This window comes from Nelumbo lutea, chromosome 1 (assembly GCF_056320005.1).
Source record: "Nelumbo lutea isolate HS-2025 chromosome 1, American lotus-T2T, whole genome shotgun sequence".
Taxonomy (NCBI): Eukaryota; Viridiplantae; Streptophyta; class Magnoliopsida; order Proteales; family Nelumbonaceae; genus Nelumbo; species Nelumbo lutea.
The window spans coordinates 11458627-11602805 of NC_142684.1; the positions used below are offsets into that span (position 1 = coordinate 11458627).

Consider the following 144179-nt stretch of genomic DNA (forward strand, 5'->3'; position numbering starts at 1 on the left):
GAGTTTAATTTTGTTTTTTTTTTCTTTGAAAGGAGTAAGTTAAAAAAAAAATTTAACACATTGTTTCATTCATTTCCATCACACTTGCATATTCCGTAGTCTTAGGGTGATGCATTATAACATTTTTACTTATATGGTATACGTAGTGAAATCATCTTTTTAGTAAATTTGAATGTGACCAATGAAATAGGAATTCTAGTTTTAGATCCAACATTCTCGATTAACATTTATTGTACCAACTCTATTTACATTGCATTAACACCAACAAAATAGTTCCTTATTTGGCTTTGCTTTCTCATTCATAATTAAAGACATCTCATAAAGGTGATGTTGTTTTAACATCTATGTGGAGGTATTTTTTTTAGTTTCTTTTTGCTAATCTAATTCGATTAAAGGTGTTTATTAATTGAAATGTTCTATTATAATTACAGTTTCTTTTTTGCTTCTGTGTTTTTTATTTCATAATTAAAGACATCTCAAAAAGGTGATATTGTTTTCACATATTTGTGGATGTATTGTTTTTTTATTTTTTCAGTTCCTTTTTTTTCTGATCTAATTCGATTAAAGGTATTTATTCATTGAAATGTTTTATTGTCATTACAGTTTTTTTTTTTTTGCTTCTGTGTTTTCTTCAATAATTAAAGACGTCGCAAGAAAGTGATATTGCTTTCACGTCTTCGTGGAGGTATTTCTCGATTGTCTTTTTCAGTTTTTTGTTAATGTCATTCGATTTAAGGTAATTATTAATTGGGATGTTTTATAGTCATTTGATTCATTGTTGCCCTATATAGAGGTAGAGTAAAAGTTTTTTTCTTGATTTTCTTTTTGTTTAGATAATTAGGATGAAAATATAATTTCATAGTTCAAGTTGCACTTTTAAATGCATTACAATCAATTGTATGGACCCTTAGTTTTGAAGAAATAATCATTTTCATTTTTATGATTATTTGTTAGAATTCTCCTTTGAAGAAACTCTTTTTTCTTACTTTTACTTTAAATTTGTAATATAAATTGCCGAGGGTCAGATTTCTTAGCCCTAAAGTACAATTGGGGTAGGAGCTAACTCAGAATTAATGCCAATTGATGTATATAGTGGAGGTATTTGACATTTTGAATGTTTGTAACCCTGTAATGGAATTCAGAAATCTGCAATGAACCTGTCCATACTTTACCGTTTAAATTATTCTGCCTTATTTGAAGAAACTTTGAACAAATTCTATGGCATGTTCTATTATTTATTGAGTGATGTTATTTGAGTTATATACTTCCATTATCTTTTTTAATAAAGTAGATTACACGCATTTTTTACTTCACGTATATATAATTTTTTTTAATTTTTACACTAATATCTTTAATATAAATTTAACTATTGATTTGTTGCATTTTCAATACATTTTATAGGATATAAATAAGTAATATCTGTTTGATTGTAAAACCAAAATTTGGAATAGCAACAGAATGTAATGGTACATTTTGATAATCGTCCACTATTTTCTTTAATTTTGTTGTAAATTTAAAAAATTATTTTCTCTTTAATTCGATTTCATGATGATTTTTGTCAGTATTGTTTTTTAATCGAGTAATACTATCTTTAATTTTGTTAATTTTACTATTAATTATTTTGTATCCTTTTTTAAACCTTTGAAATTTTATGTTATACGTATTTTTAAGGTTTATAAATCTAAAATATTCTCTTTTACTTTCTTCATAGTTTTAAGTTTATTTTTCAAAATTTCACAATTTTACATTTTTTTGGAATATTTTGATTTTGTTGTGTTGCATTAAAATGTTTAATTGAATATAAATATTTCAATTAAAATTTTAGGATATATTGAAATAATGTATGTTTTATCTAATACATTTTGATTATTAGTGTATTTTTGAATTATTGAACTGAAAGAATCGTGCTTTCTTGCATTGAATGAATGAAGCTTTTAAATTTATTTTTGTTTTATGTTTATTTTAAATGAGCAAATGAAAAAAATAGTTAATTTAATTTCATCAATTTCTATCAAATTTATACACTCTATATATAATCTTAAGGTGACATGTTACAATATGATTGTTTATATAGCCCTTGGTGACATCATTTTTATAATTAATTATAATGTGACTAATGGAACATCAATTCTACTTTTAGGTCAAACATCATTAATTTAAACTCTTATTGTATTGACTCTACTTACAGTATCTCAATACTAATAAATTGTTGCATTTTCTTATTTCCATTTGCTTTTTTTATTATAATCAAAGACGTTTCGAGAAGGTTCTATCGTCTACACGTCTTCTAGGAGGTATATTTCAATTATTTTCTTCAATTTCTATTCTCTTGACTTTTTTTTATTAAAATTAATTATTAAATGATTTATTTTATAATCATTTGTTAATTATTTCCTTGGAGGCAGATTAGTAATCTATTTGTTTTTTTTTTTCTACTTTAATTATGATGAAAACTAGAATTTCATAGTTTAAGTCACGGTTCGTTCAAGTGTAATGCAATTATTGTTATATGGATCCATTGTTTTTGAAGGAATACTCATTTTTATTTTGATTGTATTTGGCATGGTTTCCTTTGAATGAATTCCTTTTTGTAGTTTGCATTTTAAATGTGTTATGTAAATTAGGAACCAAATTATTTAGCCTAATTTTAGGAACTTTTAAAATAATTATATGACATCTTTGATTATATTTTGCGTAGTCATTTAGAGTATGAGTTTCCATTAATTTTGTAATTAGAGCATCTTCTATGATTTTTTTTTTTAATTTTCTGTTTATGCATTTTTTTATATTTATACATTATTATTTTTAGTGTAAATTAAACTGTGTTTGATGTTTTTTCTTATCTTTTATAGTATAGATTAAGATATACATGTTTATTTGTGACTCCAAAATCTTGAGTAGCTAAAGAATGTAATACTACTCAATTATATATATGCTCTATTTCCATATGTTTTATTACAAGTTTAGAAAGTAATTTTTTATTTAATTTAATTCTATGGTTTTTATTAGTATTGCATATTTAGTAGGAAAGTACTATATTTAATTTAGTTAAATTTACTATTAATGATTTTGTTTCTTTTAACAAACTTTTAACATTTAAGTTATACATGTCATTAAGGTTTTAGAATCCACTAATTTATTTCTCTCTCTATTATTTTAAGCTTTTCTATGTTTTCATAATTTTGTAAAATTTTAAAATATTTTGGTTTCTGTAAGCTATATTGAAAATTTTAATTTTATATATTACCTAAATTTATTTGGTTAAAATTTTGAGATAATTTTAAGTAAATTTTATTAGGATAAATGTTTTTTCTAGATGTTAAAGTATTTCAATGATTTCAATTTTTAAAACCTTGTACCTACTAGTTTTTATGAGGCATTCACTTTTTAACATATTAAAACAACTTTTATGGTGTATGTTTATTTTCTCTCCTAAATTAAGTTTCTTTGAATGACTAGTCTTTTTTTCTCTATTTTTCCTGCTTAAGGTCTAGTGGTATTTAATTTTATTTCTTCTATGAAGGAATATTATTTCTTTTCTAATTCCTATTATTTTCATTCATGTCTTATGCATATTATGCCTTCTCATGCTTTGATAGTTTTCTCATTTATAAATTTGGTTTCATTATTTAGAAATAAGGCATTTCAATATTATTGTTTATATTTTTTATTAGTGGTTGTTTAATTAAATCTATTGTTGTTCTTAGTGGATAAGATTCCTACTACAATGGAGAAAACAGATTCATCACAAAAGCTTTATACACAAATGCGACTATGGGAGTTTCCAGATCAATATGTTGTTGAGCCAATCGATAGGCCTACTGGTTCTATTTTGACAATAACCCGTGCGAATGGATCATTAAATCTGACTGGTTGGCTACTTTTTCTTGTTCATTATTGTTATTATTATTATATAATTTTTATAACTATTGTCTACTTTACAATTTATTTGGTTAAATGTAAAATGATTTACTATTATACTTTATATCTTGTACGTAGATGAGTTTCCACATTGCAAACCTGTTCGTTCTCCAAAAATTCGAACAATTTTTGGAGTAGTAGGGACATTGAAGCTCTTGACAAGTAAGCTTTCTTTTGATGAATCCATAAGTCTTATATACCTATGATATGAGATCATAAACTTTACTATATAATGTTGAAGTTTATTGATGCCTACTTGTTTAGTCTTATGCATACTGATGCACACATTAAAGATGCACCCATAGAAACTTTTTATCTACTAAATGCATATATACTTGCATTAATATGATGTTTTAAGCTTCTCTTATTAAAATGCAAATGGTCAGATTTACATAAAATAAGCATAGGCGTTTTGAGAATATAGGAAAAGAGAGAGAAGAGAAGGATATAAAATGGTTCCTTTTTGTATAATTACTTTTACACGTTAAATAGTAGGGGTTGCATTATTTCTTCCTTTTTCTTTTTGTTACTCTTTCTTTGGAATATTTTATTAGTATAAATTATACCATTCTTTAGTTGTTAATAATATTTTGACATGAAACTCTTCTATTAAATTATATTATAATATTGTATTTGGAATATTTAAAGTAAAAAATTTAAAATGTTATTTTCTTTTAGATATAATGAATTTTCATGTATTGGAATGAAAATCGGTGTCATATAGTATAGATACTACTATTTTAAGCTATATGCATGCTGTTTGGTATAGAAAACAAGGGATATTAACATAGAATTTAATTTTCTCATAGACAAATTCTACTGCCTAGGCTACGATGAGAAAAAAAAAACATACAAGCCAATAAATGGGATCTTTCTTATAAGATGAGCCCCTAAGGTTAGCATGGGTTTTCATGTGTTTGGGGGTTAAATCTAAGTGGATCTAACACATTGTCCAAAAATCAAACCACCTTGAGTCTTATGCCTTACCTCTTCAAGATCTAATTGCTTATTTGATATTCTAATGGTCTATCAATCAATATTCCCGTTTAAATTCCACCATGATTGCTTTACCAAACATGTAAAAACAACACTGTAATCAAAATATTTGATATAAAGAACATTAATTAAATTCTCAATTTTGTTATCTAATAAAAGTTAAGAAGAGTGATCTAAAAAATAAATGCACCTTACTAAGTACCCAACTAAAAATTCAAATTGTAAAATATAGACCCTTAATGTAGTCCTATAAAATACTAAATTGAGACTAAAAAAAAGTAGTCCTTAATTTTCTATTCACCCTAGAATATGAAAAAATAACAAAAAGGAAAATAAATAATGAAAAAAAACTTGATGATCTCCCAATCACTATTGTAAAACTCCAGATTAAAACCATCATATCTATGAGTCATTGAAAATGCAGACCATTGGGATATTACTCTCTTCTTCTTGAGCTTGTTGCCCCCACTTTATCTCTTCTTTGTATGCTAAACTATCAAAAAGCTTTTTGGATTTGACCCCTCTTTTGCATCTCCTCCAAAGTGATATTACTCTCTTCTTCTTTTTCATCAATATTTTGAATGGCTCTTAAATAATCCTCTTTTTGTTCAGTAAGAGGAGAGAGAGAGAGAGAGTGGAGGATTTCTGGGCCTTAATTTTCTTTTTTAGGAGTTATAGTTTTTTTTTTGCAAAGATACGGAAGCTGCTCTCTTGCACTATATAGCTGAGCCACTAGTTTTTAATATTGTCCATCTTCTTCCAGCCAAATATTTTTCAAATCGAAAAGGTCCTAGGGCTTTGAGAAACCAACCTCTTGACAATAGAATTGGAGAGTGATCTGATAGAGGTCTAGGAAGGGCCTCTTGATGAGAATCAAGAAAGTGGTCTTTTGGTGACTCTACAAAAATAAGAAACCGATCAAGTTGAACAAGGATCGGATTTTCATGGTTACTTGACTAAGTATACTATGCAAATTTCATAGGATGGTTAAGCAAGTCATGCCTATTGATGAAAGAGGCCAAAGGCATGCATACCTGAAATCAACTTTGTTCCTCCTATTTTATTGGAAGCAAATCTAATCATATTGAAGCCTCCCATCATAGCTAGGATAAAATCCATCATAGTCTAACTCAATCTAGAATATTTTCAAGTCTGTGATTAGGGGGTTCTACATCATAGGCCAAATCGTAAAAGGGTTCTATGTTGAATTTTGGTTCTTTTGAAGCAAGGAACTCTACAAATTAGTCATAACAATAGCATTGCACAAAATGCATTTTTTTTTAAAGAAGAATTTATTAATAATTAAAAGGAGGGGGACATGAAACCTAATCATCAAAACAAAACTATGTGTCGAAGCTCAATAGAAAAGAAAACAAACTAAGAAACAAAAGAACAAGAGTAATTTAAGAATAACAAGGGTCATAGCCTTTGTTTGGTACAGAGGTTCTACAGACATTTTGTGAATGAGACATCTCCTAGATCTTCTTAGATTTAAAATTCTTTTTCTTCCTCTTTCTTTCCACTATCACCAAATCTTGATTTGAGTCATGTGTCTCCTTAGGTATGGTGGTTTCAATTGTGTTTCACCCATAGGATCAACTTTAATCGCAGGAGTAGCCATATGAACAAAGGTCATTATGCATATATCATTAGGAACATCCTTGTCTCTATAATGACAAGATCTATGAAAAAGGAAGTTCACATTGTCATGGATTCCAATCTCTTGATCGCCATGACTCCATTGGTTTACCCTTCGCCAAGGAAAATATGACCTACCATCATTCTTCATTGTTTGCTTGTTCCATTCTCATCGTTTTAATTATCTTCTTCCACCAAACCTTCCTATTCCTTTCTTGTGATCTAATCCGCATTTTGTTGAGCACATTTTATTGATTCCATTTTACACTGTTTCAGGACTTGTGTAGGAGCACCATGATTTGCACCATTGGTCATAGGGTCATTTTCCTAAACACCTAACATGTCCCCAAGAGTAGTAGGCTGTTCATTAGGAATAGGATCCTAATTAGGACCGTAGGCTGCTCCACACTCAATGCACCTTGAGAAAAATCCGAGTTACCATCAGCACTTAGCAAATTACACAACTCTAGAGACAAGTTAACAACTAGAGGGATTTCCTTCCCTGTTCTTTGATACATATATTTCATCTTAGGGTTTAGTTTGCCTGTAGTATTCTTAATCACATGAGCAAGTATAGCGGGGTTTTGTTGTTGTGCATTCACCTGTTCAGCCACAACCCTAGTTTCTTTGATGGTCTCCTTCCCCTTATTCTCCTTCTTTGCCTTAACTTGACAATCAGCCTCCTCGTGCCCATGCTTGAAATAGCAAGAGCAATGTTGTAGAAGATTTTCATAGGTAATCTTATGCCAAAAACCATCTCTTCCCATTCCAATCCACACCCCGAAAGGTTTATTTTTCATCAAATAAGCCTTTTCGTTCACATAAGCCCCTTGGTCATAATATCAACCTTTAGCACCCTACACATCACTTGCGCAATTAACATGTCATTGTAAAGGTTAAGGAGCTCGGATTCATCCTTAAAATGTAAAAGAACATGAAATTGATTCAAGGTAGTCACCACTATACCTTTCTTTATGGTAAAAGTATTGACCAAAAACTCTCTAACATTAGCAAATGGCAATCGTCCAAAAGAACACTTACCAACAAGTGCAAAATAGAATGGAACAGTAGAAAGATTGATTTTGGCCTTTGAAAAGAAAACTCCTCCCTTCATTGACAGCAGTGTTGTCTCACTCATTAAGGCATTGTATTTTCCATAGTTTTCCATTCATCAACAAGATTTTCTGTAGTAAAGACCTTTACTAAACATTGAATGCCTAATTATAGAGACCTAGAAGTGGAAGGTTACCCTAAAGTGGTGATCAGATGGCTCTAAAATATGGAAATGATGCCTTGACATTATATATATAAACATCATGAGAGAGATTATTCTATTATGTAGTAGGAACATAACTATATATTAGAATCGAGAGTTTTTTTTTTTTTTTTTAAATCTATATGTAAAAGGTAAGGTGACTGCTATCCAACCCTTAGGGTTTGGCAAAATTTTTCAACAATTTTATTAAATAGGAGATTTATGAAGTATACAATATCCTCATAGAGATGCAGAGTCTCATCTCAATTCTTTGATTTTCGTTGTCTTACGACTACGGCCAGAATTTTTGACGTCTCCCCACCCTTTGATTTGCTAATGCGTTATCTATGCTATTAGCTCTCCATATTCATCTCTTTTTCTCCTTCACTACTTATATTAATGCTATAATTTCATCTATGGACGATACTTGGCAAAATATCCCCATTTGTTAGGTGGCGATGTGAAACCTTTGGAAATCCTTTTTATATAAATATCTTCGATCTTTTTCTGATATGTTAGTGATATTTCAGATTTAATTGGTAGATTAGATATTTTTGAAGTTTAAAATTTTAGAATATTATTGAAAATTTTTCAATATTTCATTAAAATCATCATAGTTTTATAAAAATATTTTCCTAATTAAGAGAACTAATAGAGAATTGGTAATTGGATAATTGTCGTACTACTTTGATATGATTCACTTACGAAGTCATTGTTTTTTAAAACAAAAAGAAAATTGCATACAATTATATAAAAGAGCATTCTCAATCTGATCAGAACATATAGTAACAATAAAGCCAAAAGTTAAAATGGCAAGTAATTGACATATATAAAGAAGAGAAGATGACTAAATACCAAAATGGAGTTAAAGAGAGGGACCGGATCCAATAGGCACAACATAAGAAGCACACTCAATGAGCATTTTGTAAATATTCTGACAACTGTTAAAAGTTGCCTTTAATCTTTCTCAAGGGTAGGTTGGGGGTATTTCAAGGGACAATGTCAAAAAATTTTGAAAGTGCTCATTTAATGTGCTTACAATGATGTGAGTATTTGATCTGGACTCTTAGGGAGAAACACATTAGTTATAGTTTCTTAAATTTTTATTTGATTTATACTATTATTTGCTATAGTTTTTTGAGCCTAAATTTGCAATTATATTTATTCTAATGATCTTTTGAAGGTGTATTAACTAATTCCATGTTTATAGAAAATTTTCCTAATTGTTTTAATTCTCCAACTTTATGGCAAAATATTTATTGATATTGAGATTAATAAACCGTGGTTTTAATTAAATAATCCACTTTAGCAATAGTGCATTCAATTAATGCCTGTTGGCTCCATTCCTTTTCCTTGAAAATTCTGGCATTCTCCACATAATTCCAGCATTCTTTTCTTCCCATATTATCCAAATAATTGCTGCTAGGTATTTTCTCCACATAATCCTTCCTCTCTTATTTGGTTATTACACTTGTTCATAGGCTAAGTAGCCTAATGGGTTGGCTTGGCTGATCCTCTATTTCTCAGGCTTGGACATGATTTTAGGCCAGTGGATTCAGGTATGGGGTACTCTAAGGTCTGAAGTTGGCTGGTTCATTGAATGCAAGAAATGCGGTAATAGAAGGGTTAATTCATAGGTTGTACCGTTGTAGTGGGGTGGATACAAAGTAGAAGTCAAGGGTCGTGATACCATTGGCACACCATAAGAGAACCAATCGTATGATTTTGGACTGGGAGCTGTTTGTAGTTGGGTTCCAATTAGGGGTGTCAATTGGACTGGATTTGGTCCAAACCAATCCAGTCCAATGTGAGTCCATTACAAATGGACCAGGTCCAATTCAATCTAATGAATCTTTTGGACCATTTTGGACCGATCCAATTTAATGTATAGATCCTCTAGTCTGTTCAAATTCATTTTAGTATATATTGGTTTTAATCCAAATCTGGTCCATTAACACATATATTCTTATCTTATATTAATGGACCAGATATTACTTAATCCAACTCAGGCCAATCTAATATAAATTTATTACAAACTGATCAGGTTCAATCCAATCTAATAAGTAATTTGAAATGGATTGATTCAATCCAATATGTCTTATTGATCCGTCCAATTAATCCAAATTGATTTTGACTGAACGGGGTCAATAAAAAACCAGTCCATTAAAAAATAGTTTGGGAGACAAATTGGCCAAACAAGCGGACGCGGTGTAATTAGAGGGAACAATTATCTGCGGGGTAATAGCATTTTGATAGCACAACTAGCTTGTAGTTGGGTTAAGCACATAGTGGTTATCCATGAAGTAACATAGATGCAGAAATCAATATAATGAATTTCATATCATCAGTTTATTTGGTGGAATTGATCATCCTGCTCATTTACAATGTTCACATTCTACAAAAACATGTATGAGTACAAATTTCTGAGCTTTCATTAAAGTGCAATTTTTACGTGTCTTCTATTCTGGAATGGCATTCGTCATGTTCTTTTTTGAAACCAAGAATGGCATTTCTCATGTTACTTTGACCTTATTCCGTTTTTTTTGATGTATTTTGTAGGGTCATATATCTTAGTGATAACGGAGCGTGAATGTGTTGGCTCTTACTTAGGGCACCCAATCTTTAAAGTTAAATCCTTGAAGATTTTACCATGTGATGGTTCTCTACATAGTTCCCCTACGGAACAGGTGCCAAATTTGTATTTTGTCTTTCTTGGTCGATTTTATGATAGGTTGGTCATGTTTAAACTGTCATTTGCACCACCTTTGACAGAAAAAGATGGAAACCGAATTTTCTGTGCTCCTAAATGCTGCAGAGAGGATGCATGGTCTGTACTTCTCCTATGACATCAATTTAACACTAAGGTGCATGATTAAACCCAGATCTATTTGATGTACTGTATTCTGTAGTCTGTGCTGATAGATGACATGGGGATGAGTATTCAAAACACAAAAGAAAAGAGCTTCTACCATCTCCTATCTTCTTTGTGCTTGTTGATTATCAGTTTGATTATTTGGTTATATTATGCTTGTAATGCTCAAGCAATTGAAACTATTAACCCTTTGATTACTTTTGAACTGCCCCCCATTGCTATTTTTTGATAAGTAATGGTTAATTGTATTGAAACATGAAAGATGAAAACAGAAGGAAAATACAAGAAATTCACATCTCCTTTGGATCTTCTGCTGCATCTTGGTGTTTTTTATCAATAAGATAAACTAGAAGTTAGAAGTAGCACTTATTTATCTCAAAACCTAGGTGCCAAATCAAGGATGAAAGCCTGAGAACAGCCCCCCACTTCAAGCTTGGTTTTCAGCCATTCCTGATTAGATTATTCATTGCATAGGTCCCGCCTGTGGTATGAAACAGAGATGGCTGACTCCCTGTTTGTGCATTTCCCTTTTTAAGTCAACAAATATGGGTTCATTCCCATTTCTGCTTTGATTTGAGTAGGGTTTTCCCAAAAATAACTTTGGAGTAGCTGGCACATAGGTGGGTAAAACAAGAAAGGTAAACTGATGGTACTGTGGTACATGATTCTGGCTGTTATTTTTTTTGGACAGTTTGGATGGAAACAAACAAATGATTTTTTTTTAATGCTCTCAGATGAAATCCGAAGTAACACGGTTGCTAAGATCTTTTCTTGGGCTTTAGTTAGCAAAGAATATTATAACGTTCCCAGCCTTGCTTCTATAGCCTCCAATCTCTTATTCCACTATAACTAGCATACTATTTGTTAGATTTTTTTAGTTTTACAGCATTTCAATTGAAAGTGGTTTTTCCCTATACCTTATGTTAGGAAAAAAAGGATCAGCCTGGGGTTTCTTGCAATACCCATTTGAGACCTTCTGATATTATTGTTCTCTTTCCTTTTATCTCATAAATCTCTTTGATCTTGTTTCCAATTGTAAGTTCTCTTTCTCAGTTTTCCAATAGGTCATGTTGATCTTGTTATTGTTATTAATTCTTGTCAGGGTAGCTAGTTGTTGATGTATATGGGCTGCAAATACTTACTCGGGGGCTTCTCCTTATTTCTTTTGTTTTTGATCATAGTAAATACTTATGCACCTTACCTATAAAGATATGAAGATTAAAAAAACTAATAAAGGAAGATGTAAAAAAAAAGACTAATATTTTAAAATGTAAGAACACAACAATTGAGAGAAAAAGCAAGTTGCACTACACAGTGATGAACAATTGCATATGAAACTTAAACCCACTAGCAGAGAGAAAGCCTACTATAGAAACTTCTCCCTTGGAATGGGAGTTGTCCAAATTGTTATTCCTATTTTTGCTGCTTATGGTTGCAAGTGTCAAGTGCCCCATGCCATATTTAGAAATTCCAAGGTTTTCGTTATGTTCTGCTTTCATGAGAATCATTTCTAGAAACTTCATTAGATATCATTAACAGACAGGTCACAACTAATGGTCTAGAAAAGGCTTATGACAACGAGGATTGGAGGTGTCTTTGGATAATTTTGGAGTTAAACGGTTTTGGTGAAAGGTGGATTATGTGAATGAAGGGATGTTTGCAAATGACTTGGTTCTTTGTCTTATAAATGGTCTAGAAAAGGTTTCTAGAAACCTCATTAGATAATATTAATAGTCAGGTCACAACTAATGGTCTAGGAAAGGCTTTAGGACAGAGTGGATTGGATGTATCTTTGGATAATTTTGAAGTTAAAAGGTTTTGGTGAAAGGTGTATTATGTGAGTGAAGGGATGTGTGCAAATGGCTTGGTTCTTTGTTTGGCAGGGATGCCCCCTATCCCCTCTTCTTCACTTTGATGACAAATATTCTTGATTTTTCCTCAATAAAGCAATCTCTTTGCACCTCATCAAAGGTTTTTTAGTGGGTAGGGAATAAAATATCCTTGTATATGCAGATGACACTATCTTCTTTCTTGAAGATGGAGTGGATTACCTTCTTAACTTGAAAAAGATGATGAAATGCTTTGAGGTAGTGACGGTGCTGAGAACCAACCTAGGGAAAAGTAGTATAATTGGGATTAACATCTCCCATCAGCAATTAAATACCTTCATGGATGCCTTGGATTGCAGAATTAAGAGTTGTCCGATCAAATACCTTGGGCTTCCATTGGGTGAAAATCCAAATTCTATAGGCTTTTGGGATCTAGTGTTGGAAAAGTGCAAAAGAAGGTTGGAAACTTGGAAAAAAAAATTATATCTCCTAAGGCGGTAGGCTTACTTTAATTAAGGTGACTCTTTCCAGTCTTCCCACCTTTTTTCTCTCCTTATTTAAAGTGCTTGCGAAGGTGAGGAATCAGATTGAGAATCTTCAATGAGACTTTCTTTGGGACGGGGGAGGTGAGAAAAGAGATTATGTAGTAAGGTAGAATGCGGTTTGCAAGCCTAAGGCAGAAGGAGGTCTAGGTTTGGGGCATATATCAAAGAAGAATGTTTCTCTTCTTGGTAAACGGCTCTGGAGGTTTCAGAGGAACCTAAATCTCTTTGGGACTTAGTCATCTGTAGAAAGTATGGAAGGAGTGACTTTGGTAGGAGCAGCACCCAATCCGCTAGTAGATTCTCTGCTGCCAACCTTTGGAAAGATATTGTCCAAATCTCCTCTTCTTTCCTTCCTTTCATTAGGTTCTGTTTAGGGTATGGTCTCCATATTAGATTCTGGACTGATTTGTGGTTGGGATCACTGCCATTTTGTCAGTCCTTTCCTAACTTGTTTTAGTTAGTCCATGATAAATATGCCCTTGTTGCCTCTACCCTTGTTTTTGATAATCCTGGCTTATCCTTTAATTTCAATTTCTGAAGAGGGCTCAACGATCAGGAATTATCCCAGGTTTCCTTGCTTCTCCTGCTCCTCTTTGATTTCTATCTTTCTCCTTCCAAACCTGACCAGTTAGTTTGGTCCCTTAGCCCAATGGAAGTTTTGCTTCCAAGTCTTTCTTCCATAGGCTGGTTGCTGGATTCTCGTCTTCCTCCTTAGACAGGAAGATATGGCTTACTTCAATTCCCCCAAGTATCTGATTTTTCATTTGGGAGGCTGCTTATGGATGAATAAATACTGATGACAACTTGCAAAAGAAGAGGACAAGGCAGGTTTACTTTTCCCCACATATTTGTTTCCTGTATTTTCAAGATAGGGAATACATTGGACATTTACTTATTAGCTTCATGGTGGCCCGTATTATATGGCAATTATTTCTCAACCTGATCTATGAAGGCAGTTTCCAGTGGGTTCCTCCCAATTTTTTTTTTTTTTTTTTTTTTTTTTTTTTTGTGATTTCATTGCTTAGTGGAAAGGAAGTAAGCTAGGGAAGAGAGGTAAGAGCTACTAGAGAGCCTTAATTCATGTATCTTGTGGAGTATCTGGGAAGAATGAAACAAAAGACTTTTTAGAACAGGTTTAGCTCCTTGCAAGGTTTGAAGAGGCATATCTTGTCACAAGTCAATTCTTGGATGATGATTAATAAGTATTTCTTGGGAATTAACTATGGTGATGTTGATAAGGATCTCCTAGAGATTTTTCAGTCCTCCCGTTTTGGTCTTCATGTTAATATTTCCCTTCTTCCAAGGCCTCGATTTGCTATCATCCTTTGTTTTGATGGTAGTTTCAGGGGGTTTCTGGAGAGTCACATGGTTTCTGGGATTGGTGGAGTCATTCTAATGGAGAAGGGAAATATTATATGGGCTTTTTGTGGCCCTTGTTCCACTAAGGATGCATCTGAAGCTAAAGTCCAGGGCCTGTTGGACAGGCTTAATCTCTTCAGCTTGAATCTGTCCTTATTGAAGGTGAATCTAGTATTTAATGGCTGGGCTAAGAAGTCGAACTCTGGACCTTGGAGATTTGCACACCTTCTGCCTGAAATCTTCAATATTTCTTCCTCTCTCAATTGCAGCTATAGATGGATTCCAAGATATCTTAATCATATTGTTGATTTCTTAGCTAGGTCTGGTATGGGAAGGGATATTTTATACAGTACTAATTCTTTACTTGTTTCTTCGGTGGGCTTTTGATAATTTTGTTTAAGCCCTTGTTTGTACATCCTTCCCTTTTTTCTGAAGTGATGAAGTAATACTTTCTCAAAAAATAATATAACCTTGAATTATTCAGGGGTGCAACTTAGTTACCTGATTAAATTCTTTTCACTCCGGACCCAAGATTTTGGGTTGGGATTGATCAAATTTAACAAACCTAAGCCTGCCCAAGTTGTACCCTAGAACCACATTTACACAACTCATGTTGTTAATCTGCATACATTTTTACCATATGAAATAGTTTTATGCTTATGGAAGCACTTAGAAAACTGCAGGAAGGTTGGGCGAAATTTAAAAAATTTCTATCTCTCCCATCTGGGAATTGCATTCCCTATTTTAGAAAATTGCATTTTCAAGGATCAATCTTGAACCAAACCGGACCAGATCTGAAACCAAAAGGGAGGAGAGGGATATACCTGATACGGAGTAACAGTAACTCCCAATGAAGGTGTTCACACCCAAGGAGAAATCCAGAAACGGCTTCCACTGAAGATGACACAATGTGAGGTGAAGCAGGTTCAACAGGATGGCTCTTCAGCAAGAACTGAATTCTTCAGCAAGAATGGGGTAGAGGGCTGGTGAGCATGACTTCAAATTGCCTCTTCTTCCAAAAAGCAATATCAAGAACAATTCTTGATCACTCCCACAAGTGGAGATCGAACTGGGTAGGGGCGGCAAGAATAGGGGAGAACTCTATAGACTGCTGTAATGTCTGTTGTGTGTTTTGCATGTCTACCATGCTCTCTTATTTATAGCCTTAAAGAGGCAACATCCTAATCTGATTAGGAGTTTCCTGATCCAAATCTTTATTTGGATATGGACTCTTTAAGTGATAAGGATAATCCCTATCTTATCTGCAGTTTAAGATCAGCTTGATCCTAATCAAATTAGGAGTTTCTTGATCCAAATCTTTATTTGGATATGGACTCTTTAAGTCGATAGAACTTATCCTCTTATCCTTATCTGTTGATCCAAACCCAGATTTCCCCCTATTTAATTAATCTAATTAACCTAGTTCGAATTGGGCTTTAGGCCCATTAAGTTTATGTGCTCACTTAACCTCCTAACCTACTGCCCAGTTGGCTCTCTTTGTGTGGCGTGGGACCCAAACATTGATCTACACATCAGTCACATGGGTTCAGCCCAGCCTTTGTTACAAGGCCTGGCCGAATTTACTGTAGGAGACAGTGAAGCCCTGAGTCCATTACCATGGGCTCTTAATGGGCCCAACATTTACACTAAATGGTCATTGTTTCCAGCCACCTTATGAAAACCCAAGGATTGTGGGCAGATGCAAGATTAGCCCATCAGGTATTACCCTCAATGGTCTTACACTTAACCTCTCAGCCCATAATGATCAAACACTGCCCGACAAGAGAGGACCTCTCTCTCGGCTGTAAGGAACAATGCTGCACCCTCTACTCACATGGATCCCGGGAATTAAAACCATTTGCAAACATTTTGAAACCATAATATATATATGTATATCTTTATATAAATATATTTTGCAAAACAAATTTCAACGGTTGAAATCAACTGCCGGAAGTGTAGGTTTCAATCAAGAGAGTGCATTCCCCGATCATTCACTTTGTTTGACAAAGGGACTGATCCTGTCACTATGATCACCCGCTCAAGTGAATTCTTAGACTGTCCCAACATACCCAGGTTTTGACCCCCTCTAAGGATCTCATTGATTGGCATATCAAGGATAGCCCAATCCGACACGTAGTGCAGTACCATAATCGAGTCTAGGGGTCAGGTGTAACATTCCAGTTTTGCCCATCTATCTCCAAGGTCCAGGGCAATACTGGAAATTTGATCCGGTTTAGGGTTTCAAGAAACCCACACTGCATGTACCTCAGGTCTCACCCTAGCAGCTGAGACAAGCCACCCCAACCAACTTGGTGGTACATCAGTGTTAGCCTTGGCAGGATAAATCTCCCCAGATCTATCCAACGGTTGTGAAGATTCTAAACTAACACGAGTCTCATAAGTGTCTAGTTTAAGGGTATTACACAAAAACACACCACAATGACATGAATCAATTATGTACTTTATTCATTTACAATAAATGTCGAAAGGTATATCAATCTGATTGGAGCTAAGGGCATAACTGTCTAATATTCAAAGATATCTTAATCATATTGTTGATTTCTTAGCTAGGTCTGGTATGGGAAGGGATATTTTATACAGTACTAATTCTTTACTTGTTTCTTTGGTGGGCTTTTGATAATTTTGTTTAAGCCCTTGTTTGTACATCCTTCCCTTTTTCTGAAGTAATGAAGTAATACTTTCTCAAAAAATAATATAGCCTTGAATTATTCAGGGGTGTAACTTAGTTACCTGATTAAATACTTTTCACTCTGGACCCAGGATTTTGGGTTGGGATTGTTCAAATTTAACAAACCTAAGCCTGCCCAAGTTGCACCCTAGAACCACATTTACACAACTCATGCTGTTAATCTGCATACATTTTTACCATCTGAAATAGTTTTATGCTTATGGAAGCACTTAAATCCCTTTGACTTAACATTATATGAACTCAACTTTTCCTACAATGATTAGTTTTTTTTTATTCAAAAAATATCATTGCTTTTTTTTTTTTAATCTAAAAGAGTTCTATTCATATACTTTCATTTCTTTTATATTCTTTGTTCCTATTTGGTGTTTCAGTGTTAGATCTTTCTCCTGTATGCTTATTTTCTTCTGGTAGGCTTTTATTTGTTAATATTTGGCTTTTGTTGCTTTTGTATTGCAGTGCTCAGCGGTTGTATAATTTGGGTGATGAATCAAATGCGCTTCCTCTTTGGAGACAGGTGAATTTCTGCTTAAAAATTGACTTGATTTAGTGCTTATTGAATTGTCTAACAGTGATGAAAGAAGTTTTTGGCTTTCCAAATAAAGGTGCCTTTGTTGTTGTTGCTTGCACCTGCATTGGTGTGGGTGATGAATCAAATAATCTTCTTTGGAGATAGATGATTTTCTACTTAAAATTTGACTTAATTTCTAACTGAATTGTCTAACATGATAAGAGAATTTTCTGGCTTTCCAGATAAAGGTGGCTTTTTTGTTTCTTGCACCTGCATTATGATACAATAAATGGCCTTTCTATCTTTATATCTGAGAAATTGACCATTTGTAAATGTCATATATGTTTCACCAATTAAAAAACGTTATATCTGATTCACCCTTTGCAGATGTTATGTATAGAATTTTTCTTTCTTATTTTACCGAATAAATGACTAATTTGGTTTATCTCATCACTACTTTGAGTTGTTGTTTTGTTTCAGGTAGACCCTAGGTTTGTATGGAATAATTATATGCTGGAAGTGCTCATAGATAACCAGGTAAGATGTGTTCATAAAGATGTTAATATATTGCATGACTCATTTCCTCCAATATTTTGCAATTGTAAACAAGTGGCTTCTGACACCTCTTGATTGTAATGTCTACAGCTTGACCCATACTTGCTTCCTGTTGTCCAAGGGAGTATCCTTACATTTGATGAGCTCTAGCTTTTATTCGATTTATAAAGAGCCAACTATTGTCTTGATTTATTCCATTGCATTATTTGACTAAATATAGGGATTTTATCTATCTTCCAAATTGGAGTTACATCTTAACAGCCCATTAGGCTTTCAGAACTTTCAGGCAGCAATTGGGAGAGACATAATTGATGTTACTCTTATTGCACGGCGATGCACAAGGAGAAATGGTGTGTATGCTCTCAGAATCTGAATTTGGACTTAAGTTGTTTGATTTGCTAAAATTTGCCACTTGTGGATACAGTGGTTTTAGTGGGAGGAGCCCATTTTGTTCTGGTTTAATTGAGTTGAGCTTATCTTATTTCATCGGGATAGGACTTGGAAGGAAATAATTAAGAACCAAGATGATTTAAAAGGTTCCGATGTAGGACAGATTTGGGATAATGTATCTCTTACTAATATTAGAAAAAATAGAATCATAGAAAATTGAAGTTAAAATAAGTCAGAATCAAACCTTTTTTTTTTTTCTCAAATCAAGTTGAATTAAAGTACTCTTAGTACACATTTGTCAATAGCCTAAAACTAGTGAACTCATCACAACCAAACAAAACAAAGGAAAGAACCATTTTTTTGAACGGTCAAATGTGCCAATTAAAAGGAGTTTTCTCATATATGTATATCATGTTGACACATACTTTCCTTAAGCACCGAGAAATCAAAATTGGACACTAACTGTAACATCTAATATGCAAACATGAATTTGTAAAAAGAGAACAACATCTAAGCCTAATACCTAGCAAAATGTACTTTAAAATAGACAACTTTATCTTCATAAATTAAAGAAAAACTTGATGATAAAAAAATTAAAGAAATTCATAACCCTTCATGTATTTGTTGGCAAAATACCATATCTTGCTTAATTTGTGTCTAAATCACATAATTTTGGGCTTGTTAGATAAGTGATCAAATACCCTATGGTAACACTGGAATAAGGCCACTGGAACAAGTTTTAACCCTTTAGTTTTAGGATGCAACTAGCATAATGGCCTTTAGACAAAATTATCTCCTTACTTTAGGTGAAGACTAAGTAGTACAAAACAACTTTGGAATTTAGCTCCATTATGTCCCACATTAGAGAAATTGGCCATAGTCAGATTAGTAAACTTTGGCAAAATGGGTGGTGGTTGTGGGTAAACTGCATGATACTTGACCCTAGAAAAATAATTCCAGTCCAAGTCATTCGGTTATTGAGAAATCATTCTTTTGTATATCAGAACACCATCATCAATTGAAGTAAAATTTTGATGTTCTAATTAAATATCATCAGTTGAGAATAGACAGCCCTTAATGTTAATATGTTATAGTGGTTTGAACATATTGTTCATCCTAATGTAATTATTACTTATAAGGTACACGAATGTGGAGAAGAGGGGCTGATTCAGATGGTTATGTTGCAAATTTTGTGGAAAGTGAGCAGATTGTTAATATGAACGGGTTTACAGCATCATTTGTTCAGGTAACTTAGACAAGTATACTTGAGGTTTTATTTTTGTGAATATCTACATTGTGTTAAATTGATTTCTGCTTTCAAATTGCAGGTTCGAGGGTCTATTCCATTGCTATGGGAGCAGATTGTTGATTTGACATATAAGCCTAAATATCAGATTGTGAAACCTGAGGAGGCAGTGAGTATTTTAATATCCATATACCATCAATCAGTTCTTTATTTTCCTTTTTTCTTTTGTATTGAAATTATTTGTTGTACAATCTTTTCAGTTTATATTTGTATTTGGCAATGCTGCATTACCAAATTTCCAAATGCTGATTCTTGTCGATTTATATTCATTTCAGCCTCGAGTTGTTGAGCGACACTTTTTGGACCTAAGAAAAAGTTATGGGTCTGTCATATCTGTTGACCTTGTCAATGAGGTAAATCTAAAAAGTTGTGTTTCTTGTTTTCATGGCTGCTATAAGTATTCTAGCATTTCATTATTTAGTTATTTGCACATGACCATACTAATTTATTTAAACACATAGATTTGCATGTACTGAATTCTTTACTATATATGCATACCCCTGAGTGTCCAATGGGGACAAAACCTCCTTTCAACTAGATCTTCGGTGGTTCCAAGTGGTTGTGTAGTGTAATCTAATCACCCGACATGTGTTTCTTCATATTTATATGAGAAGCATGATACTATCTTCATATTAATTCTCTAGTGGTTGATTCAACTTAGTACCCTAATCATGACTAGAGTGTGGGATTTTATGGGGCCATTTTCCAATGGTTTCCCTGGCTATCTGGCGCAGTTTGGAAACAAATTGCGTTAAGAGAAGCTTCGAAGAAAAGAACAAAAGCCAAAAATAACAAAAAGAACAATCCTTCACTAAATAATTAAGAGAAAATCAACAAAAACCCTCTAGCTTTTTCCTAGTTACTCTTTATATAGACTTATTTACACCCTTATGCCTCCTACAAGGAAGTTTTCTAATATAATAAAACACTCATTATTATAATCCTATTAAATCTCTTCAAAAAAGAAAGTCTTAATTGAATATAAATTCAGAAATCCCACTGTAATGCTAACTTAGTAAATGCAAACCAAGATAGGTAGATACAAAAATCTTGCATTGATGCTATCTTGTTAAATATGAACTAAGTTGGGTCGTCGAAAACCAACCTAGTAAATATTTACTTAATTGGGCCGAATCCCGTACTGCATCATCCTCCCCAGGTTGGAGAGTGTTAAGATGTGCCGAATAGGGGTAGTTTAGTCTTCTTTTGTTTATTAAGTAACTTGCTTATGTGGCAGTGTTATTAGAGTTACTCTGCCCCACACTTAAGTAAGGTCATTTCTGTCTTTGTAACCATGATTAGAATCTAATATAGATTAAGGGGGTCGACTGAATGGGTCAACCATCAGATTTTCGACAGACCCTTCTTCTTCTTCTTCTTCTCCTCTTCCTGTTCGGACTATCGTAGCAACAGTCGAAACATGGTATCAGAGCCATGCTCCTGACCTAAGTCAGTTGGTAAAGCACCTCGGCATTGTTCGTGACTCTTCACCTTCGTTTCTGATCAGTCGATGGAGAGAACTGGTTTGCCCTAGGTCAGAAACATTACAGCTTGTCTCTCTGCTGCGCATAACCTTCTTCAACAAGGAAAGTGACTTCAGTAGTGAATGGTTGATTGATATTCTCAAAGGAAAGTTGGTTCTCTCTTCTTCTAGTGTTACTTATATTTCTGGGTAGAAACCCTACAAGAAGCTGTTGTACTGAGTAGAACCTAGAGAACTAGGTTCATTGTTGCCCTAAGAAGGGCTGTGTGTGCAGTAGCCGAATGGTGTAGGGCTGCTGTAAGTTGTTGAATGGTGTTAGGGCTGCTGTAAGTGGCCGAGTGGTGTAAGGTAGAATGCAGTGACCTAGCCGAACTCCTTGTGGTTGTGTAATGCCCTCTTAAGTGTGCTAAACAAGTCTGAACTGGGTGCAGCAGATTTGACTGTGTTGTGGTGCTTGAGTGGTTGTAAGAGGGCCTTTACTTGTGATTAGTGAATGGTAAACTGATGCTTATGTGGGACGTAAGTGTGTGAAGTCAGCAATAGTGTGAATAAGAACAAGTGTGTGAAGTCAACAGTGGTGTTTAGAGGCTGCAATAGGTGCTGAAATATCAAACTGTGAACAACATCAATCAGCTTGTAGCTGAGAAGTAAAGTTAGAGACAACTGTGAAAGAGTACAATGGCAGCAATAGGAGATGGCTACAATGATCAGAAACCTAGTGTAGTAATTTCCTCCGACTACCTAGGAGTACAAATGACCTCAATTAAGTTAAATGGGGAGAACTATGTTCCATGGGCTAAATCAATGGAAGTTTTTCTCAAGGCAAAGAAGAAAGCAAAGCATGTTAGAGATGAGAAGCCACCGGTTGACTCTCCAGGGTTTGATGATTGGGAACAAGAAGATGCTCAAATCATGACTTGGCTGTGGAATAGTATGGAACCCAAAATCAGTGCCAACTTCATGTTCCTTGATACGACTAAGGATATATGGGAGCATGCTAAAAAGCTATATTCTGGACAAGATAACACAACAAGAGTATATCAGCTGTATCAGGAGTACTTTGATTTACAACAAGGAACCAAAACACTAGAAGAATATTATGCCTGCATGAAGAATATAAGGAATGAACTCAATGTCTATCATCCCCTTACTCCAGATATTCAAGTTCAGCAACAACAAAGGGAGCAGCTAGATGTTACAAGATTTTTAGTGGGGCTGAAGTCGGAATATGAACCAGTTAGAGCTCAAATATTGGGGGGCTCTACTCTTCCTACACTTGAGGAAGTATTCTCAAGACTTTGTAGAATCTCTTTGGGCCAGACAGAGAACCCCACACAGTATGATAGATCAGCACTTGTGACAGCTAGAGGTGGTGGACATAGTACAAGAGGGGGAGGTCATTCCAGAGGGGGCCGTGGCAATTCCATGATTGGTAGGGGTGGCCGTGACTCAGGGGGAGGCCATGGCAGAGGAAAAAATAACTCTACAAGGAAGTGTACTCATTGTGGTAGGGATGCACACACAGTGAATTTCTGTTATGATCTACATGGCCCTCCCTCTAAATGGGCTAATCATGTTGTAGCAGGCGAGGTTGCTATTAGTGACAGTAAACTGGCAGACCTAATACCTCCCACATCTACATCTACTTCTGGGAGGGAGATGGTGAGTGTTTCACGTGATGAGTATGAACGGTACTTCACAGCATACCACTGCCACATATGCCCAATCAGGTATCGCTTGCATGTCATCTAAAACTCCTTCCTGGATTATTGACTCTGGAGCCTCAGATCATATGACCGGGACTCCAGGTGTGTTCTCTTCTCTTTCTGAAACCTCTACATCACAAACTATTACACTTGCCAATGGGTCCTCATCTCCCATCTGTGGTGTTGGTAATGTTGACTTGGCTTCTGTCCCCTTATCATCTGTTTTATACGTACCTAAGTTTCCATTCAATCTTATGTCTGTTAGTAAAATAACCAAAGCTCTTAACTGTTCTGTTACCTTTTTTCCTTTCACTTGTGTTTTTCAGGATCTCAAGACGGGGAAGAAGATTGGTGGGGGGCATGAAGCTGGTGGATTGTATTACCTTGACAACAGTGGATCTTCAATTGCACTTCAGACTTCCCTTACTCCTCTACAATGGCATTGCCGACTGGGACATCCATCTCTCAAGGTTCTCAAGATGTTGGTTCCATCATTGAGTCAGTTGTCAGTTTTACAATGTGAGTCATATCAGTTTGGTAAACACCGTCGTGTGTCCTTCAGTTCAAGAGTTGAGAATTGTATGTTGAGTCCTTTTTCTTTGGTTCATTCAGATGTTTGGAGTACAATCAAAATAGAGTATTATAGTGGGTACAAGTATTTTGTCTCCTTTATTGATGATTGTTCAAGAATGACATGGATTTACTTAATGAAAGAAAGAAGTGAATTATTTTCCATTTTTCAAAAATTCCATGCTGAAATACACATACAATTTGGTGTTCCAATCAAAGTTCTCCGTTCAGATAATGGTCGTGAATACTTTCTTACTACATTTCAATAGTATTTAGAACAACATGGCATTATTCATCAGACCTCGTGTGCTTTCACCCCTCAACAAAATGGGGTGGCTGAATGGAAGAATCGTCATCTTCTTGAAATTGCTCGGTCTATGCTTCACCACATGCATGTTCCTAAACGGTTTTGGAGTGATGCTGTACTCACTACATGTTTTCTCATTAATCGGATGCCCTCTTTTATTCTTCATGGTCGGTCCCCCTTCTCCATCTTGTTTCCCACTTTATCTCCGTTTCCATTAACTCCTCATGTCTTTGGTTGTGTGTGCTTTGTTCATAATCTGAGTCCTGGAATAGACAAGCTAGATGCACGCTCAATTAAATGTGTCTTCTTTGGCTACTCTCGGACTCAAAAAGGGTACAAGTGTTATAATTCCATTGCCCGAAAGTGCTATGTCTGCCTTGATGTCACATTTTTTGAGTCTGTCCCCTTCTTCTCCAGTCATGAAGCACCCTTGTCCTCACCCTTCCCTCCTCTTCCTCTTCCTGTCAGTGATTCAGTTCCAGAGGCTGTTGTTGGAGTAGACTCATCACCTCATCCAGTGCAGGTCACCACTAAACGACCACCGACCTGACAAGTGTATACACGTCGAACGACACCGGCCCCTCCTCCTGCTTCTACCTCATCTACGGATCCTCTCATGGCTCCTATTGTTGAACCTTCAGATCTTGACCTACCCATTGCCTTACGGAAAGGTAAACGTAGTTCCACACTCCATCCCATTTCCAATTTTGTTTCATTATCTCGTCTTTCTGCCTCACATCGCCAGTTTGTTTCACTTTTGTCTTCTATTTCCCTACCTAACAATGTTCAAGAAGCTCTTAGTTCACCTGGATGGCGGCGGGCAATGGAGGAGGAACTTTCTGCTCTTCAACATACTCAAACGTGGGAACTTACTACTCTTCCACCTGGGAAGCATGCTGTGGGCTGTAAATGAGTGTATACTGTGAAATACTTGCTAGATGGTAGTGTGGAGCGTCTGAAGGCCAGACTTGTTGCTAAAGGTTACTCACAGGTGTATGGTGTGGACTACATGGAGACATTCTCTCCGGTGGCTAAAATTGGTTCAGTTCATGTCCTAATTTCCTTGGCAGTTATGTATGATTGGCCTCTCCTTCAACTTGACATAAAGAATGCCTTCCTCCATGGTGATCTAGTGGAGGAGGTATATATGGAGCAACCACCTGGGTTTGTTGCTTAGGGGGAGGGTGGTAAGGTGTGCAGGCTGAAGAAAGCAATTTATGGGTTGAAGCAATCTCCACATGCTTGGTTTGGGAAGTTCAGCGAAGTGGTGAAGAGTTTTGGAATGAAGCAATGCCAGGTTGATCACTCAGTGTTCAGCTATGACTCAGAAGCTGGGAAGATTTTATTAGTGGTCTATGTGGATGATATTGTCATCACTGGTAGTGATAAATTGGGGATTGGAAAACTAAAGGTATTTCTGCAAAATCATTTTCAAACAAAGGACCTTGGAACATTAAAGTATTTCTTGGGAATAAAGGTTGCCAGGTCAAAACAAGGTGTGAATCTGTGCCAAAGGAAATATGTCCTTGATCTATTGGAAGAAACATGACTGTTAGGTGCAAAACCGGCTGAGACCCCTATGGAACCAAATGTTAAGTTGAGTAGTGATACAGGAGAAGTATTTGAAGATCTTGGAAGGTATAGACGACTAGTGGGAAAGCTGAACTATCTGACTATCACGAGACCCGACATCTCCTTCGTAGTCAGTGTGGTGAGCCAATTCATGCAGAACCCTCGTATACCTCACTGGGATGCAGTCCTTAGAATTGTGAGGTATCTGAAAGGAGCCCCAGGCCATGGGCTATTGTATAAACCAGGAGGAACACTTGAAGTAGTTGGGTATACAGATGCAGACCGGGCTGGCTTAGTGAGTGACAGAAGATCTACTACAGGCTATTGCACATTTCTGGGAGGAAATCTTGTGACATGGAAGAGTAAAAAGCAGACGGTTGTAGCCAGAAGCAGTGCTGAAGCCGAGTATAGGGCCATGGCTCACACTACCTGTGAATTAGTGTGGCTGAGGAATCTCCTACAAGAAATTGGGTTTCACATGGATAAACCTATGAAATTGTACTGTGACAACCAAACTGCACTACATATCTCATCCAATCCTATCTTTCATGAGAGAACAAAGCACATAGAGGTTGATTGCCACTTTGTGAGAGAGAAGGTTCTTTCCAGAGAGATAAATACAGAACATGTGGGCTCCAATGACCAGTGGGCAGATTTGTTTACAAAAGCTCTAAGCTTAGGGAAAGTGAACTATCTATGTAACAAGCTGGGATTATATGACATATATTCTCCAGCTTGAGGGGGAGTGTTAAGATGTGCCGAATAGGGGTAGTTTAGTCTTCTTCTGTTTATTAAGTAACTTGCTTATGTGGCAGTGTTATTAGAGTTACTCTGCCCCACACTTAAGTAAGGTCATTTTTGTCTTTGTAACCATGATTAGAATCTAATATAGATTAAGGGGGTTGACTGAATGGGTCAACCATCAGATTTTCGACAGACCCTTCTTCTTCTTCTCTTCTTCTTCTTCTTCTTCTTCTTCTTCTTCTTCGGACTACTGTAGCAATAGTAGAAACAGAGAGAATTTGACCCCGGATTCATGTTACCATCTGAGAGGCTGCCAACATATGGCGTTGCAATTCCATTATGCTTCTTTAACTTTCTCATAGGTAATCGGTGGTGTAATCCTCTAATATGAATTGGAATATCTTCATTACATCTCATAAATTTTGAAACATTTTTCTTGATTTTTGAATAACTTATTTCTTCCTTTACTAACCATGTTGGACATTGCAAAACTTTTTTGCCAATATGGATCTTCGTAGACATGTATGTATACAATGTGATCATAATCCCCAAGATTATAAGTATTATCTCCATTATTTTGGAATTCATTGTGAATGATGGAAGATTCCGCCTTAGGAATTGGTTCTTCATCAAAGATTGGAGGTTTGTTCCAATCAACAAGTTTCTCTTCAATAGATATTGTTGAGGGGAATGACTATGAAAGATATTCGTTACAATCCTCAACAATATTAAAGCAATCAACAAAGTCATAAGATTTGATTTTACCTTCAGACATTGGAACTGATAACTCCTCCATGGAACTCTATTAAATGAATTTATTTGGGGCTATACCTCCATGAAACTCTGGGAACTCAAAATTGAGATCTGTTTCCCATCGCTTCTGTTCACCACCCGTAACTACAACCAATTTGGTTGCTTGCCAAGTAGAGAAACCTCCATGAAACTTTGGGATCTCAATATTGAAACCTGTTTTCCACTGTTTCTAGTCACCACTGGAAACTACAGCCGACCTGGATGCTTGCCTTGATGATGAAAAGTAACGAGTGGAGGCACTTGCGTTGGGGCCACTATCCCCTGTTTCAGAATGAGAACATAGCGTTTTAACTCTTGAGGAAGTGCATCGACTTGCCTTCTCAATTCTGCCACCTCTTCTTGTGATTTGTTATTGAATTTCTGATCCACGACGTGATCCACTTGTTTCTTCTTAGGAGCCATAATCCAAAGAAGGATCAAACTTATGCTCTGATACCAAATGGCGTAGTTCGGAAACACATCACGTTCAGAGAAGCTTCGAAGAAAAGAACAAAATCTGAAAAGAATAGGAAGAACAAATTTTCACTAAATAATTAAGAGAAAATCAACAAAACCCCCTAGGTTTGCCCTAGCTACTCTTTATATATACTTATTTACACCCTTATGCCTCCTACAAGGAAGTTTCCTAATCTAATAAAACACTCCTTATTATAATCCTAATTGAAATAATGCTAACTTGGTAAATGCAAACCAAAATAGATTGATACAAAAATCCTGCATTGATGCTATCTTGGTAAATACAAACTCAGTTGGGCTGTCGGAAACCAACTTAGTAAATGTTTACTCAGTTGGGCAGAATCCCGTACTGCATCACTATCCATGGTCTTAGGAGTGGTAGACTGGATACATGCCTAAATTTTGACCTTTTTTTTAACAAAGTGGCTTCTCTTAGATTTGGACCTATACTCTCATGCTTGCGAGTCTGACATTTTACCATTATACCAAACAATGGCCTTTGGATCAATATGTTTGTATTACTTAAAATTATGGCACAAAAGCCTATTGAGTGCTAACATGTACAACTAGAGGTGCTTGTAGTCATGCATATATATATATATATATATATATATATATATATATACATATATACGCATATTTATGTATGTACATATACATATGCACACACATATGTATAATTGTGTGTGTATGTTATGTCAGTTGTGGTTATGCATGAATCTATGAGATGACTTTGATATAGTTTTGGTTGTCATTTTCTCATCAGCGTGGAGGTGAAGGATGGTTGAGTCAAAAGTATTCCAATGCAATGCAGAATGTTACAAATGACGATATAAGGTAAATAATTGCCTCTCTTGTTAGTGTGCAATTTCCTTTTACTATTTGCTCTTATTATCTTCTGAAATCAATCAATTACTGTAGATACCTCCACTTCGATTTTCACCACATTTGTGGTCATATTCATTTTGAGCGTCTCTCTATTCTTTATGAACAAATTGAAGATTTCCTGAAGAAAAATAGGTATTCTATCCTTTTCAAATGCGAAATCATGAAATACTTTATTCTTGATTAATGCTAAATCTATGTTTCTTGAATTTTTTGCTTAAAACCCTATAAATTCAAACAGAAATGCAACGTGGTACAAAAGATTTGTTTGTATAATTTATGGGTTTTTGTTTCATCTCTTGGTTGTTTATAATATACCAATGTCATCTTACAATTAAAGGGATTTCTATTTTTATTTTTTAATCTTTCTGTTTCATTTTGTATTTAACAACTTTAATAATTTGATTACAGATATTTATATTGATTCTTATTGAATGCTCACTTACCTTAGTTAAGATACCATTTCTATTGTCAAAAGACTAAAGCAAAGGGTATTTTCAGCAACTTGTGAACAAGATACCAATACAAGGAAAAGTAAACTGAAATAGCATAGCCTATATTTTCTTCTCTAATTAAATATAGATTTACAATAAACAGTATTGTTTGCCTAAGTAACAAAGTATGGAGCAGGTTGGAATATAGAAGTGCCAAATTTTAAAATATTTTCTTCTGTATATATTACTTGCATTTTTCTATACATATACTGTGCTTACCATTTAGATCATTTACTGAGCTTCTCTAAATGTCTTCAAGACTGAGAGTGACCACTTCATGCAAAAAGCCAAAAATCAGGTCCTTTGTCAGTATATCCCTCCCTAAATTGCAGATAGATAGGACGAACAATGGGTAATGGCCCTTTAAATGATGATATATACATATTGGTTAAATCTGGTCCTGTTCGTACATAAGTCTGGACCCTTCTAACTTTACCATTTCTTGTGTCATTGGATAGGTTCCACTCTCACTTAGTTGATTAGCTGGTACAAGAATTGGCCTGTAAGATTATAACTGTGCCATTGTTGAATTTAATTTGATGACAGAAAAATCTTTGTTTTATAAATAAAAGTTCTCCACGAACAATGTCCAAATTATATGGTTAGAAATCATCCATTTATGTTTTTGTGGCCAGATTTTTAGGTAGGACCTATCTAATGGTGGATCCTGATCCTTAAAACATGCAATACTTGGAAAGATATGTGGGCCTCAGATGCTTCTATAGGTGCTGGTAATCAAACCCAATACACTCCCTATTATAATATTATATTCCAATGCCTTCTTCATTTGTATGTGAGAATAATATCTATAAGAGGGAGGAAGAGTATGAATTATCAAAAAAAAAAAAAAAGAGGGAGGAAGAGTATGTTGCAGGATCTTTGTGATTCAGCACTATTCTTGTAACCAACTTATGTCTATATGTGTATCACAAAACAAAGAGCTAACAGAGAAAGAAGAGAAGAGATGGAAATAAGATGAAAACCCTAGGCAATCACACCTAAGGGTGAGGTAAATCACACCCCAACTTAACAATCATACCAATTCTGTAGAGAACTTTCTTTTTTCATTAGCTAAAACTCCTCTTCAAATGAGCCTTGAAAACTTAATAATAAGAAGAAGCCTCAATTTGCATCTCCCCCCCCCCCCCACCCACCCCCCACCCCCCACCCCAGTTAGCTTGCCCAAACAAGCCACTTACTAAAAGAAGCTAGATTAGGCTAAACCTCCCCCAAGGAAGTGCATACATAACGCAATAATACAAAGGGAAATTACTAGGCTAATACTTGTCACCAAACATAACCTTAAACATGCAAAATTGCAAAAGTACCCTTTCTATCTAGAAATGTAAAGAAGTCAAATAAGTCCTGTCCAAAAGCAAACTCAACCACACAAAGAGCATCTTAAGGTGGATTGAAGACTCTAGGGTCTTCCCAAGTCGATCCATTGCTAACCCAGCTTCCGTGTGGGCCCCACGTCATCATAATGATGCTAAATATGCATAGGAGCAGCTTTGGTTCTCTTTTGATACTTCTTAAGTTGATCCCCATTAGAGTAAGAGGTGTTTGGTGAATATTATGTATTAGAGAGAAAGATGGTAAATAATAAACTTGCATGCTTTTAATGATAGATATTGAAGATAGGGTGAACTGGCTGTGGAGTTGATCTATAGAAACTTTGGAGGGATTTGATAGATAGAGGAATGAGGTATATCAGTGATCAAAACCTTTTCTCAACTTGGGAAGGCAGGGGGAGGAATGCTGGATTTCTGTGAAGGCTGGGGGAAGATATAGGCAACATCTGACTGTGTATCACCTAAGGGAAAAAAGTTACAAGAAGGCTAATTGATGTATTATGTGCAATAGCAGGGTGGAGAGCCTTTCTTTCTGGAAACTGTCTCTAGTGATTTCCTTCAAATCTGACATATAATGACCTTCTGTGAACCATGGTAAAAAGTAAGTTTCTGGTCCATGGGACTTTCCAAGAGAACAGCATTGTATGTCCTTGAAAATTTGTTATTTTGTTCTACATCATTTCTCCCATTTTGTGTAGGAGTTTTCTAGTGGGAGGTGGGCTAGATAGAAAACCTACACTAGGGATACATCCCCCTTTTACAAATGCAATAGATGCTATTCCATCCCTTGATATCAAAACCAATCTAGTTTGAAGTTTGTTCACTTTTCCATCTCAAACACTCATGGGCTTTTTTGTTGGATTTGACCCTATCCAGTCTTGGGTAGGGTTACCATTGGTGGAAAATTGCACAGAGATTGTTCTTTTGGGCCTTGTACAAAAGCTTATGAACTTTACTGATTGCACCTTTTTTCTGTGACTGTTTCTTTTCTCCATTTTGATTGCATTCTAGTAAAATAATCTGCTATTTTCTGGTAATATTTCTCCCTTTGTTGTGTACTATTGTTTTCTTGTGTGGTCTATACTTCTGGTGGCATTTTGTTTGTGTGTATTCCTTTATGTTCATGTTAGTATTCTTTATCTTCTAGTAAAGGAAAAAGAAGAAATAATTAAACTTAACTTCCAAAAGTAGAAATTATTTAACTGTCTGTATCTCCAAATCAATTTATTAATTCCCTTTCAATTTGTTTGGCAGCATAGTTTTCTACATATATTGTGTTTCTCCACATTCAGTATTTTTACCTTTTATATTTCTATAGGTATTTTTTGTTGAATGAGAAAGGTGAAAAAGTTGAGGAGCAGCATGGGATTGTGAGAACCAATTGCATTGATTGTTTAGACCGCACAAATGTTACACAGGTGAAGTTAAATATACTAGTCTATTTTTTCTCTCACATTTACTTTACTCTTTCTTAGCTTGAACAGGTATGCTGGGTACCATATAAATATTAAGATTGCACTTTATGCAGATAATTTCCATTGGCTAACTACCTGAATTGGAGATATTTAGAAATTCTATAGAAGATTGCAAGAAATGTCAAAGCGATTCTAGACTCAGAATGAAAACCGTTTCTTGGAAGTTATCCAAACTATATAAAATGCTTGGAATTAGGGGATTACAGGAAGGGAACAAATACTGAACAAAACATTCTTAGCTTTATATATCCTGACGAGCCAAAAATTAATAAAGAAAAAATAATGTAAACATGTTTTGAAATTGTTTGTTTTTGTAGTAGGATGCGAAACAGTAGTCTTGGGTATTCAATTTGGGTCTAGGAGTATTTTCGTCATTTCATAATTTAGATTCTGGTTAGGGGCAGTTGGGTGCACCATTGTTGGGCTTTGGTCCCTTGGGTTTTTTGTAACTAAAGCTATCTTTTGGGGGTTATTTGAAGTTATTTTATTCTTAAGGAGTTGTTTGTGAAAGGGGGACATTCTAGGGGTTTATGAGTAAATATTTTAGTTGTTTTTCCAGTAAACCGTTGAGTCTTATAAAAGGAGATAGGGGCTATTTTTGGGTGTATTTTGGTTCTTTTCTCTTGTTTGAGCTGTGGATCAACGCTTAGCTAGAGTTTTCAAGTATTGGAAGCTTAGGTTTTGAGGAGTCAGCCCTTTTGGCTATTTCCAATCCTTGTATTGCCATGTGTTCACGCAAGAAGCCAATTCGATGCCATTGCTACTATAGAAAAATGGTTCTAGGAGGAGTTTTGCTTTAGGTTCAGTTTTGAAACCTATAAAAATATAGTTTGCTTTTGTTGTTTCAGCTTTGTGTTATTGTTCACTTAAAGTGCTACATTCTAACTTTCTTGCTGACAACATCAAGTGGCACCAAAGCAAATTCTTTCCTTGAAATTTCTTCAAAGTTCACTTTCTTGTTATATCTTGCTTACATTATAATGGTTGCAAGGGGTGCATGTGGTAGGGGTAGTAGAAAACTACAACATGTCATTATATAGGCATTTCAAGAGGATATAAAAGGGCTATAGGAATAGATTGAGTGTGTTGCCCAACTTGTATCCCAAAATGCTGCCAGAGATTGTTATGTAGCAAGTGATTTGGGGCTAGGAAGGAGATGGCAAGCTTCTAGAGCTGATGAACAACAGAACAACCGACTAACATTGTTAGTGAAGAATCAAGTGAAGAAGACATTAAGAAACTTGAATGTGAAGTGATAGTGCTTAGACACCCCATGGTTGTGCCTCAAGAACCACTATCAGGGGAGTAATTAGGGAAGAATATCTTTAGAACACACTATACAACTAGTGGGAAATTGTGGAACTTGATTATTGACAATGGAAGTAATCATAATATTGTGTCTCAAGAGATGATGGATAAGTTTCAGGTGAAAACTATTGAGCACCCCTAGCCATATCACATTTTGTGGTTCAATAAAGGAAAGGAAGAGTTTCTTCCAAATTCTTGGTTAATTTCTCTACTGGTATACATTTGAAGAATCCATTTGGTGTGATGTCCTCCCAATGGATGCATGACATATAATCTTGGGACGCCCATGGAAGAACGGCTGTTAGACTATTTATTATAGAGTCAAGAATACATACAACTTTAATATTTCAATCACCCATCTCCAATTTTCTGATGATATAATAATTTTTTTGTGAAGGGGTGATCTGAGGTTGGTGAGGAATCTCAAAGATATTATCAAATTATTTGGAAGGGTTTATAATTTGAAAGTCAATTGGGATAAGAGTGGTGTGGTAGGTATTAATTTAGATGAGTGGGTTGTTGGTTCCATTTGTAGATTGTTTATATTGTCCTACTTCCTCTTGGCCCTTGTCTTACCTAGGTCTCTATCTAGGTGCAAACCCAAAGGAGAGTCAGTTTTGGATTCCAAGATTGGAAAATTTTGAGAAATGGTTGTCGACATGGAAAGGGAATACATTTCTCTAGGCACAAGAATCACTTTGATTAAAGATACACTAGCTAACTTACCAGTCTACTTCCTTTTTGACTTTAGAATACACTCTAGGGAAGCTAAGAGGCTAGAAAAGTTAATGAGGAATTTCTTTGGGAACCTGTGGAGGAGAAGAAGGATCACTTGATAATGTGGGAGGTAGTTTATTAGACTAAAGAGGAGGATGGACTTGGTTTAGGGAATTTAACCTATAAGAATGTGGCCTTGTTGGGAAAATGGTTGTGGAGGTGGCTACTAGAGAGAGAGAGAGAGAGAGAGAGAGAGAGAGAGAGAGAGGTTATGGCATAAGGTGATTAATAGTATTCATGGTTGCTTGTGTGTCATGTTGGGCTAATTTGGCTTTGTCTTGGAAAACTATTGCTGCTATCCTTCCTTAGTTCCTCACCTTTATAAGATATGACGTTTTCTCTAGAAATTCAACACTATTTTGGGAAGATATTTGGGTGGGCAATTCAGCCCTCAAGGACCTCTCCCCCTCCCTCTACTCTCTCACTTTACAAAAAGAAACTATCTCTAGATGTCTGTCCTCTCTTGTCTCTCCCTTAGCTTTGAATTAGGATTTTGGTTTCCGGAGGGGACTAAGGGATGATGAGCTTGTTTATGCCTCAGAGTTTCTACTTATTCTTGGTGATGTTTGCTCAGACCCACTTAAACCGAATAGAAGAAGTTGGTCTCCCTCTCCAAAAGGTTCCTTCTCGGTTGCTTCTTTTTTCAAGTCCCTCTATGTTACCCCTACCTCTTTGGGTTTCCCTGTAAAGGAGGTTTGGACTAAGCCTATTCCCCCTAAGATTTCTGTTTTTTTGCTGCGAAGTGTTTCATGGGAAAATTAGTACTTTGGATAATATGCAAAAGAGACCTTTTATGTGTTCGTCCTGATTTGGTGCATTCTTTGAAAATCTGGTGATGAAGATTGTTGTCATTTACTATATCCTGCCCTTTTGCTTTGCCTATTTGGATTTGGATTCTTGATTTTTTTGGGTGTGGGTGAAACCTGCCAATACTGTTATTTGAGTCCTCAACTTTTGCTTGGCCTACAAAAGAGGGAGGGTAATGTGGAGATGAATTAGTGCAACTGACTTGTGGACAACCTGTGAGGAAAGGAATGCTAGTATTTTCCAAGACAAGGAAAGAAATATGTCATAAGTAAAATGACTGCATTTTGACTAGGGGAATATACTGGTTAAAGGCTACTACTACTTTCCAGTCTTTCTCCTTTGATGAGTTGTGAAGGTGTTGGCTAGAAGTTGCCAGTAGTTCCTTTTGTAAGGAAAGTATTATTGCAAATTGGTTTCATCCCCCTGAAGGTTTTATTAAATTGAACTTTTATGGCAGCAGTCAAGGTAACCTCGGCTTGTTTGGTGTCAGAGGGGTCTTGAGAGATAAGGACAGCAACATAATAGCCTTGCTTTCAGAACCTGTGAGAAGTGAAAATTCTAACATGGCTGAATTACTAGCAGCTTTACAGGGGTTCAGCTAGCAATTCAGCTTGGTGTGGAGAATTTAATAATTGAAGATAACTCTTAAGGTGGTTGTTAGATCTGGATTCGATTGTTTGGTGTTTTAGAAATCTTATAAAGAAAGCCAGGTGGCTAACAAGAGACATGAATGTGAGGTGCCAATGGGTGCAAAGGTCAGCAGACAATTTAGCTGATTCCAAACAAGGGGTTAATAGGGATAATTTGTTGTGGGCTGTTTTATAATTGTCTAATTCTGTTTTCTTTTCTTTTTGGCTGTTTTATAGCCTTTGTTTAGAGTGAGGGTGCATCTAACGCCTTCCTATGGGATGCTTGTAGCAGTCCTATCCTTTGATTAATGAACTAATTTCAATTATGAAAAAAATAATGCATACAGCTTTGTCAAAGATAATAAGAAGATAACTCTTAAACCAATGTAGATTGATTCTTTTTCGAAGAAAAAACTAAGCCAACTGCTTCCCTCCTTACTTCAAATAACTTGGTTCAAGAAGATGGGGATTTGGATGTTGTTAATGTGTTGGTTGTCAAGGAATGAAATTAACAAAGAAAATCTGTTTTAGGGAAGGTGAAGAAGCTACTTCACAAGTATGCTGATGTGATGCCTGAGGAGCTACTAGATGGCCTTCCTCCATTAAGGGATGTGTAGCATCACATTGATTTATTGTTCGGAGTAGCATTGCCTAACCTGCGCCATTATAGAATGAGTCCTAAGGAGCATGAGGATCTCCAAAGTCAAGTAACAATGCTGTTAAAGAAAGAACTAATTTGTGAAAACTTGAGCCCATACGTTGTACCAGTTTTGTTCATGCCAAAGAAAGATGATGGTGGTTGGTATATGTGTGTTGACAACCAAACTATCAACAAGATTACTATTAAATACAAGTTTACTATACCTTTCCTTGACACATTGATTGTCTCACAAGTCCTTTAAAAGATAGATTTAAAGTGTGGGTAGTACCAAATTCGTATTTGAAAGGGAAAGCTTGTCATAGTTTAATTTGATGACATACTCATCCATAGCAAAGATCATGACAGCCACTTGGAACACTTGAGAGTAGTCCTACAAGTCTTGAGAAAAAGTCAACTATATAAGCTTAAAAAGTGTAATTTTATGATAGAATTTCAGAACTATTGTGGTACTCATTACCAAGTGCTTGAAAGGAGGAGTGTTTACTTGGACTCCCATATCTGAGCAAAGATTCCAAGAGCTAAAGATGAGGATGACAAAGGGTTTGATACTATCTTTACCAGATTTCAGCAAGCTTTCTGAAGTTGAATGTAATGCATCACATGTGGGGATTTGGGGCTGTCCTTAGTCAATAAGGTCGTCCAATTACTTTAGTGATAAACTTAAGGATGCTATAAATAAGTATTCCACTTATGATGTTGAGTTTTATGCCATTGCATAATTTTGGAGGCATCTTATCCAATTAGAGTTTATGTTATATTTTGACCATGGAGCATTGAAGCACCTTAACTCACAATAGAAGATAAAGAGAAGACATGCTAAGTGGGTTGATTTTTTGCAAGAATAATTTGGTTTTGCAGTGTAGGCTAGATGGTAGAACTAGGTAGTCGATGCACTTAGTAGGAGTTGATTTGGTGACACCTATATCTATTGATATTGTAGGATTTAACTTTGTCAAAGAGTAGTACCTTGATGAACTTTATGTTGGCCCTATTTGTTGAAGTTATGTAGAAGATGACAAGGATACCCAATCCAAGAGATGTGAATCAGTCCTCTAAAACTGATATTAACTTGGTAAAATTAGAGAGAAAAGAAGAAGAAGAAAGTAGACTACAACAACACAAAGGAAGAAGATGGGGAAAGAAGAGGAAGAAGAAGAAGAGAATAGGGCGGCCAGCTAGGCAGTAACATAAAGAGAACCTACAAAAAGAAATAACAGGCCCATAAAGATAGGCCCATTAACTAACAAATAAATAAATAACATACTACAAGAAAAGATACTAGGGCCCATTTGGCCCAGTCTCTCTACACTCCCCCTCAAGCTAAGCATAGATGCCGATCATGCCCAGCTTGCTTATATAGTGTGTCAGCTTCCCTCTTGGAACTCCTTTGGTCAAAATATCAGCCAACTGTTCTTTTGAAGCGATGAATGGCAAGCAAACTTCTCCTGAGGAAATTCTTTCCCGTATAAAATGTCTATCAACCTCAATGTGCTTAGTTTTGTCATGTTGAACAAGATTATGTGCAATATTGATAGTTGCTTGGTTGTCACAGTAGGCATCATTGGCTTCTCGTAGTCAACATAAGTGATTGTAGCCACAGTAATTCTGACACACCATGTGCCATTGCCCTGTATTTTGCTTCAGCAGAGGATCTAGCAACTACTGATCGTTTCTTACTCCTCCATGAAATAATGTTCCATGATACCAAAGCATAATAACCCAAGGTGGATCTCCTATCATCAATACATCCTACCCAATCAACATCAGTGTATGCTTCCAGCTTCATGTGTCCATGTTTGGCAAATAGAATGCCTTTCCTTAGGAGTACCTTTCAAGTAACACAAAACTCTTTTTGCAGCAACTAAATGAATATCTCTGGGATAATGCATAAATTGACTAATAACACTCACTGCATAGGAAATGTCCGGCCAAGACATACAGAAATATAACAACTTCTCAAGCAGTCTCTAAAACACTCCCCTATCAGATAAAAGTTCACCATCTGTAGCAGAAAGCTTATGATTGGGATCAATAGGAGTGGAGGCTGGTTTAGCACCAAGTTTACCAATCTCAGCAAGGAGGTCAAGGACATATTTGCGCTGAGAAATAGAGATACCATCCTTAGATCTAGCAACTTCAATGCCCAAAAAATATCGGAGATCTCCTAAATCCTTGATGTCAAATTCAGAATTAAGAAACCTTTTGAGTTTACTAACCTCCTTGGTGTCATTACCCGTGACCACAATATCATCAATATAAACTATCTGAAAGGTCACCAGAGAGCCACTTCTTTTTAAGAACAAGGTATGGTCAGATTGAGTTTGTGTGTACCCAAATGAGACAAGAGAAGCCCTGAATCTCTCAAACCAAGCCCGAGGAGACTGTTTGAGGCCATAAATGGATTTCTGCAGTTTACACACCTTCCCTTGAATTTCCTTTCCATACACTCCCGGAGGCAAAGACATATAGACCTCCTCATGTAGATCTTCATTCAAGAAGGCATTTTTAACATCAAACTGGTGAAGAGGCCATTCAAAAGTGGCAGCTAGGGACAACAAAATCTGGACTGAGGTCATCTTAGCCACAGGAGCAAAGGTCTCAAGATAGTCAATACCATACATCTGATTGTAGCCTTTAGCAACCATCTTGGCCTTAAACCTCTCAATAGAGCCATCAGAATGATATTTAATAGCAAATACCCATTTACAACCCACTGGTTCCTTCCCTTCTAGCAAGTCAACAATATCCCAGGTATGGTTCTTATGCAAAGCATCCGGTTCAGCCATCATAAGATCCCTCAATTCAGGTTTAGATAGAGCTTCTAGTACAGACCTAGGTATCACATGGGAAGAAACAAAAGCAAGAAAAGAGTAGTAGGTAGGAGATAAAAGGCTATAGGACAGGTGTTTAGAGATGCAATGGGTTGTGCACTTCTGCTTGCCCTTGCGAAGAGCAATAGGAAGATGAAGGTCTGGGAAAGATGTAGATGGGTCAAAGGAAGGCTGACTTGTTACCTCAGTAATGATGGGAGGAGCAAGAGGCTCTTCTGTAGGAGTGGAAACAAATTGCCCATGTCTGAATCTATGTATTTGGTACCACCTTTGGAGAATAGGATGGGGAGGAATTACAAGAGGATGAGGTGGAGGAGAAGGAATACTGGAGGTAGGCCTAGTGGGAGAAGTGGACACCTCATCAAACGACTTAAAAGGAATAGGATGAGGAATTGCTGGAGACATAGCAAAGGGTTCCTCTTATTGCTCCCCCTCAGGAGGAATACTAAAGAAAGGAGTAGATTCAGCAAATGTGACATCTCGAGATACAAAGCAGGTGCTACTAACCGGATCAAAACAACAATATTCCTTTTGTGTGGAGGCATATCCCAGATAAACACATTTACGAGCCTTAGGTTCAAATTTGTGCCTTTGATGGATGTGAACATGTACATAGCAGGTGCACTCAAAAACACGGAGAGGAGGAGAGAAGAGATCCTCATCTGGAAAGAGAAGGCTAAAGGAGGTTTTGAAGCCAAGAACCCGGGAGGGATTTGGCAACTTCAACCACATGCTGGTTCTTCCTTTCCGCCACTCCATTCAGTTGTGGAGTGTGGGAACAAGAACCTCAAAGGTTTCAAGATAAGCTGAGAGGGTTTTCTCAAAATACTCCTTGGCATTATCAGAACGGAATATTTTGATCCGGGTCTTAAACTGGGTAAGAATGAGTTCATGAAATTTTTGCACAATAGTTGGTACTTCATCCCGAGATTTCATGAGATAAATCCAAGTGTAACGAGAGTAATCATCAATAAAAAGTATAAAGTACCTATAACCCCCCATAGTATGTAAATGATATGGCGCCCACACATCAGAGTGAACAATATGAAAAGGAGAAATAGATCTTTTATTGCTTATGGAATAAGATTGTCTACAATGCTTTTCCAGTTCACATGACTCACAATGAAGACTTGAAATGACACTCCCTTAAACATATCTGGAAACAAATGACTAACATGACAATTCATTAAAAAAAGAAAGTGACATAACATGATTTTGTCAACAAACTTTGACAAAACTAGCTCCAAGGCAACTTCATGAGGTGGTCCAAGAACTCTATCAGGTGTGTCCAACAAGTATATTCCATTCGCCTCATGGCCACTTCCAATCATCCTCTAAGATTGCAAGTCTTAAAAAACACAATGAGTGGGAAAGAAGGTTATGCTACAGTTTTTGGACTTACTTAAGCTGCTAACAGATAAAAGATTTGTGTTAAGTTTAGGGACATGATGGACAGAGGATAAATAAAGAGTGTCAGAGGTCTTGATATCCCCCTTTCCAGAAATGGGAGCAAGAGACCCATCAACAAGGGATATTTTCTCTTTACCAAAGAGAAGGTGGTATGGACAAAAAAGATTAGACAAGCTGGTCATATGGTCTGATGCACCAGAACCAATGATCCAAGGGATTTTATGATTACCTAAAACTGAAGCATGGTTTGCAGAAGCACGAATACCTGAGTGAGAAAATGCTGATGATGATGATGTGTTGCTTGAAGAGTGAGATGTAGAGACAGTAGCTTCCAAGTGCTTTAACAACCTTCCATACGTTTCAAAATCTGCCTTCATTGCTGCCAACTGTTCCATGGTTGACTTCTCTTCTCTCTCCATACTTCCTCCTTCAGGTACTGTGGCAACATTAGCTATCTTAGGCTTTCCTGTCTGACTGGTCTTTTTAAAATGGTTGTTATTCTTAAACCGGTCCGGTAGAAGATCAGGATGAAGCTTCCGGAAATTGTCCTTAGTATGCCTCGGTTTCTTGTAATATTCACATAACTACTCCTTCTCAGTTGGACCCTTCGGCTTTATTCCAGTATGTGAAAAGTGTTCTGTAGGTGGACTCTGTAACCGAACCTGCCGCCTACTCTCCTCACTGCTTACGATAGCATATGCTTGGGCAAGAGTAACCTCATCTTTGGCTAAAATATTTTGCCTAATGATGTCAAACTCAGGGTTGAGTCCCGCGAGAAACTCAAAGACCCTATTTCGTTCCACCAACTTCATAAAAGTTTTTGCATCCTTCGTACTTTCCCGTACAATTGTTTCCATAACATCAATTTCCTACCATAGGGATTTTAGCATAGAATAATAGATTGCCACACTCTTCTCCCCCTGTCTTAGGTTCTTCATATCACTTTTCAGCTTATAGGCTCTAGCCACATTCAACTTCTGTGAATAGGTTTTAGTAACACTATCCCAGATCTCCTTGGCCGAGGACATCCAGAGATAATTTTTGTTGACTTATATGAGGTTGCATAGAGTTGACCGACCATCCTATGACTGTAAAGTTCTCCTGCATCCATTTCTTAAATTCAGGGTCTGTTTCTTCGAGTTTCACCTTACTACTTGTGAGATACCCTAATTTTCCTCTACTACAGACATAATTCCTTATAGACTGTGCCCAAGCAATATAATTGGTTCCATTTAGCTTAATTGTCGTCACACTAGTCAAAACGGAATCTACCGAGCCAAGCCCGGAAATCGGCACCTGCTTGAACTCACTTCCATATTGCTCCATTAATCAAACGAAAATAAAAAAAAAACCAGAAATTTGGTCTTTATAAACTTACTTGAAGTCAAACTAGAACCCAGATGCTTGAAAACTAGGCTTTCACTACGCCTGGCTGTTGGAGAGAAAGAGAGAAGATGCAGCCGCTCCTGCCAAAGCTTCCCAATCTCTTCTAGAACTGAACCGCCCTCTTTTAGAAGTCAAAAGGCACCTCCCAAGCATAGAGCGCCACACCCAAAGCTTCACTTTTACCTGTAATTTCGAAAATCTCTAATCGGCTAGGGTTTTGGGCAGAAATAGTACAACATCACTTCTTGGCAGTTTTTGGCCAGATTTCAAATCTCCAAACCCTCTACCAACTAGGCAAAAGGTCCTTGAACTATAGAGAACCTATCTCTCCATACACTCTCTTAATCGAAGGGTGTGTGGGAAAAAAGAAAAAAAAAAGGAAGAAAGAAACCTGCTCTGATACCAAGATGTGAATCAGTCCTCTAAAATTGATATAAACTTGGTAAAATTAGAGAGAAAAGAAGAAGAAGAAGAAGAAAGTAGAGTACAACAGCACAAAGGAAGAAGATGGAGAAAGAAGAGGAAGAAGAAGAAGAGTTCGAATATCTCCTCCCTCCCTTCTCTAATCCTTTTGTTAAACTTCAATCATTAGGTTAATTACAAGTATGCCCTTAAGTGGGCGGCCAGCTAGGCAGTAACATAAAGAGAACTTACAAAAAGAAATAACAGGCCCATAAAGATAGGCCCATTAACTAACAAATAAATAAATAACATACTACAAGAAAAGATACTAGGGCCCATTCGGCCCAGTCTCTCTACACCAAGTTTGTGTGGAATGATGGCTACTTATTCATGGACGATATATTATGTATTGCAAGTAGGAGTTGATTTGGTGACGACTATGTCTAATGATATCATAAGATTTAACTCTATCAAAGAGTAGTACCTTGATGAACCTTATGTTGGCCTTATTTGTCGAAGTTATGTAGAAGGTGACAAGGATACCCAAGCCAGGTTTGTGTGGAATGATGGCTACTTATTCATGGACGATAGATATGTATTGCAATAGGGTCTTCGATGGAATTATTCATTGTATATTTGAATTGTAAGGGGAATTTTGGTAACAAGAAGACAATTGCAATAGTCCCCAAAAGACACTTTTAGCCAAGGCTACAAAAGGATGTGTTATACTATGTTGATAGGTGTCACAAGTGCCAAACATCTAAGGAGCAAAATCAAAATACAGGTTTGTATCTTTCTTTTCCTATACCGGAAGCCTATGGACTAATATTACTATGCATTTTGTGTTGGGACTACTAAGAATGGCTAGGGGTAATGACTCTATTTTTGTTCACTTCTAGTCAAAATGTTCTATGGGTTTACAAGCATGCCTTAAGGGAGATAGACAACTTGAGAGGGGACCTGGATGCTTCCTTAAATTGGATTCATAGGACAACTAATGGGATGGCTGACACTCTAGCAAAGCAATTTTGAGGCAGCAGTTATTTTGGTCTCTATTGTAAATAATGTTTTAAAACGTGGAGGCGTGACACGAGGCGTTCCACTACCTAGAGGCATAAGGCGTAATTCAAAACGTAAGAGGTGTAAGCTTCCTGAACACAAGGAGGCATAAGCCTCCTTAAGAGGAGGGGGATGGGGAGGAAGGGGAAGAGGAATAAGATGAAGGAGGATCCCGTTTTTCATTATTTTTAATAAAAATATTTTATATTAAAAATAATGAAGATGCATAACACTAGTTGAGGGGGGGGGGTCTTGTCGAAGCAGAGCAAGACCTCCCTAACACACACACAAAAAAAAAAAAAAAGAAAAGAAAAACAAATTGGGCTGCATTGAAAAGGGGGGTTGGGGGTATAGGGGGTGAAGCCCCCCAACTAAGGGATCCGGGGGTAGAGCCCCCGGCCCACTTTCTTTCCCCTTATCTATTCTTCCCTTCCCTTTTCTTTACTTTCTTTTTCTCTTTTTTTTTTTTTTTTTTCCTTTTCTTTCTTTCTCTTTCCTTACCTTCCCTTTCTTTTCCTTTCCTTTCCTTTTTTCCTTTTTCCTTTTTTTGTCTTTTTATATGAAGTGTGCATGCGGTGCATGAGGCGTACGCCTTAGAAGTGCCTGCACCTTTGGCCTATGCCTTAGGGCGTTTTGGGGGCATCTTGCCTGGAGGTGCTTCCCACACCTTTTAAAACATTGATTGAAAAATAGTTTTTTTTTTTTTTATCAATAACTGGAATTCATTAGATTAAAAGAATTTAGTTACAGCGCTCCAAAGAGAGATAAACAGGCTTAACTCTCTTCGGGAAGATAACAAAAAGGAAAAATTTACAGAAGAGCCCAAAACATTTGATCCCTTCCCACCCCCTGCTTTGCCAAAGCATCAGCAAATGCATTTGCTGTTCTCTTGACCCACTGAAACTTGATTTCCAGTCCTCTAGTTAGCCACTTAATCTCCCTCCTCTCATTAGCATATTTCCAAAGTCCACTACCTTCTTGTAACCAACTTAAGACCAGTTTTGAGTCCCCTTCAATGACTAACTTTTGTATATTCAGTTCCTTAGACTTCCTTATACCCTCCAGTACTGCATAGACCTCAGCTTTGAGAGAGTCTCCAAACCCAATGGAATCTGAATACAAAGCGAGCACCTTCCCACCCTCATCTCTGAATACCCCTCCTACACCTGAAGGACCTGGATTTCCTTCACTACTTCCATCAAAGTTCAGCTTTATAAGTCCACTTCCTGGTGGTGTCCACGTAGGACAAACTAAAGAGCGAGCAGAAGCAGAATTTTCCACCTCCAGCCAGCTATTCAGCAACATATCCGTAGAAATATCAACAAACAGGTCTAAGGATTTCAGCCAATGTACCACCCTCATAAGGCATTCTTTACTTCTTTCAACTTCAAAGAAAATTCTGGTGTTCCTTTCCTCCCAAAGAGTCCAACAAACAGCAGCCCTCACACATCTCCACATTATCCTTTCCCTTTTGTTTGGCCAAGCAAAGAATGAGGGACTAAACAAACTTTGAGATTGTAAATTAGTTTTTGGATATTTGGATTTTTGGGTGGATGGATCCCCAAGCTGTCGTAACTTTAGCTCCCATTTTTTGCTAATAAAAAAATGACTATTTTTGTTGTTGTTGATTGTTTCTCTAAATTAGCTCACTTTATTGGTTCCAAAAAGAATTTTGATGCTTCACATGTAGTTAACTTGGTTTTTAAAGATATTGTTCAGTTACATGGATTGTCAAGATCCATCACATCAGATTGTGACAAAAGATTCCTTAGCCACTTTTGGAGAACTTTATGGAAGCATATGGGTACTTCCTTACAGTACAAAAGCACATTTTATCCATAAATAGATGAGAAAACTGAAGTGGTTAATCAAAGCTTAGGCAACTTGTCAAGGAGTTTAGTTGGAGACTACTCGAAACAGTGGGATTTTATCCTATTGTGAACTGAGTTTTCCTTCAATGGTTCAGTTAACAAATCCATAGGGAAGACCGCTTTTGAGGTTGTGTATGGTTGGTCACCTAAAGGTGTTGTAGACCTAGTTCCTATAAAAAGGTTGTAGTGAATGGGTGATGTTGAGGCTTTTGTTGAATCCATTTGACCATTTGAGAGATTCAAGAAAATGTTTGATGAAAGCTGAAAGATAGCAACCAAAATGATAGTTGTGAGAATGAAAGATTTCAGACCTATAAGTCTTATTTTCAGCCCATATAAAATTTTAGCACAGGTGTTTTCCATAAGATTAAAGATGGTGCTCCATTTGGTGATGGGCCCAACACAAATGGCATTCATACAAGGGAGAAAAATATTGGATGGAGTGGTAACTGCAAGTGAATGTGTGGATGCAAAAATGAGGAGTGGTTTGTCGAGGATGATTTGTAAGATAGACATGGAGAAAAGCATATGGTCATGTGGAATGGGGATTCCTAAAGGAGGTGATGGGGCTACTGGGTTCTGGAGAAAAATGGAGGAGTTGGGTGTTTGCATACATTTCATCAGTCTTGTTCTTGGTGCTGGCGAATGGGATCTCTATTGAATTCTTTGGGTCTTCAAGGGGGTTGAGACAGGGGGCCTGTTTATCTCCTTTTCTCTTTGTTTTAGTGGTACAGGTGCTAAGAAAATTAATTGGTAAGGGAGTGGAGCAGGGCTTCTTAGAGGCTTCGAGGTGGGAAGAAAAAACTTAATGATTTCTCATCTTCAATATGCAGATGGCACTTTGATTTTTTTGAATGCATCACCAGTGCAAGTGCTGAATTTAAGGGGATCTCTTAAATGGTTGGAAGTGCTTCCAGGTCTGAAGATTAATTTAAAAGAAGTATTATGATTGGAGGAAGGTGCTTCAAGATGTCTTAGAAGAGTGTGCCACCTCTTTGGATTGCCTAAGAGGGGAGCTTCCTTTCACTTATTTGGGCTTGCATATTGGTGCGAAAGCTTCCGCACTTTCTACTTGGCAATCAGTCTCAGATAGAATTGACCAGAAACTGGAAGGTTGGAAGAGGAGGTATCTCTCATTTGGGAGCAAGATCACAATTATTAAAAGTGTCTTGTCAGATCTACCAATCTATTATTTATCTCTATTGAAAATTCCAGCAGTAGTGAGCCAAGAAATTGAAAGGATGCAAAGGGATTTTTTATGGAATATAAAAGTAGCAGAAGAAAAACAGCCTTTTGAAAAGAAAGGACTGTTCAAAAAGTTGCAGAAAATCAAAAGAAAGTAGCAGAAATCAGGTTTCAAGTAGAGAGAAGAAGAAGAAGAAGGTGGCGGCAACTAGGGTTCAGAGAGAGATTTTCAAACATAATCTTCCCTCTTACTTCCTTAATTCCTTTTCATTAAGTTAAACTTTAATAATTTACAGAGAGGCCCCTAGTTGGGTAGAAAATTAAAAAACATAACACAAGAAAGAATAAAGCCCAGATTAAGGCCCATTAGAGCAAAGAACATAAAAAATAAAGAAGGATAAACAGCCTATGGGCCATTCGGCCCATCTTCTCTTACACTCCCCCTCAAGCTGAGCATAGATGTCAATCATGCCAAGCTTGCCAGTATCATGTTGAAGATTAGCCTTGGGAATGCCCTTGGTGAGGAAATCAGCTAACTGTCATTTAGAAGTGATGAAAGGTAGACACACTTCACCAAAGCCACTCTTTCTCGAGTGAAGTGTCTGTCAACTTCAATATGTTTAGTTTGGTCATGTTGCACTGGATTGTGAGCAATGTTGATGGTAGCCTGATTATCATAGTATAACATCATTGGCTTATCATGCTCAATACCCAGTTCTTGCATCAAGGATCTAATTCACAGTAGTTCAGAAACTCCACGAGCCATGGCTCTGTATTCGGCTTCGGCTGAAGATCGAGCAATAACTGATTGTTTCTTGCTTCTCCAAGAGACAATATTACCTGCCACCAAGCTACAATACCCAAAGGTAGATCTTCTGTCATCAATGTTTCCAGCCCAATCAACATCTGTGTAGGCTTCAAGTTTCATATGGCCATGCTTAGCAAATAGAATTGCCTTTCCAGGGGAACCCTTCAAGTAACACAAAATCCGCTCTGCTACTGCTATGTGAGTATCCCTGGGAGCATGCATGAACTGACTAATGCAACTGGCAGCATATGCAATGTCTGGCCGAGTCATGTATAGATAGAGAAGTTTTCCAAGTAGTCTTTGGAATACTCCCTTATCTTTCAACAATATTCCATCTGAAGTAGAGTTTATGACTCATATCAATAGGAGTAGCAACTGGTCTAGCACCCATCTTCCCTGTTTCAGAGAGCAAATCAAGTACATACTTTCTCTGAGAGATAAGAATCCCATCCTTGGATCTAGCAACTCCTATGCCAAGAAAGTATTTTAATTCTCCCAAATCTTTGATCTCAAGCTCTGTATGAAGGAAAGATTTGAGATCATTAATCCTTGATACATCATTACCAGTCACAACAATATCATTAACATACACAATCAGGTAAACGACCAAGGATCTTCTCCTCTTCACAAAGAGGGTATGATCAGACTATGTCTGTACATAGCCATTTCTAACAATGGCAGCTCTAAACCTTTCAAACCATGCTCTAGGGGATTGTTTAAGTCCATAAAGAGATTTCTTCATCTTGCAGGCCTTCCCTTTCATGTAACTCCCCATTCAAAAATGCATTCTTTACATCCAATTGATAAAGTGGCCAATCTGAGTGTGCAGCCAGAGATAGCAGAACTCTCATGGAAGTCATCTTGGCAACAGGAGCAAAGGTCTCCAGATAATCAAGCCATATGTTTGTGTATAACCTTTTGCAACCAGCCTACCCTTGTACCTTTCAATGGTGCCATCATGATGATATTTGATAGTAAAAAACCAACTTACAGCCTACTGGATCCTTCCCTTCAAGCAAATCGACCACCTCCCAAGTGTCATTCTTGTGCAGGACATCAATTTCTGTTCTCATAGCATCCCTCCATTTTGGAATAGTAAGAGCTTCTGACACAGATCTGGGAATTGGGTTAGAAGCAACAGAAGAAACGTAGGCAAAATATGAACGGGAGAGCAAACTATAAGAAAGGTGTTTTGAAATGCAATGTGTAATGCACTTCCTTTTTCCTTTCCTAATAGCAATAGGGATATCAAGTTCTGGGAAGGATGATTCCAAAGGGGTTAAATCAGTACTTGTTGTCTCTTCTATGATTGGAAGTGTAGGAGGCTCATGTGTTGTAGGGGAAACAATATGCTCATTTCTGGTTCTCTGCCATTGGTACAACCTGGGATTAAAAAGAGGACGAGGAGGTAAAGGAGGAGGGATAGGAATACTGGAATGAGAGTGAAATGACTGATCCTCCCTTGACTCATTTGAAGGAAGAAGAGTCTCAACACAAGACTCAACTGGGACAAGAAGGGGAAGAGCAAACAGCTGTGACAAATTCTCCCCCTTTGGACAATGCCTCTCCTGAGAAGAATCATAAAAGGAAGAGAGCTCATCAAAGGTGACATCCATTGAGACATACCGAATGCTAGTCTTCGGATCAAAACAACAGTAACCCTTTTGTGTTGGGGAATAACCAAGGAAGATACACTTGTGGGATTTTGGTTCAAATTTATGTCTCTGGACACTTGGGATATGTACATTGCAAGTGTAGCCAAAGACACGAAGGGGAATAGGAAAAAGATCCTTGCCCGGATGAAGAAGACTGAAGGGAGACATAAACCCCAAAACCCTGGATGGCATACGATTGATTAGGTAGGTTGCAGTGAGAACAACATCACCCCAAAATTTTGTAGGGACATGTGAATCAAATAGAATACTTCTTGCAACTTCAACAATATGCCAATTTTTTCTTTCAGCAACTCCATTCTGTTTTGGGGTCCTAACACAGGAGCTTTGGTGAATAACCCTCAAATCAGTGAGATAGCAGGTCAGTTTTTCTCAAAATATTCTTTTACATTGTTGGATCTGAAAATTTTAATTCTTGTATTAAACTGGGTTAGGACAAATTCATGGAAATGCCTCACAAGTATGGGAACTTCATCATGGGACTTCATCAAAGATATCCAAGTAAACCAAGAAAAGTCATCAATGAACAAAATAAAATATTTGTAGCCACCCATAGAAGGTAAGTGGTAAGGCCCCTACACATTAGAGTGCACAATATGAAATGGAGAAGAAGATCTTTTATTACTCAGAGGATAACTGCTTCTACAATGTTTTGACAATTCACATGACTCACAATGAAGACTAGACAGACTAATTCCCTTAAACAGTTCTGGGAATAAATGACTTAATGCAGAAAAAGAAAGATGACCCAAACGAAAATGACATAACTTGACTCGACTGATAGACTTAGTAGATGTAGACCCAAAAGCAGCTTTTCCAGGTTCTTCATGGCTCTGTACAGGAGTGTCCAACAGATATATTCCATTTGCCTCATGGTCACTCCCAATCACTTTCTGAGACTCCAGATCCTGAAAAACACAGTAGGAAGGAAAGAAGGTTACACAGCAATTCAATGACTTAGTTAGGCTACTTGCAGATTACAATTTGTATTTGGCTTGGGTACATAAAGAGCAAATGGAAGTACCAAGGAATCTGTAGCCTTGATGGTTCCCTTGCCGGAGATAGGGGCAAGAGAGCCATCGGCTAGGGTGATTTTTTCACAACCAGGAAGTAAATCATAAGAAACAAACAAAGTGGAAAGGCTAGTCATATGATCAGAAGCACCAAAATCAATAATCCAAGGGATCCTACGATTACCTGAAATAGTTGCATGATTGGCAGAAGCCCGTATTCCTGAATGAGCAAATGTAGAAGAGGTTGAATTTCTTGAAGGGTTGGAAGAAGAGGCCACACCCTTCAGGTGACTGATCATCCTCCCAAACTTCTCATATTCTGCCTTCATAGCTGCTAACTGCTCACTAGCAGTCATCTCTTCAGTTTGGTATTTGTCACTATCAGGACCAGTAGCAATATTGGCACTCCCCGCTTTCATATTATCCTACTTTTTTGAAACTGAAGAGGAAGAAGCTCAGGATGCAATTTCCAACACTTGTCTTTAGTGTGTTTTGGCTTCTTACAGTACTCACAAATAATTTCTTTCTTCCCTGAGCTACTTGGAGTCCCTGCAACTCCTTTGGGTTTCACACCCATATTAGCAAAGTGATCATTTAGACCAGCCCCTTGGACTTGGACAAGTCTCCTGCTTTCTTCACTACTTACCAAGGCATAGGCTTGAGACATTGAAACACTATCCTTGGATAGAATATTTTGCTTTGTGATGTCATACTCTAGATTTAGCCCTGTCAAAAACTTAAACACCTTGTTTCTCTCAACAAGTTTCTTGTAGGTCTCAGCATCATTAGTGGTGTCCCAGGCTACAACTTCTATCAGATCAATTTCTTGCCATAAAGACTTCAGTGTTGAGAAATACATAGCTAATGGATTTTCCCCCTGTCTCAAGTTCTTCACATCACTTCTCAGCTTGTAAACCCTGGTCACATTTAATTTCTAAGAATAGGTTTCAGCAACACTATCCCAAATTTCCTTTGCTGAATTCATCCACAAATAGTGCTGACTAATCTACGGTTGCATTGAATTCACAAGCCATCCAATAACAGTGTAATTTTCTTGCATCCATTTTTCATATGATGGATCATCTTCCGAAGGAGCCTTCTTGCTCCCGAAGACAAAACCCCATTTGCCTCAACTGCAGATATGAATTTTTACTGATTGTGACCAAGCTAGATAATTAGTTCCATCCAGCTTGACTGTGGTCACAGCCAGTAGAGAGTCTGCAGAGGCTCTCAGAACCTGTCCGGATTCAGCAACATGCTTGTTTTCAACTTCTGAAGGGTTCATCTTCTTAAATACTTCGAAAATAACTTCTAACAACTTCGAATAACAACAAATGAAGACAGAACAAAAATTGTGTTGTGAGCCAACCTCAACGCAGCCGTAGTAGCTACCTACGTCACACCCGGAAGTTAGGAGAAACAAAGAAATCTCAGCCGCTCCTTGTAGACTTCACAAAACACCAATCTTCTTGATTCGATATTCAAGATGAAGGATGAGAAGACCTTCAGTCACTGAGCACCCAGGTCAAACTCCCTGTGGCTCGTAATTGGATTTCTCCAAAAAATTAGGGTTTTGGGCAACACACTTGAATCTGTCAGGAGGACAACAAAACCAGTCCCCTTCTCTCCGGAAACCACTAACAACTGGGCTGAAATAGGTTTCTTTAACTAATCATACGATTCATTTCTCCATACACACTGTGTATGGGAAAAAGAGGTGAAAAGAGGGGAAAGGCGAGCCTGCTCTGATACCAAGAAGAAAAACAGCCTTTTGAAAAGAAATGACTGTTCAAAAAGTTGCAGAAAATCAAAAGAAAGTAGCAGAAATCAGGTTTCAAGTGGAGAGAAGAAGAAGAAGGTGGTGGCAACTAGGGTTCAGAGAGAGATTTTCAAACATAATCTTCTCTCTTACTCCCTTAATTCCTTTTCATTGAGTTAAACTTTAATAATTTACAGAGAGGCCCTTAATTGGGCAGAAAATTAAAAAACATAACACAAGAAAGAATAAAGCCTAGATTAAGGCCAATTACAGCAAAGAACGTAAAAAATAAAGAAGGATAAACAGCATATGGGCCATTCATCCCATCTTCTCTACAGTAGCCAAGAAAAAGTTTCATTTGGTTAGGTGGGATTGGGTTTGTAGGGTAAAGAAAGAATGGGGTTTGGGAATCAGAAGGGTGAGAGATTTTAATCAAGCCTTGTTGGGGAAGTGGGTATGGAGGTTTGGGTGGGAGAGGGAGATATTATAGAGGACGGTAATTGTGAGCAAATATGGGATGGTGAATTTTGGTTGGGATCTGAGGGAGGTATCTTCTTATGGGGTGAGTATATGGAAGGGTATCATGAAATTCCAAGCTTCAGTAAAAGCCTGTGTTTCATATAAGGTGGGAGATGGGTCTATTATTAGATTTTGGGAGGATGAGTGGTTAAAGGTGGGGAGTCTTTGTGAGGTCTGTCCTAGATTATATAGGCTAAGCAGAAAAAATATTGCTAGTGCTAATTGTTTTGAATGGAGGCAGGGTGAGGTGTGCTGGTGCCCCACTTTTAGGAGGCCTCTCCTGGATAGAGATTTGGAAGAAGAATGTGTAGTACTTCTGGTCAGACTTCTAGAGACAGATTCAGCAAGAAAGTTCGATGAGAGATGGTGGAAAGAGAAAAAATGGAAGATTTTCAGTTAATTCATTCTATAAAGAATTGGTCAGGAATCAGGTCAAAAGTCATCACATTGGAGGAATATGGGGTAACTCAATTCCGCCCAGAATTGAAGCTTTTACGTGACTGGTGGCAATGAACAGCATCCTTACTCAAGACCATTTGAAAAAAAAAAAAAAGAGGTTTCTTCTTGGGTAACAGGTGCATCCTCTGTGAAATGGATTCAGAAGATGTGATGCATTTGTTGGTCGACTGTATTTATGTGAGCTGTATATGGTTATTCTACTTTCGACTCTTCAACATGGGTAGATGGGATCCTCAGACGCTAGGGAAATCTTTGAAAAGTGGCCAAGAATCAATTGTGGGGAAAAGGCTAAAATCATGTGGAGTTGTGTTCCATTTTCAGTCTGCTGGGAGGTATAGAAAGAAAGAAACAGAAGATTTCTCTCCAACAAAGCAAGAGAGAAGGAATGACTTTGTTCTGTTATTGGTTCAAGATTAGTGGAATGGATGTTAACTCTCCCAGAACTCAGAAACTTTAATAGAGAAAACTTTGGCTCAGATTTCTGGAATTTTTTGAGTCTTCATTAATTGTTGCAAGAGTTTATGTTTCTGTGTTTTTTTTTTTTTTTTTTGTTCTTCTTTATGTCTTATTCTCTGTTAGCTGAATTGTGGGTGATGCCTTATCACCTGTTGTATTATTGGATGAGAGTTTCATGAGGGTGATCTACTTATGGTTTATTTGTAGCCTGAGTGGTATTCTATTGGGATTTACCACAAGATGAAGTAGAAAAAGATTGGCCCATGTCAAGTGCGGAGACGGTTTGGGAACAATGCATATGAAATTGAACTACCTATTGGTTTGTCCATTTCACCCATCTTTAATGTAGTATACCTCTTTGATTATCATGGAGATTAGATCCAGTAGAAAAAAATTGATCAAGGAGAAGCATAAAAGGATAACAATTTTAATGAATTTGAGCAAGGCTGCTAAAAGTGCTGCACACATGAAGTCGAGCTATTTTAAGCTGGTGGGAATGATGAGCCAAAATAGGAATAAGGAAATGATGTAAATGTGTTTTGGAATTGTTTGTTTTTGTAGTAGGATACCAAATAGTTGTCTTGGGTAGCTTTGTAGTTGATCTGGATCTAGGGGTAATTTTTTTCATTTCATAATATGGATTCTAGTAAGGGGCAGTTGGTTGCACCATTGTTGGGTTTTGGTCCCCTAGGTGTTTTTGTAGCTAAAGTTATCTTGGGATGTTGTTTGAAGTAATTTCGATTAAGGAGCTATTTGTGAAGGGGGTACATTCTAGGGCTTTATAAGTAAATATTTTAGTTGGCTTCTGTAGCATGCCATTAAGTCTTATAAAAAGAGATAGTGGCTTTTTTTTTTTTTTTGATCAATAACTTTGAAATTTTCGTTAGTTAGAAAGATTTAGAATACATTAGAATACAACAAGAAATCAGCTAAATAAACTGACCCCGGACAGAATTACAGATGTGCCCAAAACATATTTGTTCTTTGAACCCCTTGCTTTGCTAAGCTATCTTCCAAACTGTTGGAAGATCTCCTAACCCATCCCACCTGGATTGACATGTTCCTTGACATCCATTTAAATCTTCGGAAATCATTCTTCAAATTCCATGTCACTCCTTCCCCTTTCTGCAACCATTCTATCACCGTTTTTGAGTCCCTCAGTGATCAGTCTGTTAATACCCAGTTCTTTAGCCTTCTCGACCCCATATGCTGCAGCTAGAAACTCTGCCCTAGCCACATCACCCTCCTCCACAGGACCGGAGTACAGAGCAATAATGAGACCATTTTTATCTCTAATGGCCCCCCCAAAGCCAGAAGGGCCTGGTTTACCCACACAACTCCCATCAAAGTTCAGCTTCTTCCAACCGTCTGTAGGAGACCAAGCCTCAACAAACTGTTGTCTCTTAGATGATGAGGCAGCAATAAGTCCCTAAACCCTGAAAAAGTCTTCGATCGTAAAAACGGAAAACAGCTTCAAGCTTTTGACCCAATGTGCCACCCTCAATGTTATTGTTTCAACTAAAGCTTCCTTGCATTTTTCTTTTCCTTCAAATATTCTATCATTTCTTTCCTCCCAAACGGTCCATAGTATTGCTGCTCTAGTACACCTCCACATAATCCTACCCCTCCTTTTCATGCCACTGATACCATTAGGGCTGAATAAACCTTCCACCCTATCAGGAGAGGACCACTTGCACCCTAGAAGGGAAGAAAACCAATTCCAAATAAAACTGACAAAAGCGCAAGATATTAGGTGGAAAGTAGTCTCACCACTCAACTTACACAGGACACACCAGTTAGGGGATAAGCACCAGTTTGGTCTTTTCCTTTGAAGTCCATCAAAGGTATTAATACAACCATGAAAAACTTCCCAACAAAAAGCATTGATTTTAGGAGTAGGAGGGCACCAAATTTCTTTGACTGGGAAAGGAAGAGAAGATTGTGTGGCAACCAACGAACGAAAAAGGGATTTACAAGAAAACGTCCCATCAGAATTAGGACCCTAAATTCTAGAATCTGACGCACCTTCCCCCAAGAATACTGAATTCAGCATACCTAACAGCTCGGACACTGCAAGAAGTTCAGACTCTCTAAGGTTCCTGTTAAATCCAAAGTTCCAATTAAACCCTGGGAGGTAAGCTGGTTGACTTAGGAAATCTGAAATTGGCCTACCCTTAAACCTGGACAGATCACAAAGAGAAGGAAATTTCTCACCCAAAGGAGTATCTCCAATCCACACATCCTCTCAAAATCTGATTTTACTACCAGAAGACAAATCGTACCTGATATGATTTAGGAATGTAGGGAGAAAACCATGGATGGCCTTCTAGGGAGAAGCCAAGGTAGCCCTGCGGAGGCATCCAGCATCTCATCCATTACTCGACATGCCATGATGCTTGCAACCACTTTGTGCCATAATTTCTCGTTTTCATTTGGAAACCTCCAAAGCCATTTACAAAGCAAAGCCTGGTTCTTCAATCTAACGCTACCTAATTCCAACCCCCCTTCCACCTTCAACTTCCTCACCATTCCCCATCTAAACAAATGATCCTTCTTTTTTCCCCTTGCTCCCACAGAAAATCCCTCATGATTTTTTCAATTTTCCTCACTATCCCTTGTGGCATCCTAAACACTAGCATATAGTACACTAGAAGATTTGCTAAAGTAGATTAATTAAAGTTATTCTCCCCTCAGTGAGATATAGTTCCTTTTCCATGCCGCTAAGCGTTTCTCGAATCTTTCCACCACCGGAGTTCAAAAACTAGCAGATCTAGGGTTGTTTCCAAGGGGTAACCCCAAGTATTTCATTGGCCACTCTCCTTTCTCACAGCCTAGGGTATTTTCTAAAGATCTCACTTCATCCTCTTCAATGTTGGTTCCAACCAATAAGCTCTTTGACCAATTAATCCTCAAATTAGACAACCTCCCAAAAAGTTTCACAACCAACCTCAGATACTCCCTCCCTACTTTCTCCATCACAAAAAATAAGAATATCATCTACAAATTGTAAGTGAGTGACCAAAACATTATCCCTCCCAACTGGCCAACCTCTGAATAGTTGCACACTATTTGCTCTTGAAATCAATTTGCTTAAGGCTTCAGCAATCAAAGTAAATAGAAAGGCAGAAAGGGGGTCACCCTACCTGAGCCCATAGAAACCTTAAAAAAAGCCATACACTGTCTTGTTAAATATTATTGAGTAGTGATTAGTTTGTAAGCATCCCTCGATCCATTTACACCACAAATTTCCAAAGCCACACCTCATAATATCAAGTAAAAAGTTCCAATCCACTGAATCATAGGCTTTTTCCACATTCAGTTTGATAGCCACTCCTTTCCTCTTTAATCTCTTTTGAGCCTCCACACATTCATTGGCAATTAATATTTGATCAATAATCTGTCTATCCTGCACAAAGGCCCCTTGTTCTTGAGAAACAAGTGGAAGGATCACCTTCTTAATCCTCAAGGATAATACCTTTGCTATCACTTTGTAAATACTAGTGACTAGACTTATTGGCCTGAAATCCTTTGGATGGTTGGCATTGTTCTTCTTTGGGATCAGTGCTAAAAAAAGTAGAGTTCATTGCTGGACTTATCACCCCTCTTCTATAGAATTCATTGAACACTCTGATCAGATCTCCTTTAATTATGTCTCAACAATCTTGATAGAAAGCCATTGTGAAACCATCAGGTCCAGGTGATTTTGATCTATTCATAGAAAAGATTGCTTCCTTAATCTCTTCCTCTTCAAACCTTTTTTCCAGAAATTGGACCTGAATCTCCCCCAATGTCTCCCAATCAATACCTTCAATCCTCCACCTCTCAATTAGGGGTCTTCTATAAATTGACCAAAAATGATCTGAGAATGCATTAGCAATCTCAACTTGGTCCGTGATCTCACTTCCCCCCACCACTAGAGAGGTAATCAAGCACTTCCTTCTCCTTCCATTTGCAATGGCATGGAAAAAAATTGTATTTCCATCACCTTCTTGGATCCATCTCCCTATTGACTTTTGTTTCCAACATATTTCCTCTCTCAGTAATGTCTCCCCTTCTGGGAGTCTGTTGGTTCTTTCTTTCTTGTTTGAGTTGTGGCTCAACCCCTAACTAGGGTTTTCAAATATTAGGAGCTTGGGTTTTGAGGAATCAACCCTTTTGACGCCTTCCAATCCCTCTTTCAATGTGTATCTGCACGAGAGGTCAACTTGATGCTGTTGCTACTATAATAAAACTGTTCCAGGAGGAGTTGTACTTCAGGTTCAATTCTGAAACCTATAAATATCCACTTTGTTTTTGTTGTTTCAATTTTGTATTGGTTTTTTTATTGTTGTTTGCTTAAAGTACTGCAAATAACTTGCTTGTCTCAAAGCTAAAAGATTTAGTGGATAACTTCTAGCTAATCTCAACGCTATAAGTCAATTGGGGAAAAGTTGTGTAGCTGGAATAAACTTGGATGAGGGTGACATTCAGGCCTTGGCAGAATTACTAGGCTATGAGGTAAAAACTTGTCCCCTACAGTATCTAGGTATGCCCTTGTGGGGGAACCCAAAATCAAGAAGCTTTTGGAAACCAATTATAGAGAGATTTATAGAAAAGATAAAATGTGTAAGAGAAGCTATATCTCTTTGTGGGGAAGAATAACCTTGATATGGTCCACCCTAGATAACCTACCCACTTATTTCCTCTCCACTTTCAGGATCCCGGTGAAAATAGCTAGACAGCTAGAAAAGATAATGAGGGATTTTTTGTGGGAGCCAGGAGAAGAAAGGAGAGACCATTTAGTGAAATGGGAACAAGTTTGTAAACCCAAGGAGCAAGGTGGACTAGGTATAGGAAATATTTTGAAGAAAAATACGACTCTTCTAGGGAAATGGCTGTGGAGATTCCCTCGCGAAGAAGATATGTTATGGCACAAGGTCATTAAAAGCATTCATGGTGAATCAGACAATGGTTGGGATACAAAACTAGCCCCTCATGCAGCTTCTAATTCTCTTGAAAAGCAAACATTGAGGTATTGCCAGTGTTCCTTAACTTTTATCTGTTTTGATGTTGGGTGTGGGAATAAAGTGTTATTCTGAGAAGACTTATGGGTAGGGGAATTGTCCCTTAGGGACAAATTCCCTGAACTTTATTTCTTGTCAAACCATAAGGCTGAACCTATTTTTAGATTTGGTGTACTTTTAGACTTGGGCCTATCTTGGGACTTTGGTTTCAGAAGGGGTCTGAGGGATAATGAATGTGATTCCCTAATTCTCCTAGTTTCAACCCTAGAGAAGGTCTACTTGGACCAAAATTTTGTGGATAGTAGAAGCTGGTTCCCAAGATCTAATGGTTTATTTTCCTGTCGCTCGTTCTGTAGCCTGCTTACTCATTTTGAAACCTTGTTGGTGAACTTTTCCGTTAGAGAAATCTGGTATAAACCAATCCCTCCTAAAGTACAAGCCTTTTGTTAGGAAGTGTTCCTAGGGAAGGTAAATACCTGTGATGTGCTATAGGAAAGAAAGCCAAATAAGTGCCTCTCTCCTCATGTGTGTATCCTTCTTAAGGATTGTGGTGAGACCCTAACCCATTTTCTAATATCCTGCTCTTTTGTTTCTTGTATTTGGAAACACTTATGCTCTCTCTTTGGTTGCAGATGGACACCCCCACAGATGTAGTAAATCTTTTCAACTCTAATTTCCTGAGGCAACAGAAAAAAAAAGGGGGGGGGGGGAATGTCTTTGGAAGGTAGTAGGAGCGGCTGTGGTGTGGACTATTTGGGAGGAAAGAAATCAAAGAATCTTCAATGAAAAAAAGCAAATCAAAGGAGGAAGTAATTGAAGCTATAAAAGTCAGATTTGCACATTAGGTTAAAACTATGGAACTCTACAGGAATGTCTCTATAAATGACATTATAAGGAACTGGACTGAAGTGATACAAACTGATGTACATGGTGTGAGAGTGGACTAGAAACCACCTGCAATTAATAAACTAAAACTGAACTTTGATGGGAGTTCTTTTGGCAGCCCAGGAGAAGCAGGTATAGAGGGAGTGTTTAGAGATCATCAAGGAACAGTTGTGGCACGTTTCTCAGGACCAATAGGCCTTGATGACACAATTTAGGCTGAAACTGTCTCTCCTACAAGGCTTGAAACTGGCTGAGCAGATTGGAGCAACAGAACTGGAAGGTGAAGGAGATTCACTCCTGGTCATATCTTGGGCAAAGCAAATCACTTCAGTACCTTGGAAGCTCAGATTTGTCTTCAGAGAAATAGACCAACTTGCAAGAAGGCTTAATACTAGTTTTGGTTGGGTAAAGAGGGAAGCAAATGGACTTGCTGATGTCCTAGCCAAACAAGGAGCAGACAGACCTACTTTATTTTGGGCTAGATTGTAATCTGATGTGTACTCTCATCAGTAATTAATGATTTGATAACAGCTTATTTTCTGATAGAAAAAATAATGTGCTTGTTTAACCACATCATATCCATATTGTCCTGAGAACAAGAGGTTTCTAAACTGATGTAAGCCAGCCAAAATGATACCATGCTAAATTTCATGGTATTCTTTTTTTCTTTTTGTCTTATTGCTGCTGTGCTTGTAGCACCTATTCCTAATGCAACGGATAGTTATGCTCTAATTATGAGGTTTCTATGAGTTTTCTGTTCACTGATATTTGTTTATGTCTATCCATTGATATTCTTCCTTGTATAATTTTATTTAAATAAAGGTGGCTAATTGTAGCATTGCTGAAGGCATCTCCTTCTTGTGTTTCTTTTGTCATACTTCTCTTCCTTTCCATATTTTCCTTTTTTCTTATTTTGATGCGCTTACATCTAGTCATTGCTTTTATTAGATGTTCCTGAATCACTTTTTCCATTATGCTATTGATCTTTCTGGTTAACAGAGCATGATTGGAAGAAAGATGTTGGAAAACCAACTTCAAAAAATGGGAGTTTTCAGTGCTGGTGAAACTATTAGTTCACATCCAAATTTTGATGAAAGCTTTAAAGTTTGTGAGTATATTTTTCTTATTTATTGTCCAGTCCATGAATGGGAGTTCTTAGTGCTGGTGGATCCAGGTTTCACCTAGGTATATAGGAGAGTTGTGCCAACATTTTTCTCCACATTTTTTTATTCAGTGTGGGCTAACCATGGAGATGACATAAGCATTCAGTATTCAGGAACTCCTGCTTTGAAAGGAGATTTTGTTAGGTAACTCACCTATCCTTAGGATGCTCTTGTTTTTTAGTATCAACTTAATGTATTTTCTATTAAATGACTTCTGAATGTCATTGATGACTACCGGCTTAAGCAAAATGATTGAGTCTCATTGGGAAGTTCATTTAATTGTTAGATTTACACATCTGAGGTGCATTCTGGAATCTGATATTTTCCAGTCAAAATGCATAAACTTGAAATGCATGTTTGTTCTCTACTAACTTCAATATGTATTTAATGATAACTTTGCTGCATTTATTTCTTCTTTCATTCTTTTCTTATCTATTCTTTGTCTGGGGTGGGGGATTGATGCATTTGCTTTCTCATGGTTATTTCCAAGTTTAAGATCATGGCATGTTTACTTTCTGGTTTTCCAGATATGGCAACAGGACAATCCAAGGAATCGTGCAGGATTTGTGGAATGCCGGTGCTCGATATTACTTTAATAATTTCAGTGATGGCACAAAGCAGGTTTGTATGCTCATTTGTTCATTTTATTAATTTTAGGTTACAATCAGGGAACATCACAGAATGTTGAGAGATAATGAGAAAAAAAAATGTAGAGGGACATAACTAATCTTTTTTTGACTATCAATTTACTTATAATTCAGTAAGTTCCATACCGTTAAGCAAGGTTCAAAATGTCGCACGTATTGGAATATATCATATCATATTGGTAGTGCCCCTATATACTAAATATTTAGTATTTTGTTTTTTTAATATTTTCAGGGGGTTGGCCTTGCTACGACCAGCCCCCTGTAAAATCTCAAAAAAAATAATAATAAGGAGCGAGTGTTTCAAAACCCTAATACGCATGTTCATACATGTCTATAGGGGTGTATCAAGACTTTGAACCTTGACTGTTAATCAATACCCAACGTTAGAGATTTTGTGCATTTCTTGACTGTTCTTGTCATGTTTTTGATGTAAATCAATAGAGACTAAGGGACTGTTTGATAATGGATGAAGTGGCTGAACTGAATTGCTTATTGACTATTGCTTTGTCATGTAGTGGATATAAAAATTAAATGATAAAAACATCTGAAGCTATAGTGATCAACCCAACTTCAGCTCAGCCATTAAGGATCTCACAACATCCTTAACAACTTATTCACTAAAAAAGACAAATCCATAAGTCATATTTGCCAATTTTTGCTGCAGTAGTGTGAAAAGCATTAAAAGTGAAAAATATGTGAAAACCTGAAGTGACTATATTGCAATTGTCATTCTATTTTTGTCCATATTCTCCTCCATCACATCCAACATGCTTCTTAACATGATCCATCATCTATATTGTCTTATTGTATTTACCTTTTTTGTTGCCCTTCCTTTTCTCTTCAACTTGCTATGCCTGCCTATAAATGTTAATCTTATTCAATCCTTCAATTTCCAGCAAAAGGAAAACCATTTGTCTAGGTTCACTTTCTATGGTACAAACCTATTAAAATTTTGTCACTTTGTTCTTGGAAGCTAAACTCCTATTTGTTGCACTGCTATCAAATTATTTTTCCTCAAAAATGCCTATCAATATAAACAGATTTTTCATGTCTCCTTAAAGAACCAATATCTGGAGTATATTTACTTGGGGTGGCAATGAGTCAGCTTCAGGTTGGTTTGATATTTACCTAATTATTTTATATCCAACTATAAGCCAACATAATTATTTATAGGGATGATGATGCCTAACTAAAACCTGATCTTGAGAAAATAGGAATTAGGAAAGAACTCAAAGCCTGTAACCTAATTAACACAAAAAATGAAAACCCTAAACTAGTGGGGAGGTGAGAAAATTGTTTAGATGTTGGATATTGGGACTTACCAAGTATGGTTAACTGAACTCATCATGGTTATAAATAGGTCGTGGCCTTGTGGGTTTACAAGAATATTGATCATGTGGTCAAAAGTCAACTGAATTGAAAGCCTTCTGTTAGATTTTGCCACCCCAACTGTTAGAGAATGTTAAAAAGTTCCTTGTTGATCTATTGAAGAACCTTGGGAATATTAGCTTCTCCCCAGCGGGTGGAAGCCAATAGGGGTTTTGCATCCTTTATCATGCATCTAAATCTAGGTATTTGGGCTTAGTGGTACAAATTGGGTAAGATATTTGAGGAATTTCCACTACTTAGGCCTGGTCCCCTTTAAAAGTTAACAAATGTTCAACCAGACCTGCCTAAGTCGTAACCCTAGTTGCTATGAATCTCAGCTTCACCAAATGATCTTCACTGTTCTCCCATAATTACCATAATGTAAGTAATTAACTTTGTGAAACAATATGATGCCCATGTGGTGGAGGTGGTATTTTCCATGTTTTTTAAAAACGAACCGGTGACCGAACCGGTCAGGGGTCTGGTTACCGGTTTGAACGGTCTGACCGTTCAACCCGAACGGTTGGTCCGTTCTGACAAAAAAAATAAAAAATTAAAAAATTGGAAAACAGTCAAAACCGTTCGAACGGTTAACCAGACGGTTCAGCGGTTTGCTGACCAAAATCAACGGTTTTAGGGGAAAAAGTGGTTTTGGAGGAAAACAGAACTGGTCAGGTCACCGGTTCCCGGTTTTTCCCGTCCGACCATCCGGTCCGGTCCAGTTTTGAAAACAGTGGTATTTTCTTGTTAATGCTGCGAAGAAATTTGGAAAAGCATGGTTCAGAAAATTGTATGTATATATGCATATCTAAATATAGCATGTGTAAATGATTATTCTTAGAATGACTTCTCAAAGAAGAATACATCTATTTGACAATTTAGTGAATTTTACAAAGTAAGTTTTATGTCATAGAAACAGCTCCTGTGAATCTAAAGGAATCTTGTTCCCCTATTTCTTATATGTTTCTATGGCAAGCAGCATTTCTTTGGAGATCATACTTAAGTTAAATGGCTATAAGCATGATGAGTTCAGATATCTAGATTCACATTCACAAGCCCAAACCACATTAATATCCAACCTATTGTCTGCAAACTTGTCTTGTTGCATATCATATGCATATGATATGCCTATTATATGCACATTTCTATTTTTTGACAGATTAGGCTCATAAGATGATGAACTGGCTGATCTCTGGGTTCCTGCGGTGTTCAGTCTGGATGCAGGATCTATTCCTTCTAATATTTTGTTGAAGAGACCTGTTGCCCTCATTACCCTCTATAACCCATATAATAACCACCTAACAGTCCATCAATCACCTATATGCCGATGTATGTAGTGAGCAAACTCCTGTTGAAATAGTTATTGGCTTTGTGGGAGAATTTTCGTTTATCCCATTGTGGATTATTTTCATTTTTTAATCTAATTGTTAAATAGATATTCGAGTGCTAACTTTATAATGTTGTTCTTGTGTGATATGTTACACAAATGTTCAAGGATGCTATTGATCTCCTTCATGGACACTATATTATTTCTGTCAGTCGAGATATGACTACTCCATCCCAGAAAGGAAATCTTGAGGCTATAGCTGTAAGTAGTCTCCTCCATGTAGTTAACATCTTTTCTAAATTTTAATTAGTTTGCCATAAAGATTGAAGTAAAATATGTTTATTCAGTCAATTCAAATGGAAACTTTGTTTCCTTATATTTCTCAAATTCTAGAATTCTCTTTTGTTTGCTAATGTCAAGAAACTGTTCAACCTAAAGCTGTTAAGCGAGGTTCCTGGATAGGTTTTTATTCTCTAGCATGCCCCCTCATGCAAAAGCCGGCTTGAAGGGTAGAAAAGCACAGGCCTACCCACAACTTGTGCTGAAATTTAATTAATTATATTGGGGGAAACGAGGATTGGGCACTAGACTACTTGGTCAAACAGGTTCTGATTCCATGTCAAGGAACCATTCAACCTAAAAGATTAAGCTGTTAGGTGAGGTACCTGAATAGGTTTTTATTCTCTAACTGCTAAAAGTAGGTAGTTTATTTAATAAGAAAAAGTGGTATAAGAAATTCAATTTTCTTGTTAAGTGAACAACAGAAACATGGTTCACATGAACATGTGCTTTGAGATGTCCCAAAAATTACAATTATTTTTCCAACATTCTAGCCGATAATGATGACACTAACCTTCACCATCCAAATATGACAGATTTGTGGTTGCTTTTATTCAATGAAAATCTGCAGGACTCAATAACCAGTAAAAGAGAAAGCTGACATCTAGATGGTGGGCATGTACCCAGTAACCCTGTAACTTGGGAGAAAATCCAAGATAAAATGTGTGCTTCAAGTGGATCTCCTTTAGTGGCAAGTAGGCTTCTCTTGTATTTCACTAGGCTTGAGAAACTTAGCAGTTTAGGTTTGTATTGTATGTCTCAAAGTTTTTTTTTTTTTTGAGATATTTGCTACTATTGGAAGATAAAAGGAAAATTTTTGTGGTGTTGAAAAGAACTCCCCTAATTTATTTAGGTTCTGATGAATACTTATCCAATGTTATATGTTCCCCATTGTTTTATTGTGGCTATATTAATTCCATCTCTCTCTCTCTCTCTCTCTCTCTCTATATATATATATATATATGTGTGTGTGTGTGTGTGTGTGTGTGTGTGTGTGTGTGTGTGTATACATATTAGTTTTAATATGCCATATTTAGACACTAATCTTGTTTTTCCTCTTGCAGTCCCCTTCAACAGCTTTGGCATTAGCCTTGGTTGGATTTTTCTTTGCTCTCATGTCACTGAGACAAGGTTAGTTGGCTTCTCTGTTTCTAAAAGCAATAGCTTGGTCAAGAGAATTTTTATAGGTTCACCTGGATGCTCTATATGAAACCAGCTACTTGTCATGATTGATGCAAAAGATGGAAATAAACTATGTTGGTTTTAGCCTAGGTTTTGCAGGTTGATTGATGACTTAGTTTAGTGCTGGACGAATGTGCCTACAAGCCTAGAGGCACACTTCCAGGCAAGGCTTGAGGAAAACACTTTGAGGTGCATATAAGTGCGTGCAACTTGTATAAAGCCTATGATTTTTATGCCCTTATACAAGAGGCGTGCACCTCATTAGGTCCTATTTTAATGTTTCTTTTTTTTTTGTTATAAATTGATATAAATGAAAGAAGAGCATCTTTAATCATGCTCCCTTTTACATGATATATCATAAATTAATGGGAAAAACCAAATTAGTAAAATTTAACATTTTCTAATTGCATCCATAAATCTATTTATTCATCTGTTGTTTATTGTAACATTGTAGTTGATTAGGCATTGCAATGTGCATTTTATATCATTCATACTTCCATTTGTTTTCAGAATGGCTTGAAAAAATTATGCTTTGGAATATGCTAAGAGGAAAAGAAGGAATACACTATTTTCTATTTATTTTACTTTATTTTATTCACTTATTAATTAAAAATTGGTGATTAGGAAGCTTACGCTTCTTACATTCTGATTCAAGCCCCATGTCACTTTACATCACACTTTAACATTTGAAAAGATTGCTTTTATCTATCTATCTATCTATCTATCTATCTATCTATCCATCCATTCATCCATATATATGTGATCTTATATTCTACATGGACATTGTTTCTGGACAAGTATATACTACATCTGTTGGATGAACTACCAACCCTTGCTTGGTACAGCAGTAAGAAAAGTGAATAAAACAATCAGAATAAATGCTGGATCTTGTCCAATAAAACTAAAGAGAGGATAAAGGTTGTGAAAGGTTGGAAAGGATACAATACTAAGGCTCTAGAGAAACCAGCATGAAAAAGTCTTTTTTGAGATAACTGTCCCAAAACTTCTTACATGAGAGAAAACTCATCTTTACATGTCAAAATCCTACTGACTACAAACAGATCCAAACCCTTTTTTGTTTCTTCTAATCTGATTTATCAAAATAATGCAAGTAACTTGGCTGGAAAGGAGTGCTCATAAACTCACATATGACATAACTACTTAAAACTAACATGATTTGACACATTTTTCATGAAAAACTTCACCTAAAATTTCATGAGTTTATTTTAAACTGAGCTCCTAACAATCAAAATATTCCAGAAAACATAGCAAAGCCATAATTTATTGAAAATTGTACTTTTAACCTAGGGTTGCAAACAGATCGGATCGAATGGGATATAGATATATACAAATTTGATTTGTTTATATTCAAATTCGAATTGGATCTTATCTATTGGATTTATATATATAATCAAACCATATAGAGGTGTCTATATTTGATCCAATCATAAACAGATCGAATTTAGATCACCCTTGATGGGATCAAATTCAAATTCAAAATTGGAAAATTGGATACCATTTACCGCCCTATTTTAACCAAATAGATGTTCTAATGAATAGTATTAATCCCTTTGGGTTTGAGAGAATTTGGCTCTAAATAGGAAAATTTGCACGTATTTATATAAATTTTGAATGAGTTGGCAGCTCCTCAGTACTTCATCTTCTCCATCAAAGCCTTGAGAAGACAAATTAAAGACGAGACTTATTGAAAGCTATGAGATTAACCATCACATCTCAATCTTATTTGTATTCGTATTTCTTTTTTGCAGTTGGTTTTGATATTGGTAGTCTATTCTTCTCACTTGTCTGGGCGGGATTGACTGTGTGTATATTAGCATTTTTGCGAGCCAATGGTCGGATCTTTTGTAACCGCCCTCGTTTGCACAAGCCACGGTGTTAATGAATGAGAATGACTAGTGAACCTTTTGGGCTTTCTTTTTTGTGATAAATCTTGCCTTATTTTATTTTTTTTTCATTTTTATTACATTTATAATTTTATGGTATTTGTAATCCCATTTAATCGACATGTTGGCTACTTGTAAGTTTGGGGATAGCTCATTCACGGTCACATTGATTTGGGATTACCAATTTTAATTGTATTGAAATAAAGCAGCTTATTGTGCCTTGGTTTTGCATTGTACACACATATTTGTATATGCACTCTTCACAAACTAAGCCTTGAGAAAAAATCTAATTGCATCCAACAGGGATTTCCTAACATGGCATGTGTAAGTTCATAATTTGGATTAGCTGAATGCCATTGCTGTTCAACTGGCTGTGGAATCAATGATAATATTCCATGCCAGTAATAAATTCATGGGCCCCATTGTAAGGTGCAGGTCCGTGGAATATTATCATTAGTTCCACAGCCTGCATAACAGCCATCGCATTCAGCTAATCCTTCCTCGTTAGTTCACACTTTACAGACTCCTTGTAAACAGTATCATCTGTGTTGGGTGAATTAATGTTATGCAGGCTGAACCATTGAGTCACTCCCTACCATTGATCTCGAATGTGGACAGCCAAAGTTTTCTTATCAATCAACTTGTTTTTACTTTACCATTGCCCTCGTAGTAGAATTGCCAGAATACCTAGATCTCTATGTATATAAAAAGTTGGGACTCGCTAGTATTATAATTCTAGGAGACTTCAAAAACAATTCATTTGACCTAGTTTTGAACCGATTGATGTTGTGACCGAATTGGGATATTCTGCCAACAAAACATGTTCCAACTCTCTACCAACATGATCTCACACTACATATCCCATACAAGGGGGTCCCACTTTTATGGTAGGTCCTAGTCTCATGGTGAGATGTGTGGTGTTAGATAAAGTTGGTAGAGGCTTGGAATGTATTTTGTTGGCAGGTGATCTGAACTCATCGTGTTACAGGTAGGAGTATGTAGGACCCATTAACCCAAGTGAGACTGTTCTTTAACCCGGCCTACGTTAAAACTACCTGCCTACTTCACGCTAAACACAAACAAATGAGTCTGGCCAGCTCGCTTACTTTTCCCTCGGTTAAAATTCCCTAAGGCTGTGTTTGGTTGCAATGCAAATAAATTTGAACTGATGCAAAACCATGACAGTGCAAATGATTTGAGTATAAATTCTAACCTATTTTTGTTTCAAATTTTAGCTTATTTTGTTTGATTGCAGTACAAATGAAGTAAATTAATACATGAAGTAGAATAAACTAAAATCCAAAACAAAATTAAACAAGAATTTGCATTTTTTACTTTTGCACTTCCATGCATTTGTACTAGTACAAATAAATTTGCACTCCAAACACAGCCTAAAGCTTCTTTTGTTTGCACTACTACGATTTTGTTTTCACTAATACAAATGCATGCATGGGAATGCATATGATCAGAAGAGTGCAAAATATCCGATTCAACCTTATTTTGTTTCAGGATCCATTTTATTTGAAACAAAAATAAGGTAAAAACTAAAATAAAATTAAACCAGAATTTGTGCAGGTGAAAATGAAATTGCATTGCAAACAAATCAAATGCATGCATTTTGTTTCAGGATCCATTTTGTTTGCACTACTACGATTTTGTTTTCACTAATACAAATGCATGCATGGGAATGCATATGATCAGAAGAGTGCAAAATATCCGATTCAACCTTATTTTGTTTTAGGATCCATTTTATTTGAAACAAAAATAAGGTAAAAACTAAAATAAAATTAAACCAGAATTTGTGCAGGTGCAAATGAAATTGCATTGCAAACAAATCAGGTTTAAAGAAATTAAGACAAAAAAAAGTCCCTTTTAAAGAATACAAATACAAATATGTACAGTATAAATACATACAAAATTCAAGGTTTTGCACTACAAATTTTTATTTGTAATCCTCGGCTAAATTGGGAGGAATGCAAATACAAATATGTACAGTACAAATACAAGGTTTGTAAATACCATATGTAAGGTTTTGCACTGAACATATTTGCATTTGCACTTTTTCCAAATGGATCCTAAAGAGGTAACCTTGCTTGGTTCGTTAGGGAAATTTTGATATAATGGTGAAGGATTTAATTGTATTATAAATTGTGCAATATGTCAGCCTTTGTTTTTTAGTTCAAGTAGCATGTTCATCTCACCATAGGTAAAGATTTTGATGCACTTGATTCACATGACCTATGAATTGATGCACTTAATTTAATATTTTTAATTCAGTTTTAAAATTTTTATTTATAAAAAATGTTAAAATTATGATTAAGGCCAAAAAAGGTTTTTTGGGAAAATAGCGAGGAAAGGTATCAAAGACGCATAGATCTCAAGAAGTTGCTCACAAGAAAAAACCCTAATTGGACATTTGAGCGCAAAGTTATGGCTTTAGAAGTTTTTACATACATTGAGTGTGCAACCCATGACTTGGTGATTAAGTCGAACAAGTCTACGATTTAACCATACAAGTAGTATGGTTTTTTTTTCCACCAAATACCAGGCTTGTTGACGTTATGTGTTTTGGTGATAACAAATCCATTGAGAGTATAATGTTATAATTAAGTGTGCAACAAATCCTTAATAAGCTTCTTTGTGCCAAAAAATGTATTAAAGCTAGAATGTTACCAAAGATGAAGTGGAAGTTTTATTGAGTTGGATACCTATGCTTCAAATATCTCTACTCCATCATCATCTTTCCAAGCTGAGGAAGTTCCAAGCAATTCAAGCATCAAGGCTACTAAAGAACTTAAATGTTTTTGGAACTGCTCAAAGGACATTTGTTACAACATCTCACCAAACAGAAACTGCATTCATTAAGTTGTTGAAAGCTAATGGAATAATTTTCAAACCTTTGGATAAGAATATCCAAGGTTTCTAAGTATTGTGCTAATTGTTAGGAAACATTAGCCTGACTGTGAGACATAGTTGACTACCCTAGACAACATAGTCAATTAATTGTGACAGTTAAGGCATGAAATGTTGGGATTGTGAAGTATAGTCGGCTATCCCATAAGGCATAGTTGAATAATTATGACAGTCGGGGCATGATATATATGCCTTGATTGGGAAGACTATTTGACTAACTTGGATAAACTGATTTCAAGTGATACTAGTCAATTAATATGGAGGAACCAATTGACCAGGAGAGAAAAAAAACTCCTCCCTTCATCAAATAGCCAACGACAAAAATTGACAATCGACTATTTTGAAGAAATTTGACCATTTGAAGGACCTAATAATTATTGCAATCTATGTAAAGCCTTCAAACACGTTAGGGGAAACTTGAATCATTTGCAAAGAAGAAAAAGTCCCTCTAATGGCTAGAAAATGGCCACTTAATCTTAATCTTCTATAAATAAAATAGTTTTACTTGTTTCAAAACAAGAAGCAAGAGATTGAATAAAGGCTTGTGAAAAACAACATGTGCATTCCTTGTACATATTGTGTATAATTGTCTTCAAAGACAACAAGCAAGCTAGAGTCATTTTGTTGAATAGATCCTTGAGCTTTAATAGTGTTAGAAGGTGAGCAAAGCTGAGAAGCCATTGAGTTTGTACAATTTCACCCATCCATTGAGAGTCTTTTCACTAAGTTGAACATCTATTAAGAACTCTAGCAATTGAGATAGTTTGTGCTTGTATTGTTATATTTGCCTATTGATAGACTTATCTTGCTTGTAGATTGTTCCTATGCAAATAAAGTAGTATCTTTGAGCAGGTAGGTTGTTGAATACCATCAAAGTCTTGTTGGCACCGCTATTAAGCCCAACTACAAGGTTATGTAAGCAGCCAGAAGCCCTATTGGTTCAGATTGGGTTGGCATTCTTGAAGTCCAACCGGTTTCAAGTATTATAGCACACCTATAAAGTTCTACTAGTTATAAAGGCTTGGCTGGTGCCAGGAAGTCCAATCGGTTAGTGGAAACCCTCAGTGGTGGTTTGAGGTAGATGACAAACAGGGTTGGTTGAACCTCTATAAATAATCTTGTGTGCCTTGTGTGTGTTTGTTCCTTCTACTCAAGTTTTGTAATTTCCTTTTATTTGCTAACATTCTCAGTTAATTTAAATAACTTGATTCCTTGAGATCTTATAGATATTGTGTTGCTTTGTATTTCATTGTTTCCATCCACAAGATACAACATACAAGGCCACTTAGTGAAGTTATGAGTTACTAACCTCACTAGCTTTACTAACTACACTAAGTCTCTAGTTCAGTATTTTGGAATCAGATAGCAAGTTGCAGATAGCCTCTCCAAGAAGCTAGAGTGATGGCCTTTGCGATCAAATTCATTGTTGGTTCAAGAATTCTCCATTCTCTTAAGAACTTTTTGTAGGTAGATTTTTTTTTTTTGTTTTTTTTTTTGAATTTTTATTGTTTGTATTTGGCATTTCTACAAATTTGTTCCTTTACGCCATGTAGTGTTTACACCAGTACCACCCTCCATCCAACTATGACAACGGAAATAGCCACCACCAGCTCCCCATCACCCTCACAACGGTACCGTCGGTGGCAGCAGTGGGAAGCGAGTGAATCGCTGACTGTCAACAGTATCCCTAACTGACCATGGGAGAGGGGATGGGGATTGGATGATACCCAGGTTCTAAGCTCATTGATGGCATCCTTGAGTTGGGAGATGAGGGGGTGGTGGGATCTGCAGGGGAAAATTGGTGGATCTGATGTGGTAGGATTTCTCCTGTGGCGATGACTAGCTAGGATGGGGAGCTGGGAAGGAAAGCGTATGATGGAATCTGCTCACCATATCTTCCTTTTTCTTCTTCTTCTTGTGACGATGGATGCGTATTTTTCTTCTGAGTTGCATTTGTTTGGCCCATCTGGGAGTTTATAAAGGGAGAGGGGAGATAGAGTGAGGAGGAACGAGACAATGAATAGGCGGCATTGCCGGTCTGATTTTATCGGATGGTTGATAAAGAAAATTAGATGACACTTGAAGGGCATTTTTGTCTTTTTGTGTGTCACTTAACGGCTGATAAACATCGGGTACTAGATTATCGCAAAATGAAAGTTCGGGTACTACATTGTCGCGTTTTAAAGTTCGGGTACGGAATTCGCACTTGGCCTAAAGTACAAGTACCTATCGGGAAATTTCCCTTTTTAGAACATGTTGGGAGGCCTAAGATTCAAGGTGAATTAGACTTCTCTTTTTGGTGGGTATTTATGTTTCTACATGTTGAATCCTGGCCCTATTTTGTTAAGCCAAAATATGGCTATTCATTATTTATTTATTTATTTTTTGAATTCATTTGCTACAAACTTTCATTTGTCTTCTATTTCATAGAAACAATTTTTATAAATAAAATAAAAACAAGGCATCAATGTAGATATAATTGTCCTATATATTATTAGAAATTTAAATTAAAAATTTTGTTAAAATTTCAAAACTTTTTGTAATGATTACCTTTCTACAATATATTTCTTTTTTAATGAATTCCTTCTACAATGAATAGTTACTCCTTGTAGATTTTAAAGCTTGACATAATTTTGAGATTTGATGGTATGACTATTGAGCTTGGGGTTTTGCCACTCAGGTGGCATTTGGTAAATCTGAAGCTTGAAATTTAAAAAAGTAAAAATGAAATTCTGAAAATGAACAACATGAGCGAGAGATCCCATGTGGAAAATCAATGATTTAAATGGTCCTGCATAGGACACTGAAGTACTACAGATGTTGTCGATGACCAACTGCGTTTGATACAGCATTCAAGACGATAGATTTGATCGTCAATCAAGTACCAACAAATAGGGGTGTCAATTGGACTGGATTTGGTCCAATCAGATCCAGTCCAATGTGAGTCCATTATAAATGGGCTAGGTCCAAACCAAAAAATATTTTGGACCGGTCCAATTCAATGTCTGGATCGTCCAATCTATTCAAATTCATTTTGATTTAGATTGGTTTCAATCCAAACCCAGTTCATTGACACATATTTTTATCTTATATCAATGGATCAGATATTGGCTTAATCAAACCCAATCCAATATAAATTTGTTACTAATGAACCAGGTCCAATCCACTCTAATAAATATTTTGGACCAGATTGGTCCAATCCAATATGTCTTGTTAATCCATACAATCTGTCCAAATTAATTTTGGACTGGTTGGAGTCCAATCCAAAACCGGTCCATTGACCACACTGCGATTTTGGTTGCCAAAACTTTAATCTTTTGAATATGCTTAACCAGAGCAGATTGTTAGAGAGCCATCGTCTGTGATTTTGCTTCCTAGTCGCCAGTTGCTAGTTGTCTGTGATGGAAGCCCATTGTCTTTAGTCATTAGAATCTGCAATTTTTTTTTTTTTATTTGAATTCATCTGAACTTCAGAATAAGTAGTTCATGCCTTCATAAAAAGAAGAATATAAGCAGGGGAAAAGATCTAGTCCTTGAAAAGGGCCTAAAGCCAGAGGATTCACATTGCTGCAGAATATAACTTACATATTGCTCAGAAGGCAACCAGTTGAAGTAAAATTCTGGTTGCTTGGTTTTAAGCTGTGCAAAATGACGATCATACAAAAATGATTGTTCGTCTTCTGCTTGGTTTTATATGTTAGAAAAACCAACATATGAGGGTATTGGACTTAAACAACATGACTTGAGTTTTGGGTTATATTCTGCCCATTTTGTTAGATTCAAGAGAATAGTTTATTTATTTATTATTTATTTTATTTCTTTATTTAATATTGCTATTTGATTCATTATTTAAATGCCGATTTGGATGGCGTTAAGAATGTAACAAGCCATGTTGATAATTACGGTTAAATCCACCACATCTGTGATCCAGCACTCTTTGGTCCAAATAATGGTCACAACCTGACCTGTAAATGGGTGCCCAACAAGTAGTAAAGGATCAGCCATGGATAATTTTCTCGTTTGATTTTTTTTTTTTTTTATCCATGGGTTAACGTACCATGGGCTGACGTACGTATGAACAAGTGGTCAAATGAATTTAATTTTATTAGAATTTCATTTCTGAAATATCTGAATAATTTTGACCACCGAAATCGTATATACATCATGGCACGCCCTAGTTGTTTAAAATTTTGTTGGAACTTGTATGCTATCAATCGGTGCTGTAACCGGCAGAAGTTTTGAGATTGCCATGTCATCGAAATGGCAGTCATGGAGTGACCAAAATTAATAATTTGTTTTCAATTGCGCTAATCTCTACTTTGTGTGGTGGGCCTTAAGCCGGTTAACTCTTTTGAGGCTTGGCGCTAATTGTTTCGTAAAATACCAATTTGTTGACGGGATCAAAACCTAAGCTGATTTGAATCCAACTAAACCAACGTCATTGCAAATCATAAGTTGGTCTGGTTCTTAATTGAACCGAGTGGTTTAGTTATATAATTTGCTTGGGATCCTTGTAACCGAAGTGAGCCCACTTGTTTCTTTTGTAAGAAGAAGGGCCATTTCAGAAGTGACTGCACGAGGTTTAAGAGTTGGCTGGAAAAGAAGAAAGGTTTGAAAGGGAAAGACTCAAGTATTAATCTTTCCTTAGTGTGTGAATCTAATTTTGTTAAATCCTGCTATGACTCATGGTGGATTGATTTGGATACAACAACCCATATTGTTAACACCATGCAAGGACTGCGAAGGACAACGAAACCAAAGCCGGATGAATAGTTCATTTTTCTGGGAGACGGAAATAAAGTGGTAGTAGAATCCATAGGAGTTTTTGAAATAATTCTAAGTACTAGTTATAAATTGATTTTGAACAATGTGATGTGTGTACCTGGATTCTACAGGAACTTAACTTTAGTTTCTAAACTAATACTTGATGGTTATAAACTTAATTTTTTATGATTCAAAGTTAGAGATATTTTACTTATCTAGATTAATTCGTTTTTGAAATTTGATTGATAATTTATACAAATTGAACTCTTCATCGGACTCAAACAAAATAATGTCCTATAACGTTGGAATAAAAAAGAGTTCAACAATGGAAAACTCCTTGTTCTTGTGGCATAGAAGATTGGGTCACATTTCAGTTGACCGCCTTAAAAGACTCATGAAAGATGAAATTCTCAAAAACATGAGCCTTGAGGACTTTCCTACATGGGTTGATTGCATTAAAGGAAAGCAAATCAACAAGAAAGGAAAGAAAGCCACAAGAAGTGAAGTGAGATTGGCTTTGATTCACAGAGACATATGTGGACCACTCCCTACCCCCTGCTTGAGTGGTCAAAGATATTTTTTAACATTTATTGATGACTGCTCAAGGTATATGTATATATACCTACTTCATGAAAAATCTAAAGCCTTGCAGGTGTTTAAGATTTTCAAAGTAGAAGTAAAAAAATAGATCGGAGACACAATAAAATTGGTCCGGTCTAATAGAGGAAGAGAGTATTATGGGAGGCATATGGACTTGGGACAAAGTCCATGACCCTTTGTGTTGCTCTTAAGAGAACATGGAATAGTCAGTACACCATGCCCGGATCACCATACCAAAATGGTGTAGATGAGAGAAGAAACTGAACACTTATGGACTTGGTGAGGAGTATGATGAGTGGCTCTGTCTTGCCCATAAGCTTGTGGGGAGAAGCTCTGAAAACTGTGGTATACATATTAAATAGAGTACAAATTAAATCGGCATTGAAAAGTCCATTCGAGTTATGGGTTGTAAAGAAACCCAGTTTAAATCACATACACATTTGGGGTTGCAGAGTTGAAGTAAATGTATACAACCCATAGTTAGGAAAATTGGACCCTAGGACGGTTCAGGTTCTATTGTTCAAATAATTCTCCAAGAACTATAGAGGCAAGAAGTGCAAGTTCTTAGAGGATCCCTAAGAGAGAAAAGAAAATCTTCAAAGCATTGATATTAGAGAGGTCCAAAACACTGATAGACCTCTCAACATTGTTTTGCCTACAAACTCTATTGTAGCACAAGAAGAACAACCATTAGTAGAACAAACTACTGAAGTAGAGGCAACGATTGCTCATCAAGAACATGTGGAGGAAATACCATCAACCGTAGTGAGCACACAGGCACCGATGCATCTTAAGAGATCAACTCGAATTAGAAAAAGTACCGCATCCTCTGATTATGTATACTTTCAAGAATTTGAGTTTGATTTTGGTCCTTTTATAGACCCAATCACATTCAGAGAAGCCATGGAAATTCATAACTCTGCAGGCTTGAAGCCATGAAAAGTGAAATTGACTCTATGGTCAATAATGGCATCTGGGATGTAGTACTGCTGCCGATAGGTGCTAAAGCAATTCCATGCAAGTGGATATTTAAGACTAAAAGAGCACATAATGGTGAAATTGAGAGGTACAAAACAAGACTAGTGGTTAAGGGTACAATACAGAAAGATGAGTTGACTACAATGAAACTTTTTCTCCAGTATCCAAGAAAGATTCATTCAGAATAATCATGGCATTAGTAGCTCATTATGACATGGAGCTACATCAAATGGATGTGAAAACAACATTTCTGAAGGGTGATCTAGAAGTGTACATGGAATAACCCGAAGGGTTTAAAGCTGAGGGCAGGGAACATTTGGTTTATAGATTAAAGAATGCAATCTACGGATTGAAACAGGCCTCCCGCCAATGGTATTATAAGTTCCACAAATGCAATTACATCATTTGGATACAAAGAAAATACAATGGATCAATGTATATACCTCAAGGTCAGTGGGAATAGTTTCATCCTACTAGTGTTATATGTCGATGACATTTTGTTTGCCAGTAGAGACATGTGCCTATTGCATCAAACAGAAGGATTTTTGAAACAAAAATTCGACATGAAGGACATGGGAGAAGCTTTTTATGTCCTTGGAATTGAGATCCTGAGAGATATAACTCAAAGTTCTAGGGTTATCCCAAAAGGCCTACATTCAAAGGGTCTTAGAGCGCTTTAGAATGGAGAACTATACATAAAGTGTAGTTCCCATTCATAAAGGAGATAAACTTAGTAGTGAAAGTTGTCCTCAAACTAAATATGAAAATGAGGACATGAATAAAGTTCTTTATGCATCACCCATTAGTAGCCTGATGTATGCACAGGTCTGCACTAGACCTGACATTGCATTTGCAGTGGGAGTACTGGGTAGGTTTTAAAGCAACCTAGGTAGAGAACATTGGAAAGCTGTTAAGAAAGTGCTCAGGTATCTGTAAAGAACAAAATAGTATGTTCTTACATACAAGGGGACAAATTGAATATATGTGGATACACTAATTCAGATTATGGTGGTTGCCTGGACATTAGAAAGTCCACATCAGAATATATATTTCAGCCTGTTGGAGGAGAGATCTCTTGGAGGAGTAGCAAGTAGAAGTTGAGAGCTTCCTCCACGATGAAAGCATAATTCATTGGGTGCCATAATGCTACGACACATGCAATATGGCTGAAAAACTTTATTATCAGCCTGGGGTGCCCTGGTATTGGACTATGTAGATAAACCAATACAACTTTTCTGCGATAATGCAACATCTATGTTTTTCTTTAAAAATAACAATAGCAATATCCAAAGCAAGTACATAGATTTGAAGTACTTGGTAGTAAGGAAGAGAATACAAGAAGGCAAGGTAGATATTCAACATATCAAAATTGACAAAATGTTAGCAAACCCCATGACTAAGGGGTCGTTCCTAATGATTTATCAAAACCATGTGAAAAACATGGGTATTGTTAGTTCATTGGATGAGTGCAGTTTAATTCCGTGACACATGTCGATGCCTTTTATAATTGTCCCATGGCCTATCGTATTGTCCACATATATGAGATGACAGGAAATAGATTGGAAACACAACAGAGTCCATACTAAGGGTTGTGATGTGTAATTGTATAAAGCATGGAAGGAAACTTGGATGATCTAAGGGTACTACCATGATTTACTTTATCGTAGCAATTACCTAAGTGGTTTGGTTCAGAATGTGTACTCACACATTCATTGGCCTTGATCAAGCCAACTGTTAGTACATATTAATCTCATAAATCCCTTAATTTATGGGGTTGTTTTATTAGGAAATTGTTTAAGTCCAATACCCTCATAAATGAGCTCCTAACGGGTAAATTTTCTAACAATCTGGATCGTGGCCACCATGATAGGCCTCAATTTGGGTCTTACCCAACTGGTAAATTTTCTAACAATCTCCCACTTGGCCCAAAAGGTGGCCTTAGAGAAATTTACATGTAGATTTACACGTACGTGTAACACTACATGTAAATTTCTCTAAGGCCACCTTTTGGGCCAAGTGGGAGATTGTTAGAAAATTTACCAGTTGGGTAAGACCCAAATTGAGGCCTATCATGGTGGCCACGATCCAGATTGTTAGAAAATTTACCCGTTAGGAGCTCATTTATGAGGGTATTGGACTTAAACAATTTCCTAATAAAACAACCCCATAAATTAAGGGATTTATGAGATTAAAATTTCATTTCAATTAAGGGAAGCTATGGGGCTGATTGATTGAGAGAAATTATGGGAGTTGATTTCCCTTTAATTAGGCAAGATCTTTGATAGGAAAATTGCCTAATAGAGTTACTAGAGAGAGGACCCATCTCCCCTAGGTGTGTGATCTCTTTTGACTTCTTCTCCTTTAAGCTCTACTCTTATTTTTGGGCTCTTCCTAGCAAGAGAAAGAAAGAGTGTTCCCTATCAGCACTAAACTAGAGAGATCAAATCAGCACTAAGGGGATATTATATTTCTCGCTATTCATTGACTCTAATCGGTGAATAGTGTTGGGTTGTTCGATTACATCAATTAGCAAGCAAGGAACCAAATCCAACGGGATCAGAATAGAGCAAGAAGAAGGAGGTTTCGGTCTCAACAATCATAGGTTCAGCAGATCCCTATACAGAGACTATGGTGACTAGAGGTAAAAATTTTCCTGCATACTGATCACTTATTTGGTTGAACAGATCTTGGTTAACTTACATTATACTCTACAGAAGAAAGTATTAGTGAACTACACAACACTAGGTTATCAAAAATAGCCATCCAATCAGCGGCATATTTTGATTGCTCATCGTCTTTTAGACTATCCAAAATGTTACGAATATAAACAACAGTTGTTCTACACCCCAGCACCATCAACCTTGTGATTCTCTACAACAAGGAGAATTGGCAGATTGCCGATGATATAGTCAAGTCCCTCAAAAAAGGCAATCCCTGGATCTTCATCTTTGGTTCATGTATCTATGCTTTCACCCGTTGCAGGCGGTAGACTTTTCCACCTCATTCCTCAACTCTTCATTCAAATCCCCTTTTTTAGTTTCTTGGGATGATTTTCATATTCTTATTGGGTGATTTTTTGCGCATGTGCTTCTTTATTTTCTTTACCACCATATTTTCTTTCTCTTCTTTTGAGGTGATGCAACTTTGGGCACCTCTATCTGCTTACCTCTTCCATCTACATTTTTGATGGTATGTGATCTGGCGGCTCTCACTTGGCAAATGACTTGGACGCTTAGTTAGAGGTTTTCTTTGTTGGAGGCTGAACTAATTAAGTTTGGATGAGCTAATTGGTTTTGCAAAAGAGTAATGTTAGATTGCTTGGGTTGTTTTACTCGAGGAAGACACTTCGATGCTTAAGTTAGAATTCTTTGAAATGCTAAGAAGTTTAGAGAATGTGAGAGCTTAGTTGCGCGTACCTTCTCTGAGGAGAATGGCGCCTTTATATAGGTGTGAGGGACTAGAGACCTTCTGCAACGGGTCCTAGATTCCCAAAGAGCCATTTTCGTTAAGTTGGGAGTGAGTATCTCCATCGGTTATATAATTTGTGCAAAGAGCTGAGGTCCATCCGATTGACTTTGACACGGGTGATGCGGGTAGGCCTGCCTAATGGTCGACCGTTAACACTATGGAGAATTTACTTCGGTTATGGATCTATATAATAGGTCGGCAAAAATGCCTTGCAGGTCACCACTATCGATCCCCGAGGGAGGTTGCTCCTTGCATGGAGGTCCTTTAGATTGGCCAAGCCGGGGTACTCTAAGTTTTCTTTAGGCGAGGTGCTACTAATCGACCTGCCGAGGTGGTCTATTTACTCAACACCAAAGTATCACTTAAATCCCGGGTGTCATGATGTTACTCGAAGGACCAAATTACCCGAAGATTAATTATTTTCCCTGTTTGCATTATCAGTCTGCAATCCTCAAGGTTTCTTAATCGCCGAAGCTTTCTCTACTGTTGGTGTCAAGAGACAAATTGCATTCATCGAAAACATCTTCAACACCTAAACTAATATTGGATGCTCTCATGTTCTGTTTCCCCTTGGGGAAGCGACCACCGAAGAGAAAGGCATTCAATAGGGAAAGCTTGCATTTTTAGATCTTTCCTTCTTCAGTTATAGGTACTAATTCTTTCTCGTTAGTTCTAAACTGACAACAAAGTGATATTGACGATACATGCAAAACAGAAATGGGGTTTGATTGGTCTCAAATATTTGAGACCACATTGGCACACTTCAATATTCATCTCATCTAAAAGCTTGAGAACTGGCCAAGAAATGATGTGGTATCAAGCTCGAACGTGTTGAGGGAAAGAATTTTCGGCTATGGCCATCAATTTAGGGAGGGGCATTTCCACAAAAGTTAATTGGACGCCATGATGTGTGAAATTTCTCCCAATTGTCAATTCGTCATGAAGAAGACGAAAACTTTCAACTTGTCTCTCACAATTTAATTTTTACATAGTCGATTTGATCAGTTTTCTTCAGAACAGGAGAAGAACATTGACCCCAAACAATTTTCTCCAGGAGATGAAGACCTAGATGAATAGCTTTATGTGAAGAATGGTGGTGGATAAGCGATAGACGAAAAGATGGTCTGGATTCTAATTGAAGCCAAGAAGCTCGGGGCAGTTGACAAGGCCATCGTTGTCGCTGAACTTCCGATATTGCTAATATTTTGTTTTAAAAATTTAGAGAAGAATAATAGGTAAAGGTCTTTTTCATCTTTCCATTAATATCATTAGTGGACCTGATGTGAATTCAAACCAGGCTAAGTTTGACAGAAATACGACTGACTGCTAAAGCTTAAAAATTTGTGGGTTGAGTAAGACATTCTAAGCCCAGGCCAAATCATAAATGATCATCAACTCCATGCCAAGGGAAAGTAGTATTGATGAATACCTCATCTTTCTCTTGTTGAATCTTGTCTTTCTTTGTGTCAATGATCGTAGGTTTGTTTCTGTTGAGTTGCATTTATATAAGTTCTAAAATTTAAATGATCTTCCCAACTATATTTCTGTTTAAAATTTCATAAATCCATAGCTCTTAATTTAGTTTTACAGTTTAGAGCCTTTTTAGCATGTCTTTTAAGATCTTTAGGGTGACTGGAAAAATCCATATTCCATGAAACTTTTGAAAGTTTGAATGGTTGAAAATCTGAAATTTCAAATGAAGTATTTGTCAAACGATCTTAATCTTTTGGGTCTCGTTTGTTTGCCAGTATCTCATGGGGTAAGTTAGTCAATTAGATAATTGATTAACTTTCCGTGTCACTATAATGAGTCATAGAAAATGAATTTTTCAAAGAATACCGGTTACAATTATCCTCTCCCAAAGGGTAGGTTATCCGTTACCCTCTTCGAAAGGGTAGGTAAGTTGCAACCAGCCAAACACATTAATCCTCTCCCACCTTCGTATTTATGGGATATGTGGAAGCATGATCGAACACCAAAACTGGAAGTTAATTGGTTAACTTTCTTCTAAGGGGGCGTTCTTTTTTCAGATTTTGAGGGGGAAAAGTTAGTCAATGGGAACCAAGAATCCCATTTCTTTTTTTCATTTATGTGGGGACTAGGGAAAATTTATTTTCTTGGGTATCACTCATTCGGCTAAGTGATACCCATTTGTGGGTAAATAACTTTCCCACCTAGAGCTGTAAAGTGGGTTGTGCCATCTTTCCCGGTGGAAATTTTGGGGGTCGGTCCAACACGGCCCATGGCCCAGGCCCAATCCGGCACGCGGGCCTAGACTCACTGAATGTATTTTGTCAAATCAAATGTCACATCAAGGATTCAGGATCATTGAATTAGGATTCAGGAATCTGGACAGGAAACAAATAATAAATTAATAACAAATTTATGATTACCTGATAACCCAAAGAATAAATAAATAAAAGTATAAAACAAATCAAATAGGAATTTAAAAATTTTATTTCATTTAAATTTGAATGAATAATGATACAAATTACAAAGCATACAATTATACAAATGTTGAAATTATGAAATATACAATGGTTGGATACTTCATAAACTTCATAGTTGGATAGTTGGATGAATGAAATATGAAAATGGAGTAAATTGATAAAATATAAAAAATACAATATAGAATTATAGACTATATAGTTACAAATTGAAAATACAAAATTACATTAATAGAAAATAAATTAAATAAAATTAAAACAAAATTTATAATAATTTGACAAAATAAAAAATTGTGGGTTATTTGTTAAAATTTACAATCTAAACAAAATTTACATATACATTATGATAAAAGTATTCACACACTTTCATCATCTCCTTCAGGTGAAAAACCAAATTTCGGGTGTATGTAGTACTATAGTAGTCTATAGTATCATGCCCTCCTTTGTCTTGTAATTGTAAAGTTGTAATCTATATTTCTGCATCATGATTCATAACTGCATCTGGCCAATCTTAGTAGGTTGGTATAGTGGTAGTGTTGTAGTGTGATACTTGCACGTTTTGCACTAAAACAACTAAACAAGACTCCAATGGAACTATAGCCTATAGACACCAGAGGGGTTAGTAGGTCATGGATCACGTGGCATTGCGGGATTGGTGGCGAGAAATGCTCTCCAAGACTTCGACTTCTCCCAATATTTTTAAAATTTATTTTTCATTATTTAAAAAATTCATTTAAATTGTGGGTTATTTTTTCTTCCTTCTCATGTGTGAAAAAATGTCTGGTCAAATGGCCAGTACCACCCTTGCTACAATAGTTAAAGTCTTTTCTATATTTTTGGCAAATTGCTCTTTTCCCCTTCCCCTCAACATCCTCTGTTTTAAATATTCTCCAAATTAGGTTACTAAACTTGGGGTTTTGGTAAAAGATGGCCATTTTTTTCAAATTCTAAAAAAATAAAATTAATTTAATTGGACTTACCCTGGATTGCCGGTTTAGAATCCCAACTTGATTTCCACAGTTAAAGCATTTCAATGTGACAATGTCCAAGGCTCTAAGCCTCCCAAATTGTTAACTTGGAGAATTAGACAATCAGCCAACCAGACTATGAAACTATCAGAGCTCTCTCAGATGGTAGAGAATGTATGAGAGACTAAGAGAGGAAAGATTGAAGAGATTAAGAGAATAACTTAATAGGAGAATTATTGAATGTTGGTTGTTGAATTGGTGTGATGAGAATGGTGGAGGATAGGGTTATTTATAGGAATTGAACATAATTCAATTGCCCAAAATACCCAAAAAACTATATGTTATTTAGTTGTTGGGAGGGGCATTTTGGTTATTGAAAAGTTATTTATAACTTTACACAAAATGCCCCTAAACTAGTTGTTATATAGCTATTGGAGAACATTTATGTCATTTTTTCACCCCCCATAAGCAAAACACACAAATACCCCCCTAATATGGCTGTTTATAGTTGTTGGGGGGAATTTTTGTAAAATACCCCCCAAAAAGTCGAAACTAGCCATTGGGCCCCTTGGGGGGGGGGGGCAAACCGCCCAAGTCCCAAGTCCCAAGTCCCGAGACTTCCAATGACTATATTCCCAAGTGAGCCGAGCGCGGCCCGTTGTGGGCTTGGTGGGCCATGCTTCATGCCGTACCGGTCCAAGGACCTCGAATTCTCAACCCAGCACGACACAGACCTCTGTGCCAGGCCTGGCATGGCCCATTAGCCTTCATGCTGTGTTGGGCCACGGGTGCCCAGCCCGATTTATACCTCTATTCCCACCTAGGGGGAAAGTTGCCAACACTTGAATGTGACAAAAATGCCCCTTTTAATAATGGATTTTTATGGATAAAATGGTCATTGCATTTTTTACATGAGAAATAAAAGAACATGGGTAAATGTACTTACTTGGGTAAGTGTTTTGCAGGAAAAACTTACCTAGGTACATTTACGAGAGTAACTTACCAAAAAGCGAACAGGGCCTAAAAATCATATGCCTAGGTAAATGTATTGTATAGGTATTTGATAAAGGAATAAGGCATAGAGATCGGCTTCGGTGCTCACAAAACCGTTATAAATGTTGCCAAACGGCTTACTAAGTAAATAAACAATTGATCACCTAGGGCTAAGACTTAAAAAAAACATAAGGTTTTTAAACCCGAATTGGACTAAAGCAATAATCAGGGGTTAGGTTCTCGGGTTGAATGGTCCGATCATTTTAACTGAATGAATGGCCCATTTTGACAAAAAATAAGAAATAAAAAATAAAAAAATGGCTAAAACTATTAAACGATTTGAATAATTCAACCACCCGAATCAGCAATTTACTGACCAAATCAGCGGTTTTTGGTCAAATAAGAGTAAAACGAAACCGGTCACCTGATCGGTTCCCGATTTTCCGGTCTGACCGTCCGATCGGTCCGCTTTTGAAAACCATGAAAAAACAATTAATCACCTAGAGGGACCGGAGGCAGATGGGTCATGAATGTGTGCAACCTTATCACCCACAGGAATTTTTTTTGATGATTCATTGAGAACATTCACACTGAGTAAATAAATCACTCAATTGGAACATTTGACATCATTTATTTGATCAGAATCTTTTAGTTTTTTCCCATCTGTCGTACGTGCTTGCGCACCGGTTGAATCATGGACTCTCCCCCACTTCGGAATCGTCATTGGATTCATTGAGATATCCCTACTCCACTCTGCTCTACTGTACGGCTTAGCTTGAGGAGTTGCAGTTGCGGGGGAGAGAGAGACAATGGCATCTTCTTCGTTTGCTGGGGCCGCTGGATCTTTCGTCGCGCAGCATAAGAGATGGTTTGCTTCCTCCACAATTCCTCGATCCATTCCATTTCTCTCATTAGATCATCCAAAGACACTCGTCTCCTTTTCGTCGTCACTTCAAGGTACCATTTGCCCGTTTGCCCTTTGATGTGTAATTTCTCTCTCTCTCTCTCTCTCTCTCTCTCTCTCTCTCTCTCTCTCCCATTTTGAGAATTTAGTTGTTGTTTTTTTTCTGTTTCGGGTAGTTTCTTCCCCTACCGTAATCATTCAGAGAAAAGGTTCTTCTTTCGCTCAAACAGCAGCTGTTCGACACCTTATTGGATCCCTGACCAGAACAGAGGGCCTTCGTTTCGCTGTGGTGAGTTTCACGGAACCCCCTAAATTCAGTGTGAAAAACTTTTCAGTTCCTTTAGATTTGATTTTTTTTTTTTGGTTTTAGTTATTTATTTTTAAAGTATCCACATACCCAGTGGAATGTCAGGGAATGTGGAGTAAAAGTGGTATAATTGAACTAGTATATGATGAAGCAAGAGGTGAAACAATTTGTGTGAATTGGAGGTTCAAATGAAAGAAGATTTATTATAATACTTCACGTTTTTCCATAAGTTGTTCTTGCCATTGATTCCTTCCTCATTATAAAGGTTGTAGCACGGTTCAATGAAATTGTGACAAAGCTGCTGCTGGAGGGAGCTTTGGAAACTTTCAAAAGATATTCAGTTAGAGAAGAGGATATTGACGTAAGTAGCCCCCTTAAAACCTTTGGGTTTTCATCAACCAGAACTGTGACCCTCCTGTTGAATGGTTTCTATCAATTGTTATGTTGATGGGATAATAAAATGCTTCCTTATCTTCATTGCATGGACAACATGAAGGTATAGCCTGGTCTTTAGTCTTCCTTTTCTCCAGGCACTTGTTAAAAGGACTATTATTTTCTTCACTGTTCATTAGGTTGTGTGGGTTCCTGGAAGCTTTGAAATTCCTGTTGTTGCAGAAAGGCTTGGGAAATCAGGAAAATATCAAGCGGTTTTATGTATTGGAGCTGTGGTATGGTTCCCTTTTACATTATCTATTAGCAATTTTGGATTCTGGATGCTTCACTGTAAATATATTATTAGTAATGGGAAAATATATATTTTCTATTGCTTGATTCGACATTTCCCACATAGCTTTAAACCTTTTAAATTTAACACATCTTTCAAGTTTCAATATACACCATGGAACCCCCTTTTGTAAAGAGCCCGTTTGGGAGGGCTTTGGCTTTGATTAAGCTGCGTCGACTGAGCCGCATTGAAGAAGCTACTAGGATTAGCTTTACCAGATAGTTCGTTAGCTCATTTAAAGTGTATTGGACTTTCCAGGTTTTTAACCAAACATAACTTCAGGCTAATTTAAAGTGTATTCGGGTGGTTAGTCTGTTAAATCATGATTAATGAAAACAGTATCTCCTCTATTGAGATATTGCAAGGAAAAAATTTCTTTTACCTTCTCTTCTTTTGGTCCTTCCAAGTTTAGGTAGATTGATTTGCATCAACATGACTGGTCATTGGAGTTTTTTGATCATGCTTGTTGATGTCCCTGCCATGAAGCATGCTCTTATATGTTGCTAACATGACTTATTTGCCATGCCTATGCCATTCATTTTGTCCATGTGGTTAGTTAGACTGGTTGGCATATGATTAATGATATATCATTTCTAGAGATTTTCTTCTTATTAGTCCACCCTTTATTTTTTATGTTGGTGTCGTCAGACTTGTCACCATTTCCCCAGCTAAACATGAGATTTCTGTGTCAGTAGATAAGAGGTGATACTACACACTATGATGCTGTTGCTAATTCGGCTGCATCTGGAGTACTGTCAGCAGGGTTAAATTCAGGTTTCAATTATATTTTCCCCCATGCAATGAAATGTATCAAGATTGAATTATGGTTCTTGGTTTCTTTAACAAATCATGAGAATAGTGCCTTTTGCTTGAAAGTGGGTGGGGTCTGCTTCTTTGGAGGTGATACAAAGCACCTTTGAGTGTTTTTTTATCTTTATTGTTTTTCTCTTTTGGTATGTCTATCATATTAGATATTTATGGCTTCTAGTTTTTTGTTGTGGGGAGGTAGAAGCATTGGGATGCTAGCATTCTCTGTTGAAATCTGGTTGCAGAAGTTTCCAGTTTTTCACAATCTATTACAAATTTTTCCCAGTTCCTGAATGTAGTGAAGAAGCTGAAGGAGCTCTCTTTCTGATATTGCAGGGGTTCCATGCATATTTGGTGTTCTAACCTGTGATGACATGGATCAGGTAAGTTTAGGTGTAAGTGTTGCCTCTTGGTATGTGCTAATGCAATTTCTCAAGCTTGCTAATTGATGGAGAATTTCATATACTTGGTTCACCTTTTCTTTTTTCTTATTTTTTTTTTGAAAGGTAACATATATTTTATTAATATAAAATGCAAAAAGTATACATGGTCCTCTGTACAAAGAGATTCTGTACACCATATACACCCATTAGGGACCCCAAAAAGTCTACTCTCAAAAAACAAGAAGAAAAAACCTCCCCATCAAAACATTTAAGATTTGAAATCTAGATCTTGATGAGGTCCACTGAAACTTAACAAAGATTCTACTCTTCAGAATTGACCTTTTGATCAAAGATTCTACTCTTTCTTTCCTGCCAAATAGCCCACAAGACACTGCTATAGGCACCACTGCCCAGAAAGGGTCTCCCTTTCTTAGACATACCTTGTATTTTCCACCCTTCCAGGAGGTTCCTAACTGAAATTGGGTAGCACCAAAAATCAGGAATTGCCTTTATAGAAGTGATTCCATATTCTGGAACCCAGTTTACAACAGATTACATCATTTCCCAAAACAAAGTGGGTCTATTAACCCCCTGCTTTGTTAGCACATCAGCCACTCCATTTGCTTCTCTTTTCACCCAACCAAGGCTAGAGTTAAATCTCCTGGCAAGTAGGTCAAATTGTCTAAAAATAATTCTGAAATTTCATGGTACTGATTCAATTTTCTTTGCCCATATTATGATCAGTAGTGAATCCCCTTCAATTTCCAATTCTCTTGCTCCTAACTGCTCAGCAAGTTTCAAGCCCTGCAGAAGAGCCTGAGATTCAGTCTGAATTGATTCACGAAATCCATTTGGTCCTGAGAACAGTGCCACTACTCCTGCGTTATTCTGAAAAGCTCCCTCTATTTCTGCACTTCCCAGATTGCCAAATTGAGCTGCCATCAAAATTAGCTTTAGTTTATTTACTTTGGTGGTTTCCATTCCATTGTCACACCATCTTTATAAGTTTCTGATTGTGCCACTTCTCTCCAATTCCTTAAAATGTCATCTGTAGAAACACCCCTGAATTGTTCCAGAGTTTTAACCCAGTGTGCAGATCTGATTTTTATGGCTTCAATCAATTCCTCCTTTGACTTACTTTTTTCATTGAATATTCTTTATTTCTTTCTGCCCATATAGACCAAGCCAAGGCTTCTCTTACTACCTTTCACATACATTTTCCCCTTTTCTTTTGTCACCTCAGGAAATTGGAGTTGAACAAACTCACTGTATCTTGTGGGGGGCCCATCTGCAACCAAAGAGAGAGCAGAAGTAATCCCAAATATAAGATACAGAAGAGCAGGATATCAGTAAGTGAGGGAGGGTTTCACCACAAGCCTTACAAAGGACACATACATGTGGAGAAAGGCAATTATTTTGCCTTCTCTTCTGTAGCATATCATAGGTGTTTTACCTTCCCTAGGAACATCTCTCAACAAAGAGCCTATATTTTAGGAGGTATTGATTTGCAATAGATTTCTCTCACAGTGAAATTTACCTCCAGAGTCAGAAAGGGTTAGCAGATTAAAAAGAGAGGCACAAGAAAACAAGCCACCAGGGGCTGGGTGCCAAACTCTATTATCAAGAACATTTTGATCCAGGTAAACCATTTCTATGTTTGAAAGGAGGAGGAGGAGGAAATCACATTTATTGTCTCTCAAGCCCCTTATAAACCCGAAGTCCCAATTTATCTCGAATCTTGATGACACTCCAACCCTGGCTACAAATTCAGCCTTAAGATTTGACAAGGAGTAAAGGTCGGGGAATTGCACTTTAAAGGGCTGGTCCCCAAGCTAATAATCTCCCAAAATAAGACCTTATTCCTACACCCCATATCAAGATGAATGAAATTAGGAAAAATAGGCAATACCTCAATAATTGCTTTCTAGGGGGAGTTTAAATCTGCCTTTGAAGCTAATTTTGTATCCCAACCATTGTATGCTACACCATGAATGCTTTCAATGATCTTGTGCCAAAATCTATCTTCCTCACGAGGAAATCTCTGCAGCTACTTACCTAGAAGTGCTGTATTTCACTTCGCCAAGTTCTCAATGCCTAGTCTGTCTTGCTCCGTGGGTTTACAAACTTGCTCCCATTTTATCAAGTGGGCTTTTTCTCCCTCTCCTGGCTCCCATAAGAAGTCCCTCACCATCTTCTCTAGTTATCCAGCTACTTTTGTCGAGATCCTAAAGGTGGACAGGAAGTAAGTGAGCAAGTTTTCTAAGGTGGACTTAATCAAAGTAATCCTACCCCCATAGAGATATAGTTTCTCTTCAACATGGGTAGCTTTTTGGTGAATCTCTCTACAATTGGTTTCTAGAAACTCTCAAGTTTCAGATTTCCTCCTAAAGGCATCCCAAGGTACTCTAGTGGCCACATTTTTACCTCAACCTATTATTTTTGCCAAAAATTGGATTTCTTCCCTCGTCCATGTTAGTTCCTACCACAACTCTTTCCCCAATTGACTTTTAACTTTGAGATCATTTGGAAATCATTAACTAAAGCTTTCAGATTCCTTAAACTGGATTCATTCACCACAATCCTCACAAAAGATTTTCTTAAGCTCCGAGAACCCCCTATTTGCTAATGTTGTTCATTCATTCATCCTAATAAAATATTTTCTTAAAAAGCAATTAAAATTGTAAATTCATTATTTTTTGTTTGAGAACTAAGAATTTAACACCTAACATGGATTTGTTTGGGCTAGCCTCGAGGGGCGTGGCACAAAGGCGGCTCGTAGAATCAGGAATGTAATATGTTTTACATTACATTAGCTACTTGAAGTAATGAAATTGAGTGAAAGAAGAGATTAGAGGTTTTACATGCTTGAAAGTGTTTTATATGTTTGATTTTATTTTTAAATTCTCATTTGAATATGCTTTACATCTTATGTTTATGTATTTTAATTTTAAATAATACTCCCCACAATATGCAATGGAATCCCCATCTCCCATTTCCATCAGTACCAAAGTTTCTGTACCAGTGTCTTTACCGAAGAGGAGTTCGGTTCCAAAAAAATCAGAATTGTCAAGTTTGTGGGCACTCGTTGAATCAAGACTGCTTACACTAGAAGGTTGATTCACTTCTTCTTTGAGGTCTCTAAGATCCTCCCAATCTGTCTCACAGTCAGAATCTCATTGTGAATCCCTGTTATACTGTGGATTTGGCTTTCTAGGAGTTGTTGAGTTTTCCATACCATGACGTTGCCACCTCCAAGCTTTTTGTGGCACCTTGACTTTGATTTCTTCTTGAGGAGAGGATTGGAGAACACCCCTAGTTGAGTTTTACGCTGTAGGGATGTGATGGCTGCTAGGAAGAGTCGAGGGGGACAATGATAGACAGATATTATCGTTCCCTATTGACAAAACAGGCCCTTCTACATGCTTCATTAATATGACCCGGCTCAGTTTGGATTTAAAGCAAGTTCACTTGATGTAAAAGAGGTATGGGCTTCTGGTTCCTTTCTCTACCCATTGGTTCTAATTGACCCGTCTAGGTTAGAATTCGATTTAGCGCCTCCACTTAAGATTTCTTCTGGGCTGTTTGATCTGGTTCAAAATAATCTGAAAATTTATCCTTAATGCTATGTTTGGTTTGAAGGAAAAAGTAGGGAAAGGAAAGGAAAGTTAGGGAAACCTTCACAAATCTTTTATAAGTTTCCCTAACTTTCCTTTCTTTTCTCTACCTTTTCCTTTAAACCAAACATAGCCTAAAAGGAAAAGTGCCCGTTCTGAGAAATTCCACCAACGTTCCAGCTCCCTGGCATCCAGTTGTTCACCTCAGCACCTTCTTCCTTCTTCGACCTTGGATTCCAGAGTTTGGCTTCAACCTCTAAAGCTAGCCAGACTGTTCTCCAATAATCATCTGCAAAAATCTCCATTGCTTGGGGGATCTTCTCCACTTTTGCTCCAGCCACTTTGATCTTGATTGCTCAAAGGTCTTGCATGCAGTATGATTCCAGGACACCTCCACAGACCACTGCAATTTTGTGGAGAAAAATTTCCTGCCAAAGGTCAAAAGGTAGCCCAAGATTTTAATAATGATGCTTCTCTGTGAGAGATTCCTCTCATTACAAGAGGGTGACCAGTTTTCCACCATGATCTGGCCAAACTTTGTTTCAACAGCCATCGTATCAATCTGAGTTTCCCCTACATTGAGGATTTCTCTCTGTTTGTCAAATTGTATAAGGGTGACCTTCTGTTTTAAGTGAAGCTTCTCCACCAGCACTTCCAGTATTTCTTTCCAGTCTTTGACTTCACTTTCTAGTTTCACAACTTTCTTCTTGACCCAGTCCATTACTCTTCCTTCCACATTATTTTTTTTTTCTGATTGGAAATGGTAGCTTTCATTAGGGATATCAAATAAACATCTTACACTGTCAACCACTCAGACAAAGATTGTTGACCCCAAAATAGCATCAAGAGTTACAGTACAGTCCATTACTCTTCCTTCCACACTATTTTTGAACAGGCTCCAGTAAAGAGCAACACTGTTTTTTTCCTTTCTGAGCACCAGTCTCTGTTTCATCAAGTTTAGTATTCATACTTTCACCTTCTTTGGATGTTCTTTTCTTCTCTTCCTCTGAAACCACTTGTTCTGTTTTCAAAGGCTTGTCTCCCTCTAAAGTAACCTCTTCCAATGCTGCCACTAACAAATTCCAACTCTGTTTATCTCTTCCTTCAGGTAAGCAGATCATTTGCTCCCTCTTTTTGCCAAAGAATTCAATTAGAGTAATGAACCAGCCATTTCTGTTCTATCTGTTTTCTACCAAGAATCTTTTGCCATCTCTTACCAGCTCATTTCTCCAGCCTTGTATTCTCTCAGCAAAGATTAAGCCATCTACAAAGCCCTTGAACTGGCATAATTCTTCCTTCTCCAAGACGATCATTGCTCTTCTGCCCTGCCTTATCTTCATACTCCTAATTTTCTCCCTCTCTCAAGGAGTTTTATTCCATTCTTTAATTTCTTCAATTCTTCTTTCATTTTTTTGATAGATAATGATAATGAAAATTTTATTGAATAAAGAACTAAGTATTCATCATACAATTCCCCACAAAGAGGCACGAGGTGCAGCCTCCAAACTACACCATAAAGCTTACAATTGAACCCAAAAGAGCTGATTCCTATGTACACCTTGTTTAGCTAGAAGGTCTGCCAGCCCATTTTCTGATCTTCTCAAAGCCCCCTTGTACGGCCACGCTGCTGTCTCTGGTTCTTTTAGCCATCCAATAACCAATTTGGAATCACCTTCAATCATTAAATGCTCCACTGCCAAATCTCTTGCATATTCTGCTCCTTGTAACACAGCTTGGAGTTCTGCATTTACAGAGTCTCCCCACCCTATAGGACCAGAAAATAGAGCGATGGTCTGACCCTCATCATTTCTAAAGACTCCCCCTATTCCATATGGTCCCGGGTTGCCCAAACTACTGCCATCAAAATTTAGTTTAATGACGCTTGCATCATTAGGCTTCCAATCCACCACCGGCTTGCTTCTGATTGCGAAACTTATAGCTAGTTGTTCCCAATTTCTCCTTATGTCATCAAAAGTGTAGCTAGTTGTTCCCAATTTTTCTTTCAGCTTTTGTAGTTTCTTCAAAAATTTTTGTCCTTCCCATTTCGGGTCTTGAAGTTGTGTTTCCGACCACTCTCTAACCTTTTCCTTAAACTCTGGATGAGAAAGCCATATTTTCAAATCTGAACGGGGTAGGACCTCCTAATGCACTACGTTGGAAAGAGGCATATAGGCCAATGATCCGAGGTAATTCTTGGCAAAGTAACACCCAGAAGACCACACCAATCTTCTTTCCAATCCAAGGATTACCTGAAGGTTTATAGGATTACCTGGAGCATATAGGATTTATTCCGAGGTTTGACCATGTGAACCTGAATAATCCCAAAGATATTTCTTTTGGCTCAAATCATTAAATCTTCTCATGCTGGTGGCCACCTTCTGTCTTGCATTGTTTGACTCATTGGCAAATCCAATTACATTGAAGTCTCCTCTTGGACACCAAGGTCCCTCTTAAATCCCCCTTACATCTGCAAGTTCATCCCGCATCAAGTTCCTTTCGCTTTAAGAGTTTGGCCCATAGACATTTGTAAGAGCCCAACAAGTATTTAGGTTACAAGGTTATGTTAATGCTATTTTGTGTGTGTGTTTGTGTTTTTTTTATTAGTAAATATGTATTTTATTAAAATTCAGATTGTAAGCAGTTTATACAACTTGATGATGAGATTGCTGATCCCCTTTAATCACTCTATTCACCCTCATTACAGTGTAGCCCAAAATTATTGCCATCTCAATGCTCCTTGTTTTGCTAACCCATCAGCTAGCCCGTTTGCACTTCTTCGGATCCATTTAAATTCAGCCTCAACCTCCTTTGCAATTTTCTCTACTTCCCTAATCACATGTTTAAACGTCCATGGGGTGTGGCTGCTATTTGTTGCCTATGAAGTTACTACTTTTGAGTCCCCTTCCACTTCAACATGTCTGCATCCTAGTTGTTTGGCTAACTTTAACCCTCGTAGTAATGCCAATAGTTCATCCTTCAGCGAGTTTCTGTTGCCAATCGGTCCTAAGAACATGCCCAATATCCTCTTGTCGGAGTTTCTTAATACTCCTCCTATTCCTGAGATGCCTGGATTTCCATATGAGCACCTGCCAAAATTCAGCTTTACTTTATTGCCTTTAGGTGGTTTCGACTCTAGCCTTACTTTATCTCTTACTCTCGAAGATTGTGCTACTTTGGACCATGTTCTTAGAATATCTGCGACTGAGAAGACTTGAAAGCAGTCCAAGAGTTTTACCCAATGGGCTACTTTCACCTTGATACTATCAATCACTTCCTCTACTGTTCTACTTTTTTCCAAGAAAATTCTGTTGTTTCTCTCTTCCCATATTACCCAACAAATTGCTGCCTTTGTTGCTTTACACATTACCATCCCTCTTTTCTTTCTCTGTCTCAAGAAATCATGGTTGAAGAGTCTTGCCACATCTTGAGGGGGAGCCCACCTATAGCCAAAGAGAGTACAAAAGAATTTCCAAATTCGATGCAGAAAGGAACATGATATCATTAAATGGGAAAGGGTCTCACCACTTTCCTTACACAATGAACACACATGAGGAGAAAGGCACATATATGGCCTTCTTTTCTGTAGCATATCACAAGTGTTTACCTTATCAAGGAATACTTCCCAATAGAAAGCTTGGATCTTCGGGGGACTAGGCTTGCACCAGATTACTTTCACAGGGAAAATCCCACCTAGAGGGTTGGGGGAAGCAAGTACTTTGAAGAAAGAGGAGCAAGAAAAGAGGCCGTCTAGAGAGCCTACCCAGATTCTAGAGTCTTCCAACGAAGGATCCAAGTGGATCTGCCCTAAGAGGTTCAACAAGCGGGTTAAGGATTCACACTCATTTTCTCATAGTCCCTTTCTAAAGCTCAAATTCCAGTTCACACCAGTTGGACACGGTGGTCCCAACATGGATATAGCTTCCCCCTTAAGGTTAGATAGTGCAAGGAGATCAGGGAATTGGTCTTTTAGTGGGGTTTCCCCTACCTATAGATCTTCCCAAAACAGAATTCTATTACCTTGTCCCACATCGAACTGGATGGAATTGAGGAATGTAGGGTAGATTTCATGAATTGCTTTCCAAGGAGAAGCCGAGGACCTGTGAGGGGAAACTTTTGCATCCCAACCATTTCCAGCCATCCCATGAATGCTCTCAATCACTTTTTGCCACAATCTGTCACCCTCAAAGGGAAACTTCCAAAGTCACTTACCTAGTAGAGCTGTGTTCCTTAAAAGGATGTTCCCAATTCCCAAACCCCCTTGTTCCTTGGGTTTACTAACTTGCTCCCACTTAATCAAGTGATTCTCACCTTCCTCTCCTGGGTCCCATAGGAAATTTCTCATATACTTCTCTAAGCATCTTGCTACCTTAGAAGGGATTGTAAAAGTTGAAAGGATATAGGTGGGGAGGTTTGCTAGAGTGGCTCTAATCAAGGTTATTCTTCCACCCAAAGAAATGTAATTCCTCTTCCAAAGGGCTAACTTCCAAGCAAACTTTTCTAACACTGGTTTCTAGAAACCAACTGACTTGGGATTTCCTCCTAAGGGTAAACCTAGGTAACTAATAGGCCAGCTTCTGAACTCACACCCCAAGATTTCCGCAAATTTTATTAGTTCTCATTCCTCCAAATTGACCCCTACAATTCCACTTTTGGTCCAATTTATCCTCAGGCCTGTCACTCCCACAAAATTATTCAGCAACACCCTCAAATTTTCCACCAACTCCTCATTGTTTCCTTCACAAAAAAATATGGTGTCACCTACAAATTGGCGATGGGTAACAATTACTCGGTTTCTACCTACCCTCCACCTTCTGATGAGGCCTTGAGCATAAGCTTTCGCCACCATTCTACCTAACACTTCTGCCACTAAGGTAACAGGAATGGGGATAAGGGGGCACCTTACCTAATTCCTCTCCTAGAGGGGAAGAAATCCTTTGCTGTACCATTGATTAGGATTGAGTAGTGAGCTGAATTCAAGCATCCTTTGATCTAAACCCTCCATCTATCTCCGAATCCGAATCTTAATAAAACTTTTAGAAGGACATCCCAATTAACCAAGACATAGGCTTTTTCTAGATCTACTTTACAAACCAGCCCCTTTTCTCGACCCTTTCTTCTTTCCCCTATGCATTCATTAGCCACCAAGATTTGATCCACAATCTACCTTCCTTCTATAAAAGCTCCTTGAAAAGGAGAGATGGTCAAGGGTAATACCTTTTTTAGTCTTTTTGCTAAAACGTTTGACAGAATTTTGTAAACACTCCCAATGAGACTTGTTGGTCTAAAGTCTTTAGGGGTTTTGGCCTCCCTCTTCTTTGGAATCAAAGTGATAAATGTGGCATTTGCTTGATGATATCTCCCCTTCGGAGAAAAATTCATTAAAGACTTCCATGATGTGTCATTTCACCATATCCTAACACTCTTAATAGAAGGCCATGGAGAAGCCATCCGATCCAGGGGCTTTAGATCTGTCCATTGAAAAAATAGCTTCCTTGATTTATTGCAGAGAAAATCTCCTTTCTAGGAAACGAGATTGTTCTTTTGACAAAACATCCCCTTCCATCTTTGGCAATTCTGGCAACACTCCGTGTGGGATTGAGAAAATTTCTTTAAAATGATCTACAAAAATCATTGTAATCCCCTGACTTTCTCTTACCACTTGTCCCTCTTCCTCCACACTCAAGATTAAGTTCTTTCTCCTTCTAGTTGCAAGAGAGTGAAAAAACTTAGTGTTTTCGTCCCCCTCTGCAAGCCACTGACACCTTGATTTGTCTCCAACAAATCTCCTCCTTTCGTACTATCTCCTCAAGTTTTTGCTTTTGATTCTTTCTTTCTCCTCTTTCTTCTTTTGAAATGATTCTAAGTGCCTCTTTCCTATCTATCTCCACAATTCTTTTCACCAAGTTATCTTTTATTTCCTCTACCCTTCCGAAATGGTGAGTGGAATGTTTAGGATAAATTCAATGTTTTAAAAGCGCAAGGTGCAAAAATGGTGCAAGGGCCATATTGCACCTAAGGTGCAAGGCGCAAGGTGAGGCGTGCGCCTTTTTGAGGCAAGGCGCACAATTTAAAAAAAAATGCAAAAATTTTAAAAAAATGCAAAAAATTAAAAAAAAATAAAAAATTATAAAACATAATATTAATAAAAATATTAACTTAAGTTTTAAAATAAATGATTCAAAAAACCTATTATCTAAAAGTAAAATACATAATATGTTTTATATGTTTTATATGAAATCAAACATATAAAACATTTTCAAGCATATAAAACCCACAATCTCTTTTTTTCTCAATTGCATCAAGTAGCTAATGTGATATATTACATTCCTAATTCTATGAGCCGCCTTTGTGCCACGCCCCCAGCCCAGTGACCAGACTCAAAAAAAGGGAAAAAGAGGCAAAGGCGCCTACCCTAAAATGCGCCTTGCCTGAGCGCCTAGGCGCGCCTTTTAAATCACTGGATAAATTGCTGGGATTTTCTTCTGTTTCTTGCTGACATTTATGATTTTGATTTGTTGTCCCCTAAGAAAACCCATCAATGCAGCCAGTTCTATGAATTGAGGAGTTTGTTTTTTTATTTTTTTTTCTGGCATCTATCTTATTTGCAATAGCCATCATGTGTAAATTTGTGGTTTTGTTGTTTTCTTTCTCTAAGTTGTACTTTCCTTCCTTTTCCTCTAATAAATGTTATCAAGATGAAAAAAAAAAAGAGAGAAAGATGGGTTTGTCCTCTTACTTGTTGGTTTAGCTGGAAGAAATCCAAGATAATATGTTTTAGCCTTTTTTCTTGATACGTTTGTACATCTCTATTAACAAAAGGGTCATTGGTTGATTGGTATTTGAATTCTGTCTATAATTCAGAACATAAACCACATTTTTTTCTTTATTTTTTAATAATAGCTAATGTAATTAATAATTCTTCCCATTAAGGTTTTTCACTCATCACCCTTTAATGAAGCAGGAGATATGCTGTTTTGCCATTTAACTGCTGAGACATAATGGCTTATACTTGATGATATGCACAGGCTTTAAACAGGGCTGGTGGTAAATCTGGAAACAAAGGTGCTGAGGCTGCTCTGACTGCTGTAAGTTGATTGTGATCGTGATTCTTACTGTTAGTATTATCACTATTATTCATGTGCTTCTGTTTTATGGTTGAATAAACAAAAAGATTTAATGAGAGGGAGTGGGACTGTATAAGAAAAATAGGAAACATGTGGCAGAGAAAGAGCATTGGTTAAAGCACCTAAAGGAGAGACGATACAAAGAGAAAGAATTACTTTTCGTGAAACAGTACTATATCTGCTTAGCTAAAATATCTGCATCTTTATTTTCTGAACTCACCCAAAAGCAAGTAAAATAGTCATAGATGGCACTATGGCCAGACTTCTTTGATATCATCAAACATCCTCCATGAATCCTTTGATCCTTTTCCCCAACTTCAGGAGATACCAGAATCGGCTTCTCTTGACATGTTTTCCAACTTTAGCTCCTTTCCAAATTTAAGACCAGAAAGGAAAGAGTTTTTGAGTGTTATTGGAGCCAATAAACCAGGAGCGCTTGAATTAGTGTTAGAAATGTAGCAAAGAGTTAGCAAACCATAGCTGGGAATTCCCTTCTGCTTTCTTCTCCATATGAGTAATGTTTCAAAACTTGAAGAATTTTAGGCAAAATATATGGTGCTTGGCTAATAGAGCCTATAGGTGGTTGCATCAGTTTTTGGAATGACAGGGTGGTGTGTTGGCAGCCCCTTGATGGGGAATTGCCATGTATGTTCACTTGTTCAGTGCAGTAGTACACAAGGAAGCAATTGGTAATAGTTGAAAAAAATTGAGGTGTTGGATAGGGAAATAATCTGAACATCAGACTTCGTTGAATAGTTTTGATAGTAACATAAAATTAAAAGAAGGAAAAGTGTAAAAAAAAAAAAAAAAACAAACAGGAAGCCAGATGCTATAAATAAGATGGTCATTCTTCCATGCTCAAAACCACTTGACCAACATATCTTGGGGTCCTAGCCCTTGCAGCACAGGAAACACTGTTTTTTGTTTTTTTTTTTAATTTTTTTTCCTTTTATTTTAGACCCTAACCAATGATGTTTGGATCCAGGCCCATCCAAATTTTTATCCTCTATAGGCTTTACCTGATTTGACACATTTCCAACTATTAAACCCATTTCAACAGTATGGGGTCTAAGAAAGGATCCTGGAAACTTATGAACTTCAACCAATATGAATTAGTATCATAAGCTTGAAAATCCATTGAATCAATGCTTCGTGGTTCCTCCACTGCTCCACATTTCCCAATATAATCCCAAGATCTCCTTGAAGGATCATGGGCCTTTGAACATTTCTCCCACATCGACTCCTTGGTTATTTGAGAAACTTGAGATAAACCTGCTGCAGAGTCATCATGCACTGAGTCACTGACTAATTTGGACATGCAAACCAATGTTTAATTCCTGAAATAGTAGGGTGTTGTCCCACCCTTCTATCTAGACCTGTTCATGGTCTGGGCTGGGCCGGGCTTTATCAGTTATAAACAGGAAATGTCTGGGCTTGAGTCTGAGCCCAGCCTGATCATCAGGCCTATTCTTGAGCATGAGTCAGTCCCCAAAATCCTATCTGAATAGGAAGTAGACATTACTAATATATATTTTTGTTAAATATAATGTTATTGGGCTAGGCTTATCTAAGAATTTGAAGCCCAACCTGAAAAATAATTAGGCCTGATGATATATATGGCCTGAGCTTGGCCCTTATATAAAGCCCAAAACCCTATCTGAATAGGAAGTGAATATTATTAATATATATTTTATTATATATAATATTATTGGGCCAGGCTTATTTAAGAATTTGAAGACCAGCCTGAAAAATAACCAGGCCTGATATTTACAGCCTGAGCCCAAGCCTGCGGGCCAACATGCTCAAGCCCAAAGAACGGGCCGAGCTGTGCAAGCCCACTAGGCTACCTGGCCCATGAACAGGTCAACTTCTATCTGAACCATGCTGCACATGAAAATCATTTACTCTGTAGTCCATTGCTTCCTTCCGGCCATTCATAAACTTCGCCTTCCACTGCCTCCTGTAGTGTATGGGTTGGCCTCCCAATCCAAGGCCTTCGTTGTGTGTAAACTGTTGTCCAAGATCATAATCCATACTGAATCAATGTAAAGAGTGGAAAACCAACTTTATGCCTCCTAAGAGGCCAAATTTTGCTTTTCCTCCCCAACTAGAAGAACAAACAGCCCAAGGACAACTTTTCTTTTGTATCTCATTTCCGATTGAGAGTTCTATTGCCAAAATTGACCTGATCTATAGATTTAATGTTTCTTTCTTCTAGAGTTCTGGACTGCCATATTGGCAATACTGCTTTTGTTCAGGCTGCTGTTTAAAAAGTGTTAAAATGTGTAGTTTACTCTGTCATCTGATTGAGTCGGGTTTCAGAATGGGAGTCCGTAGAATTGTTGGAGCTCCACTTGTATCGCCTTGCACTACTGCTCCGAAAAGATAGAGGATTGTGTCACGTTGACAATCCAATACGAGTACTTGGTATAATTGTTTGACTGGTAATCTTGGCATTTCCATTTCACAAGGCATAATCATATGGAACCAAATTTGAGATCTTCCCAACAGGGAATTTTTGACATAAAAAGAGAGAAAATTGTATATATGGGAAATTCTTTTCTTTACTTGTTTATTAGTTTCTGATATATTTTAGGTTTGGTGCAGATTGAAATGGCATCATTATTTAAACATCATTTGGAGGGTTAACATTTTGAGATTGTAAAAGTATCAAGAGAGGTTATCTGGCTTAACCTCAAGGAGCTACAATCAGGTTGTTTCTTTAGATTCTGGGACAGAATATTCCATGTTCCTGAAAACTGAATTTCCTACTTCCTAATGCTACATGCGGTTTTAATGGTTTGTAGGACCAAATATTTTTCTTGATTTATTTTTGCAATGGTTTGCACCTTATATTTTATAATAAACGCAAACAAGCATGCCAACGTTAGGGAGTGATCAAACTGATTCTTACTTTATTTAGATTGACTAGTAGTTCCACAGTTGATACTTGATAGACAATTATGGACGTTACATAATTCAAAATATTATAGCTCGGCATGGCCCACGGCCCTGTCGTGCCGGCTTGTATTCCATCCCAGGCCGTGCCTCTCCCTCCCTTGGGATGTTTTGGGGGGTTAGTTTGGCATGGCCCATGGCCCAAGCCTACGTGGGCTTGTGCTGTGTCGTGTCGTGCCAAGAACTGGGCTGGTCTGTGGGTTGAGCCTTAGGCCAGACCAAGCCGTGGATCGGACCAAAGCTATTTATCTAAAAAATTGAAAAAATCTTAAAATTTTTATTTTATATGAATTTTGATGTATATAATTATTTATGTATACAATAATTAAATAAAATAGTATAATAAAATTAAAAACAATTGTTTATTTTATTAATATATTATATACTATATAATACATATATAAATATATTATATATATAAATATATAAAATAAATGTGGGCTGTGTTGGCATGTGGTCCGCAGGTTGCACGACCCACTTGGTTGTGTTGTGCTGGCTTGACCCATAGACTTAAAACCCCAAGCCCGACAGGCTGGCATGGCCTATGAACCATCATATTGGGCTGCGAGCGGCATGACCCAATTTACACATCTACAAATACATATAAAATAATATAAAATATAAGGTTTTGTGCTTGACATATTTGTATTTGTACTCCTTCTAACCTGAGCCTTGTAAAATAATACAAAATATAAGGTTTTACGCTCAAAATGATACAAAATACAAGGTTTTGCACTCTACATATTTGCATTTGTACTCTTTTCAAATTGAGCCCCGAAACTCAAAAAGGACTGTAAATGAGTTTATAATAAATACATGTTTTAAAAGTTTATATGAAGTTTGAGCTACTGGGATACATTTAATTAAGATTTAAGAGTTAGGGCATGCAGAATAAACCAACATAATTTTTTTAATACTTGAAAGAATGGTTTTAAAGTTTATGAAACTTAGGCTAAAAAGTTAAACTTTAAAGCTATGCTGTTTTACCACTAAGTTGTGGTGTGTAGTGACATTTGCACTTAAGGTTGTGTTTGGTTGCAATGCAAGTAAATTTGCATTGATGCAAAATTATGGCAGTGCAAATGGTTTGAGCATAAATTCTGACCTATTTTTGTTTCAAATTTTAGCTTGTTTTGTTTGATTGCAGTAAAAATGAAATAGAATAAAGTAAAATTGAAAACAAAATTAAATGGGAATTTGCATTTTTTCATTTGCACTCCCATGCATTTGTATTAATGCAAATAAAAGTGCACTGCAACCAAACACAGCCTAAGGTTCTGTTTGAAATACAAATATGTAGAGTACAAAATTATGTATTTTATATTATTTTATATATTTGTACTGTACATATTTGTATTTGTACTCCTTCAAACTGAGCTTAAGATTGGATTCGGAATTTCAATTGAAGAGAGCAACATATAGAGTTAAAATATGCATATATATACCTTACGAAACCAGCATGATGCATGGATCATACGCAATGATATGAACTGGTTTTTGGGTCGTTGTGGTGTTTGGAACCAAATGTTGTTTCCTAAGACATTTTCTTAGAAAATGGTGTTGCATAAGCATGCTGTTTTCATGGAAACTATTTTTTAGATTTTCTATTTGGTACCATTGCCGTTGCTGCCAGTCAATTTTTAATGCTATATCAGCATATTGTTGCTTGCAAAAGTAGAAATAATGGAAAAACACCAAAATAAGGCTTTTTTCATATCACACATTTCCTGATTTCTAAGACATTGTCTGAGAAAACGTTTTTTCAGAAAAATGGCTAACCAAACATAACTGTTTTCTTAAAATATGGATTTTTGATGTGGTGCCGGTGATGTCTTTTTCTGAAGAAATGATATTGATGCCAAACACTTACTTAGCTGTTTGCAACAAGCAACTTGTTTAAGTGCTTCTTTAAATGATACATTACCATGGATGTGAGTTAAAAGAGTAATTTTATCCAATATTCTTTTAGGCTCCATTTGGGCAAGTTGCATTTACCTAGGGAAGTGCATTTACCCATGATATTTTATTTCCCAAGTAAATAATCTAATGACCATTTTAGCCATAAAAATCCATTATTAAAAGGAGCATTTTTGTCCCATCTAAGAATTAACACCTTTTCCCCTAAGTGGGTAAAACTTTCCCACTTTGGAGATGGGTGTCACTTTTGTTGATACCCAAGAAAATAAACATTCCTTGATCTCCACATAAATATGAAAAAAGAACAAGGTTTCTTGGTCCCCCTCTAGAAATCCAAAAAACAAACACCCCCTTACAAACCTTGTATGGATGGGTGTCACTTTTATTTGCTTTGAAGGAAAAAATAGGGAAAGAAAATGAAAGATAGGGAAACTTTTACAAACCTTGTATGGATTTCCCTACCTTTTCCTATCTTTTCCTTCAAACCCAAACATGGCCTTGGTGAAAAAGACAAAGGAATGACTGAGATAAGGTGTCTTGTTGGAAAAGCTCCAGAAACAACCACCGTTTGTTTCAAATAAACAAACTTCGGTAGATTATAACTTTTTTGAATGTTAAGTGGTCAATTTAAGCTCTTCATATGCATTGGCAATGGTAATGCACATTACTATCGCATGGTGGGTGGAACCAAGGTTCAAAGTATCGACACGTATATGCCTGTATTGGCTGATATGTATTGTATTGGGAGCACCCTGATACGCCCCTACAGAGGGTGTATCGAGGTTCTGATCGATTCAGGGGGTGGAGGAACCTTAAATTGCCCCTCTGAACCAGTTTAAAAAAAAAGTATTGATATTGCCCAATATGCCCCTACCAACGTATTAGACGTGCCAATATTTAGAACCTTGGGTGGAACATTCAAAATTTGAATATGTATTGCAATTCATTTTATATTAGATAACTGATATGCATTTATATAAAAAAAATATGCATCTATTAGTAAAGCTGGTTAGAAATGTAGTATATTTACCAAGGAGTGCTAGGAAAATGTTGTGTAAAAGCTATCTTCCTATAGTATTCATGAGAGCTTGGCCAAAGTTTTAGTTTAACATTGTGTAAAAGCTTAATGTTATGTAAAATTATGTTCAAGTAGTATTGATGAGAGTTTGGCAAAAGTTTTAGTTTAATATCGTATAAAAACTATAATACTTTCATGAAAATTTGGTGAAAGTTTCAGTGTTGTATATTAGCCTGATGCATCCTTTTTATTTAGGGTTTCCAGCAGGTAAGGATAATTTTTTGCCCTGAATATGAATAAAAGATAATATTTTTATAAAATAACCAAAATATGATAAAAGGGCAATGATACTATTCATCCTCTTCCTCTTCCTCTTCCTCTGCTCATCCGAATACACTGGTCCAAGCAGGCATAGCAAAATTAGCCGAGGGACATGGCTAACAGCAATCTACACGTCGTCATGGTTCCATGGTTGGCCCTCGGCCATCTGATCCCTTTTCTCCAACTTTCCATGGCTTTGGCCAAGGCCGGAATCTGCGTCTCCTTCATCTCCACTCCCAGGAACGTCTAGAGGCTCCCAAAAGCTCCTCCAAATTTAGCTGCTCTCCTAAGCTTTGTTGAGCTCCGCTTACCCACTGTTGAGGGCCTACCCCTCGGAGCTGAAGCCACCGTCGACGTTTCCATGGATGAAATCCAGCACCTCAAGGCGGCTTACGATCTCTTGCGCCACAGGTCAAGCAACTCGTCGCTAATGAATCACCTGATTGGATCATCCAAGATTTCATCCCTTGCTGGGTGGCCAAAATCGCAGGAGAATACGACGTCCCATTAATTACCTTCTCTGTCTACTCTGCTGCTATGCTGGGCTTTCACGGACCCCTGGAGTACCTTACTATTGACAGCCATGCAAAATACTGGACGTCACTGGAAAGCATGATATCTTCACCGGAGTGGGTCATGTTCCCATCATCGGTAGCCTTCCGGCGCCACGAGGCAAACGCCGCATTTGCCGGGTTCTTTGGGCAAAACGCGTTCGGTATAACGGACAACGAGCGAGTAGCTGTAGCTGTTGAAGCATGCCAGGCCGTGGCCAGCCGTAGTTGCTCGGAGTACGAACCAGATTATCTGAACCTGGTCGAGAAGATATGGCGGAGACTGGTGATTCCAGTGGGTCTGCTTCCACCGGCGCCGAGCAGCACAGAAGCAAAGGAAAGGGAAGGAGATTGGGGCAAGATATTAAAGTGGCTTGATGGGGAGAAACCCAGAACGATCGTGTTTGTGGCGTTTGGAAGCGAGTGCACAGTCCGACGCGACTCGCTTTGTCTCAGTCCAGTGTATTCGGATGAATACAGAGGTAGAGGAAGACGATGAAAAGGAAGTGGATGAATTCAAAAGGCAGAGGAAAGAGGGAGGCGATGAACAGTGTCATTGCCCTTTCCTAATAATTTTCATAAAATATTTCTTTATTTTTATTGTTTTATAAAAATATTATATTTTATTGATATTCAAGACAAAAAATTGCCCTCAAACCCTTTTATTTATCTACACTGAGGACCGACAGTGTAAGAAAAACTCATACAAGCTCAGGTCATATTCAATATTTCATGATACATGATCAAAATAATTTTTTTTTTTAAATTTGTATTTTTAATGACATATAGTATTCTAATAACTTTTATTTAATCAAACCAAATTTGGATCTGGGTATACCTAATTTGAATCATTCTGCTGCCCTAATATACATTAAAACTGTATTTAATAGGGTCAGGATTAGAGGGACGTCGAGACTGCTTTCGTGTGGGTTTCCTTAACACAAAGAATGCCAATTAACCACTTGGGCCATGTTTCGATTAATAAAAAATAGGAGACAAATAAAAAGTTGAGGATAAAGTTCTTAACAAATTTGATGGAATTCCTTTTAAGATTGAGTTTGATTGCAGTACAAATTTATTTGTACTGATGTAAAATTTGTAATGTAAATGATTTGGATGCAAATTATGATTTATTTATTTATTTTTAATTCAAAATTTACTTTATTTTATTTGATTTCAGTACAATGAAGTTAATTAAGACTTGATGTAAAACCCCAAACAAAATTAAACTAGATTCTTTTCACCTGCACTCCCAAGTGTAAATAAAGTTATACTGCAACCAAATGTAGCCTAACAAATTTCTCTCAATTTTCTGTTTATATCTTATTTTAAATCAAACCAAACACAGCCTTAGGCTATAAAGTTGGAATTTGATTATGAGAACCTTTTCTAGCCATGTCAACTCAATATTCTATTCTTACAAGAACCCTCTCCATCCAGGTGGAAGAATGATTGGAGCAGTGTAAAGTGTAAAGTGTCTTATCAGACAATCAGCTTTCTGAACTTGTGTAGTCTTTAGCATCCTAGAGGTTTATTCTTTTCCCACAAGGCCATCAGCCATGTGGAGTGATGATTTGGCCAATAAAACTTGTCCACCAGACAAGCAGCTTTCCCAACTTGTCCACTGTCTAGAGCACCAGCCCATGTTGGATTTGGTCTTGTGGAAATATTTTGTCCTAGAGTAGAAGATTTTCCTCCTCATTATGCCAGCTGGAGTGTTTCCAATTTTTTTTTTTTAAATTAAAATATCCAAAAGATGGGGGTCTCTTTTGTCTTGCAGTGAGGTTCCACAGGAAAGAAATTTGTCGATAAGTATGAAAAATGGGCTCTGCTTGCTTTAGGCTAAGTTTGGAAGTGGTTAAAATGATTATGAATAAGTATTTAATAAGCAGTTAAGCACTTATTTACATTTGAGAAATAAGTCTAAAATAAGTGTTTATTATGAGAATAAACACTTATTTGAGTAGCCTAAATTTTGGGATTATTTTTAAGTGTTTATTCAATAATTGTTTATTTCCTTTTTGACCTATCTTGACCTGTTACATCATTTTAAAAATAACTATACCACCTTTGTTTAAAATAAGTCCTTTTTCGCCAAATGCTCATAACTACTTGTTAGAATAAACGCTTATTTTTCAAATAACCACTTCAAATTTAGCCTTAAAACTAAATCTTTGATTTAATTATGATTGATGATGGTCTCTATGATTTGATGGCTAAAAATGATCTATCACGGAGGCAACCCCTGTACATTATCATTTATCACGTTAATATCTACTATTTAGGTGGGGTTTAATAAATCTTAAATCTTATGTTTGAGAACAGTAAATCTGCTTTTGTGCTTTTTAGAGCCTCATTATGAGTCATTTGAAACACATTTGAAAACATTCCATTTATCAAGCATCTCCTATCAAATGAGACTGATGGTCAACTGTTCGGCCTGGAAACCATCCAGGCAATTGGTTTTGTTTCACTCTTAATTGGTTCTTAGCCAAAAATCATTGATTTGGCCAATAATCCGTTGACCCGAATAATTAAACTGTTGACCCAGACAATAGATTTTGGTTATTTTTTATTTTAACTTTTAAATTGAAACGGACCATCTGTTTGAACCAAATGATCGAATTATTGACCTAAAAACTGGTGACCAAAGCAATTCCAGTTCTACATCGATTTTTAAAATAATCCCATTTCAGTGTTATCAAACACCACCTTATTCTTTAACAATTTTTTTTTATTATTATTTTACTAGTAAATGAGATCCAACATTTTGGGTCGTGGGAAACAAGACAAGGGCTCCATAACAGTGCTGTCTGTTATTCACATTGGGATGATTGGACCGGCCTCACTCAACAGGTTCGACCAAGGAGATTAAGTGGCATAAAATTAATTGAAAATCAGCTTAAGATATGATTACAGAAGTGTGTTTTATCTGCTAGAATTTGGACAGAGGATGGATCTTTTAAAAGCCCTAAAAGCAACATAGATCATATGGTTGGGAAACCCTTCTTTTTTTTTTTTTTTTTTTTTTGATTCAGGCTCTTAGGTAGGACCCACAAACAGCAGGTCATGGCATCTGAAATTTCAACACGAGGCAAGTTGCGAGGGCCCGGATCAGAACCAGGTTTCCAACTGGCTCCAGATGACCACAGTCCTACTTGTCAATTTGGGTCAAGAGAGCAAGCAAAAGCTGTAAATTTAACATGTGAAAACATGCCTATCTTCAGAACGACTCAATTCCATGTATGGGGTTTTTGGGCTTTTGTCTTTGGGCCAAAGACCATACCTAAAAACAAAGAAAAAGGCAATCAGATTGGTACGGCCAACACATTTGGGCCCCACTAAACAACTCCGTTAGTTTTCTTTTTCATAAATTTCTGAAACCTTCCCTGAAAATTGATAATTGCAAGTAAATCCTTTTTGTTAGAATCTTTTAAAAAGAAGCATGAAAATGTTCAAAATATTTATGCAATTATTTTGACCCAAAATGTTTATTTTCAAATTTTCTCTTCATGTGAATGGCTAGCCCATACCTTTATGTCATTTTTCCGAACTTGATTTATTTTCCAAATTTACTCTTCATATCAATCACTACTCAAATATAAAGTTGTAATTTTAAATTCTTTATTTTTTGTTGTTTATAAAGTTTGTATTATTTTTTTTTCCTGTAAAATTCAGTCTCAATAATTGCTGTATAGGTATTTTGAACATTTTTTTGTATCCATATATTAAAGATTTTAACGGAATGAGTGAATTTTAAGGGAGATGATTGCACTTATTAAAACTTTAGAGGAGATTTCAGCAACAGTCACAAACTTCAGGGTTTCAGCAAATTACCCTTTTTCTTTTCAATCTTTTTTTTGTTGCGATCTGACCACTTTCTAACTTACTATTGGAAGTCGTTGGTTACGTAATCCAAGTGTCTGTGAATGCTCATTCAAATAAAGAATTGCTGACATTTGGATCCCCCTGGGGGCTGAGCTGGGATTAGTTGGGTTGGACTCGCCAACCCGAAACTTGGCTAGCTACCATTTCTGTTCTTCTTTGTTTTGTTTTCTATTTTTATTTTTTGGGTTTCTAACTTTCTTTGGTGGGTTAGGCATAGGCTTAGGCCCTCTTCTTAAATTAAACAAAAGAACATCAGAAATCATATAATAATAATAATAATAATAATAATAATAATAATAATAATAATAATAATAATAATAATAATAATAATTCGGGTAGGCTGGGTGGGTCGGGTCAAGAAATCTAGCCAACCCAATTCAATGGATTCTCGGCTGGAAACTGAGTGTGCCATCGGTACACAAAGTGAGAATGTGCGTCACGTAAAGAAGAAAGAGTTGCAGAAGCTTAGAATCAAAGCAAACAAAGATCTAGGAAACAAAATAAATATATAGACTACAGTTAAAAGAAAACATTGGCTTTGTCGTGGAAGCTTAGAATCAAATCAAAAGAAGAGAAAACCAAATAAATATAAACATATACACAGACAACACTTAGTTAAAAGAAACCATGGGCTTTTCAAAGTTTACAAATTAAAATATCACATGCTCAGTGTCCTATAGAGATGCGTTATGTGCAAATGAATCAAATGGATCCTTAATGCTTTTGGTTGGATTATGTGGTTTTTGCCCAGAATTTTTATTGTTGGATCGAGCCAAGCCTCTCTCATCCATGCAAAGAAACCAGTAGCCATAAGGAAGAAGAAAGCTCAATATTCTGCCATAATTCCTTTCTCTTCCTTGCTGCACCACCAAATGCAGAAGGAAGGAAGGAGATAAAAGGGAGAGATTATAACAAGCAGTCAAAGAACTGTTTTCTGGTCTTTGTTCTTCTTGTTGAAGTGATGTGGCAGGTTTCTCTTCCCACTTCTGCAAGTTATTCAACAGCACTCCCTGTTCTTGGATTGGTTCATGGACACAAGAAGCCTCCATTGAATCTCCCTTGCACTGCTCGTTCGAGTATGTGTGTATCCGGTTCACAGGACTCAGAATATCCCACTACACAGTACCCTTCACTAAATCAGGTTCATTGAATTATTCATACAGAATGAATACAATACATGTTATTTCTTTTAACCATTTTAGTTTAATATTTTCTTGGTTTTGGAGGAATTTGGTTCTGGGTATTTCTGAATTCAGCTGGTTAATGCATTAACTCATATCGCAGAGTGTTGCAGCCATTGTATTTGGGGATGGATCAGAGTCAAGGCTCTACCCATTGACAAAGAGGAGATCTAAAGGGGCTATTCCCATAGCAGCAAATTACAGGCTCATTGATGTAGTTATGAGCAACTGCATAAACAGCAATATAACCAAGATATATGCTCTCACGCAATTCAACTCCACCTCGCTTAATTCTCACCTCTCCAGAGCTTATTCTGGAGTTGGTCTGGGGAAAGATGGGTTTGTTGAAGTTATAGCTGCGTATCAGAGCCCTGAAGAAAAAGACTGGTTTCAGGTTAATTTGTACCTATATATGACAATGAGAAAACAGTTTTCTCCATTCAATTTAGTCCTACTTTTGATCTATTTTACTGGGTTTTCATATTGTGTTCTTCAGCCTACTGTATCATTGTTTTTGTATGATTTATTGATTTGATCAAACTTCTTTCTGCTCTTCTAATTCAGGGAACTGCTGATGCTGTTAGAAGATGCTTGTGGGTGTTGGAAGAATACCCAGCAGATGAGTTTCTGATCCTCCCTGGTCACCATCTCTACAACATGAACTACCAGAGACTAATAAAGGCCCACAGGAGCAGCAATGCTGATATAACAATTGCTGTTTCTTCTACCACTATTGGGAATCATGATCCAGGTTTTGGCTTTCTAAATATAAACTCAGAAAATCAAGTTGTTGAATTCAAAGAGAGGCCAGAGAGGGAGCCAGTGGATTTCATGGCAGTAAGTGTTGCTTTGCTTTCATACACTTTTGTTTCTGTTGCTTCAAGAAAGAAAGAAAACTCTAACGTAGATATACATGACAAAAAATTATTCACCAGGTGGATAGCTCAAGAAAATCTGAGGATGGTTCTACTTGTGATTTGGGCAGTATGGGTATCTATGTGATTAAGAGGGAAGTAACGACAAAGCTACTAACAGAGTGCTTCCCAAAGGCCAATGACTTTACAACTGAAATAATACCAGGAGCAATTTCCATGGGAATGAAGGTCAGCTTTCTGGGTTTAATAAGCCTAGCTCATAGGGACTATCTTAAGATTTAGGTATTCCTTTGGTGCCCTTAATTTCTAAATTGGCATATTCTTCTCTTGGGTTGGATCAGGTTCGGTCTTATTTATTTGATGGATATTGGGAGGATATGAACAGCATCAAATCATTCTATCAAGCCAACATGGAATGTACGAAGAAAGAAACCTCGGGGTTCAAGTTAGTAACTTCAACTACCAGGAAGGAGTGAAAGAATTCTATATATAGTGGAGTGATTTGGGCACATCCCCACTTTTGATATTGATTTTCACCATTTTACATTGTTGTTTGTTTGTCTTTCTACACAATGGATGTTCTCAAATCAGTCCTAAAATGAGGAATAATTCCAGTCTTTCTACACTTTATTGGGCCCCTACCAACTAACCCAAGCTTTTCTTTTGATGACAGCTTCTATGATAGAGATTCTCCAGTTTACACTCTCCCAAGGTATCTTCCTCCTACTTTGGTGACCCATGCTCACATAACAGACAGCATCATTGGAGATGGTTGCATTCTCAATGTAAGGACTTAATTAAAGTTCTTTTAGAAAGCTCAATTCATCCACATTCGTATATAACTAAGTTATATATACATCCAAATTTCTGCATGTGTGGACATAGTGGACATGGCCATGCTTGATATTGCCACATGGATTCCACGTGAAGTGGAATCATTTCATTTCAGAAATGGGTTCATTTTAGCCCATTAAGGTTTTGTTTGGTACCATTACTGTTTGTATCTGAATTGTTTTGGATTGATTAATACAAATTTACATACAACTGTTATTTTTGTTATTTTATGTTGCTTATAATTGAAACATACCTTAGAAACCATAAATGGATCGAATCCAGCTAAATTCGCACCCCATCCAATTATCAAATTATTGGATCCAACTCCGGTCCAAGTTCAATATTTTGGATTTGATTGGGTTTGGATTTAATCTGCATCCACCTTATTAGGGCAAAAAATTTAAAAAGTAAAAAAAATTAATTAATCATTTTTAACTTATACATATATAGAAAATGTATATAAATATAAAACATTAAATTTATCATCTATAAGATTTACATAATTATATATAATATATAAAATGTAAAATTGCTGTTTCAAGTAGAAACATCAAGGGTATTAATCATTCTACCTGTGTGATGTGATAATACATCTCTCTCACCACTTTGCATTGATCAATCCAAATGGCAATGGTACTAAACACAAACCTAAGATAAGAAAAGCGTTACTGGAATTCATTTTACATAAGGCCGCGTTTGGTTCAAAAATAAATGAGAAACAGAAAGTTGTAAGAAAGATCTGATGGAATTTCATAAATTTTTTCCAGTATTTTTATGAAAAACCAAAAAACCCAATATTTGAACTGACTTAAATCCAGCATTTTGTTAACAATCAGCAATGGATCCATTTCAAATGGTGAATTTATATATGTACCAAAATTTAAAGGGAAGCCAGAACAAAATCAATTCATTTAATAGTATCCAAACATGTCTAATTGCATGCATGCATCACACGGAAATATAAATATGAGATAACATATTTACATGAAAATCTTCATCTTGTTTTACTAGTGATTGCTAGAATTCTGATCTTTAGAACAAAAAGTAGAGTTGCAGGATCAAGGGTTCAGTAGTTGGCATGCGGACATGGATTGGAGATGCAGCTGTGGTTGAGGATTCAGTGATCATGGGATCTGATGTATACCAAGTAAGAAACATCTTGAATACTACTTAGGTTTGCTTTTGAACCATCTGGAAATAGAATTTTGGTTTTTGTAGGTTTTATATCCGTAGGCAATAACAAGCTGTTTTTAGTAAGGGTGAGCAATGGATTTATTCAGTTAAAAATCGAACTGAATAAATCTAAATTTTTAAAATCGAACCGAAACTAAAATTTTCAGTTCGGTTTTTTGTTATTTCGATTAAAACTGAACTTCATTAATATATTAATACATTTTAACATATTAATATGTATAATAAATTTTGATTTTTCGGTTTTAATCGAACAATGCTCACCCCTAGTTTTTGGTTTCTTTAACTTTCTAATTCTCTTTTATGCCCTGTAAACCAAGCATAGCCTAAATGAAATGATCAAAGAAACAAATCAAAGACATGAGCACATTAAAATCCTGAAAATGACCCATTTTTATTATTTCTTTATTTTCAATTAGGGTTTTATCTATGATATATATGATCCAATATCCTTGTTAATCCCTATAAATTTGAATCACTGATAGACTCATTTCAAATACTATGAATTTGAAAAGACATGAATAAGTGGGTTCAGAATTCCACTGGCCTCATGGCTGTGTACTTTCAGGGAGATCGAAGAATTAAAGAAATAAATGGCATGGAAATCCCTATTGGAATTGGGAAAAGCTCTCACATAAGGAAAGCCATTATAGACAAGAATGCAAGGATCGGCAAAAATGTCAAGGTATTGTTTAGTGCAAGACAAACTTCCATATTTATCTCAGTTTTCTTCAATTTTAATGTAGTTTGGAAGTATCAAAATAGTTCTGAAAAGTGATCAAAGTAAAGGGTTTTATTCAGCTTTTCAAAATCAATAGTAAAAGAAAGACTACTATCTTAAAATCCTGCCTTCCCTTTTGTATACCATTTTAATAATTAAAATGTCATTTTTTTTCTTTTTTCTTCGTGAGGTTGAGTAATTGTCTTTCTTGTGTCTGTGGATAAGGAATTTGTCTCTTTTAATTTCGTGTTTTGTAGATTATAAATAAAGACAATGTCCAAGAAGGAGATAGGGAAGCTTTTGGGTATTTCATCAGTGAAGGAATTGTCATTGTTTTGAGAAGCGCAGTGATCCCGGATGAAAGCATTATATGAGAGTGATGCAGCTAGCCCATTTTTTAATTTTCTTTGCCTATTCTTGTAAGGAAAAGTAAATTGTTCCTTTTTTTTATCATTTTTCATTTTGCCATCAATTCAATATGTGACAAGTTATTCATTAGCTGGTAATAAAATTTAAATAATCATTCAGCAGTTTTACCCAAGTACATCTGCAATGGAATCCATACTCCATTTTCTACATTTGTGCAACCAAATCATCTATCTGAATCCTTGAACTAGTCTCTTACAGAGTCAAAAAAAGAAAAGTTTCTCCACTGGTGGGAAAACTTGAATCAAATGGAACATCTTTACATTTTTTATCTTAGCTAAAGGATTTATTGAAGGTGTATGGAGTAAAAAAAAACTACGCACTAGGAAGGGGAAGGTGTCAACTAGCTCAGAGGCCGCCTCATAAGCGCCACACATGCACATCTCACCATTCATTGGGAACATCTCCCGGTGTTCCCAATACACGGGTGGGAGGTGCTGTGGGGCGCCGGTCTGATCTCATTGGTATGGGGACAGGCTACCACATAGTGCTGTTAATAATGGGTTGGCTTTGTCCAGGTCTAATCAGGGTAGACCCGGTTCTGACTTGCTAAGTAAATCTGCAGAACCAGTTCCAAGCCTGACTCCTATATGGGCTGTAGTCGGGATGATTGGGTCTAATAACCTAAAAAGACCTGACTATAGTTGGCAGTAACTTATTATTAAGATAATAATATTTATTTTAAAATTCTTGTTAATATTAATATATTTTTATAAATGAAAAAAATGATGCATTAATTTATTTATTATACTAAATCCTGAAGGACTACACTTCAAAAAAAAGTTAAGAACACAAGACTCTTTATTAGGGTTGCAACTTGGGCAGATTAGGTTGAATTGAAGGTCAATCCCGTCCAACCCTAAAGATGCAAACTTTGAGCTTAGGCTTGGCTAAACCAAGGTCAAGTCCAAGCTTATTAACTCAGGCCCAACCTGACCTTAACCCAACAGAAGTAAAACTCAGCTCGGGCTTGGTTCAGGTTGAATCAGGTCAAGCTTGGGTGGGTTGGTTGAATTTTAAACAATTTATGTCGATTTTTTATTACATGGCCCAATTTAAGAGCAACCCAACCCTAAAGGTATAAACCTCAAACTCAAACATGATCCAACCTAAGTTCAAGTCCACGTTTATCAACGTAGGCCCAACCTGATCTTAAGCCCAATAGAACTTGGGCTAGGCTGGGCTTGGGCAGGTTGAATGGGTTGGGCCAGGTAGGTCAGTCTTGGGCAGTTAGGCCTACCCAAGTTGCACCCTTAGTCTTTATAATTCAATTTTCACTTGGTACATCTTGTGCGTCGTCACACGGGGTCCAATTTACATACATGTGGGTTTTGGTTTGAAACAACCAAACCATGCAACCCCAAACCAATTATAATCTGGAAATGTAATGGATACTCAAACCCCATATAAATGGGTTGGTATGGTTTGGGTCTGTTGAGTTTTGGGTTTACATGGCCCATTACCTGACCCCATGAATCCAAAAAATGAAAATACTCCATCAAATTAATGGGCCATTACCTAATCCTATAGCATACTGAGAAGGGTGGATTGGTTAGGGACCTGAGCTTTGTCTTCTATGTTTTTTCTTTGCCACAAAGTGGGTGCATGCTTTCCTTCAAGCTCAAGCTTACAAATTTTCACTTTCAGCTTGAGATTTTACCATTACACCAAGCAATAACTCCTTATACTCTAGAATTTGGAATTATAAAGGGTGATGCATCCTGCAAGAATGATCACGGTAAATGGCCTAAGCTCTACAATAGGAATGACAATATTTACTCGTTAGCCCATGATATAAATAATGCGCTATAGTTGGTGCGGAACAAAATGATTTATCTCACAGCCAGTAAAACAGCTAGCTAATCCTTTCTCCTTACAAAGATAGGTTCTTCACATCACAAACATATGCATGCAGCCAATCAAATGTGTGTGTGTGTGTGAGAGAGAGAGAGAGAGAGAGAGAGAGAGAGAGGTATATACAGGTAGAGTGGGAAGAGAGGAAAGCAAATAGTAAACCTTTGGGATGATCCTTTCATTAGCTAAGAACCAAGGCAAGTATCAGCATTATTCCTTTTGTTTTTGTGGGTTGAACTGTTTTTCTTGTATCTATAAGACATTTTGTTCTCTTTTGGTGTTGTCCATATTATAAACAAAGACAATGTCCAAGAAATGAGGATGGAACTTGGAAACTTATTAGTACATTATCATCATCATCATCATCATCATCATCATCATCATCATCATCTATGTCTTATCCCAACAAGTTTGTTAGTACATCATAGATGGAAAAGTCATTTTTTCAAGAAATGCATAAACATAAAAAAACTTAGGGTCTGTTTGATTCATGCTTGGAACTAAAATCAAAATTGGAATCAAAATCCATTTGATCTAGAACGGGAATGGTCTATACCTATTGCCTGCTTAGTTCAGTCAGAAATTGGCAAATGAATTCTCATTCCCAAGGGAAGGGGAAGGAATGTCCATTCTCTTAAATAGGGGAATGCCATTCCACAAAAAAATGAGAATAAGATTCTGATTCTGTGGAACCAGACAATTAGAATGATATCAATTACAGCCCACTATCAGTCAGGAAAAATAGCAGAATATGTAACCAAGTTATTTCCTCACTCCTTTTTTCATTTTGCCATCAATCATAAAATAGCAGAATATGTAACCAAGTTATATTCATCCATCAAATTTTGCTATGAATAATTTCAGTCATGGCCAATCAAATCGTCAATTTGGAGTTTCTGAATTAGAGTGGCATCTCTGCATTTGGTATATCTTCCCTTTTAATAAACAAAAATTTTTTGGGGCGCCAAATTCTCAAGAATTAAATGAAAAATTAAAAAAAGAAAATCACAAAAGCCAAATTCTCAAGAATGGAAAGTGTAGATTCAATGCCTATTCTCTCCAGGGTTGTCAATGGATCGGCTTGGACCCGAGAACTGATTGAATCGGTTATGATCTGGTTCCAGGAACCGGAACCCATGGGTTGGTTTCAAGATGATATATTATTACGATGATGTGATTTGAACCTGGGCTAATAACAATAACACACTTAACACATCCACTCTTAAGCCATGAAGCTATCCCAACACTTACATGTATATGTAAAATAAAATAACCTTTATTATTATTGTCGAAAGATAATCCAAATACACATTAAATATTTATGTTTAATAATTCCAAATAAGAATTAAAAAAATAATATTTAAAATTATAATTTTATAAAATGATGGAATAAATAATATATCAAATCCATATTTGTTTCAAAAGATAATTTCAATTTAAAGAAATTTATAAAAATATAATATTAATAATAGAATAAATATTTTAAATCTTAAAATTTATAAATTTGCACATGACTTATTCTACTAATATACATCTGTATAATAAAAGGTTTTTAACTTTAGAAAAATTGTAGAAATAAAAATATTAATAATAGAATAATTATTTTAGTACTTAAAATTTATATATTTGCATAGAATATGTATTTTAACATTTTATATAATTTTTAATTTATTAATTAATATTTTAATTTACACTAAATTACAACATGTTTATTATTTACAAAAATAAAAATTGTTTATAAAATATTCAAGAATATAATATTAAATTGAATCTATAAAATCTACTAATCTACATTTATATAAAAAATATTTTTAATTTGAAAAATTTATAGAATTAAAAATATTAATAATGAAATAATCATTTTAGTAGTTAAAAATTGTGAATTTGCATAAGATATGTATCTGAAAATTTTTAATACATTTGATGTAATTTAGGTTGAGATGATATATTTTATAAATTATTAATTGATATTTTAATTTACATTTGATAATTCAATATTCACTTGACTTCTTTGTTAATGTAAAAAATATAAAAATAGTAAAATAGAGAATAACTGATATAATAATTAAAATATAATAGGATTATATATTTTGCATTTTGGAATCTTGATTGATACATTATCAATAAAATTGTTTGGTTTTTATGTGGGTGCCAACTCCCACAACCACTCATCACGGGCCATCCTGTGCCATTGTTTGTTAACACAAGATGTGATCGCAAGCGACTGCACATCCAAGTGCTTCAGAACCTCGAAGAGTATATCCTCATCGAGAAGCACAAATCTAGTCTCTTGACTACTGTCTTCTTCTTCCTCCTTTTCTCATCATCAACCGTTGAACTCTTCGCCAGTGACGACTGCTCTCTTCATGTCGAAATACAACCAAAAACACAAAAAACCCTAAAGGAAATTTTAGATCTCAGAAGCCTGGGTCTAGGTCTCTTCTCCCTTGCTTCTCTCTACTCATTGATTCCGTAGCTTTGCTCTAAAATTGGATTTGATGACGATGGTCTGTATGATAATGGAGAATAGAATAGAGGTCCCCAGCCCCAAAGTCCCCAACCTCAGTGCAGAGTAATTTATCTTATTGGGTTGAGTTATTAAAATATTTAGGATTGGGATTTAACGAAATAACAAGCGATGCCACTGATGGACGGGCATTTGTATCTTTTCGCATGCCATTTAACGGATGGTTAATGGCAGGTAATAGTTTGTCGCGTCAAAGTGATCGAAAATTTTCTCAAGGTAAAGTTAAAAATATATTAATATAAAGAACAAACAAAATACAAAGAAAGCTCAACAAAAGGAGCTCAAAGTCAAAGCAAAAAAGAAACGGACAAAATAGTCCAAACCATTAATTAATTACTACTAATTACTAAAAATCAACATGTTTTAGATGACAGCGATAAAACTTAATTTATCATATAAATGAGTGTTGGTTTTATCCAATGCTTAAAAAAATGACCCGACGAACCGTTTTTGCCTCCGGCTAATGGGTCACTGGTTTGATCAGCTGGGTCGAACGGTTTAGACCGTGCAACTCAATGCAAATATGCATTAAGTGTTTGTTTATATATATATATATATATATATATATATATATTTTAGCAACAAACAATGTATAAATATGTTTTAGATATGTTATACTATATGTATTATTTTATGTTTTTTTATTTAGTTTTTAATTTTTTATTTATAAAAAAATATTAAAAATTGCAATTTGAGACAAAAATGGGTTTTTTTTTTTTTCGCGAAAATAGCGGGGAAGGTGTGCCTACGGCCCTTGGGACACATAGATCTCGAAAAGTTATCAAAAAAAAAAAAAAAGACCCCAATCGAACATTGGAGTGCAAAATTATGGCCTCTGAAAGTTTTGCATGCATTGAGTGTGCAACTTGCGACTTGATCACTAGGTCGAATGGTTTTTGACTGATGGGTATTGACTAAACCGGACCTGGAGTCTTGACTAGGTGACGGTTCGAACAGTTCAACTGGTTGGGTCAAGGCTGGTTGAAAACATTGGTTTTATCTACATGAAATTGACGTTGTGTTAACTCTCGTTCTCTAGAAAGGTGTTAACACCAAAATCCAAAATGGTTGGTTCTTTGACCTTCCACGGTTTGCAAATCATTTCTTTTAGCCCTACAACCTTTAAGCTGTATTTGGTTTGAAGGAAAAAGTAGGGAAATTAAAGGAAAAGTAGGGAAACCTTTACAAACTTTATATTGGTTTTCCTACCTTTCCCTACCTTTTCCTTCCAACCAAACATAACCTTAGGTTTTGATCTTTGGACTTTGAAGATGAGGGTGTTGGATTTTAATCTCATAAGAGATTAAATCCAATGGATTCGATTGGTTAGTTACATGAGAAGTTGCACCTGCACACTTGTTTGGAAAATTAACTTTTCTCTTACAAAATCCATTTTTTAACTTGTCCCATATTGGAAAATTATAAACTTTGTTTTCAGTATTTTAATAGGAATTGATTTACACTCCTTAGAAATAGTAGATGAGAGTATGGAGGTTTGATACCGCGCAACGCGTGTGCACACACGTGTGTGCGGCATAATGAGGCGCCTTAAAGGCGCACTTTTCTTGTGAATGGTGGCTTTGGTTTTGGTGCGATGCTGATTGTTGATCACTGTTGATGAGATCAACGGTCATGATTCAATCGGGTGCGATGCTGACTTTGAACCAGCACTTACCTATTTTTCATACATCTTCATAAACTATTTAAGGAGCATGAATCAGATTTCTAAAACACACATTTTTTAAATTCACTTTCTCTCTATCTCTCTCCCTCTTTCTTAGTCCGGTTTGCTATAGTCTCATAGAATGTTTCTTCGAAAACTTTTCAACTTTACTGGTTGTAGATTCTCGCCCAAGGCTCTATTGTATCCTAGGAACGAATTTGCCTGTAACCCAATAACAAACTCGGTGAAACTGAGTGTTGGTAAATAACGTTCTAAAGATAGTATCTTTACACATGTCTCAGATCTTCTCCTCCAAAATTTTCAATGACCCCGTTTTTCCAATAAATGGAGCATCTTCGTTCTTCACTAGAGGAAGCATCAATCCAAACTTCTAGCTTTGACAGTATTAGACCATTCAGGAAGGAGAAGTCACAAGGTACCCTTCAATATCTCATCATCAGCAATGAAATAATCGGAATAAGATGAAGTAGAGGAAGATAAGATAACGGAAGAGGCTTATCAAAGGATGGTAGGGAGGGAAGCGGATATTAGAAACCCTTGCACCAAGGCAAGAAGTAATCTTTGCTGTTTGTAGGTCTTCTGAGTAGGTCTAGGCCTGTTCCGATGACCCTTTCTCAATAAATTTTGCATCTGTTTATTTGGAACTATTATTTGCACTTCTACCTGATATGGAATTTGCACTTTTCTCTCATTTGTACTCACTAGCAATACAAGTTTTGTATTGCAAAAACAAACGCAAAATATGCATCACCTTTCTCCTTCCTCAATATAACTCTCTCTCATACAAAGGAGGAACAACATTTTCTTGCTTCCTACCTCATTTCCAAAAGAATAAGCCCTTCTATCTCCATTCTCTTTCATATAAAGTGGGGAGTGGTTCATTTTTCTTCTTGTTTACTTCTCATAAACATACAAGGCAAACTCAACTATGAATCAAAAGTAAACTAAAATTTCCCCTGTACCTGAACCTCTGTAAAAATTTTCCTTATGGTTCGAAGGAAAAGGTAGGGAAAGAAAGGGAAAGACAAAGAAACCTATACAAGATTTGTAAAAGTTTCCTTACCTTTTCCTTCCTTTCCCTACCTTTTCATTCAAACCAAACAGTCTTAATGTTTCAATAAACATGCAAGTACACCCATTCCATTAATTGTCCTGAAGGAAAACACTATGTATTAAAGCTTTTAAAATCACAATTTTGCTCATGAGAAAATTTATTTGTATGAAGATTTAACAAACTACCACCAAAAAGGAGATTAACTTTATTTAAGTGTGCTTCTTTGTTCACTTCGTCAAGTCCAACAACAAAGACTAAGTTGGGATTGAACTTAAAACTTCCCCTATTAGTAGAAGCTAGGTTTGTTCAAGATCTGGTCTCAAGCTTAGCTTTTGCCAAAATTTGAATGGGCTTGACCTAAAGCCCAAATCCGGAATAGTGTGAAATCAGGCCTAAAGCCTGGCCCGTAACATGTCTAGTAGAAACATCTTACTCAGGCAAACTAGAGATTGATTGGTTTTCACCATGCACATTTGTAACAAGAGAATTTTCATAAATTTAGCATATCCAATAGATCATAGTTAATGGAAGAGCCGTGGTCAATGGTAGAACTAAGGCTGTGTTTGGTTTGAAGGAAAAGGAAAGAAAAGGTAGAGAAACCTTTACAAACCTTGTATGGGTTTTATTACCTTTCCTTTCCGTTAATTCTCTACCTTTTCCTTCAAACCAAACATAGCCCAAGGGGGACCCAAGGGAGCCATCGTCCCTCCTATGCCCCCAAATCTCCATTTATGTTTATGGGTAGTTGCCCCACATCCAGTTTATTATTCCCCCACCCCATCCACATCCATATAAGCTTTTGACCCCGGAAAAGAAAAAAATGAAAGAGAATTCTTTCCTTCGCCCCTGGCAGAGTCAAAGTTAAGTAAGGTAGGTATTTCTATAAAAAAAAAAAGATAGGGGAGGTTTAAGTAATTTTCCCTTTTTAAGGGAAAATGGTGGAAATAAGTGATTGATTTTACCATTTTATACTCTTAAAACATTTAAATAATCTTTCGTACATAATGAAAAGAACACCTCTCTTACCCATGTTCTAAATAGGATTAATAAACTACAACTGACATTCAAATCAACAACTCTCCATCACTATAGTTTTAATCAGATTTCAAACATAGATTGTTATTAACACAAAAATAAGAGCTCTTATAGAAAAGGGATCCAATTAATTGGACCTTTCTGGGTAAAATTCTTTGGGTTTAATTTCCAATGACTCAGGATCTGTTCTAATAGTCCAATGACTCACAATAGCCCTTATTGCATTAGGGTAAATGCTATATCCACTGATCTTACATTCCTCCGTGGTTTCCTGTGGAGATAGCAATGTATCAAGAGGGTGTATCCTTAGGATCTCCTTCACCACTGACTTGAGTTATTGAAGATGTTCAAGATCACTCTCTTCCACCATTTTGTTTTCTTCCCAATTGGATTTCTAACTTCGTCTTGATCTTTCTCATAAATCTTGGGTTCTTCATGAGCTCTGTCATTCTCCAATAAGCAAAGACTGCTGTGCATCAAAGGGCCATGTTGCATTAAAGGGCAATGGGGGCACTCAGCCAGGTTTTTTTGTTTTTTTTTTGTTGGAACTTGGAAGAATAAACAGGATGTGGGAAGAAGACAATATATATATATATATATATATATATATATATATATATATATATATATATATAAGGAGTTAGGACGGTGTGTATGTGTGAGTTGAACCAACGAGCCCTTGATCTCTATAAAATCTTATTCACTAAGGTTGTGTTTGGTTTGAAAGAATAAGGAAAAGGAAGGAAAACCTTTACAAGTTTGGTACAGGTTTTCTTACCTTTCCCTGCCTTTTTCTTTCAAATGAAACATAGATTAAGAGACAAATTAATTAGAAATAAAGCTTTTGAGTTCAGTCACTTTAGATGTTAACAAACGATTTAGTGGGTTTAACTATGATGCTTGAAAGATATGACATCGTAAAAACTTAATTATCATACTTAAAAGATAAGATATCGTAAAAAATTAGATAAATTCATTTTTTCCTTTCTTATTTTATTCTCTCTCTTCTTCTCATTAATCTAATAAACCAAAAGCAATTTACTTAGGGTGTGAGGGGTGATCGTGGGCCGGGCCCAGGCCGGGTTTAACACTAATGATAAGTGTTTTAATCTAGGCCCAAGTGTTCACATATATATTAACATGTGCCAACTAATTAATATTTATTTATATGGTAAAACTTAATTTTTTTACATCTTATACAAAATAATAAATATTTAGTATAAAATAAAATATACTTATATATAACATATAATATAATGTTATAATCTATATTTAAAAATATATATTATATTATATTGCGGGCCGGGCCAAGCTTGAAGTGTTGGAAGAAGGCCCAGCACAAAATTTTCCAGGCTTGATGTGGGCTCAGGCCAGGCCGGACTTGCACACAAAAAACTAGGCCCAGGCCCAGAAATTTGCGGGCTGGGCTGGGTTGGGTTTCTAGGCCGGGCCAAGAATGATCATTCATCATTTCAGTCCAACCAGAGCCTTGTCCACATTAGGCTGACAAATTTCAGGTTCATGTAGGCATAGGCCCAATCCAACCCAAAAACAAACGACAGTTTAAAAATTAGTTAATAAAAATATTATAAATAGTTAAATAGCCTAAAAGTAGTTAAAAACAAATAACAGTTTACAAAGAGAATTCTAAGAGAGGGTTCTACGCTCATCCGGTTCCATTTATTTGTTTCATATTCAAATTCTATTTAATTGGTTATTATTCAAAATTATAATTTGATTCTTAATAGAAAAAAATAATAAAAATATTAAATTTTACAATATTTTTATCTAACAACTATTAAAAATTAGTAGTTACTAAATTAAAAATTAATTAAAATACATTTGAATTCTATTTAAAAATAATTGTTCCATATAAAAGTTATAAAGTTAATTAAAATAATACAACTAATAGTGGCCAAATTAGAAATGTCATAGGACTCATACTTAAGGATGATCATTTATATCTTAACCCAACCTAATTTGACCTACACATTTCAAGGCTCAAACAACTATTTTCTTCTTACATAGCTCTAATCTACACCAAGCCCATACATAATGCGAGTACTAAGGTTGTAAACAAATTGGATTTAGATTGAGTCTAGTTGCATCTACACCAACGTTCGATTATGAAATCTCTAGATTTGCATCCACATCCGATTATTATGACGTATTTTGGATCATATTTGGATTTAATTTATAACCATCTTATTGTGTTTAAAATGACCAAAAAATTAAAAATATTTTAAAAACTAATTATTTTAAAAATATATATGTATAATAAATGTATATAAATATAAAATATAAATTTATCAATTATAAACTTTATATAATTATACATAATACCTATATGTATACATAATTATAATACTTATATACATAAAATAATAATTTTATTGGACTTGGATTTTAGTTGGATTGAATGGGGTTAAATTTGCATATGATCTGATTATTAATTAGATGCAAGTTCTAACATCTAAATCCAGCATAATCGGTCAGATTCGGGGTCAAATTAAGTATTAGACTTTCAAAGTCCATTAACAACCCCAGTGAGCAAGGGCCAAGGTAAGCAACTCGTAAACTTGACCTAGAATTTATATTCATATATATTTAGATAACAAATTTGATATTAATATAAGAATATAAAATTTTATATATTTTTTACGAATTATAACTGATGAGGGGTGATGTGGCTCGACCTAATAAGTAAGAGACATGTGGACGCAACCTCTTGGGTGTTCAGGCACCTTGGTATCAAAGCCACTTTGGTACCAGAGTACCGAAGTGACATGTAATCGAGTCCAAAAGCTTCTCAGCGAATTCCGAATCTCCTAGGATCATGCCGCGTAACAACATGCTTTATCCTCTTCCCATCTGAATCAAAAGGTAACAATAGATTTCATTGACCGATACGTTACTCTCCTTTTAAAGCAGAACGGATCTCACCTACGAGGGTCGAAGATCCCGAAGCCGTTTCATGAGACCCAATGGTAGCTCAACTATATAAGGGCATCGACCCCCAAGGCCTAGGTACACCCGATTAAGTGCATTCTAGCTCTCCTATTTCTCAACTCTCAGTTCGCATATCATAGTTACCAACTTAAGCATCGGAGAGACCTCACCGGGTTAGCCACCCCGGGTTCTCTGATCCTTCTTTATTTGCAGTTTGAGTGACCTACTTGGCAACAAACATCTGAGCTGCCCTACAGCTAGGAGCATCCAGATTTCGCACCATCAATTGGCGTCGTTTGTGAGAACGATTAAAAGGTCATTCCTTATTTTCACCTCCTATTTTACTCAATCTTAACATCGATGGCATCTTCCAGCAGCACCGGAAAAGGTATTGACATGAACGTCACCAGGGGCAAAGTGAACAGACAACTCTTCCCCAAGGTTCCTTGGTGACCAACGGTAGTTCACCATCCCCCTCACACCCTTGGGGATCCCATCACTGTCTATACCACAGACCACTCTAATGTCCTTCTCCCTCAGGTGAATACCACCTTCTTGGACCCTCTGTGATTCCACTATGTCAAACATTCCCAGTTCAATGACTTCTTTCAGAGCATACGAGTGATGTAGACCGAGATGCAACAGATTCACCAGTTTCAACAGTTCCAACAACATTACTTCTATCACCAATATCGGTAGCAGTTTCCACCACTACAACTAAACCAACAACAGCTCCCACCTCAATGTGCAGGTCAGAACCGCTAGAACCAACAACAGGGCCCACCAGAACATTCTCTGATCTCCTCATTGGGGTGAGGGGACCCTACAAGTATAGGTCCCGCCCAGGGGCCAGACCCCACCTTGGGGTCAGACGGACGGGCAACATAGTCTCCCAATCTCTCAAGGGGGGAACCCGAAGGACAGGCCCGAGAACAATGATCGCCAACATCATTCATGACCCAACAACAATGACCTCTAGGTCGATGACTAATGTGCAGGTTCAAGGCGAGACCCCTCGGCACCCCACGACAGCCAACGCCGGTCTCACAACGAAGAAGAAGCGAGAACAAGGACTCCTGATCCACCTCTCCCCAGCATACGGAGCAAGATAGGAATACTTGATAACACCGAAGTCGTCAGCACAAATGAAGGGCCGGCAAATAAGCAATAGTGGCGACGTCACAAGACTTGCTATTCCCTAGCCAGGAACAACCAACCGGTGGAAAGAATTAGAGAGAGTGAAGAGGTATGCTCGGTGGCTACGAGAATGGCACCTGCTTTGTTGAGCCGGCCCTCGCCCCTGTCACCTGAACTCCTAGCGGCCCTAATGCCAAAGGATTTTAAAGTACCACTGTTGGACAAGTACGACAGATATTTCAACCCCAATGATTTTGTGGATGCTTTCCAGTCTCAGATGCATCTTGCTGGAGTCGACGAAGCCTGTATTTCCGTGGCTTTCTCCACCACATTTAGAGGCGTAGTTCAGACCTGGTACAAGAACCTCGTGCCGAGCTCTATCAAAAGCTGGGTGCAGTTTGCAAATATGTTCACGACCCACTTCATCACTAGTAAGAAGTGCCAAGTCACATGAGAGCCTTTTGAACGTTGTACAGAGGGAAGGAGAATCGATTCGTAGCTATATCAAGCACTTCAACGAGACCTGTTTGTAGATTGAGTCTAGTTGCATCTGCACCAGCGTTCGATTATGAAATCTCTAGATTTGCATCCACATCCGATTATTATGGCGTATTTTGGATCATATTTGGATTTAATTTATAACCATCTTATTGTGTTTAAAATGACTAGAAAATTAAAAATGTTTTAAAAACTAATTATTTTTAAAATAAATATGTATAATAAATGTATATAAATATAAAATATAAATTTATCATTTATAAAATTTATATAATTATACATGATATCTATATCTATACATAATTATACTACTTATATACATAAAATAATAATTTTGTCGAGCTGGCCAAGGATGTCGTGTGGTGGATTCCATGGTCGCCCTCTTCAGGCCACGTCAGCGTTAACCGCGTAATGGAAGAGCATGACTAGGAAGGAATGTTCCACATGGACAAGGAAGTAGGCTCCACTGAGGAAGAGGGTGTTAGATACTGTATAATAAAAGTACATAATTGATTCATGTTATATTTGGTGTGTTTCTGTGTAATTACCCTTAAACTGGACATTTATGAGATTCGTGTTAGTTTAGAGTGTTCTTAGCTGTTGGATAGACTTGGGGAAGTTTATCCTACCAAGGCTAACACTAATGTGCTACCAAGTAGGTTGGGGTAGCTTGTCTTAGCTACCAAGGTTAAACCCGAAGCACATGTAGTGTGTGCTTGTTTGAAACACTGAACCCGAACCATTTTCCAGTTATGCCCTGAACCATGGAGACTGGTGAGCAAAACTGGAAAGTTATACATAACCCCTAGGCTCGATTGTAGTGCTTCATTGGGTGTCGGTTTGGGCTATCTTTGATATGCCAATCAGTGAAATCCTTTGGGAGTCAAAACATGGTTATGTTGGGGCAGTCTGAGAATTCACTCGAGTAGGTGATCATAGTGACAAGATCAGACCCTTTACCGGACAAAGTGAATGGTCGGGACTGCACTCTCTCTGAGGGAAACCAGAATTGCCAGTAGTTGATTTGAAACTTGTTTGAGATTTGTTTTGGAAAATATATTTATATGATAATATATATATATATATATATATATATATATATATATATATATATTATGTTTTAAGAAAAATGTTTGCAAAATGTTTTAATTCTTGGGATCCATCTGAGCAGAAAATGCAATACTGCACCTTGCAACCAGGGGAGAGGTCCTTCCCTATCGGGTAGTGTTTGATCATTAAGGGCTAAGAAGTTAAGTGTAAGATACCATTTAGGGCTGTTTTACCTGATGGGCTATATCTCAATTAAGTTCATTATCCTTGGGCCTTAATAGGATGGCTAGAGTCAATGATCATTTAATGTAAATGTTGGGCCCATTAAGAGCCTATACTAATGGACTCAAGGGTTCACTGTACTTGACAATGAATTCGGCCAAGCTTTTTCATAGAAGTTGGGCTAAACCCATATGGGTTTATGTGAGGTCATTGTTGGGGTCCCATACCATACAAAGAGAACCAAATGGGCCAGTAAGTAATTAGGGTCATGTGCCACTTGCTTAATGGGCCTAAAGCCCATGATTAATTAGATTAATCGAGTGGTCACATGACAGCTTAAGCAATTATGTGACATTGGCGAATATGGGTATGGATATGGGTTTGGATTAGCAATAGGATAAGAGGATAAGTTTTGTCCACTTTAAGAGTTTAGATCCAAATAAAGATTTGGATTAGACTCCTCCTAATTGGATTAGAAGTGTTGATCCTTAAGGCTTATAAAAGGAGGAGGGGGTGAATTGCTCTAGACACTCATCTGCTTTCGGTTCTTTCCTTTTGCTCTTGCCACACAAAACCCTAGTTCATTCTCAATCTTGTGACTGATCTTGATTAGTCTTGGTTTCTGATTTTTGCATGGAAAATCAGATTAGATTCATGTTTACCTTCCTTGCTCGATCCAAGCTGTTGGATTGCGGTTCTTGCTAAAGAACTACGTTGTTGAACTTGCTTCAACCTAAGCTGTGTCATCTTTAGTGGAAGTTGGTTTTGGTACCCTCTTTGGGTGTGAACTACCACTTTGGGAGCTACACTTGTGGATTTTGTATCAAGTATACTTCTCCCTTCCTTTTGGTTTCAGATCTGGTTTGGTTCGGTGTAAGAATGGTCCTTGGAAAATGTAGTTTTTCAAAAACTGGGAATACGATTCTCAAAAGGGTAAAAGAAAATTTTTGAAATTTTGCCCAACCATCTAGCATGGTTCGGACATCAATATGATGGATTTCCCCTTCCTTCAAAGGGAACCCCCTGAAGATCTCTGCAGACAACCTCATCTCATAAACCCTAGAAGCCCTATCTGACTAGAACACGGATATTCAACTATAAATAGGTATTCCCCGCTCAATGTAAGGGACTTTTAGAACTCTCTACTCACCTAACATCTCTTCGCACCACCTCTTCATCTTGGATCTAGCATAATCTCAACTTGCTCATCCCAACCATCCCTTTTACCCTACTAACTTGAGCATCGGAGTGCTTACCCAGGGAATAACTCCTCAAGCCTTTGACTCTTCGTATGATTATAGATCTCAATGTGCAGCCAATTCCCATCTTGGCCCGTTCCCATCTCGCCTAACCGCTCAATGTAAGCGATCATGCCTAACAATGCACCCAACCACTCTAGAGCCCGTTCCCATCTCGAGGATCCTATTCACTCCGCAACTCTCCACCTCAAAAGCCCCAACATCTGACAATGGTCGACCTTGTGCAATTCCCTACCATGTAACGAAAGGTCGACCCTATCCTTGCCATGATGGAGACGCTCGGGCAACCAGCATAGGCCCCCCAGGACAAGCGCCCTACCGTGCAGGTGCATACCATGGCTGATCCTCATACTGAGAACTTTGGAAGCCACTACACATATCAGCCCAAGGCCCAATCCAACCACGAACATCCATAGCCATCTCAAAGGTTTGACCCCTCAGCGTGGCCTCGTGCACACGATTCCCATAGTAGATCCCATCGCTTCAGTGTTCGAGTTCTGGCGAGAGAACGTCTCGGCCAACACTTGTTGCTGCCTCTGATCTCGATATCCAAATCCAGTTCAGTCTGGGATTGCCATGTAGTCCCAAAAGGTGAGAAGTCCATGAATGTGGCACCAGTTGGTCGTATCGCCGAGATAAAAAATCTATGAGAAAGGTTGGTTGAACAAGAACGTAGCTAGGTAGATCATAGTGCTGCTCCTCCAATAGCCCGACCAACAAAACCGCACCGTGGCCCACATCTCGCGAAAGAGCCCATCTTTGTGCAAGAGATTATAGACTATCTCCCCCCAACCGAATGGCAACTGCCTTAGTTTGAGAAGTATGATGGGACCTTGGACCCAAATGGCAACCTCAAGGGGTTCAAGGCAATAATGATGTTGCATGACTCATCCAAAGGTCTCATGTGCAAGGCTTTTGCCGCAACCCTACACAGAGTCGCTAGAACCTAGCATAGAAGAAGACCTCGACTAGCCTCATTCAGGTGCACTAGAAGAGAGGAGAGACTTTATGGGACTATTTGGTGAGATTCAACATCGAAGCCCTTCATGTCCTATCCCTGAAATAGTCAATGGTCATAGCTGCAATCATGAATGGGTTGTGTTTGTTAATGTTCAGCTTTTCTCTACAGAAGAACCTTCCGACCACTTTGACCATGCTCATGAAGCATGCACAGAAATATATGAACGCTAATGAAGCCCAAGCACTGCACAAGGAGGATGAAGACTAGGATGGCTGGAAGTGATAAGAACATGATGACCGAAAGCTAGATTGAGAAGGTAAGATACAAGACATCCGAGCTGACCGTAGGCCGAGAACCCTGCCGTCGATGTATCGTAGCTTCACTCCACTCAACACACCGTGGGCCAAAATATTGATGCAAATCCAAGATTGAACCTTCATCAGGTGGCCCAAAAAGATGAAAACCCAAGGCAACAAGAGGGATTGGGACAAGTACTGCAATTTCTGCCAGGACCACAACTACGAAATTAAATGCTGCCATGACTTTCGCCACCACCCGGAAGACCTCGTCCAGCACGGATACCTTCGTGGGTTGATTGACATCAAAGATCATAAGCACAGAGAAGAGCCACAACGTGAAGGGATGAGATATCCATCGTATGGACGCCCAAATCTTGTGGAATAGAATTGGTAAATTTCAAAAATTTCTCTCCATCCTACTGGGAATTGCATTCCCTATTTTAGAAAATTTATATTTTTCAATGATCAATCTTGAACCAAGAACTGAACCAAATCTGAACAAAAGCAGTAGGAGAGGGATATACCTGATATGAAGAAATAGTATCTACCAATGGAGGTGTTCACGCCCAAGAAAGGAACCAAAAACTACTCCCATTGAAGATGATGCAGTGCAGGATGGAGCAGAATCAGTAGCGTTCTTCAAAAGAACCAGATCCTTCGCAAGTTTTAGTTGGATGGCACGTGACCACTTCTTTCAATCAACCCTTTCACAAATGACTGATATCAAGATCCAATCTTGATCGCTCCTACTAACAAGAGAAGATCGAACTGGCAGATATGGCAGCGGCAGGAAGGAGGCGGCAAGAGAGATTTAGCGCAGTGATGCTGAATTCTCTCTTTTGTGATTTCAGCTCTGAAGAGGATGTGAATATGAATTTTTTCTAAAGGCTGCCACCCCCTCCTCCTTTTATAAGCTTAAAGGGATTAGCTCCTAATCCCATTAGGAGTTGCTGATCCAAATCATATTTGGATTAGAATTCCCTTTAAGTGATAAGGGCAAACCCTTATCTATTCTACGGATTAGATCAGCCCCCTCCTAATCCTATTAGGAAGTTTGCAGATCTGAATCACATTCAGATCTGGACTCTCTGAGTGGATAGGGCTAAAACCCAAACCTATCTGCTAATCTAATCTCAGAATTTGCCCCTTATTTAACTGATCAAATCAGCCCAATTCGAAATGGGCTTTAGGCCCAATAAGCTTATGTTCTCACTTAGCCTTCTGAACTGCTGCCCAGTTGGGCTTCCTTGTATCGCGTGGGACCCAAACATTGATCTACACATCAGCCACATGGGTTCAGCCCAGCATTTGTTACAAGGCCTGGCTGAATACACTGTTATGGACAGTGCACCCCCTGAAACCCATCACATGGGGTCTATGGGCCCAACACTTACCCTAAGTGGTCCCTGGGTCAAGCCACCTTGTAACACCCAGGGACTGTGGGCAAACGCAAGGTTATCCCATCAGGTATTACCCTCAATGGCCTTACACTTAACCTCTCAGCCCATAATGATCAAACATTACCTGACAAGAGAGGACCTCTTCCTCGGCAACAAGGAACAGTGTTGCACTCTCTACTCACAGGGATCCCGAGAATTAAAACCTTTTGCAAACGTTTAGAAACCATAATATATATACTTTTATATCACATATAAAATATATTTTGCAAAACAAATCTCAACGGTCGAAATCGGCTGCCGACAGTCTTGGATTCCATCAGAGAGAGTTCATCCCCGATCATTACCTTTGTCCGACAAAGGGGCTGATCTTTTCACTATGATCACCCACTCAGATGAATTCTCAGACTATCCCAACATACCCAGGTTTTGACCCCCGCTAAGGATCTCATTGATTGGAATATCAAAGACAGCCCAATCCGACACCTAGTGTAGTATCGTAGTCGAGTCTAGGGGCAGGTGTAATTTTTCAGTTTTGCCCATCAATCTCCAAGGTCCTGGGCAATATTGGAAATTTGGTTCAGTTCAAAGATTCAATTAATCCTATACTTCTTGTGCCTTGGGTCTCACCCTGGCGGCTGTGATAGGCCACCCCAACATTTGGCAGCACACCAGTGTTAGCCTTGGCAGGATAAATCTCCCTAGACTTATCCAATGGCCATGAACATTCTAAACTAACACAAGTCTCATAAGTTTCTGGTTTAAGGGTATTACATAGAAACAAATCACTGGAACATGAATCAAATATGTACTTTATTCATTTACAATAAATTCAGAATGTACATCATTCAGATTGGAGCTAAGGGCATACAACTGTCTAGCAACTCCCACTTGCACAAGTCGGAGTCTCTTACTTCCCACGTGTTTCTCAAACACTTTCTGTGTCAATGGCTTAGTCAATGGGTTTGCTACATTTTCCGTTGACGCTACCTTCTGAATCAGGACGTCCCCTCTACCAACATTCTCCCGCAGTACATGGTACTTCCTCTCGATGTGCTTCGACTTCGAGTGGGCTCGTGGCTCCTTAGCCTGGGCAATCGCTCCATTGTTGTCATACAACAATGGGATGAGTGATGTGATGGATGGAACTAATCTCAATTCGTGAACGAACTTCTTCATCCAATGGCTTCCTTGGCAGCTTCACTTGCGGCAATGTATTTAGCTTCGGTTGTGGAGTCTGCCATGGACCCCTGTTTGCTGCTTTTCTAGCAAACAGCACACGATCCTATCGTGAAAACATACCCAGATGTAGACTTTCTATCATTTGGATTCGACTGAAAATCGGCATCAGTATACCTCTGGATCTGTAGTGAGCTACCATCGAGTACCAGACAAAACTCTTTTGTCCTTTGAAGGTACTTAAATATGTTTTTCACAACAGTCCAGTGCTCCTGCCTTGGGTTGGCCTGAAATCTGCTTACCACACTCACTGCCTGAGCAATGTCAGGACGAGTGCACAGCATGGCATACATGATGCTCCCTACGACTGAGGCATAGGGAACGTCCTTCATGCCCTCAATCTCCTCAGAGGTCTTGGAAGACATCTTCTTGGAGAGAGTGACTCCATGCCTGAAAGGAACATTTCCCTTCTTAGAGTTCTCCATGCTGTATCTCTTGACAATTTTGTCAATGTAAGCAGATTGGGACAATTCTATTATCTGCTTCGATCTATCTCTATAGAGTCGAAGACCCGGTATATAGGAGGCTTCTCCAAGATCTTTCATGGAGAATTACTGTGAAAGCCATACTTTCACTGTAGTCAACATTCCTACATCATTCCCAATGAGTAGAATGTCGTCTACATACAGAACCAAGAACGTAACCTTGTCCCCACTGGTCTTCCTGTAAACGCAGAGCTCATCCAGATTCTGCTCAAAGTCAAACATTTTGATTGTAGAGTCAAATCAGAATATCCAACTCCTAGAAGCTTGCTTAAGTCCATTTATGGATCTATTTAGTTTACATACCATGTGTTCCTAACCCGCAGCTATGAAGCCTTGTGGCTACTGCATGTAGATATCTTCTGTAAGATCTCCATTCAGGAATGCAGTTTTGACATCCATTTGCCAAATCTCGTAGTCATGGTATGCTGCTACAGCTAGCAGGATCCTAATGGATTTAAGCATGGCCACTGGCGAAAAGGTTTACTCATAATCGGTGCCCTCTTTCTGAGTGCACCCTTTCTCCACCAGACGAGCTTTGTAGGTCTCAACCTTGCCATCGGGGCCCTTCTTCCTCTTATAGATCCATTTGCAACCAATTGCTTTTACCCCGGGGGGCGGATCTACTAGAGTCTAGACTCCATTGGTCTCCATTGTGTCAATCACAGGTCTTATGGCATCTACCCACTTAAGGGAGTCTATGTCCAACATAGCTTCCGCATAGGTCACGGGATCCTCCTCACTAGTCAAGGCTTCCACCAGGTAACTATCCTAGTCATAACCGAAATGGACTGGTGGCCTGGATACCCGGGTAGATCTCTAAGTTGGTCACTACCTAGAACTTATGGGACACCTCCCACTACATCCGAGCTCTCCTCATCAAGAATAATTTCCTGACGATGATTGTTCAGAATGTAACCATTTTTCAAGAATTGTGCATTTCGACTATAGAACACCTTATACTCACTTGGGTCATAGAATAGGTAACCCACAGAGTCTTTTGGGTAGCTTACAAATAGGCAATGACTAGTCTTGGGTTCCAATTTGTCCGGACTCGTTCTTTTAACGTGTGCCGAACAATCCAAAATCTTCAAGTGTCATACACTTGGTTTCTTTCCGGTCCAAAGCTCATAGGGAGTCTTCGGAACTGATTTGATTGGAACCTAGCTCAGCACGTATATCGTAGTCTCCAATGCGTATCCCCAAAAGGATGTGGGCAACTTTGAATGGACCAGAAGTGATCGGACCATATCCAATAAGGTCCTATTCCTCCTCTCTGAAACACCGTTAAGTTGTGGTGTAACAGGAGGAACTAACTGTGATACTATCCCGTTGACCTTCAAGTAGTCCCTGAATTCGTCAGAGGGATACTCGCCACCTCGATCTGATTGAAGGGTCTTAATTTCTCTCCCTAACTGTTTCTCAACCTCTTGTCTGAACTCTTTGAACTTTTCAAAGGATTCAGAATTATGTCTCATTAGGTACACGTAACCATATCGAGAATAATCATCGGTAAATGCAATAAAGTACACATGCTGGTTACGGGTCCTAACACTCAGGGGACCACATACATCAGTATGTATAAGGTCAAGCGTTAAAACCCAAATGGCCTCTTTGTCATCTTACCCTGAAGGCAAGGCTCACAAGTGGGAAGATCTTCTACAGTTAAAAAACCCAAAGGACCATCCTTTACTAGTCTTGTGACTCGGTCAATACCGATATGACCAAGTTGGTAATGCCACAGGCATGTGGGATTAACTGTATCACGTACTCTTTTTTTGGGGATATCAGCCGACGTAGTTTTGGCTATGTTAGTTTCTAGAGAAGGATGTAGAACATAGAGACCATTCTTCAGTTCCCCATATGCGATGAATCTGTTGTTTCTTTTAATAGTAATCGTATTACTGAAAAAGACAGAATATCCATCCGCACACAGTTTAGAGACAGAAATCAAATTTCTTCTTAAATTTTGTACAAAAAGACAATCTTTAAGTACAATGGATCATTCTCTAAAAAGTAACTCTACGGTTCCTATCACCATAGCTGCAACACTTGCAGAAGTCTCCAAGTAGAGCATTACTTCACCTTCATTTAGCCTTCTGCTTAATTTGAACCCCTGTAGTTAGTTACACACATGAGTTGAAGCCCCCAGAGTCAATACACTAGGATGCAAAAGCCACCAATAAATTGGTTTCTATGACACAAGATTTGAAATTACCTTTCTTGGATTCCAGGTATTGAGAACAACTCCTCTTCTAGTGGCTGGTCTATTTGTAGAAGTGACACGCATCTGATGCCCTGTCTTTCTTCTACTTCTTGGGTTTGGCAACTTTCTTTTGAGGCTTCTTTGCCTTCCTCTTTTTCTTGCTTGATTTGCTAGTTTTAGCAAGCATAGCCATAGGCTCATCATTCTTAATCAAATCCTCGGCCCTTTGCAACATATTGTTGAGTTCCTAGATGCTGACATTCAGTTTGTTCATATTGTAGTTCATTATGAACGAATTAAAGGAAGGAGGCAAAGAGTTAAGGATGACATCCACTTATGTGCCAAGATCTAGCCCGGATCCAAGGGCTTCAAGCTCGTTGATATAACCCATCATCAGAAGACAATGGTCATGAACCTGTTGCCCCTTGGACATCTACGCGGTCATGAACTGTTTCAAGACCTTCTGCCGAGTAGAACGATTCTGTTCTTCGTACATTGTCTTTAAATATCCAATATGTCCTTGGCTAGTTCGATCTGATCAAATTGCCTCTGTATTGAATTGTCTAGGGAGGCAATGACATAGCAGCGGGCCAGGGAGTTTTTATCCTCCCAATCTTGGAATTCCCTCCTTCTGGCCTCAGAAGCACTGTCACTCGGACGCTCCAGGGCAGGATTTTTGACTACCTTATCCAATTTTTTAGATGTTAAGGTTATCATGAGGTTACGATACCAATCGACCTAGTTTGGGCCCTTAAGCTTGTTGTCGTCAAGAAGCTTTGCAAATTGTCCGTTTACCATTTTTCTGGTAAAACAACAAACATTAGTCCACAACCTAATTTGATTCATGTTCATTACATAAATATGTCTTTTAATATATGTTCCATTTCCATTTGTTCATCTCTGAGATTTCCCTCCCATCTCAGTGACGGAGATAACGACTTGGCTCTGGAAATGTGGGAAACCACATAGGGTGCATGGAGCCAACTGTTTCAGCTACAAAACCCCACCACCTTTCTGTGAAGGATCATATCCACTCATCATATGAGTTTTCCCTTTGGCCTCTGTCAGACAAGGTTCAGAACCGTTTTCAGGTAAACATTTATGTCTAGTGAGTGCTCACCCATCATATTCGTGAACGCCAAGGTACCGTGAGAGAGTTCCCATTTTCTGGTGAAGCCCCTCCCACATCGGTCTATGACACCCCTATCATCTTATGAAACACTCAAACATGCCCAACAACAAATGGATAGCCCATTTTCTGGTGCGTTTCCTCATTACTAAAGGACACATCCTCATGCTAATGATGGAAGGCCTTTAGAGAGTTCATCATATGAAGCTCCCTATCACATGCACTTATATTTGCTGGAGGGAACAGAAAATTACGCCCTAGTTTGATTTAGGTCAAACCAAAGTGGCTCCCACTGACTTTCATAAAGTTAGATTTTAGTGGGCCCAAATTGGCTAAGGTTCCGCATGTTTCCTCTTCAGGAGGTGTGGGGCCCACCACTAAGGGAGGTATCCAATGACCAGCAGGGACACCATGGCAATGACGTGCATTCAGCCATGGTGTGCGCAAGAGCCACTATCGAATCAGCATGGGCCAAGTACTTATCGCTCATGAACGTAGCACATCACACATCCATACATCACATGCATGGAAGAATTGATTCATAAAGTCAGATTTTAGTGGGCCCAAATCGGCTAGGGTTCCGCACACTTCCTCTTCAGGAGGTGTGGGGCCTACCACTAAGGGAGGTCATCCAATGACCAGCAGGGACACCATGGCAATGATGTGCATTCAGCCATGGTGTGCGCAAGAGCCACTATCGAATCAGCATGGGCCAAGTACTTATGGCCCATGAACGTAGCACATCACACATCCATACATCACATGCAGGGAAGAATTGGTCCAATCAATTAATATCTGTAAAGCTCATTTCAAAGCTCAGTTTTAATCCATAATATTAACCATTAATATTATCTAGGTATATGGGCCGAAATTAGGGTTAATCAATTTGGTCCATATAGCTTTACTGCGAAGTGGGCTTTTAGCAGTTTTAACAATTTAAAACTGCACCTTTACAAGTTGGGCCGAATTAAACATTCAATTAATTATCAATCCTTAGGCCCATTAGCAGAGAATTAGGGTTGACATTCAGCCTTGATCGAACCCTAGATTCAGTCCAACCAGTTTGGACCAATCTGGTTCTAATGGGTCTAGGGTTTGATCTTTAATTAAAGATTTAATTCAAGAAATTAATCTGAAATTAAATACTAATAAAAGAAAATCAAGAATCTGTTAGATAGAGCTGTCACACAATCCATCCTGCAAAACAGAGGTTAGATCACAGTTTGCAGTTTCACAAACTGCAAATCGCAGATAGCGATTTTCCCATCTGCGAAATCTCCTTCCTTGCACCGCCATCTTCGATCCAAAATAAAGTAAGTAGAAAACCTAATTTCTATTATAATTAGATTAGATTGAATGCCTATACATTCAGTCTAAAAAATAAAAAAAAAAATTATAGACCAAATGTAATAAAAAAAATCAAGAAACTGCAAAATCGCAGGTTCCCTACGCCAATCAAGATTTTGATCTCCATGTGTACGAACAACCCATAAATCAAGAAAATTACAAAGAACAATTCCAAATAATAATTAGATTTATAAAATTTGATTTCAGATTAATCGCCCATCAACTGGAAACAAATTTTCCAGAAAAACCTTATATCTGCGCAAATTGGGTAGAATGCCTTCTGCCCATGTGCGCAGGTTCAGATTTGATCCAATTCGGTTCAAGATTTGAACCTAGCTCTGATACCACTGAAGGGATGAGATATCCATCATATGGACACCTGAATCTTGCGGAATAGAATGGGCAAATTTCAAAAATTTCTCTCCATCCTACTAGGAATCGCATTCCCTATTTTAGAAAAATCATATTTTTCAAGGATCAATGTTGAACCAATAACCGAACCAGATCTGAACAAAAGCAGTAGGAGAGGGATATACCTAATATGGAGAAATAGTATCTCCCAATGGAGGTGTTTACACCCAAGGAAGGAACCAAAAACTGCTCCCACTGAAGATGGCGTAGTGCAAGATGGAGCAGAATCAGCAATGTTCTTCAAAAGAACCAGATCCTTCGCAAGTATCAATTGGACGGCACGTGAGCACTTCTTCCAATTAGCCCTTTCACAAAGGACTGATATAAAGATCCAATTTTGATCACTCCTACTGACAAGAGGAGATCGAACTGGTAGATATGGCGGCAATAGGAAGGAGGCGACAAGAGAGATTTAGCGCAGTGGTGCTGAATTCTCTCTTCTGTGATTTCAGCTCTGAAAAGGATGTGAATATGAATTTCTTCTTAAGGCAGCCGCTCCCTCCTCCTTTTATAAGCTTAAAGGGATCAACTCCTAATTCCATTAGGAGTTGCTGATCCAAATCATATTTGGATCAGAATTCCCTTTAAGTGATAAGGGTAAACATTTATCTTATCTGCATATTAGATCAGCCCCCTCCTAATCCAATGGGAGGTTTCCAGATCTGAATCACATTCAGGTCTGGACTCTTTGAGTGGATAGGGTTAAGACCCAATCCTATATGCTAATCTAATCTCAGAATTCACCCCTTATTTAACTGATCAAATCAGCCCAGTTCGAAATGGGCTTTAGGCTTAATAAGGTTATGTGCTCACTTAGCCTTCCGAACTGCTGCCCAGTTGGGCTTCCTTGTATGGTGTGGGACCCAAACATTGATATACGCATCAGCCACATGGGTTCAACCTAGCCTTTGTTACAAGGCCTAGCCAAATACACTGTTATGGACAGTGCATCCCCTGAAAACCATCACATGGGCTCTATGGGCCCAACACTTACCCTAAATGGTCCCTGGGCCAAGCCACCTTGTAACACCCAGGGACTGTGGGTGTAATCATCCAAGTTGTTCTGATGGGACTCCGAAGCCTTATACTCAGTGATGACCTCCTCATTCACTCAATCTACCATCACCTCGGCCTCTTCCATCCCCTTTTTCAGCTACTCATGAGCCTCCTTTAGGTCATGAATGCGGCTCCTCAACTTGCAGACCATATTTGCCAAGGCGACTTGGTGAGGCTAGGCGACCATGGGGTGCCCAGGCACCTAGGTGATGGAATCTATAAATATAAAATCTATAGATTTCAGCCATATAATCATATTCATATATATTAATGATAGGTTTGACTATTAAAAATTGAAGTGAGAGGTGAGAACAATGACTGAATCATTGAAGGGAGGAGAGGAGTATAGGGCGGAGCCCTTGCTTTAAAAAAAAAAAAAGATGATGATGATGATGAGTGGAGAAAGGGAGGACTGAGGAGTATAGGGGCAAAGCCCCTGTTTTTTTCGAAAAAAAAAAAGAAAAAATGTCTGAGCTAAGAAGAGAGAACTCAGGACTAATTCGATTGAAATCTAGAAAAGAGAAAGAAGAAGAAAAAGAAGAAGGAGAAGAAGAAGAAGATCAGAATAACTTACCTGCTGGAGCTAAGTTGCGATGGAGTTCAACTGGGGCTTGAAGCCTTCGGTTCTCCTCCTCTCCAATTGAACCAAAAAACCCTTATGACATAAAGAAAAAAAAGGTTGTATACTTGGTTTTGACGAGGCGACCATGAAAAGCCGCCTTGTCGCCTAGGAATCACTTTGACAACTATGTTGCGAACAGTTTCATCCCTCTCCTCGATCCCCCACTTTAGCTCTGGTAGCATAGCCTTTAATTGAGCATTATCAACCTCACTCACCTCAGACAACCACAGTAGCCCCAGAAGACAGTTGACCAGGCCAACGACTAAGCACATTGAATGTAGACCATGGTATAATTAGCAAAAGAGGAAAAAGAAACTAGACAAAACAAGATGAAGCAGTCCTTAATCCCATGATCTAGTGTATGGCCGATCTCTCCATGAAGCTACTGGTATGTCTACCGGCCTCCCTCCTAATGCCAGGAAGCATCACACCTTGAGCAAGCTGCTCAGCCAACCCATCTGTCTTAAGGGTGCCATTTGGTCGGACTGACTAGCGCGACATGTAGACATCATCCATCTCGCTACCCTCGACCGAAGCATTCCTTGAGGCATCCCCCCTTTATGATGACTGCCCAACTTGAGTAGGGCCTCCTTAGAATCGACCACCGCCATCTCTTTCATCGACCTCAGCCTCTTCGCTTTTCGAGGAGTACCCTTCATTGAATGGTAATGGGTCTCCATGGCCCCCGACAATGAGCCCGAGGCCCTTGCCGCTTGGGCCCTTCTCGCGGCCATGACTTGCATGTGCCAAACTCTGTCCTCAGTGCTAGGCTCCAGCCATATTGGAATCTACACAAATCACCACAAACAATCTAATCCAATCAAAGTAATAATGGAAAGAAGATCACCAAGGAGGAACAATGCAATCTACAAATTGGAGTGAGGTTGGTTGCTGATGGACGCATCAGCCTAGCAAGAGTTAACATCCGGGACGATATGTACTCCCCTATATACACCCGCACTACCCACCCTCCTTATAACAACCACCTCCTCTTCTGATAGCTTAGCTTGGAAAGGGTCCTTATCCTTCGCCATCAGAGTGGACAGGGTGTGGGGAAATGGCCAATCTCCATGGCGCTTAACAAAGAAGAATCCTTCTTTCCATTGCTTGATGGAAGAGGGAGCCCCGATGAGCACCTTGTTGTTTGACCTAGCTGACAAGTAGTAGTAACCCTGCTTATGCTTCTTTAGGTGGAGAAAGTACCTAAACATCGGTGGGGTAATCTCAATCTTCTTGAGAGTGAAGTAGTAGAACAACCTGACCATGTATCGAAATGAGTACGACATCAACTAAATAAGCAGGACCTAGTACCTCCTCAACACAACCACTACCTTGAGATCTGGAGGGAACCTAAGGCCAATGGCCAAACTATGGACCTATACACAGATCTCCCTAGGATGAATCAAAGTGGCCCTTTCACCTATCACTGGACACCTTAGCTTGAACTCCTCTAGTATGTGATAAGCTTCTCGGATTCGGGCCATATTGACTGAAGAAAGGCTACACGAATCCTTGGCGAACCAATTACCAAACTTCCTCTTGAAGACTTCCTTTCCCGACTTGGTGTCGGCTATGGCAACCTCATTGGCACCAGCCTCCCGAGCACCAACTTCCTGGACCTTGGCATTGCCCCTTTCATTGACCTCGGTTATGTTGGCGTCAGTCTCTGGTGCCTTAACCTCGGCCACCCCACATTGAGGACTACCCTCACTCTCATCCCCCGATGTGTACCTAGTGAAAAGAGAAGAAAGGGAAGATGAAGTGGAAGACATCTTATCAAGGAAAAAAAGGATCTTGGAACACCTGATACACCAAGCAAGGAAATAGCATGAGACATTAGTTGAACTCCAAGGTGTAGACACTCTCCAAATGAAAAGGTTAAATGGCTCACCTACCTCCCTTTATATGAAGGTAGATAATGGTTCAGATCAAATTAGATTAATGGCATAGGTTTGCCACCGCACTTTGCACGCATCTAATCTCAGTAAGATGAAATGATGCATCTACCAACTCGTAGTGGAAACGATACGAGTGTCAAACCAACCGGCCCACCCACTAAGCTAGTCCAACCCTGGGCCAGTTGGCTCAAACAAAATAGAGTTCCTCAGTCGAGGACCTTAGAACTCTTCCGCTCAGCCGCGGTTGAGCACTATACTCCTCGACTTTGGAACTAGGGGAGTAGTGTTCGGGTGATTTCCAAGCTGTCCAAGGATGCCACACGATGGATTCCGTGACCACTCTCTTCAGACCACGTCAGCATCAACCGTGTAATGGAAGAGCACGACCAAGAACGAGTGTCCCACACAAACAAGGAAGCAGACTTCGCCAAGGAAGAGAGAACCCTCCGAAGATCTCCGTGGACAACCTCATCCCGACAACCCAGAAGCCCTACCTAACTAGAACATGGATATTAAACTATAAATAGTTATTCCCTGCTCAAGGTAAAGGACTTTTGAAACTCTCTACTTACCTAACATCTCTTCACACCACCTCTTCGGCTCGGAGCTAGCACAATCTCAACTTTCTATCCCAACCAATCCTTTTACACTACTAACTTGAGCATCAAAGAGCCTACCTGGGGAATAACTCCTTGGGCTTCTAATTCTTTCCTGTGATTGCAAATCTTGGTGTACGACTTCATCCTTCCACCTCGGTCTCATCCAGTTGATAGGACTACCTAATTGCGTCCTCAGTTTGGAACACCTCAAATCGGATAGCATGATTTTTAATGTTTTTAATTTTAAAATTGAACAAAATAACTCAAATAATCACCTTTAAGACTTTCATCTCTCCTAATTAAATCACCACTTACGGCACTTTTAAAGTAATTAATTTTGATTTCTTAATAATTTCGGCAACCATTTTTATAATTCTGATATTATAAATTGTAGTGAAATTAAACATGATACCAGAGAGGCTTTGACCAATCAATGTAATTATTGAATAGTTAATTAACTAATTAGTTACTAATCTAATTGTTTATTTATGAAAGTTTTACTTTTTAAAATAAAAAATAGGACCTAATATTATATAATTTTATAATTATATAATTGTCAAGTAAAATTTGTCAAAAGTATGGATTATGGATCAATTTTCGTCATACATAAGTTGCAATATCTAATATATGATTGGAGATGATGACTAAGTAATCCATTCACGTTATTCCAACTTCTGCTTTATGTGGCCCATTTACGTGGCAAACTTGAGACTTCCTCCTACCAAATCAGATTTGACTCCTAAATTTTGCCAATAACCTTATAGCCACTTCCATAGAAATCGAAGCAATATTTTCTATCATCCCCCAAACACAGAGGGGTTAAGGCGTAGTTTGGGGGCCAACAGCCTATGCTGTTGAGTGAATTTCTGGGACTGTCACATTATTATGAGAATGGGTAAATTAGTAATTACATCTTAATTTATTTTGACTAAAAGTCAAGGCATGGGTGTGAATAGGTTAACTGCCCAGAACGTGTCCAGCCCAGAAACTGTCTCAACAGCCTATGCTGTTGGGCCCCAACAGCCAAAGTTAACCCCATTCCTCTGTCCTCTGAACTGCCCGGTTGAAAAAACACACCTCATTAGCCGGCAAAACAAGTATCATCATCAACTGATCCGGCAGCAACCTTATCCTATATGGGCCAATGGGTTGTTGATCAAGTCAATGGTTTTTTAAGTTAAGGGTAACTTTAGGGTTAATCTAAATCAAAATCATGATTGGGTGATAGGTTAAATGACCCAACGGACCATGTCAAGGATGGGTTGAAAATACTTCCCAAAGGTAGTCCTACTTGTTAAAAGCTATGGCTTAGGAAGGACCAACAGAGATGTCTCATATTACCCTGATAGCAAACTTTACACTGATATAGGATTAGCTTCTTAATATTAGATGCAGTCTTGATCTCCTAAGGTTACAAAGTTTGTATAGGTTTTCCCACATTTTCCTCTCTTTTTCTATACTTTTCTTCAAACTAAACACAGCATTAGGGCATGTTTTTCTAGAATTTAACCAATTAAAACCACTCAGTGAATTTTGATAAAATTTCATTGGTGGGGGAAAGAGGGGAAGAGAGAGAGATAGGAGATGAGTAGAATGGGGAGAAAACTTCTACCACGAAAACAAGAAGTGGGGAATTTTTTTCTTTTTTATTGTTATTGTAGAAAAGAAATGGGCCGGGGGCCACGCTTACGGCTTATCATGAAAGTAATTAATGGAAGCCCATCTCTCATAGATCATTCAGCCATTGGGCCAACTACAGTATAAGGTCCACCTCCCCAACTTCCACCACACAACCAGACTACAATATAAGGTCCTTT

General features: G+C 37.5%; 3 protein-coding genes and 1 pseudogene across 9 annotated transcripts; all 4 read left to right on the forward strand.

The window, feature by feature from the left end:
- Positions 1 to 272: 272 nt before the first annotated feature.
- LOC148873526 (phosphoinositide phosphatase SAC6-like) lies at positions 273 to 66812 on the forward strand. 5 transcript variants are annotated; one of them, XM_088967803.1, is made up of 22 exons: positions 288 to 352; positions 2254 to 2294; positions 3708 to 3872; positions 4000 to 4083; positions 10370 to 10497; positions 10583 to 10674; positions 17582 to 17639; positions 18114 to 18170; positions 18279 to 18312; positions 18458 to 18538; positions 19718 to 19824; positions 19907 to 19993; positions 20160 to 20237; positions 28302 to 28372; positions 28457 to 28555; positions 31585 to 31684; positions 59642 to 59750; positions 59877 to 59949; positions 60333 to 60426; positions 63316 to 63408; positions 64551 to 64617; positions 66438 to 66812. In XM_088967803.1, exons 1-22 carry the CDS (start codon positions 345 to 347, stop codon positions 66566 to 66568), a joined length of 1857 nt encoding a protein of 618 aa, XP_088823929.1. In that variant the 5' UTR covers positions 288 to 344; the 3' UTR covers positions 66569 to 66812. The 5 variants fall into 5 exon arrangements, with proteins under 5 accessions (XP_088824113.1, XP_088824160.1, XP_088823929.1 ...); XM_088967865.1 differs by lacking the exon at positions 288 to 352 and adding an exon at positions 573 to 685; XM_088967987.1 differs by lacking the exon at positions 2254 to 2294 and having other exon boundaries at positions 273 to 352.
- Positions 66813 to 84214: 17402 nt separating this feature from the next.
- Positions 84215 to 100469, forward strand: COS1 (6,7-dimethyl-8-ribityllumazine synthase / DMRL synthase / lumazine synthase / riboflavin synthase). 2 transcript variants are annotated; one of them, XR_016104093.1, is made up of 9 exons: positions 84225 to 84660; positions 84784 to 84896; positions 85180 to 85275; positions 85487 to 85582; positions 86334 to 86412; positions 86782 to 86828; positions 97468 to 97527; positions 99889 to 99993; positions 100174 to 100469. XR_016104093.1 is itself a non-coding variant. In XM_088960357.1 (8 exons), the coding sequence occupies exons 1-8, from the start codon at positions 84513 to 84515 to the stop codon at positions 100213 to 100215; spliced, it is 681 nt and encodes a 226-aa protein (XP_088816483.1). In that variant the 5' UTR covers positions 84215 to 84512; the 3' UTR covers positions 100216 to 100469. The 2 variants fall into 2 exon arrangements, 1 of the variants encoding a protein (XP_088816483.1); XM_088960357.1 differs by lacking the exon at positions 99889 to 99993 and having other exon boundaries at positions 84215 to 84660.
- A 3105-nt stretch (positions 100470 to 103574) lies between these two features.
- LOC148873528 (putative UDP-rhamnose:rhamnosyltransferase 1 pseudogene) lies at positions 103575 to 104988 on the forward strand (annotated as a pseudogene).
- A 3950-nt stretch (positions 104989 to 108938) lies between these two features.
- On the forward strand, positions 108939 to 113562 carry APS2 (ADP-glucose pyrophosphorylase small subunit 2). Of its 2 annotated transcripts, XM_088965854.1 has the most exons (9): positions 108939 to 109360; positions 109504 to 109794; positions 109965 to 110237; positions 110336 to 110503; positions 110617 to 110720; positions 110949 to 111060; positions 112158 to 112256; positions 112869 to 112985; positions 113279 to 113562. In XM_088965854.1, the coding sequence occupies exons 1-9, from the start codon at positions 109181 to 109183 to the stop codon at positions 113393 to 113395; spliced, it is 1461 nt and encodes a 486-aa protein (XP_088821980.1). In that variant the 5' UTR covers positions 108939 to 109180; the 3' UTR covers positions 113396 to 113562. The 2 variants fall into 2 exon arrangements, with proteins under 2 accessions (XP_088821980.1, XP_088821979.1); XM_088965853.1 differs by lacking the exon at positions 113279 to 113562 and having other exon boundaries at positions 109037 to 109360; positions 112166 to 112256.
- Positions 113563 to 144179: the final 30617 nt, after the last annotated feature.

Excerpts from the sequence above, each read along its gene's own strand:
- LOC148873526 (XM_088967803.1), top strand. Across the intron at positions 3,873-3,999 it reads TGGATCATTAAATCTGACTG|ATGAGTTTCCACATTGCAAA; the intron begins GTTGGCTACTTT and ends TCTTGTACGTAG. Across the intron at positions 59,751-59,876 it reads TGATGAAAGCTTTAAAGTTT|TGTGGGCTAACCATGGAGAT; the intron begins GTGAGTATATTT and ends TTTTTTATTCAG.
- COS1 (XM_088960357.1), top strand. The coding sequence starts at position 84,513 with ATGGCATCTTCTTCGTTTGCTGGGGCCGCTGGATCTTTCGTCGCGCAG. Across the intron at positions 84,661-84,783 it reads CTTTTCGTCGTCACTTCAAG|TTTCTTCCCCTACCGTAATC; the intron begins GTACCATTTGCC and ends TGTTTCGGGTAG. Across the intron at positions 97,528-100,173 it reads CTGAGGCTGCTCTGACTGCT|ATTGAAATGGCATCATTATT; the intron begins GTAAGTTGATTG and ends GGTTTGGTGCAG.
- APS2 (XM_088965854.1), top strand. The coding sequence starts at position 109,181 with ATGTGGCAGGTTTCTCTTCCCACTTCTGCAAGTTATTCAACAGCACTC. Across the intron at positions 109,361-109,503 it reads AGTACCCTTCACTAAATCAG|AGTGTTGCAGCCATTGTATT; the intron begins GTTCATTGAATT and ends CTCATATCGCAG. Across the intron at positions 110,721-110,948 it reads AAAGAAACCTCGGGGTTCAA|CTTCTATGATAGAGATTCTC; the intron begins GTTAGTAACTTC and ends TTTTGATGACAG.